General features: G+C 50.1%; 2 protein-coding genes across 3 annotated transcripts; one reads left to right on the forward strand and one right to left on the reverse strand.

Annotated features, from left to right (window-relative positions):
• Positions 1-55,758: 55,758 nt before the first annotated feature.
• EMX2 (empty spiracles homeobox 2) lies at positions 55,759-62,356 on the reverse strand. Of its 2 annotated transcripts, XM_026494225.4 has the most exons (3): positions 61,608-62,345; positions 59,482-59,666; positions 55,759-57,260 (listed from the first exon to the last, which is right to left on the reverse strand). In XM_026494225.4, the coding sequence occupies exons 1-3, from the start codon at positions 62,011-62,013 to the stop codon at positions 57,093-57,095; spliced, it is 759 nt and encodes a 252-aa protein (XP_026350010.1). In that variant the 5' UTR covers positions 62,014-62,345; the 3' UTR covers positions 55,759-57,092. The 2 variants fall into 2 exon arrangements, with proteins under 2 accessions (XP_026350010.1, XP_026350011.1); XM_026494226.4 differs by lacking the exon at positions 59,482-59,666 and having other exon boundaries at positions 57,157-57,260; positions 61,608-62,356.
• Positions 62,012-121,264, forward strand: LOC125282748 (serine/arginine repetitive matrix protein 2-like). The gene is made up of 4 exons (XM_057308594.1): positions 62,012-62,123; positions 62,554-63,180; positions 112,971-113,080; positions 121,161-121,264. The coding sequence occupies exons 1-3, from the start codon at positions 62,012-62,014 to the stop codon at positions 112,985-112,987; spliced, it is 756 nt and encodes a 251-aa protein (XP_057164577.1). The 3' UTR covers positions 112,988-113,080; positions 121,161-121,264.
• Positions 121,265-121,896: the final 632 nt, after the last annotated feature.

Genomic DNA, 121,896 nt, shown 5'->3' on the forward strand with positions numbered 1-121,896 from the left:
CCAATCATTCAACAAATATTTGCCGCGTGTCCGCTACGTGCAAGGCACAGTACAAACAGGCCTGAAGGAATTTCTGGCCCATTCTTAGGCCAGTTTTGAGTGAGACTTTAATAACAGCTCATCCCTGTCTCCTGTATGGGTCTTTATGATGTTTAAACCCCTTATCATATTTGAACATCTCAGTAGCACAATAAGGGCTGGACATGCTCATTCCTGCTTTACAGACCAAGAATACAATGTTCAGAGAAGCAAAGTGATTGGCCCAAGGTCACACAGTAAAAAAAAAAAAAAAAAAAAAAAAGGCAGAGTTGATAGAATTCATGTTTCATGGTCACCGAAAAGGAACTGGGGGTCAGTGAACCCATCACCCTGTGAGAGGGAAGCAAATGGACTTCAAGGGTATCTGGACTACATGGGTTCAAGTCCTCTTTGTTCTTGAAAGTTGTCTTTGTAAAAACAAACAATCTCTGGGATTCCGTGTGTGTGTGTGTGTGTGTGTGTGTGTGTGTGTGTGTGTGTGTGTGTGTGTGTCTGAGAGAGAGAGAGAGAGAGAGAGAGAGAAAGAGAGACTGGAAGGAACTCCCTGCCCTGCCCTGGATGAGAAGCCATCACAAGAAGTAAACAGATGCTCCTGCTGAATTTCATCTTAATTCTCGAATTGCCAGCAGACCGAGAATGTCTGGGCTGGAGAAGGCTGGAAAGTACTGACCCCTTGTTTCAGGAAAGGGGAAACTGCGCCCAGAGAAGGTGCCTAGGGCCCCCACTGGTCGGGTCAGAGAGGGCTCCTAAACCCAGGTGTCCAGGTCACCGCCCCTTGCCCTTCACCAGCCAGGATGCCGCGGATGGGGTTGCGGGGAGAAGAATCCGTTCAGAGTAAAACGTCCACATTGCTTCAGAGCTATTTTCCCTCTTCTTTTCTGGTCTCTTCTCACGTCTCTTCTTCTCTTCCAGGATGGAAGGCAAGAAGGAAGCACCTGGCCCCAGAACAGCCCCTCCTCCCAAGAGGGGCAGTATTTGAGGACGTCTGAACTGCACTGTAGGAAGAGGAGGGTCCTAGGCTAGAGTGTCTCGGACTTCCTCCCGCAGCCCGAGCAGAGGCCCTTAACCGGAAGGAAACACTCCTGTGAAGCAGGGAAATGGGATCGGGAACGAGGCTGGGAGCCAGTTAATGTCGAGCCGTGGGATTTCGGGATCGGCAACTCTGATGTGCAAATAGGAACTTTCTCCACCCTAAGCTGGTGTGAAGTTCCCAGTCTCTAGAAGCTCCGATGAAGCAAAAAATACAAAGCATGGGGGCGGCTGGGTGGCACAGCGGTTAAGCGTCTGCCTTCGGCTCAGGGCGTGATCCCGGTGTTCTGGGATGGAGCCCCACATCAGGCTCCTCCGCTATGAGCCTGCTTCTTCCTCTCCCACTCCCCCTGCTTGTGTTCCCTCTCTCGCTGACTGTCTCTATCTCTGTCAAATAAATAAATAAAATCTTTAAAAAAAAAAAAAAAAAAACAAAGCATGTGTCCACAGCATCTGTATCCTACACCCACAGCAGACCCTGCTCATCGGTGGCAGTTTTCTAATTCACCAATTCTGAGCAGTCAACACCAGTCCCATGGAGCTGATGTGTGACGAGGAGCCTCGAACGAGGCTGTGAAGCTCTAGCTCTTGGGTACGCCCGGCATACCTTTGGTACGTTAATATCACCAACTCCGCTTGATTTTGATAGGGCGATCCTATCTACTTCCTCTCAGATGGCTGGCCAATCAGAGTACTCCATGTTCAATCCCTAGCACCTGATTGGGCAGGGCATGTGACCCAAATCTGCCAATCAGAGTTTGTTCCAGAGATCATGCCAGCCGAGGGAGAAGGAGGGCACCGTCTTTGTCTGGGACTGCTGGCCACCAGCAAGGTGTAACCCCGAGGCTTACGTTGAGAATTAAGAACGAAAACAGCACTGGGGGAAGCAGGGAGAGACAGAGGAGAGAAAGATCCTGGTAACGTTTAAACCCTGGAGGAACCCGGGTCTACCCCATGAACTTTCCATTTCTTTTGTGCAATGAGAGTCAGTACATTCCATGGTCTTCGTGGGGGGATCGCATAACTCACCTTTGCCTCCAGGCTGCGGGCACAGAGGCCGGTGGGGACCCGACTGACGGGCTGCCCTGCTCATCCCGCTGCGCTCTGTGGGCGCACCTGCATCCTCGCACTCTCTGGCTCCCTTCACAGACGAGGTCCTCATGTGGAAGAGCTCAGAGAGCTCGTGCTGTCTGGCTTCACCAACCACGTAAACAGCAAGCTCCAGGCACCCGCAGAGCTTGGGTCTTCACATGCGATGTACCAATAAGTAGGTAGGAAAAGACAGGTCAGGAGGTAACAAAAATAGCTCTGAAGAACAGAATTTCACTATTGGACAAGAAAAGTAAATAGGCAGGTAGTTTGGTGGCACCATAGCGTCCTGCACCGGATGTAGTTGGCCCCGAGTTCACAGCTCCGCTCTGGGGATTGGAGAGTGCTGAGCTCCCCACGGCTACTTGCCTTTCCGAGATGGACAGCTAACCGATCTCAGGACATTGCCCCATTGCAGGCATTGCCAGGTCCTGGTCAGAGCATTTTGCAATACAATCAAGTTTGAATGTGGCAGAAAGAATTAACAGAAAGGACAGTCATGAGCTGGAAGCATTTATAGATTTCTTCCAGAAGAGATGCACACAAACCCATGCTTCTGAAAGAGTGTTGCTTTAAATCTAGGTCTTCCTGACTCCAGAAAGGATGAGATCCGCATTCAGAAGGGCGTTCAAGTAGACACAGTTGGATGAGTCTGCCTGTAAGACCTTGAGTTAGCTGGTATTCTTTGGATCAGAGACATAAACACAAGTCAAAAAAAGAGGGAATGAGGTATTTGTAGGCTCATATAACTGATAGTTTGAGTGGCCTTCAGGCATGGCTGAATCCAGATACTCAAACAATATTATGAGAAATCTGTCTCCTTCCATCTCTACACTCCTTTTTCCTCTCTGATGGTATTATTTCAGACAGGCTTCCCCACATGACTGCTAATAATTCCAGGCTTAAATGCTAATAGTAGAAATGTGCCTCATTCCCAATATTATCAAGAAAGATCTCTGGATTCAGCCTCATCAGATGGGCTCAAGTCACCTGCCCCATCCCTGAACCATTCACCAAGGCCAATGGGGAGTGGAATGCTCTGATTGGCCAGACCTGATTCATGTGCTCACCCTGGATCAGGGAGTGATGTCAGTCCACTCAGACCTAATGGTTTGAGAATTGAAAGGGACAGTTTTCTCTCAAGAGAAAAAAAGGGGGGGTGGTATTTCCCAATGAAGGTTGAAATGAGTACTGCACTAGTAAGAATATTACAGAACAATAAAGCATCATTTACCATTGCCTCCCGCCATAGATTCTATGACTTGCTGGGCAAGGCTTCTTGTCCACCTGTTCCTTTTTGCTGTAAGCCTGTGACGGCACACTCACTGACCCCTCTGCTTTCCCAAGACAGAGTCCTGCAGTCACAGGAGCACAGGCAAGTGACAAGGCCTGCATAGGTGCGCTTGCTTCCGTCTCCATTTCTGTAATCTAGGGACATATACAAATTCTAATGATTATGTTGAGAAGGCAGGCTTCCTCCCCAAAACAAAATCCCCTAGACTTCTGATGTCACGGGGATAGCTCAGTTCTCTGCCAGGAACTCCCCACCAGGCTCTGAGCAGATTTCAATGCTCTGCCTTATTTCCATTCTTGGCAATAGGAAGAAACCCTAACACCCACCCATCCGCCCCTTTTCCCATGAGCACATTCTAAGAACTCGTAGGTCACAGCCCTGGGCCACCCCACTCTTTCATCAGACAGTGAACGTCTTGGCCTCCTGGGACCCCAGATGCCCCCAAACCTGTCCTCACTCTGAGATCCCTCCATCCCAGAGGCCCCGAAAGCTAGTTCCCTCCATTTTCACTGCAGGCTAGTCCCTTCCATTGTCAGCTGAACATTTGTTATCAACTCACCCCTCCTTAATGCCAGGAAGGATTAGCCAACGTGATAAGAGCACAGAGGATGCTGGAGGGCATTGCATTCAGCGCTACATGCTAATTGGGTGGGGTGTTACTAAGTCCCTTTACATCACTGCTTTTGGCAAAGCCATTGTCTTAAACACTTCGAAGTGATGGACCAGTGAACTTGCTGGTACCTATTACAGACAAAAGCACACAACTCCTCCCTCCCCGATTCCAGAAGAATACTTATCTTCAATACTGCTGGCCAGGAAAAGGGGAGAGAAATTCACAGGTAGGCAAGGCAGTCCCAACACCATTGTGGATGTGGTGAGCTCAGAAAGGGCGCTTGGCCTGGGAGAGTCCCAAGGAGCGTGAGCGCCTGAAGTTCAAGTGACCTTCGGGGGATCCTCATGGGAATTCAGGGCTGGTTGATGGGACAGGACAGAGTGACCTGTGGGGTGTCCTGAGAGCAGAGACTAATCACCCAGAGGGTATGGTCTGTACTGTCCTCCTCCATGCCTCCTAAGGGTCCTGTGAGCACCTGGGTGTTCCTCGCCCCTGGCCCTCCAACCCCTGCGGAGGCCAGTGAGGCTGGCTGCTGGCTGCTCCCTTCTGCTCTGCAGGAATGACCGCTGAGGGGCAGCGTGCTGGCAGGAGAAGGGGGAAGCCTACATTACTGGGGGGGGGGGCAGGGAGAAGAGGAGGAGTGTACACCTGGAATCACCCCCCTCCCAAGTATTTTAAGGCAGAGGTAAACTGAGGTGCCTAATAAAAAGCCAGCCTTGGGTCAAGCATGGCCTTTGAGCACTTCTGTGAGTCGTTCTTGCCCCACCCCCATCCCCCAGAAAGCATGCCTTCCCATGTCCCACGAACCCCCCCAGCTCCAGACACCCACGTCCTGTGCCCCCCTGGGTCACCCCTTCGGCCACACTATCTGCCTCTCCCCGCTCCAGATCCTCCACTTCCCTTTTCTCCATTGAGCTGAAGCCTTGGCTCATCTTTCAGAGCCTGGTGGAAGCCCAGACCCTCTGGGAAGCTGTCCCATCCGCTCCTTCCCTGTCCCACGGCTGCCCCTCCACCCACCCAAGTCCCTGGCGTGATGATTTCCAAGGTGTCAGGAAAATTCTCCTCAGCAAAGAAAATCTCTTACTCTCTTACCTATGCCTAAAAAGACATGCACAAGCTTGGTTTGTGAGCATGAAAAAATGGAAAACCACTTACATGCCCATTGATTGGAGGACATGTAAAATGGGGACTGTCCATACAGTGGAATCCTTTACAGCAGTTAAAAAGAACAAACCAGGTGTATATGGGTGGCAATTTTGATATGAAACACACTCAAGGCAATGTTATGTATGTAAATTGGGATTTGTACACAAGCATGGATTGAGGGCCTAAGAGAATACCCACCAACTTAGAACTGCGGTTACCCTGGAAAGGGTGCAAAAGAGGCGGGCCTAGACCTAGCGGGTCAGCAGATTTTAGCTCAATTTTTTCATGTCCTAGTTCTTTCAGGTCACGTGTATGTATTGTGTGGATGATAATTTTTTAAATGTTCTCTGGAGACTTCTATCCCTCACTTCAACCAGAGAGGCTCTGCCTTTAACTTTTATCTGTTTTACTCGGTTATTTAGAGTTTTATTGGGGGGGGGGTGAGGGTGAAGGGTACACTGATTTTTGTCAAAGACTCCCCTCTGACTTTCTTCAGCATGACTCCTTATGGGACCCATGCCCCCCTGTGGCTGGTGGGCATCATGAGGACTCCCCCACCAGCCTGGAAGCCCATGAGGTCAGAGGCCATGCTTTGTGTCCCCCTCCTGATACCTCATGGTGTACCATCTCCTCCCGTCATTGGGAAGGGAGAGGGACCCAGTGTCAGGGAAACCCTGTGGGGGTGGGGGTGGGGGCCTCTCACCCACAGCCACCTTGCTTGCCCCAGCTAGAGGGAGGTTTAGGGAAACAGTCTGGTCCCGGCCTAGGGAGCCCAAGAGCCATGGAGTCCACCCCATTGACAAGAATAGCAATTCGGGGGGCGCCTGGGTGGCTCAGTCGTTAAGCGTCTGCCATCGGCTCAGGGCGTGACCCCGGCGTTCTGGGATCGAGCCCCACATCAGGCTCCTCCACTGGGAGCCTGCTTCTTCCTCTCCCACTCCCCCTGCTTGTCTCACTCTCACTGGCTGTCTCTCTCACTGGCTGTCTCTGTGTCAAATAAATAAGTAAAATCTTAAAAAAAAAAAAAAAAAAGAATAGCAATTCGGGAAAAAGCCAAGCTCAGACAGTAGAGGTCCACGAGCCAAGAGCCCCAGGGAGAGTGGGTCCGCCACAAGTCCGGAGCTAGTAGTGAGCAGCTCTGCTCTGTGTACACTGAGTCTGTTGGCTTGGGAGGGAGGGGTGAAAGGAGGAGGAAGTGGGTGGGGGCTCCATTGCTTCCAGCATGGGCCCATAGGACCCAGCACAGAGCCCTGAACACAAGAGACACTCAGTAACCGTTGGGTCAAGTTCAGTTGACCTACCATCTGGCCACACTACCACTGGGATGAGCCTCACCCAGAGAACCCGGCAGTCTTTGCTCCTGTTCTATAATTATAACAACAGCAAAGTAGTGCCCAAGTCCCCCTGGATGGAGATTTCTGGCATTTTAGCCCCACTCCACCCCGTCATACTCACCCTTTTCCCAACATCAGCCTTTTATTGGGATTCATGTCAGAGGCCGCCATGTTGCTGAAGTGGCCGCACAAGTCTGTGTAGACATGGTCATCGTGTCAGCCTCCTCCCTTCCCCCACCTGCTCCACGTTCACCCCACGGAGGTTTCAAGTCCTGCCACCAGCTGTGTTTTGTGAACACACGCCTCAGAGACTTCCAGGTCTCTTGGGGGAGACCACTGTTCAACCACCTCAGAATATAGATCATTAAAATTGTGTACATGATGACGGGTCACCAGGGAGCCAAAAGATGCTACTATAATTTGTATTTGCTCACCGAAATGGCTGGCACGGGATATAGAAGGTGTAAAGAAGGTTAGCGCAACTCAGAATGTAATTGTTTTTGTTTTTTTTTTTTAACTCAGGAAAAGTATTTTCTTTGCAACGTAGGGTTTGTTAGGATGAAAAGTTTTCTCCCCACCTACTGGGACCATCAAGGAAGGAGGAAGGCAATTAGATGTCTGTGTCAGCAAGTGTTCTGGAAGCAGATGTGTCAAGAGCCCCGCCTTTTTTGTTGGTCCCATTCGTTTGTTTCCATGGCACATTTTAGAGTCTTAGCCCATTTGCTCACTGGCCCTTTGAGTGAGAAGCTTATCAGTCGTGCCCTGATTTTTGTTTGACCCCATGGGTATGTTAAAACACTTACTTGCATCTCCGTCCTGTGTGCACCAGACTTTTCCAGATCCAACCGAATCAAGTCCCTCACATCGTACTCATCACCAATGTAGGTCCCAGAGAGGACAAGTGATTTTTCCAAGATCACACAGCAATGCTGGAGCTCTCCTCTCCCCTCTTTTGGTCCAGCACTTGCTGTCATACCACCTTGAAATATCTGAAGCTTGTTTCAAAACTTCCCATGCCTTTCTTCCACATTTCCTGTACGTAGAAATTTGATGATGTGCACAAAGCGACACTCCCTAAACGATTTCCCTGCCACCATTTCCTCAAGTGTCCCAGAGCTGCTCAGTTTCAAGTATGGGCTAAAGATAATCCCAAATAATTTTTAATTAAAGATCATCATTTAAAATGTATAATTTTGTAAGTCTAACGGCGATTAACTACATTAGGGATTTGGGTGACACATGTCACAATTAAGTGTTTTCAGTGTTGAGCCAATTAAGGGTTAACGGGCTGCAAATACCTACTTTGCACATTTTTGCTTAATGAATTCGGAGTGGGAAACTATTCTCATTAGGTTAATTTGTCAACACAATCAAGTTATATCACCAGGATTTTTCTGGGAGCTCACAAATTTCAGTGCCTTTTTATCACGGTGCACGCTTCTGCATTTGATTACGCACTGTTGGAATAAAACGTTTGGCCATGAAAAGAAGGGAAGCTGATAGAAGATTTTGGGGTATTGGTCTTAATTCTCACCTTCTAGACATAGGCATGTTTATGTCGTTTTATTGAGCTCTCTGGGGCTTTCTGTCTGTATTTTCCTAGTAGGTTGTCATGCCGGAGAGTAAAACACGCATCTGTGTACTGGTGGAGGGAAGGCTTCAGCCCCTAAGACGGGCGTGACGGCCGTTGGGAAAATAGTCTTCTCCCTGAACTCGCGGAGCTACAGAGGGCCGCGGGTATTTCCCTCGGCAACTTGAAAAAACACCCAGCCTCCCTCCAAAGGGCTTCTTCTTCCTTCTCGTAAAGTTGCCTGTCATCTTGGCAGAAGAGAAAACACTCTTTCTGAGGCTGTCTACACGCTAATTAGTGTATCTAGCGGAGGAACAAACAGCCCACCCTACTGCCAAGCCTCCCGTAGGACACAAAATATCATTCTCCGTCCAGGTTTAGGGGTACCTGACCTTGGTTGTGTCCAAAGCAAGTGTTGCTCCCAGTAACAAAGAAAAGGGAAACAACCTATGTGTCCAATCATGAGGGACTGAATGGTAAAGCCATGCAATGAATAGAACATAAAGGGTCCTTTAAAAATGATGCCATGACTCAGGATTGTACGTATCGACACGGAAACCTGTCACAGTGTGATGTTAATTGACAGAAGCATGTCACAAAGTGTAACTGTGTAAGTGATGATGGCATTTATTTTCAAATGTGTATATGTGTTTACAAACTCTAAGAAAAGTCTGGAAAAACATACTCAAATCTAAGGGTAGGGGTTCTCTCTCAGGAGCAGGCTTATAGGTAGCTTTTACTTTCTTCCCTATTTTTTTTTTCTCTGTATGGTCTAATTTTCTTCTGATAAGTATATATGGCTTTGGTGATGAGAACAAAACTATTTTTATCCGGGAGGGGAGTGAGCCAGGGAGGGAATCCCAGTGGCCTGGGAGTCACAGTAAAAGGAAGAACCCACAAACCCTAAGCTAGGATGCTAAGCATGAAAAAGAACAGCCCTGATTTTTTTCATCTCCATAGTTATTTTGACTGATGTCCTACTTACACAAAACACCACTTTTGGGCGGGAGGGATGCGATCTGGGTTTGCATTTGGTTTTAATTTAATGAGGTAGCCTCCCCCAAATGTAGTCCGCACACAGCGAATGGGGAAAACGACATGAAGTTCAAAAGCTCTTTATTTGACCGTTTTTCACTCCATTCATTCCACCAAGCGCGGAGTGAACACTTGCCACGGGCGAAGCTCCCTGCTTGGCACTGGGGTCATGAAGACGAATCAGGCAGCCTCTGCCCCCCAAGTAGGCCACAGTCTCATCCAGGGGTCTCATGAGCTTAAGGGGAGTTTCCATAAAGTTGTGGGAGGGCCGTCTCTGAGGGAGATGAGCGTGGCTAGCCAGGGAGCCCAGAGGCCGGGACAGACTAGCTCAGCCGGAAAGGTACTAGAAGGCTTCCTGGAAGAGGAGTCCTCAAATGAGACCTGAAAAGCCAAGCAAAGTGTAGGGAAAAGGTGGTATATTGTCCTCTCTTAAGGGTGCATCCTCCGTGCAGAGGGGCTGCGACGCGGAGTTGAGTCCACTCGCGCTAAGGCCTGCCCAGGAAATTGCTCTCCTGCACGAATCCCTGCCCTCAGCTGCTTTACCTATGTGTCTCTCTCCCTCATAAAAGCAAAGGGCAGGAAAAAACCTTGAGTTTTCGGACTTTTCAGCCCAGATCCTGGGTAAACAGAAGGACGATGTATGTGTCCGGTGGCTATATGGGGCCTCGCCCGTCTTCCCAGGGTCCCATGGCACCTAGAAGCTGATCCTTGGAGATTTCGTTCCCAGTTTAGAAAAGCCGCAGCTGGTAGGCAACTCTCTATCCAGACCAGGCAACCCCCGAGTTATCAGCATCTGCCCCAGAAACACACCTCTGCCTGCCCTTCCCCAGGGGCAGTGGGGGGCCGGGGCGGTGACTCCGTGCAAAGAATAAGAGTTCCTAGGAACCATAATCACAATAATAACACCTGCTGGGATATTTTTTGAGCATGTTCATGTACCGTAAGTGTTACTCATCTCATTTCATTCAATGCTCACATAAACCTAAGAGGTGGGTCATCATCACGCCCATTGTACAGAAGAGGACAGTAAAGGCTAAAAAGGTTGGCTTCATACATGAAGATGGCAAGATGGAACTCGAATCCTTCTAAGACCAAAGCCACAGAAATGCCACCCAGGCCACACACCCTGCCCACCTCTGCAGGCAGCCTAGGTTCCCCCGAGAAGTCTGGCCCTCGGGCTGAGAAGTGCCAAACTGAAGTCCATCCTGTGGCCTGAAATCAAGGCCACACCTGGTTATTGGGCTCCGGAACTTCCATGACCCACCTTCTGGAACGGAATGGAACAGAATGGCACGGCATGGCAGGGCATGGGAATAAGTTAGATCAGTGCAATGCAAGCAGCAAGGTAAGTATGCTTTTCGGACACTTTATTTCCCTTGCCCACCTGTGTGTGCATGGCCACAGGCGATGGTTGGCAGGTGGCCTTCACGCCCCAGCCCCGCCTTCTGACACAAGAGGCACCCCTGGGAAGAAAGGGCACCCTTCTCCAGTGTGCACAAGGCTGCCCTCCTGTGTGCCAGGCTGGGTGCCGACCGGGCTGCGTCTACCCCGAGGGCACCTCTCCTTCACACTCCCAAAGGTGCCACATGGGCTACTGGTGTCTGTGGGTGCACGAGCTGCTTCCTGTCCATTTTACACCCTTCCTGCTTTGCTCTGGGCCCCGGCAGCCTGACCCCTTCCAATGTACCTCCGTGGCTTTTTTTGCTTATTGGGTTGGGCCCGTGGGTAGCCCTGTCTGAGATCATAAGGCTGGAGGGGCGAGAGGTTGGGTGTTTCCTCCCTCTCTCTCCTGGCTCCGGCACAAACCCTGCCGCGCACAACGCCTCCAATAAAGGCTACAATTCCCAGGACCACAGCTTCTGCCAGGATCCTCCTTCCCGGCTCCGGCTGAGCTCTGGGAACGCTATTCCTCCTCCTGCCCCTTCAGTCCTGGGGGTGGGAAAGGCTCCCACTGTTGCTAGTGTCCGCGTGCCTCAACGGCCAATGTCTGTTTTCAGAACCCAGCCCACACCCCTGCAAGCAGCCCCTTCCTAATGCCTCTTTAGCTGAACCATTTGGAAGAATTCTTTTCCCTGTTGGGCCCCTGACTACTGCTGACACAGCGTGTGTGTGTATGTGTGTGCGTGCACGTGCACATGTGTGTGCGTGTACTGGGTCACAACGTAAAATATATTTCTCACCGTGGGTTACGAAAATTGAAGAACCACTGGCCTAGGGGAATTCTAATGCCAAACAGCTTGGGGAATGCAGGCCGGCCAGCCCTGAGAAGGCTTCCGAGGGGAGGCCAGGCAGAAAGGACTTGGTGAGAAGAAGCCCGGGGCTGGGAGTCAGGACTGGTGGGTCTCTCTCTGCCTCAGTTGCCTTGGCTAAGTCTTCAGCACTGAACTCCGTGATCTGTGGCTCCAGCCAGCGCTAACAGCCCAGGATTCTGTTCTGGAAACTGATGAATTTGTACATTCCAAGACCCGCATCTAGGGACGTCAGACATATTTTTAATCTAAGGACTTACCAAAGCGGCACCTCCAGCTTGCTTGCAGGAATCCACGGTCCCTCCCCAGGGGTTCCCTCTGTGGACCCAGTTCTTTCATACCACGGCGGGCCCTCGGCTTTTGTGCCGAAACCACACGACATCGTGTGTGTCCCCTCAAATTCCCCAATTATGAGTCATTGTCTCCCCCTGAATATTTTTATACCTAACTCATGATCAAACTGCCTTGCCAAAATTGTGAGCAAAGCTCTCCACGGCCGCCCCTCACGGAGGCAAGCAGGCCTAGAGGCTATGGGTCAATCCTGCAGACTCTTGACGAGGCCCCGGGTCCAAGTCCCAGGACCACAGAGCAAAGGCACCTGGGGGAGAGGAGCCCCACCCCAGCCCACGGCCACTGAGGGTGGGTCCAGGGCCTGGCAGAGGCGGGCACGCTCTAGGATTTCCCCCAGGAGCCTTGGGATTTCCTGGCCACAATGACCAGTGTGGCTTCCTATCAATGACAGAGCACGCTGCCGCAGAACCAGCCCTTGGCTCCCCAGATTTGCAAGACGGAGCCTGTGGTTGTGACTGATAGATAGTTGTCTCACGAGGAGGAGGGGCCTGGGGTGGGCCGGGATCCCAGGACTCCGCGGAGGGCTCCCAGCCGGGACCCAGACTGACTGCAAGCATGCGGCGGAGTGAGAGACACACTTGGGCCTCTGGAGGACCTGAGGTGATACCCTGTTCTCTTGGTCGTCGTCCGTGAGCCCCACCTTTAGCCGTGCTTAACCACCTTTAGCCATCCTTAAACCCAGGATTATGGTGCCTCCTTCAGAGCTGCGGTGAGAATCCAGTAAAGCATTATGTACACGGTCCTCAGCACCTAACACTCACTAAGTATTTGTGTTTAAACATGGCAGTGCAAGAGAGAAACTATGATCAAATCTCGTCGCGGCCATTTACAAGCCCTGTGACTTGAGCAAGTTACTAAATCTCACTGAGCCTCCGTTTTCTCATCTGTAAAATGGGGGAAATAACAGTACCTACCGCCCAGGGTGGACTTGCAGGATACATTAATTAAACAAGATAAATGGTAAGAGAAACTGTGTCATCAAACAATGCTCCTACTTTTTTTTTCCTGGTATCTGTGATATCTGCCAGCTTTCTCCCCTCCAGAATTACCACTTTCCCGTCTGTGATTACTGAGTACCTTGTGGAGAGAGACTTTGAAACTACGTGCATACCCTGTGTCTCATCATAATTTTAACCAATACCTTTAGCAACCCTTCACGACCCTTGCCCGAAACAAGCATAACTACAGTAGGTGCCAAATATTAATTTTCGATTCCAGCATTCTTCCTACTTCTATTCTTTGAAAGCTACTATAATGAAAAGCTTCTCCCCGTTGGTTGTGTTTATTCGTTTATTTATGTATTTATTTTTATATCGTGAGCGTAAATTCATAGATTCCTACTTTATGCCCTCTGAGCTCATGAGTTGTTAAGACCAGCATGAGACTTTGCAGGGGCTGACCCAGATTACAGCGCAAGATCCGCAGGAATGCAAGGCACTCTCTTCCGCCTTCTGTTAATTACAAGGGTGCTATTTACAAGTATTTGCAATGCTTCAGACCCGTGCTAAGCGTTTGACTCATTCTCATTTCATTCTCACGAGCACCCGATGAGGCGAGTCCCATCATTTTAGATAAGGAATCTGATGCTTGGAAGACATTAATAGGCCGAAATCCACAGTAAGTGGAAGCAGTCAGGATGTGAACACAATCAGTCTCCTGAGTCCTGGCTCTTAACCGTTTTCATGTGGAAACTGCAAAATAAGCAGCCAAGAGACAGTTTTGTCTTGGCCCAGCTCCCCAGCCTGGACGGGAGCCCCAGATGCCTCCCTCTTTGTCCTCAACCTCAAGGACCTCCAAGGCTCTGCGTAAGACTGGCCCGGGGTGTAGGCATCTTTCAGTTCTCCACGGCCTCTGGGGGGGGGGGGTCCCTGGCTTCCTAGAATGTCAGGGTTCAGGGGCCTCTGAGATCCTCCCACAAGCCCCCTCCCCCGACACAAGGGGGAAATAAATGGGGAGAGGGAATATCACTCGTTTGGAGTCTCCCAGTGTGGCCAAGGGGTCCAGTGACAGTACCAAAGCTAATGCAAAGAACAGAGACAGCATGTCTGCAACGATGGAAGGCCACAACCTTGAACCAGGAACCACTGCTGGTTGCCTTCAGCCCCAGCTTTCCGGGTCTGGCCTAGCTCACCGCCCACGAAGTAACGCAATGCTTGTCCACGGCTTTGAGCTGCCCACGCTCCACTTCCTCCCAGCCCCGGGGTCAGGGCACAGTGTGCGCCTTGCTTCTAGCCACATCTGACCACAGGGTACCAGTTGGACCTAAATTAGGACCCAGTGGCTTTTCATTCTCTTTTTTTTTTTAAGATTTTATTTATTTATTCGACAGAGATAGAGACAGCCAGCGAGAGAGGGAACACAAGCAGGGGAGAGGAAGAAGCAGGCTCATAGTGGAGGAGCCTGATGTGGGGCTCGATCCCATGACACCGGGATCACGCCCTGAGCCGAAGGCAGACGCTTAACCGCTGTGCCACCCAGGCGCCCCAGCTTTTCATTCTCTTGTGCAAAATCTGCACAAGATGTTGTGCGTTTGTCCATTCCAGGTGTACAACCCAGTAGCACTCAGTACATTCACAGAGTTGTGCCACCATCACCATCCTCCATCTCCGGCACTTCTTGTCACCCTAGACTGGAACTCGGCACCCATTAAACACGAACTCCCTCCTCCCCCCAGCCCCTCACGACCTCTACTTTCTGTGCATTTGACTCTTCTATGTTATCTAATATAAGTGGAATTGTACAGTGTTTGTCTTTTTGTGTCTGGCTTATTTCACTTAGCATGATGTCTTCAAGGTCCATGCATAAGGGAGCATGTACCAGAACGTCATTCCCTTCTAAGGCTGAATAATATTCTCGTGGATGGACATACCACCTTTGGTTTATCCATTTATCCACGGATGGACATGCAGTCCTTTGGGGGTATACGCCCAGAAGTGGAGTTGCTGGACCATATGGTAATTCCATGTGTCATTTTCAAGGAGCCGCCATATTATTTTCCGAGGACCAAATGGCTTACACACCAGTGTCCACGCATACTCCCCCACCCCCACATCTACCCCCTGTTTTATTTCAGACTTCAGAGCCATTGAATGGATAATAGTAACAATAATGAGTTTCAGCTTCCATTTCTCAGGGGATTGAGAGCCACTGAAAACACCACGCTGCCCAGAGGATCCCAACCCCCCACATTTGGGAGGTTGGAACTCAGGAATATCTGGTGGCGACCTCCACTGTGAGCAGGGAAACATCCTTCACCTGAAGCAGGATGTGGACGGAAGGGGCAGTCCCCCTCGGCACACCCAGAAGGGACGATGGGGTGGGAAAGCACACAGAGAGCCAGATCTGCAAAAAAATGTTCTGCCCCTCTGTCTAATTATGATCCAGTGTCTCCACACCCCCTGGGGACCGGGGACTTGTTTGTTCGAGCTGACATATCTATTATTACTCTTTAGGTAGTTAGGAGAATCATTTGCCACGTTCATTAACAAGTATCACCTTATGGATTACTAAACAGCAGCTCTGCTTTAGCTAATGAGCCCCAATAGTGTAATACTTTACATATTTTATAGCGAGACAATTAAGCAATGTCTTGCTTTTATAGAAGACCTTAAAATAAATCATTGGGGATACAAAGGCGACATGAAGGTAATGGTACCCATTGTATGCTTGTGGTTAGAATCCGAGAAGCTGTGTTCTCCTCCACCCAACTGTCACTACGCACAGGCACATACTCAATCTACAGGAAAAGAACAGATTTGCAGAGCTTTCCTGCTCAATTTCCCAGCTTCATCACTACAGAGTACTCTAAGATAAGGGAAGAGAGGTGCCCAGATGTCTCCTTGGCAAGACCCCTCTACCCTGACCAGGACTCCCCTTTGGTCCACCCGCCACCACCAACCAATCAGAAGGATGTGAATGACTGACAATGCATTCATGAGTTCAGTTGCAGATTAAATACGGCCACCTCTGCCCTCAAAGACGAGCAAAGAATGAGAGAATTCCAGATTCGGTCCTACATCCAATAAGAAGAAGACTTTAGCATTCAGAGGTTTGACCATAAACCACCCCACCACCACCTAGACCTCGGGTCTACCGGTCCACATTTCTCCCCAAGCACAAGACACTTCTTAGGGCTGCAGAATGGACATGTATGGGTGAGCCACTGCTCTGAGCAAGGCCCACTGCTGCCTATAAGCCTATGGGCAGCAGGTGCACCCATGGATTCAAAACTCATGAAGGACAGGGCTTCCCTCCCTCCGCAAAGGCAAGTCCTTTTCTGGCCTTCAAAGCATGAGTCTCCAGCCACTCGTGATGTCTCATGGCTGCTTCCCCGAGCACGGACATCATCCCCAAGGCTGGTCCTAGTCCTATTTACTCTAATGGTTCTCTAGGGGCTACGGCCAGCCTTCCACTCTGGCAGGCTGCCTGCCAAGAGAGATGCTTACCATGGATGAGGCCAACGGGGAGAGCCTTCCCATGCCATGTTCATATATATATTCATATTTATATATTTGATCTGCCATCCAGGGGATACTATGTAGCTATACACAGACAAGCAAATAAGCAAGGTGTCTCTGAACAGGAATAGAAAGATCACTGAGATACATTCTGAAATGAAAAAAAATGACAGAAAATTACCTTTTGTGTAAAAGAGGGGGAAAAGAAGAATCTATACTCACATTTGCTTGCATCAATGTCTTAATCCCTGAACTCTATGTGAGACATCAAGAGAAGTGGTTACCTCTTTTTATAGGTACCTTCTACAGGGAGGGTTGAGCGACTAAGGAACATCTGTGAACAGGGCCCAAATCTGGAACCCTGACAACACCAAATTCTGCTGAGCTGTGGAGCACCCGGAGCTCCCCACACTGCGGGTGGGGATGCAGATGGCACAGCCACCTTGGAAGAAGTTTGGTGGCTTCTTACAAAACTAAACACACTCTTCCCATATGATTCAGCAATTGTGCTCCTTTGTACTTATCCGAATGAATTGAAAACTTATGTCCACACAAAGACCTGAACATGGATATGTACAGCAGCTTTATTCAGAATTGCCAAACACTGAAAGCAGCCAATAGGTTCTTCAGTGAATAAATAGATGAAATGTGGCACCTCCAGACGATGGAGTATTTTTCTTTGCTAAAAAGAAATGAGCTATTGAACCATGAAGAGCCATGGAGGAACTTAAATGCATATTACTAAGTAAAGGAAGCCAATCTGAAAAGGTTATATACTGTGCAATTCCAACTATATGACATTCTAGAAAAGACAAAACTATGGAAACAGTAAGGAAATCAGTGGTTGCCAGGGACTGGGGGGAGGGAGAGACAAATAGGCAGAGAACAGAGGATTTTTAGGGCAGTGAAACTACTCTGTATGATGGTATACTGGTGGATAGATGGCACTATACATTTGTCCAAACCCATAGGATGCCCGACACCAAAAGTGAGCCCTAATGTAAACTCCGGGCTCTGGGTGATGATGATGTGTCAGTATCGGTTCATCAATTGTCATAAATATGCCAGTCTGGCGGGGGGTGTTGATAATGGGAGAGGGTGTGCCCACGGGGGAGCAGGAGGTATATGGGAAATCTCTGTATCTTCCATTCAATTTTGCTGGGAACCTGAAACTGTTCTGAAAAGTAAAGTCTGTTTTAGACTCAAGGATCTCCACAACTTTACAGCCTGGGACCGTTGGGCCCTGTGATCATACTGCGTTCCCTGTGTCATAGCTCACAAATCACTTATGTTCAAAATACAAACCCCAAGCCTGGAAGCCAAACACTGTGTTCTGAGGGTTCTTCTTAATGAGAAAAATAACATCGATGATGCATTTCGAAGGAATTCTACCAAAAGTGTATTTTAAGAATTAGGGCTTGGACAAAACCAGTTATCTGGAAAGTTCTCTACGTGGGACAACAGAGTACTAGGTAATTTTACTACTAGGCTCCTGACAGGGAAGACAGCATTAACCCCCTGCTCACTAAGGGGGTGCACGTTCTCCAGTTAGGGTGCTTGTTTGAATGTGCTTAGCTTCTGTCATAGCCTGGAAGGCTCTGCTCTGATGCCGGCCACTTATTTTCACACCAAAAGGAGACTTCTTTGGCAGTGGGGAAGGCTCCAAGGGGGCAAGGCCCCGGAAAAGAAAGGTGAAGAACACCCTTGCATAGAAATGGGTGAAGCCAAGATCCCACCAGGCATGAAAAATGAAGCTGGTCCACACACGTCTTTGCAGGCCCATGTGCAGATGCTCATGAATAGTGTGGGCAGCCCCCAGGGGGCCTGCGGGGTGGAGGATGAGAAAGAACTGAGCACACCTTCTGGAAGGAACTAGGACTCCTAGCTATGGAAGTGAGCACTGACCAGTACAGTCTAGGCCAAAAGAAATCAGGCAGTGAGGAGAAAACAGGTGGTGGAGATAATATCAATAGCTATCGTTTCCTGAGGTCCTGCCATGTGCCAGGCCCTGCTCTGGGCACCAGAGATTCAGTGGTAAATGAGACAAGCAAGGCCCTGTTTCTGCCCAGCTTATCCTAAAGGTGAAAACAGAAAATGCACTTTATTTATTGAGTTTATCTATTATTGAGTTTAAAGAAATAAACTCAAGAATGATGTGTGCTATTAAGAGCATGAAATAGAATGACAAGAGAGGGGACTGGAGTGGCCTTCGGAGCAGGTGCATAGGGCAGGCCTCTCTGATGAGGCCACACCCAAAGGCATGACTCCCTACGAGGGAGCAGCCATGTTGAGATCTGAGAACAGATCATTCCAGAGTATAGCACAAGTGAGGAGACTAAGACAAGCACAGTCTTATGTGTATGAATAACAAAAAAAAAAAAAGGCAAAAAAGTGAGGGTGGAGTGAGGTCATGAGGGGAAGGCATGGTAGAAGATGAGGTCAGAGGTAACAGCCAGGGTGCCATCATGGAAAGTCTTGAAGGCCCTAGTAAGAAGCCTGGATGTTTCTCTAAGTGTGATAATCTTTAAACACTGGAAGGTTTTAACCAGGAGAAGGATCTCACTGATCCATCTCACTGTATCATGGCAGGAGCAGAACCAGAGCACCAGAAAAGAGGTTATTTTAGAAGTCAAGGAGCAATGATGATGAACCAGACTAGGCAGGAAGCAATAGGGATGGTAAGAATCAGATTTGAAATACATTCTTAGATAGATATTTTTAAGTACTTGCTAATGGATCGAATGTGGAGGATAAAGGGGAAAAAAGAGTCAAGAAAGACTCGGCATCACTTTTAGATGTCCCCTCTTTCTAGCTTTCTGCATTGCCCATAATGGGAGCTAATTACTGGTTGGATGCTTGGTTGTCTACTGGTAGGTTGGTTGGCTGGTTGGTTATTTGGATGGTTGACTGATTGGATAGTTGGTTGATGGATGGATGGGCACTTGCTTAATACTTACACAGATAGGTAGTTGACTGGTTGGGCAAGTAGTGGAATAGTTAGGTAGGTAGATGGGTGGATGGGTGGATGAGTAGATGAATGGCTGGTTTATGGTTGGATGGATGGGTAGTAAAGAGGTTGATTCAATCCCTAATAGGCTTAACGTATTTCCTGCTCACTGCACAACCTCTCCTTCCAGGGTCCTTTGCACTCACCCAACTCCCTTGAGCCTAATTCCCTGCCTTGACCAACACCCAGTGCTTGCCATTTTACCCCAGGGCTTGCTGTTTCCCCCATGGTTCTGCATCCTCAGGCTCTCCCCGAGCTACTGAGGGACCCATGCTGGGTTCTAGGTCCTGGAAGATTTTCAGTGCAATGGCCAGATATACACAGTGGGCCTGTCATAGACTCAAGCAGAGCCCAGCTTTGCCTTTTTGTGGTCTGGGGCAGGTCACTCTACCTCAGTTCCACTGTGGTAAATGGACATAAGAACACCTGGCTCACCTACTCACGGGATCATGAGAATCACATGAGAAACTATGTAGGCGGGTGTTGAACAGATGTCAGGGCTTATTCTCCTTAGCCTGCTATTACAGCTAAGGAGCAAGCATTTCCTGTCTGGAGTAGGCATCTGCCCTATTGTTGTCTTCACCTGCTGCTGTTCACAGTCGGCCTAACTTGGACCTGCAGCTCAGACCTCTGCACTCATAGTAATTCATGTTTCCTGGACTCGCTCTTCTTTGCCTCAGATCCCCTGATCTCCACTCATAAAACCCATCTTGATCGTACCTTAGACAAAGCTCCCACAATGCCATCTGCGTTCCGGTTCTGCATTTGAAAAGCAAATGTTATCTCCGACTCCAAGATCTCAAGCCCAGCTCATAGCACGTCTAAACATAGAAAGTGCTCAAAAAGTATATACGCATGAAAAAGCCTCACTGGTTTTTCTAAACCATCTTTTGCGTAGGTGTATCAGTTAGCTTTTGATGCATAACAAGCCGCCCCAAAATGTAGTGGTTTGAAACAAACATGTACGAGTTCTCATGATTCTGCAGGTTGCCTGGCAGTTCCCCTGGTCAGGGGGGCTCGGCTGGGGCCAGAGGGTCCAGGATAGCCTCACGCGCATGTCTGAGACTTCTAAGATGACTGGGCCCTCTCTCTACATGGCCTTTCATCTTTCAGAAGGCTAGCCTCGCTTTTTCGCAAAATGGCAGATAAGTTCCCAACAGCAAGAGGACGCAAGCCCAAGGCACGTGCACTTTTTAAGACTCTGCTTATATCACATCTGCTAATGTTCACTGGCCAAGGCGAGTCACACAGCTAAGCCCAGAGTCATTCTGGGAAGGAACCACACAAAAGCATTGTCACAGGAGGCATTAGATGTAGTGGGGGCCGTCACTCCAACAACCTACCACATTCTAAAAACTGAGCCCACATTCTAAAAACTCCTCTAAGAAGCAGAGTATTGAAGACCACCAGGGAAGATAGACCACGAAGCAGCTAACTGAGAGCTGTCGGGCCTACTGGGGATTCTGAGAAAGGATTCTGGAACTTCTTATTAATGTGACACTTCCCACACATGCAGTGGCTTTCGGCCTCAGTATTAGTCAGCAGCTGGCACAGAGTACTGCATAACAAACAGCCTCAAAATATGAGTGACTTATAAAAAGTACCCATTTTTCTATTTTGCAGGTCTGTGGCTTATCTGGAGTTACGCCCTTCCACGTGTGACTTTCTGGGGTTTAGACTGAAAGGGCGGTGTCAACCCAGGACACACGCAGTGCACAGCGAGAGCACCAATGCACAATCACACTTCAATCCTTTCTCACATCACGTCTGTGAACATCCCATTGGCTAATGCAAGTCCACACCTAAGCCCAGAGTCAAAGGGCAGGGAGCCTCCCCCGTCCAAGTGAAGCCATGGCAAGGGTGCGGATGTAGACTACTCCTAGACAGAAGTGAAGAATTGTATTCCATTTTTTAATCTACCAAAGCCTCCTCATCTCATCCCGCCTCGCCTTTCCAGTGCCCCCACCCCAGCTGAGTTGTTTCGAAGCGGCAGGTAACAAGCAAGTCGGCCAGACTCGCCCTGCCAGGTGACCAGCCCTTTCCCTGAAGCTTCTCGATGCTCAGGTCCCCAGTAGATGACGTGGAGATACGGTGTTATCTTCCCGCAGAGGAGAAAACCCTGAGGCCACAGGCTAGCTACCTTGGTCAGAGCAAAAGTGCCCAATCTTCCCTATTGTGACACTTATCGTCATTTCTGGTATCCCAAATCTACCAGCATCTTACAGTCAAGGCTGGAAAGAGGGTAATTGGCTGAGCTCCATATCTGACAGAGACTCGTGTCCAGGACATATTTTTATCATTAAACTCCTTCTAACAGTTAAAACAGCAGAACACTTTTGAGGTGACTGGGCAAAACTTCCTCAGGAAACATGCTGATTTCAACCACCTGGGCAGAGCAGATGCCCTGATCTTCTTTTTATCTTGCTGAACACCTTTATTGATTTATTACCTTCTCCTAACATGTGTAAAGGGAGATCCTATTCATTTGCTCACAGAGCTGCCCCAGGCCCGAGGAACTGAGGTCGAGGGGAGGTTAGAAAACACGATTTTTAGGGTGCACCTGCTAATGGCCAGGAACAGTGCCGGGAGATGCCGGCAAGCAAGCAAGGACAAGGCATGGCCCTTGTCAGCACAGAGCACACACACGTGTGAGAGAACCACAAAGAGGAGATAGTACTCGATACAAATGACAAGTCCTACAGTTTTAAGGAAGAAGAAGTTCCTCTGGGTTGGTTGAGCAGAGATGGTGCAACCTGAGTTCGTCAATGTTTGGTATATAAGGGAACTAAGACTGGGGCGCCTGGGTGGCTCAGTCGTTAAATGTCTGACTTCGGATCAGGGTGTGATCCCAGAGTCCTGGGATCGAGCCCCACGTCAGGCTCCTCTGCTGGGAGCCTGCTTCTTCCTCTCCCACTCCCCCTGCTTGTGTTCCCTCTCTCGCTGGCTGTCTCTATCTCTGTCGAATAAATAAATAAATAAATCTTTAAAAAAATAAATTAAAAATCAATTAAAAAAATAATAAGGGAACGAAGACTGAGAAAGATGAAATGGTTTGCACAATGAGGATGGCCAAACCAGAATTAGAGCTCAGTCCTCCTGAATTTCAGTTCCAGGCATGTCCATGCTGCCATAATGCCTTCCCTCACTGCCAACTTTCCAGGGATGTCTTTCTTAACCTTGTCTGAGGTTACATAGATGGAGATGGATTAGCTCGAACTCCATGATGATTTTCAAAACATGGTGTTTGGACCGGGCTTTAACACTTTTCAGTCATTTAGTCCATGGCAAGTCATTCTGTTGGAGCCTGATTTTTTTCAGCTGTAGAAAGGATGTAAAAATCAGAGAATACCAGAAGTACAACAGTCTTGGAGGTCATCTACTCCAACCACCCACAAGATACTTGAGTCCCTTCCCAGCGGAGGAGATGGGACACGCGGTAGAATACTTCTGATGACAGAGAACTCACCACTGTCTGGGGAAGTGTTTATCATGTTTGGACAGTTCTGTTGGGAAGCCCTTACCTAAGGTGAGCTGAAACTTATCTTCCTGCTTAATCTCCTCGTAGACCTTTGATCTCCCCTCTTTGAAACAAGCAGAGCCCATTGGCTTTCTCTTCCACAGGATAGGTCTTTCTTCATCTGAGGAACTGATCCGTGGAACCCCTGAGCCTTTTCATCTGCCTCTCAGACATCCCTAGCTCCTGCCATCCCTTCTCAACATGACCTGGTTTCAAGTCCCTTCAGCAACTAGGTCTCTCATCTCCGAACAGGCTTCCACTTATTTTCATAGTTCCAAAAGCCAAGGGTAGAAACCATCGGTAAGTTTGTACCAGCCCAGAGCAGGGAAATCCTCCCCCCTCTCAGCAAAGGCATTTCTATCCTCACAGTTAGAAATTGGAGCAGCATTTCCTCCCAGACTTTGGGCTTATACTGGACTTTCTTTCAGCCAGTTGGGTCTGTTTCGCACATGTCAATAAGGCACACTCCCTTGGTCTCTCATTAGGTGGTTGCACGCAGATTAATCCAAACACCGAATCTTACACTTACCTTTGTTATACTTCGACTTCCTTGATTCCACTCTCTGCTCCAAATGTCAAAATCCATTTGTGTCTTTTAGAGTTTATTTTTTCTCTTTGTTGACTTTACTTGCACTGCACTGGTTTTGCTTTAAAATTTTAAAGCATGTTGGACCTAAAAGAGCTGATCCAACCTTCTCATTTCCTTATGTATTTATTTCTGCTTTCCTTGTAAGATTTTTTTTAATTACAGAAAGTAGTGTAAAAGTTATGAATGGATATTTCACAGAAAAGAACTGATGGTTCTTTATAAAAAGTGGGCACCCTGAGGCATAACAAGGGAAATGAAGATTACTCACCAAATATGGAAAGATCGAGAAATTGTCAAAAGTAGGAAAAAGGCATGCTTTTACATTGTTGGTGAGCAAATAAATAGAAAATTCCATGAGAATGTGGAATTTAAGAAACAAAACAGAGGAGCATAGGGGAAGGGAGGAAAAAATAAAACAAGACGAAATCAGAGAGGGAGACAAGCCATAAGAGACTCTCGATCATAGGAAATAAACTGACGGTTGCTGGAGGGGAGGCGGGTGGGGGGCTGGGATAACTGGAAGATGGACATTAAGGAGGCACATAATATAATGAGCACTGGGTGTTACATAAGACTGGTGAACCACTGAGCCCTACCTCTGAAACTAATGATACTCTATTTGTTAATTAATTGAATTTAAATTAAAAAATGAAAAAATTCTATGAGAGTACTGTGAAAATGTTTACTAGACTACAAATACAAATAAATATATGTGTGTATGTGTGTGTGTGTGTGTGTATAATGGACATCCCAGTTGACTCCTCATTGACACTTTTAGGAATTTATTCTCTAGATATACTCAGATGCGTATGAAACTAATTAGGCATGATGACTCGCACTACAACATTGCTTATAAAAGGAATATTGGAAACTACGTAAATGTCTATCAATAGGAAACTGGTTAAACAAATTATGATACAACACAGAATGGAATATTATACAGTTGTTTTCATAAAGAGGAAATTTCCACCTATGGCTTTGATGGAAACACCAGCCTTTTCCCTTCATAACCAGTTAGAAAATTGGATTGGAACAATTGTTTTCTGACATTGAAAAACAGGCAGGCAGTATAGGACTGTGGTCCCAGAGAGAAGGGAAAGGAAAATGATAAGTGCTTTCACAAAATCGACTTCCTGCCTAGAGGAGGCGGGGAGGGGGGACACTTTCCATACTGTGGCACAGAGATGGGGAGCCCAAGCAGACTGTAATGGACTTGCTGAGTCGAGACAACAATCGGCATTCAGAGAGGTTAAGATAACTGGAATTTGTGGAGCAGAATTCTAAAGAAGAGAGAACATGCAGAGAAAGTTTCCGGAAATCTTCATGGAGACTTCCTGAGTCTTTGAATTCTAAATTGTTTATGCACAGAACAAGACTCCACAAAACCAGGCAAAGAACAACCGTCAGGGTAAGAAAAACTAAGGGATTTGGGGATGTGCAAGTGCCATCTAACCAGACTGGAGAAAATACCTTCAGCATCGAAAGCATCTTAGAGATCCCCAAAAGCCATGCCTTAGGAATAGAGCTAAGGAAGTCCTAAACTAAAGACTATTCCAGACACATTCTAACAAATTTTAAAACAAGTCTTGAAATGAGCTATTTCTCCAAGTAAATTAACTGTCTGGAAAATAAAACACAACACTTTTAAAGAGAACAAAATGCACATACTCAACTACATAATAATCGCATGTCCAGCATCCAACCAAATATTACGAGACAAACGAAGAAGCAAAGAAAGAAAAAAAGAAAGAAGTCACCAATACTAGAAGAAAAAAATGAGCCAATAGAAATAGGCCAACGAGTGGTCTAGAGGATAGAATTAGCAGAAAACAATTTAAAAACAATCATATCAAATGGTTTCAAGGACTTAAAGAAAACATGAACAGAATTAGAAGAAAAATAGAAAATAGAAAAATAACCAAATAAAATAATTAAACTGAAAAAATATTTAATAAAAAATTCACTGCATAAACTTAACAGCAGAAAACTATAATAACCAAGACAGTGTGGTATTGGAGTAAGAATAGATACATGAAGTCCTGAAAAAGATCTACAAATAATGATCGATTGATTTTTTTCACAAAGATACCAAGCTAATTCTATGGGGAGAAGAAGAGTCTTCTCAGCAAATGGTGCTGGAATAAGTGGATATCCATATAGAAAAAAAAAAAAAGAATCTTGACTCTGAGTTCACACTATACACAAAAGAATAATCTAAAAATGGATCACAGCCCTGGACATAAAAACTAAAATAATAAAATTTTCTAGGAGAAAAGAGAAAAAACTTTTGTGACCTTGAGGTAGGCTAAGATTTCTTAGATGGGACAGGAAAAGAACACTAATCATAAAAAGCAAGATAAAGTAGATTTCATCAAAACTAAATCTTCTGCTCTTCAAAAGACATTATTAATAAAAAGAATAGGCAGGCAACAGACTAAAAGAAAAGATTCATAAATATGTATATATGAATATATATATATATATATGTGTATATATATATATATATATATATATATATATATATATATATATCTCACAAAGAATATGCATCCAGAATATATAAAGAACTTGTACTACTCAATAATACAGCCCAATGGGAAAAAATGGGCAAAAGATTTGAACAGGCAGCTCACAGAAGATGTACAGATGGGCAATAAGCACGTGAAAAGATGCTCACACCATCATTTACCAGGGAAATGCAAATTAAAAGTATAATGAGATTCCACTGTACAACCACTAGAACTGCTATTTAAGAAGAAAAAAAAAGAAACAATGCAAAATAAGATTTGTTCAAGGTATTCTTCTCGTGTAGAAGTTCCCACTTTGGGGACCAGAACCTCAATTAGACTTTCAGGAGGGGTCTGCCCAGCTTAGGTAACTTCACCAAAATAGTACCTGGAGATGCCATGACCTTGAGACTACGAGACCAACAAAAGAATTTCCTGAAAAGGAGAAAAATTTGCTGAAGCAATCCGTAAGTGAAAATTCTAGACATTTTATGACTCAGTTGCTTGAATACAATCGTATCCACAAACTCTGAATGATTTGCAGGGGATTCTGATGTTGCGATCCTCCCCACACTTGACCCTGAAATAGCTAAGTGAGGGGTGCCCTTGTGGTAGTGAGAAGTAAAGCTTTGAGTGGTACAAACCTGGCCTCCAGCTCCAACTCCATCACTGAGTGGCTGAGACCTTGGGCAAGTTATTTACTGTCTGAGCCTCAGTTTTCTCATCCATAAAATGGGGAAAAGACCACCTACCTCCCAGGGTTGTCATGAAAGCTTCAGTGAAATCAAGTACCACGTGGCACATGATGTTATCAATAACTGGCTGGTGTTACTGTTATTGTTAAACCTATCAGACTTTCTCATGGCCTTGAGATGCTCCTTTCATCTCGCCGCGTGCCATGTCCCCCACCGTTCTGTGGTCCTATTTGCTCTCAGATCTGTTCTACATCCATTCCCTGCTCTGTATCACAACAGGAATGACCCAACAAGCTGCATTTCCCAGACTCCTGCGCCAGCCGATGGGGGGAGGCACCGGTGAGGGATTGGGGGGCGGGGACAAGGAAGAAGCCAGAGTATTTCTCCTTTCACGTCTGCCTGGGATGTCTTCTCTAGTAGCAGCTCCACCATCGCTCTAGCTTTCGCTGAACAGGACAGCCTGATTCCAGATCGCGCTGGGCTCCAGGAACACGGTCTCTTCCTTTTGTTTCTCCAGATTCGGATAGGAGTGGCTTCCAGCCCTGACTAATGTGAGTTACTTCGCTGAACCCTGTTTGTTACAAATTCCCTGCATTACATTCCCTCTGTTACAAATACCTGACGTGGTTTCCATTTTCCTGGTCAGCCCCTGACCGCACAGGTGGTTGGTCACCTGGTATGTGGTACCCTTGGGATTTGCAGAACATTCATCGTTATTGCCTGTGTGCTCATGCAGAGTCCAGTGTTAAGTGCCAGTTCTCTATCAATCGCTTTGCTGGGGAAGCTTTGCATTTCTCCGATCCTTTCAGTAAAATACCTGCTGCTAATTACTCATTACCCCAGGGGATGGCTTCTCTCTGTTTTCAAGCTTTTATGGCCAGATGACTGGCTCTGTGTATTTGTTTCTGGTGTTCGCCTCTGGTATAGGAATGAGAGGACTATTTGATCTCTTTCCCTTAGTTGAGAAGAGTGACTTCCTGATTGAGATCTCAGCTAATAGTGGATTATTTTTTCCCTGCCATCGGGCGGAAACCAGGTCCCTTCCAATGTAACACCTCCACGCCTCTTTGCCCTGCCCAGGCCACCCCCCTCTGACCACACCGGCAGCTCAGGCCTGTCGCTGTTGAACGGTTTCACACACAACATGCAGGGTGAATTTGCACGGTGCTGGGCCCTATGGGGGACACACAGGTTTGTCAGGCAAAGGCGCCCCCCTTCCAGAATCAGCTACAGAATTTTCAGGGCCCAGTGCTAAACGAAAATGCAGGGTACCTTTTTCAAAGAATATCAAGATAACGACAGCAGAGTGTTAAAGCAAGCACATGGGTCACGTGGCCGTGTCCCCAGCTCCTCCCCCACCTCCCCCAGCATAGCACCATGGAATTGCAGCCTGATTTAGGGAGACCTAAACCACACCAGATGAGATGAGATAAATGGCCACGTGTGGGCTGTGCACAGTCCCAGAAGGTGACAGCTCCAGAGATGAAGGACTTCTCTCCACCAAGTGGGCAGCATGCAGGGAGGGCAGCAAGGGAAGAAGGGAGATGTACTGACCCTGAAATTCAGCCAGGGCAAGCGGACCTATTTTACCAAACAATCAAGCTGCGAGTCTGATCTCCACACGATGCCCGTATGGCCCACCACCCTCCCCAAGCACTTCTTTGGTGCCCAAAGCTTTCATAGCTCAGTTACCTTCTTCATGTACTTGAGACATGCGACCTGTGCTGTCCAGAAGAAGCCACCCAAGACCTGATCAAACTAAGAGGAAGGGGGAATCCTTTAACCTGGGCCAACAGCATATCAATTAATCACAACCTATCTATGTAGGAAAAAAGAGAGTGATCACGGGAATTGACAGACCTCCAGACTGCATACAGTGGAAAAGATGGACCCTGGGGACAAACCCAGCTCAGGGCTGGCACGTCGTACGGGATCCACAGACATGGTCTGGATGAGGGAGGAATTATACCTCAGCCACCTGCTATGTGATTTTGGGATCAAAGATTTCTGTCCTTAATCTTCAGTTCTATCATCTAAAAATTGGGACAGTATCTATTTGAGGATTAAAGCTAATGTAGATAAAAATGCCTAGCCTAGAGCATGCGCACTAATGGATTCTCAAAAAAATGGTAGTTTGTATTTTTGGACGCAGGTGTTACATATATGTTACACAGGTGTTACATATGTACGTATATTGATATAAATCTGTTACATATGTATATTTCTTTTTTTTTTTTTTTAAAGATTTTATTTATTTATTTGATAGAGATAGAGACAGCCAGTGAGAGAGGGAACACAAGCAGGGGGAGTGGGAGAGGAAGAAACAGGCTCACAGCAGAAGAGCCTGATGTGGGGCTCGATCCCATAACGCCGGGATCACGCCCTGAGCCGAAGGCAGACGCTTAACCACTGTGCCACCCAGGCGCCCCACATATGTATATTTCTGCAAATATTTTCCTATGTCTCTGTAAATATGGTCTCAGAGCCATTATACTAAACAACTTTCTCCAACTTCCCCCCACCAAGTCCAACTGCCCCTTCAAACCAGCTCTGCAGGGTGTTCCTCCCCTGCCCCCAGGGATAAAAATCTCAGGCAGGTGCCATCCGTCTCTGGTCACTCTTTGAAAACAGTCTTGCAGTCACTTTTGGTCCCAAGAACAATCCCATTTCAGTAATTAAACTGTCAGGCCCAGAGTCATAATCACTCACTGCCTACCCCCACCCAGTGTAGCTCTCCCACCAACCCCAGCTCAGGCCAGCTCTAGCCAGGGAGGACTGCCGTGGGCAAGGAGCACAGGGTAGCCTCTCCATCTCCCGGCCTTGTGCTTCTTTTCCCCCAACGCTCGCCCACTCAGGAGCCCACCGGGTTTGGAGGAGAGGAGGGGGAAGACGACTTCCTTGTTCGGGTGTAATCACGTGCTTTTGGGTGTTCAAGGCTCACTCATCCTCTTGAGGGGGTGGGGAGAACGGTGCTTTCTCTGGGTTTGTGTGAGACTCTCCTGCTGGGAACTTCTCTTTCTCCTACTACCTAGGACATCCCAGCCTTTCAAAGGTCTCCCCCACTCCGACGTTCACAGCTGGGGTCCCATGGCCCCACCGGCCAACAGCAGGTCCCCTTGTCTCATGGGAAGGCTCATGCACTGAGGTTCCCGATTCTGGGGGACATATGCCAAGGTTTCTGAGTGGTCCCTCTTGAGCCTGTCTCCCTTGGCTTGGAGCGAGGAGGAAATACTACGTGGCAAACAGCCATGGAGAGAGGACGGGGACAGAAATGTTCTAAAATGGGGGAATATACAGCATTCCAACTACTCCATTCAAAGAAACGCTCTGTCCTGGCCTCTCTAGTTCAATCCTTTTCTGGCGAGTAATAATTAGTGTCCTATCACATGCAGATGAATTCCTAGATATGGAAATTAGAGAGTCTTCATAAAGGTCTCCTGTGCCTTATAATTTGAAAACCTCAAAGTATGAGAAAAATAATCTGGGAAGATCATTTAAAAGAAAATTGAAAAGAATACGTAGTGTGGGTCATTTATTCCACAGTTTTTGAACACGTGCTATACTGGGCTAGACTCTGGCCCTCCAGGAGCCCCCACCTGATCGAGGAGACACCCACTAATAGCCAGTGGGGAGTCGCAAGGCATAAAACTCAAAAGGGGAGATCAGGCCAAGTATGTGAGCCTTATGAGGCTCCAGGAGAAAAGGTTTGCATTTTTCCCCTAATTTTTCTCCATCAGGCGTCCCTGAGAGTCTACGCAGGCAGTTAAGGGAAGGGGGCATCTACGAGCTTTTTTCAGCAATTCTAGTTTAGCAGGAAACACACATTTACCCAAGTAAATCTGCATAGGTTAGTAAGTTTCTTTCCTTGGAGCTGAAATTTTATTAGTACTTCTTATCTCTGCTAATCAACAGGTCTGTTTGGCAGCCAGGTGGCTTTGATTACTTGTAAATGGAGACATGCCTTAATTCATAAGCCACAGAGTTTAGTCTACACATGGCCCATAGGAGAAAATTATTAAAAGAGTACCATGGGAGAGGTTTTAAACAGGGAAGTGAGCGGGTCAGACCTGGGTTTTAGAATCATCTTTGCAGGTGCAGTGGGGAAAATGGATTGAAGGGGTCAAGAACGGAAGTGAGAATGCTTGACTGCTAGTCACCTGGGAGAGGCTGGTGAGGGACCCAGGCAGATCCTTGTGTGCCATCCGTCCACTCGTCCGTCCGTCCATCCATCCATCCATTCAGCAAGTTCACTGAGCAGCTACAATGTGCCAGGCACTGCCCCGTGTGCTGGGGACTCAGCAGGGACAAGCCATGGAGACAGAGCCTGCCCTAACCAAGCATGCCATCCGTAAGGAAGTAGCTGTTACACCGTCGCACAGATGGGTGTGTGCTTAAGGACTGGGATGGGGACCGCGAAGGCCAAGTCCAGGGTGCTCCTGGGACAGGGTCCTGATGTAGATCACATTATTACGTTTTTAAGGTCTGCGGGGATAAATGGCGTGCTGGAAGAATGCATTAGCCGTAACCAGAAAGTCTGCCACTCTTTACCACAGAGTGAGAAGGGGCTGGGTCAGTCTCCCGCACCCCTGTATAGTCCCATACTTAATGAAGTTTCCAGCAACGGGATAAGTGTCATTTAGTGAGCACATGAAGGAATAGACACTTACAACCCAGGTCAGTATATTATCTTTTTAACACTTACATAATACTAATTTACCATGTGCCACACACTGCTCTAAGAGCTTTACGAATATGGGGCGCCTGGGTGGCTCAGTCAGTTAAGTGTCTGCCTTCGGCTCAGGTCATGATCCTGGGGTCCTGGGATCGAGCCCCACATTGGGCTCCCTGTTCAGTGGGGAGTCTGCTTCTCCCTCTTCTCCTCACCCCACTTGTGCTCTCTCTCTCACTCTGTCTCTCATATAAAAAAAAAAATAAAAAGTTAAAAATTTTTTTTTTAATTTAAGAGCTTTACGAATATAATTCCGTTAATCCTCATAACACCCCTTAGGTAGTAAATACTATGACCAAGCCCATACTACAGATGAAGACACTGAGGTTTCAACAGCTTCAGCCTGGCTCCAGGGTCTGTTGACGCACACCCTGTGGCTCTCAACCTTTTGTCCCCATACCCGCAGCAAACCCCTGGGGCTTTGTTGGAAATGCAAATTCTCAGGCCCCGCCAGGAAGGTCAGCGCTCTGTTCTCCACAAGCCCTCCGGTTGATCCCCATACCTGCCCGCAGCGGGAGAAGCACAGGGCCACACCTACAGAACGTATGCAATCACCAGAATTACCTGGATCTTGTTAAAACGACAGCTTCCTAACACCACCCCGCCAACCAACTGAATCAGATGGGGAGAGGCCCTGGGAATCTGTATGGTTTAACAAATTCCCCCACCAGGCTAGTTTGGGAAACATGCATCCAGGGTGTAACATTTTACCACCGCCCTGGGAGAAAACAAAGGTAGGGCTTGCCACAGAGCGTGGGTGTGGCCGCTGGATGGCAGGTTTATCTTTCCCGAACGTCTGGTCAAACACGGCAGCTGTTCCTCCTGGAGCTGGCAAGCCGAGTCACAGGTATAAATCTCCCGGCCGGACCCTGGTGCGGGCTGCGCTCCGCTTCCCGAACAGGAGAGCAGACCGTGTCTCCCGCAGGAATGTGAGATGCTCGCAGACCAGGCTCACAAGCCCATCGCTCGGGGCAAAAGTGCCTTTATTGCTGTCTCTTGGAGAAGCACAGATCATCCTTGCCAGGGATTTCCTGTAATAAATACCTTTGTCATCTTGACCAAAGAAGCTGTTTACCTGAAATGCCCAGGGCTGAAATGTCACCTCTGCCTCCCTCAGTGCGGTCACCTGGGCTCCTGCAGTGTTGGGGTTTGGGGGAGACCAGGAGGGAAATGAATCACCTCTCGACCATGTCATTTCTCACCCCACCATCCCAGATTAATCCCCGTTTTCGCCTACTACTGAAAATCAAGAAGGGAATGATGAAAAAAAAAAAAAGGGTACAAGTCGGCACAACTTTTAAGGTGAACATTTCTACATTAAAAGGATAAATCCAGCCATGTGGCTTTTTTTCTTTTTTAAAGATTTATTTATTTATTTATTTATTTATTTATTTATTTGACAGAGAGAGAGATAGCCTGTGAGAGAGGGAACACAGGCAGGGGGAGTGGGAGAGGAAGAAGCAGGCTCCCAGCGGAGGAGCCTGACGTGGGGCTCGATCCCAGGACCCCGGGATCACGCCCCGAGCCGAAGGCAGACGCTTAACGACTGAGCCACCCAGGCGCCCCCAGCCATGTGGCTTTTAACCCAACTTTTAATTTATGATGCATTCTGGAACGTGCGTGATGCAGCATCAGCCCAACACAGATGGAAATGTGCTGGGCTGGGCGGCAGAGGCCTGGGGTTTGGGTGCTGCTCTGCCCCCAGTTACCAGGCAGTGTGGCCTTGAGCAAGTCTTTTGAAGCTCCCCAAACCTTGCATTATTTAATTGCCAGGCGATGGTCATCACGCCCTCACGGCCCACCTCAGGGGCATGTTGGGGGGCTCTAGGAGAAAACGGCAGTGAAAATCTCTTTGCAGACTTTAAAGTGCCGTCCACATAGGAGGGGTTATCGTGGTGTGAGAGCAGGGATGGGCCCTGCACAGATCCCAGACCTGGAAGTGTCAGACACAGAGGAAGGGCGGCGGGCAGGGAAACTTCCCAGGGCGAGGGCGGGAGACGTCCACTCTGTGGGAACAGCGGATTTCACAATGAAATCCATGTCCTCGGCTTATCAGTATGACACCCACTGGGCCGCAGCCAAAGAGACCCAGGAATCACTTCTCTTCCCAGAATGAGCTGGACCCTTAGAGTCCAGCTCGGCGGGAGGCATCTATAAGGGGTCTCCTGCAGTGTCTGCTGTAGCCAGCTCACGCCGCTTTCCAAGAGCCACCTGGGTACCTCTTCCCAGCTCCGCCACCAGTGACGTCACTCTAGTAGCATGAATTGGCCACGGTGGAAATGTTTACACCCCAGAATTGGCAAACACTGCAAGTCAGGGTGTTTTGGTTTTTTGTGGGGTTTTTTGGTTTTTTTCCCCCAGAGAGCAATTGTTAAACACTTGCCAGTGCACCACTGGGTAGCAGCAGAGACGGGATAGAGCTGTTGGAATCTGGAGGCCACTGCTGACGTTGAAGAGTAGACAGGAAAGTTCTTCCTCCACTCAGGAGTAGGGGAACCATTAACCCATTAAACTCCTGATTAACATATAGGGAGACAGAGGAAAGAGCATTTATTTCATAAACCACTTACACAATGAGAGACTGCCTTCTCTCTGTAAGACACTAAAGGAAACCCCACTCCCCTAACACACATTTTCCAATATCAGACCCAGTGCCACCACCTCCAGGCAGTCTTCCAATAGTCCTTACCGTACTCTAGAGGAAATTCCGGCATCCTCTCAGCTCCTACATAGGCAGTAGAAGGGGGTTTATCGGGGATGCGTTAGAGACAGAATGCTTGAGTTAAAAATTCCGCTGTGGGGACGCCTGGGTGGCTCAGTCAGCTAAGTGTCTGCCTTCCGCTCAGGTCATGACCCCAGAGTCCTGGGATCGAGTTCCCCATCGGGCTCCTTGCTCAGCAGGGAGCCTGCTTCTTCTTCTGCCTGCCCCTCCCCCTGCTTGTATGCACGTGCTGTCTCTCTGACAAATCAATAAAATCTTTTAAAAAAAAAATTCCAATTTGAAGGGCACCGAGCTGGCTCAGTCAAAGGAGCATGTGACCATTGATCTCAAGCTTGTGAGCTCGAGCCCCACATTGGGTGTAGACATTACTTAAATAAATACATAGTAAAAACAAAAAAATTCTGATTTGACCATTGACGAGCTGTTCATGGGACAGTCAGTGAGCCCATCTGTGACATGAGGCTAAGACTTAAGAATTGCTACGAGAGGGTAATGAAATGCTTGGAAAGTACTGAGCATCGTTCTGGCACACAGTGAGCTCACTAATCGTGATGACAGCAGCTCCTCTGAACTGTCATTTCACAGACAAAAGCCGCATCTCTGCAACTGGACAGAAGTTTCATGAGGACAGGGACCTTGCTTTCTCCATGTGTCAGGCCTCCACAGTGTTTATAAAGGCCCAACTGTAGGAAGGCCTCTGGAAATCACGTGGGCTTCAGTGGAATGGCAAGCAGGCACGTTTCCTTCCTACAACGCCTCTCTCCAAAATTGGATGAACCGCCCATAAGAAAACACCAGGTGGGAACAGGTCAATGGTCAGTCAACAGGTGTCTGTAGGACTCTGTGCCACGCGGCCCAGATCCCTCACAGCTGAGTTCTCCAGCACTTGCCCTCATCTGGGAGAAGCTGCCTCATCCAAGATGACACCCGTCCCGGAGGCAGCCAGTGCCCAGTGACTGGCCTATAGAGATGTATAAAGACCCCACTCTCAGCCTTGATTCAGGACACCTCTGAAGGGCCAGCCCAGCCCCAGAGATCCCCATGGGATCCACTGGAGACTCCGCTACAATTATACCGGGTCCTCGTCTCCCTCTGCCCAATCCTGCCTTCCTCGCTCCTTTGCAGGTTAGGTTCCTGAACCACTCCCCAACGGGGGTCCTGCGTGCTTCACCTCTGCTTCAGACCCAAGGCAATGCCCAGCATGTCTGCACCCCTGTCCAAGCCAGGACCGTTCCCCAGCTGCCCACTTCCATCGTTTGGAAAAATGGACGAGATTTCAGTCCTCTAAGCTCACTGTCCATTCTCCAACAGGTTCTAGCACATTCTCAGATGACCTCTTCCCCACCTCTGTGCTGGCCATGTCTTCACTAAGAGCGCCCCTTGAAGCTTGGACATTAGCAAAGGAACCAGCCCCCTCCTTCTTCCCTGGCCCCATTTCTTTCCCCAGTCTTGATCCTCGGTCTTGTTCAGACCTGTGTGGGGTCAGGTTCAGAAGCAGACCTTGAGATGAGACTTCATTTACAAGGGATTTAGTAAGGAAATGCTCCCAGGAGAGAGTGGAGGGGAGCAGTGGGTGAAGCAGGACGGGGAAGAGAGAGAAGCAAAGCAAGGGTGCCACTCCAGGAGAAGTCCCAGTGCCAGCTCCGTCCCACGGGAGCTCTGCAGATTGAAGCACACTTTGGAGTTTGTCCTCTCTCCAGGCGAGGGAGCTGGGCCTCCATACTCGGGCTCTAGTCGAATACTGGCTGTGGACCACCCAGGGGATGTTAACTCTCAGGCATTTTCAGCCCTATGCTTGGACAAAGGGCTGTAGGGCCTAGGAGCAGGCGGGTGGTCAGACACAGAGCGGAAAGGGAGCCCCATGGGTCTGGGCAGAGCGTTTCCGCAGCATCCCCTGCAGCTTCACCACTGATCTCCAACTCCTCTAACTCGAGGATGGAAAACAAAGACTTCAGGGGATCCTGTGCTATCAGAAAGCTCAGCCCTACCTGCTCTCTGCTGTGTGATCTTGAGCCAGCCTCAGTACCTCTCTGAGCGTCTGTCCGTAAAATCAAGATAAAGCAAACAAACAATCGCTACCTCTCAGCGTTGTTGTGTGGCTTAAATAGAATTATGTGGGGCAGAGTGTGTTGCAAACTGCGGGGGCTAGATTCCTGTCCTGCAAAATGCAGCCTGCTGTCACCAACATAATCAAACCCCGATCCAAAACTCAGCTTGGGATTTCCTCCCTTCTCCCCAGCACACTCCCCCTGCTGACTTCATTTGCTCTCTCTCCTTCAAGGCTTCTATGTTTGCCCTGCAGGCTGTTAAAACTCCTAATTCAAAATAACCCGATAAAATGCTCTGGGGGGATTGCTGGTTCCAAATAGATATATAAGGAGTAGGTTGGCCTGAAACACAAAACTCAGAGCTCCAACTAGGACAGAGGCAGAAGAACGGCCCCAGATCGCTGAGCTCTCTGCAGCCAGCTCATTAAATCCTGATCATGGGGACACCCGGCCTGCGGGGGGGGGGGGGGGGGGGGGGGCGGCGAGGGCTGCCTGTCCAGGGCTGCCTGAGAGCAAACTCCACACGTGTGACCTGGAAGCCAGCCCAGATAGGACCCCTGGCCTGGGGGTCTCGGTGTCCCCCTCCACAGTGCCCATGCTGCAGCTGGGGACCCCCTCCCTTTTTCCTGGAGCCCTCTGAAAGCTGACGCAGATCCTTGGGGTGGTAACCCAATGCACTCTCAACTTAAAGGGCTGCTTACGCCTCACAGAGGAAGATGCAAGAGATCCCCAAGGGCAGGCAAAGAGGTCGGAGAAACTGCTGACTTGACCCATTTTATCCCTATTGCTGTCAGCCTGCTGACACGGAAACACTCCAGCAGCACAAGGACCAGCCTGGGAGCCCAGATGTTTAGCCTGAGGCCCTCCCTGACTTTGCCGAGGACTACCTGGGTGGGTCACTGCCCATCTCAGGGCCTCAGTGTTCTCACCTGCACGATGAGGGTAGTAGGCCATCAGCAGGGTAGTGGGGAGCACGAGGGAAGGAGGAGCTTGTCCCCAGCAGCAGCTCCCAGTCCAGAGTCACCTGCCAAAGGTTTTATGCACATTCCCCCCCAGTGAGCCCTGTGGAATCAGAGTCTCCCCTCTGCAGATGAAGAAACAGGCCAGCTGGCTCCAAATCTCATGCTCTTTCTGCCTTAAAGGAAAGCGCCGGGGTAGGTGGGCGGGTGGCTCAGGTCTGGAGAAATCAACAGGCAAGCATTCCATCCTTGCCTCGTTCAGTGAGGCCCTCTGGAGCCCAGCCACGCTGCCTGATGACAATTATGACACACTCCACGGCCCACAGGGAGCGCTTTCCCTCCTGCTGCAGCTCTGGCTGCCTGCGGTCTGGTCTGCGGTGGCCTCTACCGCTTAGCTCTGTTAGCTCCGGGACGCAGGACAGAGCCTGGGCAGAGCCGCACCAGGGGGTCCCCAACCCAGCTGCTGTTGGATTTTGCTGGGAAACTCACCAAGGCAGAGAAAAGACTTTACTGTGAACTAACAGGCCACACGGAGAATCAGCAGGTCTCGGCCCAAGGACAATAAGGGCAAGAATAGAACAGGCAGCTGGTGCCAGGCACAGGGCTAGGCCCTTGTGGTAAACCAGCTCAATCCCCTGTGCCCGTCCTAGGAGGGCGCTCGCTGTTCAAGTTCACGCAGCCAGTGAGCATCCGTCCGAGGCTCGGAGGCCCGAAGCCTCATCTTTCTGCCTCCAGATCCTATGATCTCATCTGCAATCGCTCTGTCCCTGACATGCTGACGACTTTGAGCAAAACCCTCCACTCCCTAGGCCTCAGTTTCCCCATGTGTAAATTGTTGGAGCAGGATTTGCTGAGATCTCTTTCAACTCTGACCATCAGGGGTCTTGATCTGGGAGATACAAGGTGGAGGGTGGTCTGTGGCTGTCCGCCAGGACCCAGAAAGCACCAGAGAAGGGGACACGGAGCCCGGCTGGGCCAAGCCTCTGCTGAATGGAAGGGGAAGCCTCGGAATGGAGGTCAGTCTGGCCAGACGGCTTCTCCCTGGACGCCAAATTTCTCAATGACGCCAAAGTTAAAGGGCCTTTGTGACATCCATGTGGCAAGCTGCTTGCTGTAAGGGATGCCTGCACTAATGAGCTCAGAATGTCAGATTCCATCAGTCAGGCAGCGTGGACAGGAAGCGATGAAACATCCTGTTCAGGGAGGAGGTATGGCTCTCTTGCCTTTTTCTGGTTTTTAGTAACATTTGTCACTGTTACACATGAAAATAAAAACCAGATGGAATCCTGAGATGAAGAGAGGGTCTTCCCCATCCCTGGGCAGTAGGACAAAGCCCGAGGTGGGCATGTAGGGTCACTGTGGCAAACACCTGGGCCTTACCTGCCTCCCCTCTGCTGGGCCTCGGGAGGTTGTAGAGCAGGTGATGAGCTGAAGTTTCCCCAGCTCTTCCAGACTCCATCTGGGCCATGAATGCTCCTGTCCCCTTTTGCCCTCCTGGGAGTCTAGTTCAGCCCCTGGGCATACAGCTAGGACCACTCACCAGAAGCACACTCCTGTGAGGCCTACTTGCAAGCACAGGGCACTGAACTGGACACACTGGACCGACACCTGGCCAGGACGTCAGTCTGAACCTCACCTCCTCCAGGAAGCCCTCCCTGACTACCACCACCTTCTCCTTCAAAGTTGTTCTGTATGTTAAGACCAAGCCACATGACTTCCCACTTAGCACCTATTTGCCTTGCTTACTAAATATGTCATGTGTGGCTTGCAGAGATCCTCACTCGGACTGTTGGCAGCTCCTAGAGGACAAGAAGCACTTGATACTTGCCTTGAGGACCCCCTTGGTCCTTAGCGCAGTGCCTGGTTTCTTAAAGCTGCTACACAGATGTATGTGGCAAGAACGCAGTTACAGCATCGCTTCAATGCGCTGTAACCACGTAGGTGACGTTTGGTGAGTTCATCTCCCCACTACCTACTATGCGCGACGCACTGGGCCAAGTATTTTAACTGCATTAACTCGATCCCACAACAACCCTATCAGGTGCTATTCCTCCCACTTAACAGATGAGGAAAGAGAGCCATGACTTGCCCGAAGAAGGAAATAAAGCGGGAATTTGCACCCAAATCTGCAGGTCCTTCATCACTTCCTGTGTGTGTGATTAGAGGCACGTCGAGCCTCTGAGGTGCCTTGTTGAGAACAGCCCCCTCTCTGTTCTGACCCAGGAGGGTCCAAGGGAGGACAGAGTGGAGGGTTGGCCAGTGCTCCCTTCGCAAGCCTCAGTTTGCCCCACAGCTCATTCTGTTTCCCGCACACAGTGGTACCGACTGACTGAAGCTCCCGCCCGTCGTAGGCAGACTGCAACCCTGCAAGACAGGAGAGGCCAGTGGCCTCTTCCTTGTTCCCCAGCAAACATCCCAGAGGCCTCGGCAGGCTCTCCCTGCACCTCAATTCACTCATCTGCAAAGTGGGAGGGTCCCCGTGCACTCAGAGGATTGATGAACAAAGAATGAGCAAGAGGGCTGACGCTTGCACCTCTGGAGGCCGAGATGGGATCTAAGCTGGGTCATTCCCACTGCCCCTTCTTTCTCTATGTTAGTTCCACCCTGGAAGAGCAGCAGTGCCCAGGGCAGCCACCGCCAAAACAGCAGGCCGGCAGAGCGGTGGGCAGCGCGCTGGGCATAGGTCAGTGATGGAGGAAGGGGCACCAGCTCTCGGAAGACCGTGCTGCCTGGCCCCCATTCCCCAGCAAAGCCCCAGGCACTGCCCTGGCCTTTTTCCTGTATTTTCTCCCCTTTCCCCCAAGCCCCCAGTCAGAGAACATTCCAGATGAACCGCTTGTCTCCAAGCCAGGAAGCTCTCCAAAGGCTTCAGTCCAATTCATCTCAGCCTTGGGGCCTCCAGGTAGGGTTGCCAGACATCCTGTACATCAGAACATCTCCTACCGGCCGAACGTGTCCTGCACCCTCCGTGGGCCGGCAGGGTGTCCTCCACACCCAGTATCCAGCTTTAATCCATCGATTACAAACATTCAGCCCTTTTAGAGCTCTGTTCCTAGTTTTCCCGGGCATCCTCTATTTTACTTATTCTTATTTGCTAAATCTGGCAGTGTTCCTCCGGGGAGCCAGGCTTTCTGAGACCACTAACCACACCCCGAGTGAGGGCAAGGGGGGTGTTTCTACCCAGACCGTGTGAGCAGCTCTGTGTGTATGTATGCAAGTGTGTTATGTGTGTGCCTGTGTGTGCCCCAAGCCCACGGGGAGCGTGCTCTGTGTGTGGGCAGGTATGAGCCTGTTCAGCACAGGGGAGGAGCCCTCTCCACCCATCTCTGCACAAAGCATGGGTGGCAGCGGAAGATGCCCCAGGGTTTTCCAATGCCCTTTCGCACTGGAATTGTTCCTTGTTGCTGAGGATCGCTCCCGCGGGGTCCACCTCTGAGGGCTGGTCAGAGGCTCCCCCCGAGGTACTCTCCACATGCTGTTCAAGGAACATCACAGACCTATCAGGCCGAGGAGATCCTTTGGTCCAACTCCTTGACTGCCCACTTGAGAAAACGGAAGCCCAGAGAGGGGGAGGAACATGTCCAAAGCTACACAGCCCTCAGAGAAAGAACTGGAACTAGAATCAGGGCTCCGTGGTGCAAGGGCAGGGCTCCTCCCCCTGCATAAACGGACTCTCGGGCAGCAGGACACAGTCACAAGAAAGCTGAGCTCTTGAGTAATCAGTGGCAGCCACTCAGTCCCCAAACCACAGAAATAATTGTACCCGTGGTAGCATTTACGGAGCTCGTGCCTCTTCCTGCAGGCTGGACTCATTGCATTTACACGGCAACTCCATGGCGTAAGTTTATTATTGCCCGCATTTACGGATGAGCAAACTGAGGCTGAGAAACTTGGCCCCGATCTCACAGCCGCTAGGTGAGCGGTGGGCACTTGGGTCCAAGGTCAGAAGCTGGCATCCTCACACTTCCTCAACTGCGCTCCACGGCCCCTTCCTCACATGCCTCAGTGGCTGGGTGAGGGAGGGCCCATGAAAACGGGTCATCATCACATCCCCAGGGTCCAAACCCTCTCTCTCCAAGTCAAAGGCAGCTGTATCTCCTGGCCCCTGCTCCTCTCGCCCCAAGTCATTTACTGCAGCTAAGATTTTTAAACCCACCTCACTAAGAGACTTTCCAAGACTCCCGTCCTAGACGGGAGGTGGGAAATGATCGTGTTCCTAGCTTGTAAGCCCTGCCTTGCTACTCGCCCCTTGAGACAAGACACTCTCTCCTTTTTCCTTCTGAATGGCTCTTCCCTATGCACCGCCCACCCACCCCCATCTTCCCACCGTGCTCAGCTCAGGCGAGCCACTTAATCCAGCAGCCATTCGTCCCAGCGCCCCTGACACCACACAGGTGTCCTGTGTCCGTACCTGCTTTCAGGAAAGTAAGTAGTTTTTTGGTGGGCAGCCAGTTCAGGGGACTGGATACAGACAGAGAGCGGAACACAGCCCCCTCCCCAGGGGACTGCCCCGGGCATGTTATCAGGCGCTCTTGAAACCCAATGCCTGGCCTTGTGGGGCAACAGCTGTGCCCCAAGACAAGGCTGGTTTTCCTCTCCAGGAAGAAGCGTCCCCTGTGGGGAGGGGGAAAGGGGCTCTGCTTCCTCCTGCCAGGTGGGATCTCACCTCCGAGGAGCCTCTGGCTGGATCCGCTCGCTCTCTTCTCCCCCTCCCCACTCCATTATCCCCCCCACTGCTCCTCATCTCCCCCCTGATATTTCTGGGTCATTCGGGGTTAACCTTCTCCTACCTTCCTCTTTACCCTCCCCAGCATCCTGCTCCCCAAGCCTGTCCTGACTGCTGCTGCCCCGTGAGGTCCCCCTCCCCTCCAGGCCAAGCCTGTCGCTCCTCTGTACAGGATGCAGCAGATGGGCTAGGTCAAGGTCAGACAGCACCTCAGCTAAAATCCCCGCTCTGTCCTGTCTGGCTGTGTGACCTTGGGCAAGATTCTGCACCACTCTGTGTGTGTATGCATGTGTGTGTGTGTATGTGTCCTCATCTGTAAAATGGGGATAAGATAGTCCCCACATCTGAGGTTATTATCGAGAGGATTAAATGAGATAAGGGACATAAGGTTCAGGACCCAGCACACAGCACATTTAATAAGCGTCACTGCTAACACAGAAACCATAATAATATCTTACAGCACATCCGTGTTCTAACGGCCCCGTGGTCTCAACTCTTAATTGATGGCTTCCCCAGTATTGACTTCTACGGCATTATTTTTACATTATAATCTGTTTGTACTTCATATGTATCATGAATTAAGCTTAATTATATTCCCTGCCAGTCACCTCAAATATTTTTTGTCATGCAACACATAGACCCACGGACACCAGCAGAAGTAACAGGGAAGGAGAGAGGGAAAAGAGAGAAGCAGCAGAAGGAGGAATAGTCGGGGGAAACACTGAGCAGGTCTGGCTAGAGCCAGGCACTCAGGGCAGAGCCTGAGACGGGCGAGGCCCAGCCCTGCTCCCACTTGCATCTTAGGGCCCATTGTAGAGACTGGATTTACCCGCTTAGAGAGAGGTAAGCATTTGGGGCAGCAAGGTGGAGAAAGGGCGGCAGGCTTTGTACAGGGAGAGGCCCCAGAGGGCTGGCTGGGAATCCAGGTAGACTTCCTGGAGCTGGAGGACCTGGAGCCTGCCCTAAAAGCACAAGGAAGGTGTAATGGGACAGTAAGGGGACAGAGGGAGGCATTTGGGGCCCTTGCAAGCAAAGATTGAAATGAGGAACGTAAAGGAATCCCCTGCAGGAAAACTCCCTATCCTTCCCCCATTTCCCACACATACACACACATATACACATACACACTCATACACACACCCATACACACACGACTCTTCAGGGGCCTCTCCCTCCCCTCAGCACCCACGGTGTCATCCACACACACACCTGACAAAGCTCCCGGGCCCTTGTCCCGGCGGCAGCCCCATGGACCTTCTCAGGCCAGGCCTGGTACCTGCTACCACCTCGGCATGCTTCTCAGAGGCTGCTGGGAGGGCTCGAAACACAAAAGAGGGTGGAAGAAAGTGAGGGGTGCATTGGGGTGGCCACGGGGAGACCCTGCTCAGCGAGTCACCAGGACATCCTGCCTGGAGGGCCCAGAGACTCCAGACAAACACCACAAGGGCTCCATCCTCTCGCGTCCCTCCCCCACTTGTGCCTCCTGTCTGGGGCACACGGAGGGACTGCAGATCCGTCTCCAGAGGGTCAGCCCACAAAGTCCCCCAGCTTTGCTCGACCGGAGGCCCACAGGGCCCCCCGAGCAACCCGCAAGCCAGCCCGGCCCCACCACAGCCCAGATACCCATTTCTCCTCCACCTTCTCGACACAGGTAACCACGGGGCTCTTGAAGAAACTCGAGAGGTTGGCTCCCTTGAAATGGAGAAGGAGGTCAGGAGACACATTTCCTAACTTCCAAAAAGAACTGTTTGGGATAATGAATCCACACATCACCAAGACCAAGGGATTGTTTCTATCAGAAGACATATAATTAAGAAAACAATAGCAGGCTTGTTGTCTATTTTGTTCCTAAAGAATGCTAATTATGGTTAGCACCCTGACACATCCAAGGGTTCTCCCCAATATTTAGAAATCAAACAGAACTTGGCCGCGAGGCATCGCTCTGCCTCGGCTTCGAACAGGGAGGGCTGGGGAAGCAAAACAGGCGTCCGACAGGTCTTCCAGTCGGATTTCAGCCCGGTTGCTCCACCAGTGAGGAAGGGCCCTGCCCTTGCTCCACTGCGCTCGCTGTTACTTAATCACGCCTTCGAGCAGCACCTCATTTGGTTAGGGTGCAACTGAGCTGCCGGGGGTGGGACGGCTTGCCAGGACACCGCTTAGCTATGCAGCCGCAGCCAGAGGAAGTTCGAAGCCCGGCTAGGCTGTGCTCCGAGAGGCTGGGGCCCCATGGCCATTGATTCCAGGGCCCCGGACCCCGACAGGCCAGAAGAGAGGAAAGCAGCCGGGGCCCAGCTACTCCCTGGAGGCAAGCTGAGTGCCAGAGAGCTCAGAAAGGTCCATCTGGGGGTGTTCAGAGAGCAAAACCCCCTGGGCTGACCCTCCCAGCGGAGCCCTCCCCAGCGGCCCCTCCAAGGAGGTGGCTCCAGACAGTGACAGTAGCCCTGCCCAGGTGTGGCTCAGCTCTGCTGGTAGCCCCTGCTGGAGTCTGACTCCCGGGGTGCTCCCTGCTAGGGCACAGCAGGAAAAGTAGTTCCTACCGGTGCCAATAGGAGCCCGAGCAGGCACCAAGGCCCCCGATAAGGGAGAAAACCCCTTCCTAAGACCCCTCAAGCCCTGCTAATGTCTGCAGTGTGGCCAGACTGGCAACACTGAGATCTTTGGTCCCTACAAAGGAAGGGGGAGGTACCCATGTTTCCTCCCAAGGTGCACACACAGGGATCCCCTTGGAAGGAAGTTCTCCAAATGGGAGGAGGGCATCAGCGTGTGCAGATGGGTCTGCCTGTGTCCCAGGTGGGCTGCCCCTCCTACTCAGAACTCCGGGGAGCCCATCCCCAAGACGGCATAGGTGTAGGCCCATAGCTACTCCCAAATCAGTGTGTGACCTCATGGAGAGTAGAATTATTAAGGAATCACAGTGTTGTGGTTAAGCTTTTACAAGACTCCTGTTGGAGATACATCCTAAAATTGTTACTAGAGCAAAGGTATGAGGTTTGGAATTTGCTTCAAAATAGCAGTGGGCTGGGGAGTGCCTGGGAAAGGCAGCTAGAGCAAGAGTGACCTTGAGTTTATCGTGTGTACCAGTCCACTCAGGAGGCTGTAACAAGCACTACCAACAGGGTTCCTTAAACAACAACGACAGAAATGTATTGTCTCACACTTCTGGAGGCTAGAAGTCCAAGATCAAGATGTCCCCAGGGTTGGTTCCTTCTGAGGCCTCTGTCCTGACTTGTAGACGGCCGTCTTCTCTCTGTGCCTTCATATCGTCTTCCCTCTGGGTGTGTCTGGATCACACACACAGATTTCCTCTTTTTATAAGAACACCAGTCATGACGGATTTTATAAGAACACCAGCCCACTCTCATGACCTCATTCTAACTTGATCACCTCTGTAAAGACCCTACCTCCAAACCAGGTCACATTCTGAGGTACTGGGGCACAGGACATCAACGTATGAACTTGGAGGGGGCAGAATTCAACTCATAATTTTTGAAGATGGAGTGTGTATACCTTATACTATTTATTCTGCGGGTCTATCAATCTGCATTTTTTTTTCATGATAATGTGAGTAAGGGGCAATACTCCATGCAATTGTCATGTCACCAGATGAACTCCAGGGAGATAAGACTTATGCTCCAGGCCTCAGAGAAAATCCTAAAACTCAGATCTGTTTTGGAAGAGACAAGGTGACTTTGATAGTAGCGAGCTTCCCAACTCTGGAAACAGCCAAGCCCAGGTTGCGTGACCACCCGGGGGCCTTCTGTAGGATTCCTTATCTGGGGCGGAGCTGGGCTTCTGACTCTTGGTTGCCAAAAAAGCCAACACTGTCTTGGACCACAGTGACGAAGTATAGCAGCCAAAACATGGATGAGAGGGTCCTGTTCTATGTGGGACCGAAGGGAACCACTTGGATGTGGGTGCTCCATTCCAGGAACCCTGATGCAAAGCCGACGTTAAGCATCTCAGAGCTACAGCCTTACCTCTGGAGTGGGGCAGCCAGGTGCTCAGGGAGGGAAAAAGCATGCCGTGGCATTCAAAAAAGACTGTGGGAATCGCTTCTACCAGTTTCTTTTGTATCCTCCTGGAAAGATTATAAGCAACTTCAAACAAATAAACATACCCTTTATGTAATTCTTTTTAAACTAATGGTATTCTTTGCTCACTCCTGTTGTTTTTATCAGTGGACATTTACATATCTTGGAGATCTTTTGTTTTTAGAACATTCTTTTTAGCTGCTGCATAAATCCTATTCTGGGGTAAATTGTTTTACCAATCCCCTACTTATGGATATTTAGATTGCTTCAAATATTTCCCTATAGCGAACAATACTAATTAATCTCATACATATATAACTTGACATATGAATGATAAGCCTGTGGAGTATATCCATATCAATAAAAGGAAGAAAGGGAAGGGGCAGGGAGGAAAAGAGGGAGGGACGATGGGAGGGAGGCAGGGAGGGAAGAAATGCCTAGAGAATGGGGCTGGGCTCCAGGGAATGGCTCTCCACCCTTTCTGGAGACAGATACGGAAACATGGGTGAAAAACACAATAGACAGCAGAAAGGGCACAGGGTTGGGGTGGACTATCTTTGTTTCCATCTCTTTGGGTGACCCCAGCACCACCCTGGCTTAGCCTCTTCCACTGGTAGGAGAGCATGAGTCCAGGACCTGGGAAGGAAAGACACAAGGGCCTCTCCCACCCAGCAGCCCTCCACCTCCCCATCAGTCTGTACTAGAAAGAGAGGCCAGAGAAAGCAATGGGCAGGAGGTCAGTAACAAGAGCCTGACCTATGGCAGAGGGAACGCATAGGCTTGCAGAATGCTTCCAAAGTGCTGGCACATAGTAGGTATTTGAAGCAAAAGCAATCGCTATTCACTCCCTGCTCACGCTTGGCCTACGATTTAGCCCAGGGGCCAGGGAAGGGGTCAGAGCTCCTGAGATGAGCAACGGGGCGATGCAAATTCCCAGAGGCTCCTGGCCTCACCTGTTCCCTTCCCTGGGGCCCAGAATCTAGTAACTTCTCTGGACTGTTCTTCCTGGGGTTTACACTAAACTTACTCGGAAGACACCTGCTCAGATAGCTGAGGGACAGGAAGCAAATGAGGACCTCGGCCATCGGTCTACACACACAGATCTCGCCAGTGCACGCTGTCTAGCCACGCCTACCCTCCTGAGGCTGGACGGTGGGTCTCGCCTGTAGTCTATGCTAAAGAAAATCTCCTTCTCAGCTGGGAAAACTCAAGGTGGGGTTTGGGGGGAGCAGGTTGTGTGGGTGGCAGGGGGGTGGGCAGAGAAGAAGGGCCTTGAAAGTGCTCTGGTTCTCCCTAAATTCCAGCACTGACCACACCGCACACACAGCCAGGAGGTCCCTGGAGCTGAGTTAGTCCCCGCTGCGCTGCCCCAGGTGACAGGTACAGAAAGCGATGTCTCGGTCAAATGGCCCCCTTTCCGCAGCAGCAGCCTTCCACTTGAACTGCTCTGTGCCATTAGTCACCACTTCTGCTCTCATGAAGACATAAGCGCAGTTGTTTAGAGCGAGGGACAAGAAGTGGTGCGGGGTGAGCCCTTTGCAAGGCCGACCAAAGGGGGCCCAGTGAGGCAGGAGAGCCAGGGCAGCAAAGCCAGCTGCCCCCCACCCCTTACACGGCTCCCACCCACACACTAAGTCGTGCCCTCCTGCCACGGTCACCCTATGCTCATCTACACACATACACACACACTTGCAGGCTCTCACCCACAAATACTCATGCACATTCACATGCACGCATGCTTTGCAATTAATAACTCAGCACCCCCCCAACCCGGCAAACATACTTGCAGTTACCAGTCCTCTAAATGACATGCAGTAACTCCATAGTGGCTGAGACACAGGACTGTGGCATCCAGAACCCCAGGCAGGGTAAAGGGCATGGGGGGGGCGCAAGGGACAGTCCCCTGCTAAGTGCACACCAGTGGCAGAAGGACGGTTCCGAACAAAGCTCAATAATAAATTCACCGTCAATAATACCAGAGTCAGGAACGCCTGGGTGGCTCAGTCGTTAAGCGTCTGCCTTCGGCTCAGGGCGTGATCCCAGCGTTATGGGATCGAGCCCCACATCAGGCTCCTCCACTGGGAGCCTGCTTCTTCCTCTCCCACTCCCCCTGCTTGTGTTCCCTCTCTCACTGGCTGTCTCTCTCTCTGTCAAATAAATAAATAAAATCTTTAAGTAATAATAATAATAATAATAATAATATCAGAGCCAACACACAGCAACCCCACCCGAACTCAAGTGTATGGAATATAGAGCACACGCTGCCTAAAAGGCGAGGCGGGGGGCAATGCTCCCTGAAGCCCAGCTCACATCTCACTGCACGGCACAGGAGGGATGCCTTTTCCTCAGCTTTGTAGACACAGTATGGGCTGCAGCGGCCCCTGTCCCCCAAGGCCTCGTGCCCACTTACACATCCATGTGTGTGCCCCACGTGCTGTGCGAGCACATTCGGGCACAGCCACTCATGCACGCTGGGTACACGACCAAACTTGGGCACAAAACTCTCTTCCTTGTTATGTTCACTCCAAGGGACCCAAGCACCGAGCCTTCAGCTTGTGCTTGTCCTGGGCTGATGATGATGATGTCCTTGACCCCCAATCCCAGGCCTGGCACCCCATAGGCAGGCCCCCAGGACCCCTGGCTCGAAAACAGGATCCCCCATAAGTGATTCTACCTGTCCCCTGTTACCTGGCACTAGGGTGAGGCCGCTGTCCACACAGTCCTAGCTGAAGGGAGACGCTGGGCCTGGTGGGGCCCTCTAGGTGGCCAAAAACATGGGCTGCCCATTTTTTGAGTCTGCCTGCAGTGGGTGCGTGTAGGTATCCAAGGGTAAAGGGAGGCACTGTCTCCAGGAAGCCTTGACTCCCACTGCCCAGGACCTTGCAGCCTCTTGGAGCCAAACAGAGGGGAGGCTATGTCCAGGTCCATCATTTCTTTTTTTTTTTTCTTTTTTTTTTTTAAAGATTTTATTTATTTATTTGACAGAGATAGAGACAGCCAGCGAGAGAGGGAACACAGGCAGGGGGATGGGAGAGGAAGAAGCAGGCTCATAGCGGAGAAGCCTGATGTGGGGCTCGATCCCATAATGCCGGGATCACGCCCAGAGCCGAAGGCAGACGCTTAACCGCTATGCCACACAGGCGCCCCCAGGTCCATCATTTCTAAATAAGCGAGACCCTCTGTCCAGGCTGCAGGGTCTGACCACTCCCCCCCCCTCCGACCCCCAGGCCCTAGGTGCGCCCTGGAAGCCCAGGGGAAGGGGGCAGGAAGCAAGGCCTTGAGATGCCTGGCTTTAATGACCTCACTGGGTGGTGACTCCTGACTTCTTACTTTCCACGGGCCTCCCTGCAAGACAGAGGCTCTGCGACCTAAAGAGAACCCCCACCTCTGTGCAAGCACGGTACCCCGAAGAGAGGCGGGGGAGGGGGGAGGGGAGAGGATGGAGGATGATGCCCCAGCCAACACCGCCCTTCTACCTCCACCATTCAACCGGGACAGCACGCGGTGCTGCCGAGAACCGCCCGCAGACTGCTGGGGGGGCGGGTAGTCCCGGCCGCCTGCCTGCCCCCCAGCTCCAGCCTAGCTCCTCCGCTTTAGGGGGGAGGGGGAGGGGCATCCACACTCTCTGGGGAGCAAAGCGGAGCCCCGCGAAGTGACCCCGTTTCTGAATGAAATTGAGCTGCCATTTTCATCTTCTTCCCAAATGTCAGCAGCGTTAGATCAGATTAGGAGCTAATCTCTTGCCAAAATTCATTTCCGAACAAGAGAGGTGGCCGCGGGCGGGCGGGTGGAGGTTTGTTGTTTGTTTCAGTATCCCTCCCCCCCACACACACATCCCGCGCAACCCACAGAGACACACACACTCTTTCTCCGCCGCTGCTGGGGCGGCAGTGGGGGTGGAGGCCCAAGACCCCGCAGTGAGGGCCCGAGGGGGCCTGGGGGAGGTCCGACAGCGGTGCCCCCCGGGAGCAGTAGGGCGCCTGCGTGGGGTTGGGAGGGCTGCCGCCCCGGCCGCTAGCTCCGAAGTAGCGCCCGAGCCGACTCGATTCTTCTCCGAAAGCTCGGACGGCTCCGAGGCCCCAGGATGCGCCCTGGGCGTCCTTCCCCGGCGGAGAGGAATGGGACCCGGGACCAGAGCGGGCAAGGCGCGAGGGACACGTACTGAGAGGGCCGTAAGCCTGCACCGCATCCTCCCTGCGAGACCGAGGTCCCTCCCCAAACCCCGCCTCCCCCCTCCCCCAAACCCCCATCCTCCCACCCTTCGGGCCAGGGTGGTAAAAGGGAAAGGAAAGGCAATTGCACCTAAAGAGAGACGAGGAAAGGGGGGAAATACATGCCCAAACGAACTGGTCAGTACCTTGCAGGCCTCATTTGACAAGTGACCAGAACACAGCCGCTGGCCTGAATGCATAATTACCCCCAAGTGAAAATTCCCCATCTAATTTGATATTTGGTTCTTTGCAGAAGCTATAGCCTTCGTAAATAATATACAAAGTAAGAAACCTAATCCCGCCTGCTAGAATGTTTAATTCATCATTATGCGAGCTAATTGGAAGGTGATTATATGGTAATTGCTCATTAGTGGTGTATATTTATCGCTGTACCTTATGTCAAGGCCATGGGAATTGTGTAGAGTCTGTTCTCTCATTTCAAGGATCAGTTTCAGAAGCAGGAGCGAAGCAGGCAAGATCAAGTTCTTCCTGACGTCAGGTCCGGCGGAGGGCTATGGAGACCCGCGCTATATATAGGTCCCGAAGCCGGCTGGGGGTTAGGGGTGGCCAGGGACCGGGCTGAGGCGGGGAGCCGGGAGGTACAGGGCAGCCTGACCATTGCCAGGAAACCCCGTCTTCCCAGGGAAAGAGAGGAAAGACGTGGGGCTGGGGGCCCTGGACCCTTTTCCAAGTGCTACCCCATCCCCACTCCAGGCTCCTCCAGGGCCCTTCAGGTGCGTCTGGACTTCTGGGCTTATGCTGGAAGGAGCCCCTACCCCAACGCTTTCTCTCGGACTCCTCCGGCTGTGTGCGGAGGGGCAGTAGGTGTGGGGTAGAGAGGGGGATGTCAAGGCTTGATGTGGACGCTGGGTAGGAGATGGGGAGCAAGAAGGTAAGGTGTGATTCGGAGAGAGCTAGAATTTGGAGCGCTGGAGACTTCCTCCTCCACCTGATCCCAGAAGAATGGGGCAACTCCTACCTCCCTGCCCTGCCAAAATTTTCTCTCGATTTCCCACCCAGAGAAGCGGGGCACTGGCCCGACAGGACTGTGCTGTTGGTGCCTAGGGAGGGGGACCCAGAGTCGTTCTGGGGTGGGCGGCAAGACTAGAACGAAAGAACTCTAGAATCCTGAGGAAAGGCGGGACGTGAGCCCAGCCCAGCCCCAAGGCCAGTGCCTGAGCTGGGAACTTGGAAGAGGCAGGAAGGCCGGTCCGAAATCCCGAGGGTGCGGAGGAAAGACGTGGGCTGGGTCTGCGGCGGAGGTGCGGGCAAGGACCGGGCGATGGGCCTCCTGCAGCTTGGAGGACCCGGCCCGGACGCTAGAAAACCAGTCTCCCGCCGAGCATCCTTGCACGTGGGCGCGATCTTTGGCGCGCTCTGGCGCCCCCTCGCAGGAGTGCGACGCGCCATGCCCTACCCGGACCCCTGGCCCCGGGGCGCCAAGCACCCCTGCTTGCAGCCCCCGGGGCCCTCCCAAGCCCCCTTCCCGCTCCCGCTGGGCAATAGGCACTAATGAACAAAAGGCCAATTAGACGCTGGGGCGCGGCTGATGAATGGACCTTTCGCTTTCAAGCGTGGCTCCGCCTCGGGTTTCCTGGCGTACAGGGTCGCGCCGGGAGAAGCCGCCTCCCCGAGCGGGGTCACGGCTGGGGTCAGCGGGTTCTCAAAACTCCCACTTCCCCCTCGCTGCGGGTTTGGTTGGGGGAGGTATATACGGTGGCCGAGCCCTGGGCCTACACCAGCGACCCCGCAGCTCGGCCTCGCGGCACCCCGACCTCACAGGCCCCTTTCCTTTCCCGCCGCGCGCGTCGCTGCCCAGAGGCGGCACCCAAGTAAATCTAAGGCTGATTGCGGGGATAATAAAGGCCAGCCGGGAAAATGCGCAGTTACCAAAAAACGACTGTTGTTTACCAAACTCCGGAGCGCGTGGTGCGCATAGGAACAATACGTGAACCCAGGCCTCTCGCTGGACACACACACGCCTAGATCCCGAGACGTACAAAAGCTGCCCGGTGCGGGGCAGGGACGCCAGCGCCCGGGGACCTCCACCCAAACACAGAGAAATGTGCCCGCGGGTCACACACACGCTGAGGGCCTTCCCACTGCCTGCGATCCACAACTAGAGCCGGACTCCCAGGTGCACGCTCTGCGACCAGACTCAGGCCCGCACGCTCCGTCCGCAGAGTGCATTTCTCCACCTCCGGAGACACGACAGCCACGCCGCTGCCCGCTCTCGCCCTACCTCGATAGGAGCTAGATGCCCAAGGAAGCGGGACGCCTTGACGCACTCACACAACCCACACGGGGAGCACGGACCTCTTCGGCTTCAAACACGCCATTAGCACGGTCAGCACCTACGGATCCTGACTTAAGTCCTGGCTCGGACACACAATGACATCTGCACACGAACACAACTGTTTCACGGACCGAATTCAGGCACTCCACCTACACGAACACACGAGCCTAGCCTCTCAGTCTAGCTACTTCCACCCGCTTATTCAGACTTGAAACTGCCCCCAGGCGGTCAGCCCAGCCCCGCTGCCCCCACCGCGGAGCGGGCCCGGGGCCGAGTCGCCAGAGTCCCTCCCCAGTCGGCCTGCGCGTCCGGAGACTTTGTTTCCTGCGACTCTGAGGCGGGAACGGGGAGGAGCCGAGGTTTCCAGGGCCGCGCGCAGGCCCGAGCCCCCTTTCTGCCAGGCCCACTTGGCGTGGCTGTCTGCCTGCCACAATCCGCCCCTAGCACAAAAGTGGCCCGGCGGGTTCCGGGCCGCCGCCAACGCTCCCGCTCCGGCTCGGCTCGGCTGCCAGGAGCAGAGTCGGAGGGAGCTGGGGGCACCGGACACCCAGAAGGAAAGGCAGAATGGGGGAACCGTCCGGAGGTCCCAAGGCTTCTGCCTCCCCAGGAGTTTCTGGGGCCTCGAAAAAGCCCGACCCCGACCCCCTCCGGCCCCGCGCCTGCATACCGGACCCTTGGGTGCGGAGGAATAGGACCCCAAGCGAGAAACGCACACGAAGCCCACGTGTACCTGGCACGAGAACCTAGCTGGGGCACACGGGCATCGTACACTCCGCTTGACTTTCCCAGGGTAACGCAACTGAGAACCCACTCAGAGTCCCCTTGACACAGGGGACTACACAGAAAAGGCCCACAAGCAATCAACAAGGGAGCAGGATGCGGATCAAACGTAACCTTCATCCCCATTCGGGGTAACAGGCGGGACACAAGGCAACTCGCGTGCAGTTCCGCCATGTGCAGGGAAGAACGCCCGACCTGCGCCTCGATGCCCGTAAAGCCCTTACAGGGGCATCTAGGCCTGGCACCCGTATACCACGCAAGAGTACACAGACCTGGGGCACACAGCTCCCACCGTACCCCTGCCCAAAGGGCTCCAGTCCCGCATGCGCTCACTGGGAAGGGGACGCAGCCGCAAGGCACACGCGCCCCGCACCGTGCCCCGCGCCCTGCGCCCCGCGCCCCGCGCCCAGATAGTCATCGTGGGATGGCATCTCGCAAATATTTATATTCCTCAACGCCACGGCAGCCCGCGTCCACATTAGACGCTCTAATCCTGCCACTTTAAATAGATGAATTAATAAAGCAAACGAGCGGCTAATAAGCTGACTGTCCTGCCTTTTTGAGGCGGGGGAAGGACTCGAAAGTGCGCCAAATTTGTTTGCAGTGGATCAAGGCGAGCCGCCTCTGCTTCACTTTCTTTATCTTAATTCCGACTTGAAAAGATATAATTATCTAGTTTGAACAGAGCTGCTATCAAATCCTTCTTTGGGCCGGGAAGGGGGGCGTTGGAGTGGATTGCGGCTCTCTGAGCCGCTCCGTGCAGCCGGAGATAGCGCGTAATGAAGATGTGGAGGCCTGAGATACAAAGGGCATTAACCTCATTAGCATGAAACCTTTTCTTCTTACCATTGTGGGACCCTTTCAGCCGCCTAATCCCCCCTATTTTCAAAGCTTGGTTTGTAATAAAGCTTTTAGGTTTTTTTTTTCCAAAGCTAATAGTATTCTCTGATGATTTTATTGCTGTTACACTACATAGGACGTTTACCAAAAAAAAAAAAAAAAAAAAAATCTTGGTCACCCTATCCCTTTTCTTGTACTTAAAAAAAAAAGTATATACTTTCTGCAGAAATAAGCCTTTTATTAAGATGAGAATTTTTTTTTTTTTCTGGAAAGGCCAGTGGGAATTTTGACATGTCTGTGCTCCGTGTTTGAGGCATTCTGGATCTGGGGAAATGAGTGGAGGGAGAAGGTGACTTGTTTAAGAAAAGGGGAAGAGGTACTGTTGCAGTGACTGTAAAGCACTCGGGACAGCCATCCGACAGGGAGGTCTTGCTGTCAAAGCAGCTCGAAAGCCAACTTCAGTTTCCGGATACCCAGGGTAGCACCTGTCCCTTTGAGAAGCTAGCCTGGAATTCTCCAGGCAGCTCGCCTCACCCCAGCATCCTCCTGCAGCCAAGTGTCCCCCACAATACACACACCTTCCCAGAGCAGTCTGCGTGCGTGAAAATATGCCGTGGACAGCCAAGGTTCTCCAGAGGAACCAAGAAGGAGAAAAAAAGGAGAGACAGGCGGAGATAAAGAAAAAAAAAGAGGGAGAGAAACCAAGAATGAATTCTACTTTAGAAGAGAGGAGGGGAGGAAAAAAATAAAGAAAAATTTCCATAGTGCCCTATAGTCCCCACACGTGCACGGAATGTCTAATCTTAACTTTTCAAGGCAGGGTGTTAACAAAGCTTGTATTTTTGCCCTGCATTGTAACTTGGCCTTATCACAGTGTAAAGGGTGGGGAGATTGTCCTAAATTATGTCCAGGCGGCCCCCCTGGATCCGTGGATTAAGAGATTAAAGGAGACCACTGGGCAAGGCCTCCTCTTTCCCCTTCATATTCCTGGTATGATAATTGCTTAAACTGATTTGCACTTTCACAAAAGCTCGCAGGACGCTTTGTAGCTCGAACAGAACAGACGAGGTTTCTCTATCAATGGAAATAAAACTGATTAATGCAGCCTATCAGGATAAGAAGCAAATGAAGCATGCAAAAACAACCTCGTACCCCCAGAAGGGGGAAGGAGGAAGGAAAAAAAAAGCTAAGTTTCCTCCAAGACTGGTTACAACTTTTTCTTTAATGTTAAAATTAAGAGTTGAAGGTTTCTCGGAATGCTTGCCTTCTAAGGCTGCTGAGGGCCTTGGGCTTGCCTCCTCACCTTCAGCAGATTGGGGCCCGACAGAGAGGAAGGAAGGAAGGAGGGAAGGAGGGAAGGAAGGAAAGAAGGAAGGAAAGAAGGGAGGGAGGAAGTAAGGGAAGAGAAGGAAAGGAAGAGAAGGAAGGGGGTGGGGGAGGAGCTTGTACTTTGGGGTTTGAAGTCAGAAGCACAGTTTAAAAGTCCCAGGATTCTGATTCTGCTAAGCGTTTCCTGCAATCCTAGGGGAATATTCTTCGATGTGTAACTATACGTCTGGATTGAAACAACAACAACAACAACGACTAGAAGTTAAAAAGAAGTAAACATTTTTTAACCTGAAGTTCAAACCAAAGTCCCTCAGGGAGCCTTGCAATGGGCAAAAATCTGGTTGGAAAACTTTCCTCCCAACCCTTTTCTGAAGGACTTAAGTTTTCCTAATCCTCTCCCTTTTCCACCCTCATCTCTCTTTAAAATGCCCAAGAATCCATCAGTCTGGCCCTTTTGTGGGTGAGGAGCCTGGGTTTCTTGAGCCTCATTGGAGAAGGACCACACTCAAATTATAGATACTTAAAAAAAAAAAAAAACTCACTTCAATTTCTCAAAACAACTACTCTGAGGGCATATTGATAAATCTTTATTGACAAAATATTGACATTGACATACTTCTTGGAAGTATATAGTGTGTTAGAATTCTAACAAATTAACACAAAACACAAAAATATTTACATTCTGGTATAGAAGACATTAAGGAAGCATTTGTCACTCTCTTTAGTAAGTCTATGATCTTGGAATAGAAACTCAGTGCTTGAAAACTTGCCGCCATGTCCTTGGCCACACTTAACATCATCCCCGCTAACTACAGTCCTTCAGTTTTTGAAATAGATAGATTTAAAGTTTGGGAATGGCCTTACAGCGAATGGTTGAATTCGGCCAATCTCTCCAACCACCAAAAGGAGTTTACTTCGTGGTTTTAAGCCTTCGGGATGTTAGGAAAGGGAATGTTCAAGAAATAGAATTAATTTAGGGTTTTTCTTTCCCAGCACAAGTCCTGACTCCTCTTGTGGGCACCCTCCCCCGCCACCCCCAGCCCCCCATCCTGCTCCCCATTTCTCTGTAAGAGGACCACTATCGCCGAGCCTACTTCATTTACCTTTCACAATCACTTTGACGTCAGAAGGTATCAAAAAGTGTTTACAGACTGCACATTTCTCGAAAAAAAAATCAAAATAAAAAGCACACAGAACCTGTCTTTAAAAGGAAAAGAAAATTACAATTCATTTTCTGTCTTTAGACACCATTCGCCCAACAACTGCTACATGCAATTCAAGTTTTTGAACAGGTGTGGGATGGGGCTGGATATGGAATTTCGATTGCTAGTATTACTAATTATTTTTAAAGATTGGGGGGAAACTCTGCGAAGTGCAAAAGAAAAAGTCCTGTGCCTGGTTGGGGTTTTCTTTTATCATCATTATTATTATCATTATAATTTTTTTTAAATCAGGACTGCGATAAACGGAATACCTGCCAATCATCTTGTCTCGCTGGGTTGGCGTTTGACTGACAGCTTCCCTTGTTCAGAGCGCCTTCGGCTGTGCCCCATTTGGATCTCTCTCTCTCACTCTCTCTTTCTCTCTCTCTCACTCTCTCTTTCTCTCTCTCTCGCTCTCTCACTCAGCTGCCTCTTTAGACAAGGGTTGCATGTTGATCAAGAAGCCTGCGTCCTCGGCCATCTCCGCGCAGCCTGGGATCAGGACCCTGCGCCCTCGCTGCCCAAAGTCCGCGACGCGCCGCCGCTCTCTCTGACTCCCTCTTCCTCTTCTCGGTGAATGTGTGTGTGCGGTTTGTTTTTGTTTTGTAGGTTTTTTTTTTTTCTTTTCTTCTACCCCTCCTCTCCCTGTCTCTGTTTTGCTCCGTGGTGTCCGTTTCTGTGGGGTTCGGTTTGTGTTTTTAATCATCTGAGGTCACGTCTATTTCCTCGGGACTCGCCTGTTTGGTGGCGATCCTCCACCGGTTAATATGGTGCGTCCCTTTTTTCTTTTGTTGCGAATCTGAGCCTTCTTCCTCCAGCTTCTGTCTTTTGAACTTCGTCCTTCGGTTCTGAAACCATACTTTTACCTGCAGACGAGATGCAGAGGGGGCGCATTAGTACCTCTCCAGCGCCCTCCTGCCACTTCCTCCTCCGTGTGGCGCCTTCGAGAGCCCAGTCCCCCAGCTGCGCATCCGAAGGGCGGACCTCCCCAAGGTCTCCCTTCTGGGAGCCGAGCTCCTAGTGCTGTCAGCTAGGAAGCCTCGCTCCCTGCCCTTCTGGGCCCCGGCGGGGCGCTTCCCCCAGGCTAGATGGTCCAGAGGGCACAGTGCCCCTGCACGCGCCTGGCCCTGAAGGGGACACCCACCTCCTGCTGAGAGCAAAAGCCTTGCAAACCCTGGGAAACCCCTACAACAATAATAAGTAAGGTAAAATAAAAAGACAAGTCCCTGACTCCCTCTACCTAGCTAGTGCAGGGAAGACCTTATTCCCGGCCGGCTCTGGCAGCTTTCTTGTGCAAGGCCCAATGTGCTTTCTATTTTGTCTGTTTCCGCAGCATTGCCTAAATATAGCGCTTCCTCTGCAAAGCCTCGGCCCTGGGTAGGCAGTCAGGATTTGCCTGAGCTTCCTCTTCCTTGCCCAGGACTCTTGCAGGTGAGCACGAGTTGGGGGGTGGGGGAGTACTGGAGGAAGCCTGGGGGATGGTGGGATGCAGAGGCCTGGGGACCAGCCCCGCTGTACCTTTCCAGCTAGGAAAAGAAGCTCAAAAGTGAAAGCTTCTGAAAGACCTTGGGATAAGGAGGAAGTGGGAGAGAAACTAAGAAAGAGGAGAGGAGAAGAGATGGAACTCCCTCCCTTCCCTCCTCCGGACCAGCCCCAGGACCCACCAGGCCCCAGCTCGCACCCTGGTCACATCACCTCCCATCAGAGCGGGGCTGGCGGCCGCATCTCCCCAGAGCAGCTGCTAGAGGTCCGGCGAGCAACGATGTAGGGCTGGACTGCAATCCCCATCACCTCCCTGGGGGAGCTGGGCAGTGGGTCCCCTTCAGCCACCATGCAAGAAGCCAACATTGTCCCAGCTTCTCAGCAGTGCGGTACAGTGAGGGAAATGCTGGTGACGGCATCTCCCCTGCCCCCAGGCCTGTCCCTTCCCGAAAGCAGCAGCCCAGGCCCCTGAAGCCCGCCCCACTCCCTCCTTTTAGAAGGCCGGCCCAGGTCCCGGCTTGCTCTCCCCAATGCCCCAGTCCCCCAAAGTGCCCCATGAAAAAGCCGAGCTGGAACAAGGCTGAGTTTAATTTGCTTTGAGTTTGCTAATTGAGGGGGAGGACGGTTCATTTCTCCCCGGCGCTCGCCCAAGGCGCGCGTCGGTGCGCTCGGGGCTTGACACGCACACAAAGACTCCAGGCAGCATGGGCAGCGAGGCGGACAAAGACCACCGCGGCCTCGGCTATCCAGGAGAAATCAGCCGGGCCGCGCCTTGTGCCAGGCCCCGCACCAACCCGCGAGGCCCTCCTCGGTTTTGTCCAGGGGGACGTTTTAAAAACAAAAGCCTCGACCTCTTTGCGCCTCCCAGAAAAAGTGTTACAACTTAATCTGCCCCAAAATGTTACTGTTTGCCGGGAACTTTGACCTCGCCTTGCGGCTTCACGTACAGTAGTGCCTACTGTAGCCCTAAGCGCCCTCCCCGACCCCAGCAGGCCGGAGCCAGGCCCCCCTCCGAGCCCTGCTGCGCCACAAGGGTCTGTCCCCCGAGGCAGCCCTTCTCTGCAGCCTTCCACCTCCATTTCGCTGATTTAGGGACGCACCTAGGATGTCTGGCCTCTGCCTTCTGATTCTCTGATCCCCCCAAGGGGAGTAACTGGAGCCATAGGTGTGAACCTTGGGTCTGCAGTAGCACAGAACTCATTTAACCCACTCCCAGACATCTCCAGACTCGAGTTTCATGCATCCCCACCCCTGCCCCTCACCTTCTGCGCTCTCCTTCTCCAGGCGCCCACCTGAGTCCCAGACTCTAACTGAAAGTCTCACCAAAAGTGCACAGGTGTCTTAACCAGAAACTGTAAGTCATGCCCAGCCAGACCGGAGGGAGCTACTCAGCCGGTCTCCCCAGAGCCTGGGGTGGGTCGGCTCTTACAGCCCCTTGCTGGAGCCCAAGGAAGCCAGGCAGCTCAAAACTTATATGTTCTGAACCCAAGTGTGGAACCACCTCCAGCGCTCTTTGCCAAAGGCCGTCTCGGAGCTCCGCACTTGTGTGCCAACTGCAGGGGGCCAGAAAGTGGGGTGGGGTCCTCGGGTGCACGCCTCGCTCACCTGAGTTTCCGTGAGGCTGAGGCTGTGCGCCAGCTGCTTCCTCTCGGCGCCCACCACGTAGTGGTTCTTCTCGAAGGCGTGTTCCAGCCTCAGAAGCTGGGACGGGGAAAAGGCGGTTCGGATCCGCTTCGGCTTTCGGGCCAGCGCGTTGTGCAAAAGGAAGCTCTCCGGGCTTGTGTCGTTCCCTGCCAGGGGCATAGCAGAAGTCCCGTTAGAAGGGACCGTCCTGGCCGGCCGGGCGGCACGCTTCTCCCGAGCCGGGCTGGCGGGGCACAACGCTCATGGCCTTTGCGCAGCCGGTGCGGATCGGCCCGTGGGGACCCAGGACCCTCCAGAGGTGCGCGAAGGGGACGCCGGCCCAGCTGCCCGCCCGGAATACCGAGCCTGTACCCGTGCAGCACCCACCCAGCAGCTGCCCGGGCAGGAAAAGTCCCCAGGCTCCTGACCTCGGCGGGCTTCGCAGCCGCCGCGGCGCCACGGGCCTCACCGTCTCCGCGCCCGGGCGCCCGGGGCAGAGGAGGGGCAGCAGAGCCAGGCCCCGGGATTGGCGCCCAAGACCCAGGGAAACTTTGTCTTTTTTCTAACCTTGGGGAACTTTAACCCCCGGGGTGGAGAGGCGGCGGGCCGCTATCCAGAGTTTTTTCGGGAACTCAGTTTTGAATGATTTAAGTCTCTTCCCCTCCGGGAAAGTGCAGAGGCCGGGCATGTGGCTGTGGCCCGGCAGGTACCGAAATATCGCAGGAGGGTGCTCCGGGTTGCCACAGCCACTGCCTCCCGAGGACCCGGCTTCCGCACTGCCCCGCTCCAGAGAACTAGAAGACGCGAGCGAAGGGATCGAAACCCAGGGGCTGCCGAGTTGCGGGCGTCCTATGGGACTGTCCGAGGTCCCAGAAGATCCCGGCTACTTCGGGCCTGGTGGGGGCACCAAGAGCGTAGCTGGCAGAGAATGAGGAAAGGAGCCATAAACTGTGAGCAAAGCCAGAGTAGTTTCAGGTTCACTCAGGAGGGTGGGAAATCGATTCACTTAAAAACCCTAACAAAGAAAAACAAACTGACAGTTTAGGCGAGAATGGGGGCAAATCCGGTCCCGGAATTAGGATGAAAGGTTGTTTTTGTTTTGTTTTGTTTGTAATTGGGGGTGGTGGTGGCATCTACCGGACTCTAGGCTCTGGCAGGAACGCGAAGGGTTAACGAATGGACAAGCCGCCGAGTATTGATCGGCTGTCGCGGGAGGTAGGTCTTTTCCCCCAACTCCCACCACTAAACTAATTACTCGTCCGCTTTTCTGGAGTTTTAACTTTCCTCCTACCCCCACCCAGAGAAAAAAAAATCAAACAAATTAAAAAATAGCAAGAAGGGAAAACACTCAAATAGACCTTTTCGTCCAGCCTATCTCCTGATACGGTTCATTTCTTTTAAAACAAAAACAAAAACAAAAACCAGACCGAACCCGCCTCCCGCCGCGGGCGCTCTACCCCTGATTCTGAGCAGGTCTTGGCGAGAGTGCCGAGCCTCGGAGGTTACTACCCGCGAGGGTTCCAGGCTCCTCCCCAGGCCTGGAAAAAAAAAAAAAAGGAAAAACAAACCCCCAGGCTTCGCTCTGGGGGCGCGAGGGTCTCCTCGCCGCCCGAAGAGGGTCGGAAACTGAGAAGTCGCGGGGCTAGGCTTGAAGGCGCGAGGAGTGGGTGGCGAACAGGGTCTCTCCCGCAGTCGAAGGCGAACCTGGCGGCCGGGCCGTGGCCGTGCCCCTCGGAGCTAGGGCAACAAGGGCACCGCGGAGGAGACGGAGAGCCTGGGTACCCCGCGGGCTCCGGGACTCCTTGGCGGCGGGCGCTCTGAGAAGGCTGTCCCAGCCTGTCTCCACCCGAGAGCACTCGGGGACAACTTCTTCGTTTGCGCTCCTCTCTAAGGGGTCCAGCGGCCCCAGGCCAGCCCCCAAAGCGGCCGCAGCTTCGAAGACTGGGGACCAACACCATGCCCGGTCCCTCGCTGCCCAGTTTCCGAACCGGGCGCGCGGGCCCACGAGCTGGAGGCACCTCCTCCCAGGCCTTGCCAAGCGCCCACCCGGCGCAGGCCGAAGACCGGACAGGACGCGGCGCGCCGCAGCCCCGCGACGTGGCACGTACCTTGGAAGCGGTGGCCCAGATATCGGTAGCGGTGGATGAGCCAGGGGTAGAAGGTAGACGGGTCCCGCTGCTGCGAGGCGAAGAGGGGGTGTGGCGAGTGCGAGGAGGGCAGGGGGTGGGCGGCCAGGGCGTGCGGCGGCGGCACTGGGTGCACGGGCACCGCGGGGTTGGGCGGGTGCGAGACCGCCTCGGCGAACACCAAGTCCGGGTTGGAGTAGACGCCCCTGCCGGCGGCGGCGGCGGCGGCCGAGTGGAAGCCGTTGAGGAACGGGTTTATGGGGCTGGAGTTGGCGTAGCTGAGCGCCGCGGGACGGATGGGGTCCTCAGAGCGCGAGGCGGGCAGGGGACTGTCCTTGGCCACCAGCGACTCGATGGTGAAGCAGCGCTTGGGCGCCGGCTGGAACATGCTGCGCCAAGGAGCGGGCGCCCGAGGCTCCCGGCTCCCGGCGACCGCGGCACGCTGCCTCCGCCGCCCGCTGCCCGCGGCGAGGACGGACGAGAATTGGGGACTTGTTTGTTTGGGGTGGGGGTGGGGGGAGGAAAGGAAGAAAGAAAGGAAAGGAAAAGGAAAGGAGGGGGGAGGGGGGAGGGAGAGGCAACGCCGAGGATCCCGAGAATCTTGCACCAAACGCGCCCAACCTGGAGAGAGGGGGAAAAATCCTTCCAGAAGAATTTGCAGGCGTGGATTGGGGTAATTTTTTTTCTTTTTTTTTCTTTTTTCTTTCTTTCTTTCTTTTTTTTTTTTTTTTTTTTTTGGCGAGATGGCGTGGGGGGATCGGAGTTAGAGGCAGGGAGGAGGGGGGGAAGTTTCTCGGGGGAGGCAAAAAAAAGTTTTCTCTCCTCTGCAAAAGGCGGGCAGGGCGCCCTAAGTCCAAGGACAATCCATGGAAGTGTTCGCTTCTTCACAAGTTGTGCAAACGATTTGTTAGTTCATGAGCCTAATTAGTGCGGGGATCACATAAACAGCTTCCTCCGAAGCCTGGTAAATGGCTTGATGATTGGTCGCTATTACTCGCCCTGAGGTGGAAGGGGGGAGACTCTTTAAAGTGCGTCAGAGAGAGGCGAGCGCCTGGGAACCCGGAGGCCTGGATCCCGGCCGAGTGTGGAACGGAGTCGGCGCCGCTGCCTCGGCCGAGCCTCCTGCGCCCGCCAGGCCCCCGGCCTCGCCGCGCCTTCTCCCCGCGCTCCAAGCTCACTCGCTCCCGCGGCGCCGGCTGTGGCTTCTCCTCCTCCTCTTTCGCCTCCTCCTCTTCCTTCGGCCTCCTCTCCTCCTTCTCCTCCTCCTCCTCCTCCTCTTCCTCCTTCTCCTCCTCCTCTTCTTCCTCCTCCTCTTTCCCCACCTCCTCCCCTTCTGCCACCGCCTCCTCCTTCACCACCACCACTCCCTCCGGGGCAACCGGGTCCCTGCAGAGTCCCCGGCCCGCGCCGCCTCTGCTGCGGCCCCCTGGATCCCGAACTGGTGGGACAGACGGACAGACGGACACGCAGATCCCTCGCGCCCAGCTCTCGGTAGCTGCTGACCCCCGTGGCCCCGCGTCCGGGAAGCTGGGCTCGCCCCCGGAGCACCGCGAGGGTAAGCAGGCAGGGATGGATTCCGGGCGAGGGCTAACGGAGCTGTTCGGTTACATCAGTCCCCACCTCCAGCGGAACTCCAGGCGGTTTCCCAGGTGAGGATGGAGCCTGGGCTGGGAGGGGGGGGTCCTCCAACCACGCGTAGCGTCGAGGTTCCGGGGTCGCTGCGTTTGCGATTCTTGACCCGGTTTGTTCGTTTGCAAGTTGAGATAGAGCCAACGATCCTGCCCAGGCGACGGGCTTCCCACCAGCCCCACAGGCTCCCAGATTTTTCTCTCTTGGGAGGGTGCTCACCTCCTTCCCCCAAACCGTTCCTAAGGGTAATATCTGGGACCAGGGGGTCCAAGGTCAGGGAAAGGCGACGTGGTATTACTGTTATTGTTACGCTGTCGTTATGACTTGCGTTAGTTGTGTCATTATTATTGCTGCTGTTGTTGTTTTTTTATTTTTATTATTTCTATTATTTTCCGCCATCTGTCGTCCCAGGGGCGGGTTGCTGTGCAGGGCTTGCAACAAGGCACTGCAGATCGCGTCTCCGGTCCCAGGCCGTGTCCGCATTTTCGAGCTCGCCTTCGGTTTTGGGATGATTTTAGGGCCGAGTTCCCTCGTCCCCATTGGCTCACGCAGCGGCATAATTATGATCACATCCCCCAGGCTGCTGGCGCTGCTCTCTGTTTATTGGTGGTTAAAGATCTATTATCTATTCATCAGCCGCTTCTTTTTTCCTTTTTTTTTTTTCCTTCTTGCCAATTGCATTCTTCTAAAGTGAAGTACCAGCAGGTATTTTGCACGTTTACAATTAATGAGAAAAAAAAATCTGGCATCCTTTAAATCTATTACTTAGAGGTCCATGCCATTTCTCTTAAGGAGGAAGAAATGCCTGTGTTTGGTGACTAGGTTGCCGTGAGACCCGAGAAAAGTCGATTGGGAGGGGGGAGAAGAGCAAAGTCCTGAGAGCCAGATTGCTTCCACCACCAGCTTCATCAGTGGAGGGTCTGGGTCTTTGGACACACTCCCCTGCTTGCCCAACTACCCACCTCCCTGCCCTGGGGGTCTCCCCTGAACCTCTCTGGTTTCATCTGATGTATTTTTATATTCAAGTCAATTTCTCGACTTCTTTATTCCGGGCATAATTTGTTTTGGGGTGGGGAGGGGAAACCCTTTAGGAAAACCCTCCAGGCAAGAGAGGAGGTTAGAGGTGTGTTTTCTGGGGTTGTCTGGGTACCTGACCTTAGCTAAGAGAGATCATCTGTGCCGCACCCCCGCCCAACTTTCCCAGAGCATGCACGCATATACACATTCACACATAAGACAGGTGTGGGCTTTGGCTTTGCCCTCATGCCCAGAGAAGCCTGACCCTGTCTCAAGCTTCAGACCTCTGACGCCAGCTCTGGGCTGGGGTGGTGCCTGGGTTTTCACCCTTCCCAGGTTCTTGTGGTCTTGCTTTGCAGCTTTCTGCCTCCCTCCCCCATCCTTTTCCCCGAGGCCCAAGGATACAGGGTGTTCAGTCCAGCCTCTTGAGGTGGGGTGCATTTGGAGACGCACCTCCCTGTGGCCTGAACCACCGACCTCCAGATATAACTGTCTCCAGTTCAGAAATCCCTCCCTCTGTTAAGCTGTAGGGACACAAGCCCCACTGTGCCCAGGCCGGCAGGGAACCTGAAGCCATCCGGAAAGGGGGTTGGCTGTTGCCAGCAAGCCTGGGGTGGAGGTAGAGGTCAGACCTCCATTTCCAAAGCCAGAAAGAAACACCCGATTTAGGTGGGCTTAGCTCATGGTTCCTGGAACCAGAGGGAGAGGTCCTCCTTCTCCTTGGAAGCCTCTCCAGGAAGGATGGAGGGGCAAAATTAGGGGTACTAGAAGCCCTGCCATGGCTGCAGGGTGGGGAATGACCATTTATTTCCCAGTATTAGTGATCTTGGCTGGGGGCGTGAGAGTAGATGACCTTGAGGGCAAAGGGGATCCAGTTAGCGTCTGGGAGGTGGAGTGAGGCCCGCCATGGTGTCTAAAGCGTAAGGGTGTTTGACCTTTTTTAAAAGTCAGAGGCTGGGCGCTAAAGTGTTGTTGGTACTCCCTTAAACCCTTTCGTACCTTTGGCTAGGAGTGTCTAGGGTGCCCAAGGAAGTGAGCGACAGTCTGGAGCCCGGATCCCCTCCTCTTCCTGCCAGAGGCAGGAACGTTTGGCCAGGGCAAAGGGCCCAGCTTGTTCAGAGCCTTGTCTCCCTTCCTGCAATATTGTCTGTAGGCCACCCGCCTCTTGCAAAGTGTCCGGAGGTTTGCCCCCAGGTCTCTGGTGGCCGGCAGGTGGGCAAGGGTGAGGGAGCAGCAGGGTCCATTTCCTCTGCCCCAATCACTGGCAGCCCCAAGTCTTGCTCAGGCCCACGCAAGGGAGAAACGGGTTTGGGCCACGCAGAAGCCCTGGAAGCCAGATAATCTATGCTAATTCATGCAGCCCGGGACCTGAGGAACTCGGGAAGGTTCGGACTGCCGCCCCCACGAGGGACGTGTGGGAGAATTAACTAGGACAGTAACTCATTAACCAGCCTGGTGGGTGAGCCTCACCAGGGCCCTGGGCAGTCTGGTCTGGACTCGGACCCTGGGCCAACTCTACCCCTGCTCCTCGCACCTCCAGGCTGCCCCTCACTTCATTCGTGGCTTAGGCCTTTGCAGAATCCGGCCCCTCTTTGTTCCCTAGCTGCCCTAGAAGGATGGGTGTTTGGTTAAGTACTGGAGCGTGCAGGGAGCCCCGAGGGGATGTCTGAGGCTCCATCTTAGGGCAAAGGGCTCTCTTTCCTTCGCAACCCAAACCACCTCAAGTTGGGCTCTGTAGACTCAGGAATCTACGCTAAACAGGCAGCTGGACTAGCAGACCCAAGATGAAGGTTTGAATCTGGGATCTGTCCTTTACTGGCTGAGCCATCTTGGGCAAACACCACAACCTCTCCCCACCTCTGTCTTGTCATCTGTAAAACTCTGGCCAATGCTGCCCGCGAGGCAGTGGAGGGTAGAAGTCAGGCCTGTTTTGAGGAGTGATAGAATCCTTCTGCTTCTTGATTATGGTGGTGATTACACCTCTATGAGCTTGTTTTTCAAACTCATAGAACTATATACTAGGAAAGGTGAATTTCACTGTATGTTACAGGATAATGAACCTGCCCCACCCAAAAACAACAGTCAGGTCTGGGTGACCTTGAGCAAATTGCCTGACCTCTCAGTGCCTTTCTCTTCTGTGAACTGGAGATAAATAATAGTATCTTGCCCCTTGGGGTTGTTTAAGGAGAGAAGCCAAACAAAGTGCTTAGACCCTGATTAGCACATAATGAGCTGTAATAAAAGTTAGCTCCTGTCCCTGACGTTGCTGTTATTATTACCTGCCCACCTCCAGGGCTCGTTGCTGGGCTTCAAGACTGAACAACATAGTTGTGCAAAAATAAGCTATGGCTGGTCTCACACTCCTGCCACTAGCTTCTCCATGCTCCTCCCCCAAAAAACCTGAGACTTCCCTTGGCAGGTGCTGGGGTGAGAGAAGCCTGGATTCCTGGCTAGTGGGAGGCATCAAAGGGCAGAAGTTTGGGGGCGGGGATCTCTCATAACTATCTGCTTTGAGTTTTCTGCCTGGGATACGTTCATTGCCTCCTGTAATTCGGGATGAATGCCAGGTACTACCTGGGGTCCCGACCTTGGCGACCACTTTCTTGATCCTCAGTTTTCTTATCCGTGAAAAGGAAATATCAGTATCTTAACAGTTGTTGAGAGGAGTAGATGAGCTATGTTTGGCATAGTCCCCGTTCATCAAATATTGTTAGGCCATGGCCTGGTGTGGTGCAGCCGCCTGGTGCACCCCGCCACATCCAGGACCCTTCCGGTGAGCCGGTTCAGGTTCCGTGAGCCCACACTGTGAGCCCTCAGCAGTGGACGTCAGCAAAGGGTGAGCCCTTTCCCGGGGCCGAAAGAGGGAAAGGTGTTCGGGATGGGGAAGGCTCAGAGCTCGGTTAAGAATTCCTCCAACCCACTATGATTCCCGGTCACCCGGCCTCTCCGAACGCGCAAGGAGAGGGTGGGAAAACGAAAAGAATTCATACCTTTAAAACATGTTTCTTTAAAAAATTGTTATTAGAGCAAAATCCCTTCCTGGCGCTCTCCCCGAGGCTGCTCCCTGGGCCAGGATCCGCGAGCGCGCAGCGGCGCCTAGTGGCGAGGGCCGGAGCGGGCGGCAGAGCCGCGGAGCCCCTGAGCCCCGTGCGCTTGGGGTGTGCTGGGGTGGCGCCCCACTGCCAAGCTCTTGCGGTGACCGCAATCCGGGCAAGGAGAGGAAATCTATGGAGGCTCACTGACTACAGAGTAGAGAGGACGACTTGGAAATGCGTCCCTCCTCCCTCCATCAGCTCCAGCTCTTGGAATCCCAGCTCCAGTCGGGCTTCTTTCCGAAGAGCTCAAGGAAGGGGGAAGGGGTTCCGTTCTAAAAATGACGAGGCGGCCGTGATCACCTGTGCCAGGGCGATGGCCAACTACCGCGCAAATGCACCCACAAATCCATGCCTGAGGTCCCAGATCCCGCTGCCCAGCCATGGTGATTCAAAGAACGGCCCCCTGTTGCCCAGCGCTGGCCCCACGTGGGGTGGAGTCAGAGGAGCTGGGGTCACAGGGCGAGGCTCTCCCAGCTTCGCGCCCCCTCGTGGGCGGCCAATGATAGCTCGAAACAGGGGTCCTAGTGGTTATTGCTGAGGTGGCGATTGGTCACCAGACGGATTGGGCGGCCACGCTGGGCCGGCCCGGTGACCGGCCCCTTCCTCTTGGAGCCGGCGGATCCCATCTGCCTCCGGGCAGGCTAGCCTCTCCGGTGAGGTGAGGCCGTGGAATCCTCGCGGGTTTTGCTGGAAATCCAGGCGGCATCCTCCAGGTAACTGTCCACCTGGAGGCCAAGCCCTCCCAGGGGTGTCTGGACCCTGGTCTGGGCCTTTGCTGGCCCAGGCGACTGCAGGAAACTGGTGCCGTCCTTCTCTGGATGTCAGCAGGAGCTTGTGAACTCCGCGGGCTCCCAAGATCTATCTAATCTTAGACCTGACATTTCAGAGCCAGGAACTCAGCACTGAGATCCTTTGAAGCTACACGCAGGACCTGACCCTAAAGTTTTACCTCCTTCGCCCCGTTGAAACGCATCAGTCCCTCAACACACAGGCTGTCTGGATTCACCGCTGAAAGCAAAGACACCGAATCAAAGCACGTACGCTTTCTTTCTCCCGCAGCTGCCTTCAAGTGAGTCTAAGGCCAAGCAAAGATGAATGAGGGACAGACTGATGGACAGAGACAGGCAAGCAGGAATTAGGACCCCCTGGCCTTGCTCAGGCAACTGCTCCGCAAGGGTGGAGATAGTTCTGTCTCTCCTGCACTCGCTCTTCCCAGTGTAGGCAGTGTTGTCACACTCCCCACCACCCACCCCTAACACTGTAGCTCCACTGGGCCATGAGGGCAGTGACTGTTGCCAGGTGCTCCTGGGAGCCAGACTAGATGTCTAGCAGGCCATAGGACCAGCACGGAAGGTGGGGGACACACCTTCTGACTCCTCTACTGCCTTCTTTGGCATCTTTTCGTTTGAGACTCTGCTGTTGTCACCTGTGACCCACCTTGTAAATTGGGGTTCAGTCCTTTTAGGAGCTCCTCGGGATTGTCAGCACTAACAAACCATCAAACCTGGGGATGGCTTCTGAAACACGAGTGACCCACCAACCCCTCATTCAGGAACTGAATTGTTTCTTCTTTCAGTACCTTTCCTTTTTTTTTTTTTTTTTTTTTTTTTGACTCTGGGGGCCTGGCAAGGGCTTAGAGAGGGATCCTGGCCATTTGAAGAAAAGAAAGAAACTGGAGACTTTCTCCTGGAGGCTGCAGGTCTCCCTGAAACCTGGAGAGGATGCCTGGAAGGTTTAGAAGAAATTGTAGCATTCAAAAACCCGTTTGCTCACACCCCTGATCCCAGTGAACTTCAGAATCTGATGTGGAAGGAGTCATAATACCCATTTTCCAGATAAGAAAACTGAGGCTCAAAGAGGTGACACAAAGCACTCTCACCTCCTGGCCGTGCATGCTGTTGGCATTCCACGAGGGGCCCTGGGACCGCCCTGCCCCCCTCCAATATTGCCAGACACCTACAATCAAGCCAATGAGAAAAGAAAGCGGCGAGCCCCCGCAGGCGGACGGGGGCGCCCAAGCCATCGCCAGCAGCGAGGTTCGTCCAGGCGGCCCCACGTAGTGCGACTCCGGGGCTTGCCTGGAAGCCTCTTGCCCACCGTTGTCCTTCAGGCCACCTTTTCCGTCCTCAGGCCTCGCTCCACGCCCTTTTTCTCCCCTTCCCTGTCCCCTCCTGCGGATTCAGGGTTTAGGGCAAGAGGGCCATCAGCGGCCTCACTGCGGCCAGGGAGCTGAAGAGCTGGCAGGGCAACGCTAGGTGGCCCGGGCGCTCGGAGGCCGAGACTCGGTGTGCCCCGCACCCTGGCGTCGCTCTCGTGGGCGCCTTAGAGCGACCCTGACCCTGCGGAGCAGCGCCTGCGCCTGCGGACGGAAAAAGCGGAGCGCGGTCGAGGCTCCCCTCCCAGGCAGCAGGGTGGTCCGAAGGCCCCTGGTCCAGCCGCCTGTGCCTCAGTAGCTCCGCCAGCCTGCGCGGACCCATCTGGGACACAGGAGAGCGCACAGGGACAGGGAGTTTCGGAAGAGGCACACGTAGAGGGTCTTCCCGCTCCACCACCCCCTCCCCCCCACCCCCGTCCAGACGAGACCTCCTCCCGAAGCCCGGGCCCTGGCGGCCTTTAATTACAAGCAGTGGCCAGGCTGCCCCCAGGGCTAGCGGGGGGGGGGGGGGGCGGGGAGGAGAGGGCTCCTCCAGTGGGGGCCCCCCCGCAGCTGCACCCCTGCCCACCACACTCACATTCCGGGGCTCGTAGCGTTCGGGGGTTGGACGCGCCAGGCCCCGCTCCCCTAGTTTGAGTCCCCTCCGCGTGTGGGCGCGGGGACACAACGTGCGTCCAGCTTCCGCGCGGCCCCGTGGCCAGTCCCCGGCGGCTGGCGGAGAGGCCGAGTGGGGCCCGAGGGGACCTACGGGTCGGGCCTCCGAGATCTCCGCGCTGGGTCCGCCTGTCTCCCCCACCACGGCGGGGACCCGGAGAGGCCCGATCGCAGCCGCCCTCCGCTTAGCCGGCCGCCCGCGGCTCGCCGGGAGCAGCGCAACAAAGGGTGGCATCGCGGCGGCGCGGGCAGGGACCTCATTGGTTCAATATTAGCTTTTCATTCCAGTCTATTGTGCCCATCTGAGATAATATTGACTCTGAGGTGAGAGCCCACAGACGACAAAGCTTGTCTAACACTCGGCGGCGGGGCGCTCGAAGGGAAGAGAACCAGAAATGGAAAGTTAAAGGCACTGCAAACAGAAGCGGCTATCGCGGCGGCGCGCCCCAGGGCGGCGGACGGCCCGGCTGCGGGGCGCTCTCCGCGGCGTGCGCCCGGCCTCCGAGCGGCGAGCGGGGCTTTGGCAGAGGGGCTCTGGGTGCCCAGCCCGCGCCGAGGAGGGGCACTGAGCGTCCCCGTCGAAAACAGCCCTAGCTTAGCATGCACTCCCATCTTCCAGACGATTGATTTTGAGGTCCCGCTCGTAGGTAACTGGAGAAAACCGGATTCCCCTACACAACTGTTTTAGCTTGCCAGGAAGCCAACGTCGGCCTCGGGGATATTTTCCCCTTTTAAAAGATGAAACTCTTCAGGGTAACTTCTCTGTCAGAGCGTTTCTCCTATTTCTCCAGCATGAGAAGAATAAACACTCGCAGCAATTATCATTAAGCTGCATTACTTGGAAGTGCGCGGTTAATATCAAATTTCTAACTGCATTTTGCTTTGCTTTGAATCGTCTCCTTGCAGCCCATCCGCGGGTTTCTTAACTGCCTTCTAACCGCAGCTTTAAAGGGCCTCTGAAACGTCAAGTCTTGCATATAAAGATTCGTTTCAATTTCCAAATTGCCTCTAAATGCCCACGTTGGAAAATGGCACTTTAAGTTGTCTTATATGTCTGAGACAGAACACTTAGGTTTACGCTTGGGGGGGACCAAACGCCAAATGCTCAGGGCTTGCACTGAACTTGGGGAAGGATGCCCTAGGGTCTCATTTAAGAAATTTGTGTCTGCCCCACCCCCTCATTGGAGACTGACCTCCGTAAGAGATAATCTGTTAACTCCATTACTCCAATGAGGAGCTAGTCATTTGGAATATTTATGTTCACCTCAAGACACGTGGGCCGGTGGGGAGCTGGGATGGGGTGAGGACTGGGGTGGTGCCACCAGCACCTGGGGACCATTGTGCTCCTGCCTCCTTCTCAGGCTCCCTGGGGCTCCGTGGTACCCGGCCCCTTGGCCCCTTGGGTATTTCAGAGGAGGATGTGCTGTTTAATATATGGGACCTATAATGTATTATATTATGTATGGTCCGTTTGTATTATGTATTATTTATATTATTTGTTACATACAATATATAATTAGGTATTATCTACTATATATTATTTAACATAAAACATGTATTATATGGTTTCGTCATATATGCTGTTTGACATATATTTAACCTCTAGTTCCTATATTACATTATTATATTACTTATTAATGTATAATATGTTTAATTAATTATACATTACATATTGTATGCTGCATACAGTTCTGGATGTGTATGTACATATACATACATTTATTATACGTGTGTTGTGTGTGCAAAAGTATTTGGGGGAGGCTTTAATCTCCCCGAAAGTGTATATTTGATTGTTTAAAGCAACGTTATAAAGTCCTGATCGAAACCACGTTGACACCAGCTCTGTCTTTATGACAAATACCCTGGTGTCCAGTATTGGCCCCAGGGAAAGGCGGGGCGGGGGTGACTCTGACGGGAGGGATAGCAGGCCCCCTCTGGAAAGTGCTTTTCCAAATGCCCGCTCCCCGGGAACGGAGGAGCCCAGGTTCTGGACCTGGCGGCCGCCTCCTTTCCATCTGCGTCTGTGTTGGTTGTTTTGGTTTCGAGAGAGGCTGTTTATAGGCTCCGACGGTCCCTAAACTGATGTCATGAATTAAAAATGAATTTGGGGAGTGCAGCATCTGCTCAGTTGAGGCGTCTGGGCGGGCAGCGGAGGCCTTTCGGAGGTTCTGGGCTCCAGACGCGGGAGCGGCGGGCTCGGGCCTCGCGGTCCGGGGCGGCCGCTCAGCCGCGCTCTGCGCCGCAGCCGCTCCTGGCCTCTGCTGCCTGCGGCCCCCCGGTCCCCCGGCTCCCCGGCCCCGCGCTAGGGGAAGCTGCCCTGGGCTTGGGGCGCTTGCGGATCGCGTGCTGCCCACTGCAATCCGCTTCTGCTATGGGCTGAGGGCTAAAATGAGCAGGTAGCCGCTGGCGCCCGCAGGAAGGCCGAGGTTGGTGTGGCCCAAGGAAAAGCAAATCGGGATCTCGCAGGTCGCACGTGTTAGCCCCTTTAAAAGGCAAGAACCGCACAGGAGATCCAGTTCATAGAGTGGGGAGGGGGGAGGAAAAAGGAGAAGAAAAGACAGTCGATGGAAGTCAGGTAGGGCCGAAGACAGCTTCGAAAATGAGAAAGGCCGTAACTTTACAGCCCGGGGAAACAGGAGGAGGCTCCTTCCACCTCTGATGCCTGGCAGTCGGGAAGAGGGGCTGGGGGCGGGGGCAGGAAGACCTAGCGAAGGTGGCGGAGGTTCAGAGACTGCTCGGGTGCGGTGGGCTATTTCTTAAAAAGAACTCCCCCCTCTGTCCATTGGCTACCTGGTCTTGTGGAACAAATCAGTGAAAGTTGCAAGAAAAAAACCCACAGAAAACAAAAAACAACACCTCACCAAGAGGTTTGGGTTTCCCACTTCCAGCAAAACCCTGAGCTCTGCGAGACCGAGCCCACCTCTGATCTGGGTCCAATCGACAGCCTTGGGGAAAGGTTTTCGGGGACATCAGAGGGGTGGAGGACTGCAGGTTGGGGCCTCCCTGCTCTGTTCCTGAGGTGACACCTAGGATGAGCAGGCCTAGGGGAAGTGGGAGAGAGTCTTCGTGTTGCTAAAAATAAAAACAACCGACCTTCCCCCTCCCCAGCGGTTGCAGTCTCCAGGCCTGGCTGCATGGCGAGGCGAGGCGTCGGAACACGCACAGGATGCCAAGCCTTCCAGATGAAGAATGGATGACAGTGCCAACCATGTGGACGTGGAGCTCCCCCAGATGGGCTTTGGCACATCTGGCACATCTGTAGTATTTTCTCCATCCAGGTGATCCGTCTTGCCTCTGCCCAGCGTGGTGGAAAATTGATTCTCACTGTGGAAGCATGAGAGTTCCATATTTCTGCCCCTTGCTCTGAGCCCCGCTGATTCTGATTTAAGGGGCAGCTGCTCAGGTGTGCTGGGACCAAGATAGGGTTTATTTCATTGCTCATTTGCTGCCGGCGTCTTGCATGAGAGACGGTCCATTTCTATCCCCGACGGCACCTGTGTCGGTAGGTGGTGCTAAGCATCTACGACAAGGTTCTAGCTTGTCCGGTCCTCTCAGAAGTCCGTTGAACTACTCGGTCTAGTCCCACCTTCCAGATGTGAAAAGTGAGACTCTGAAATAAAGGGATGCACCCCAAGGCCACACACACACACAGCTAGTAAATCAAGGAATCTGGATTCCACCCCAGGTCTGTGTGACCCCAACAACTTGTCCTCTTCTCCCATCTCCTATATCCTATCAGAATGCTCCCCTTTTCCCCAGAGAGGAAGTCAGGGCCCGCAGTTCGAGGAAAGAGATAACACTTTGCTCTGAGTCCCCCCAAAGGTCAATGACCACGGAATACAGAGCCTACGTCCCACATTCTCTCCAGAGCCTTTATTCCAGTTCTGGAAGAGACAAGAGAGAGCCAGCACGTGGGTAGAATGTACGACTTACAGAGAGCCGACTCACACTTGCTTTGGCCACCTTCCCACGCACCCAGTGGGGTGGGCACTGCTGTTATTACCCCATTAGAGAGGCAGAGATGGGCTCAGTGAGGTTGAACAACTTGTTCACTGCCCAGCCAGTTCATGCAGAGCCCTGGCATCAGCCCGGGCCAGCCCGTTCCAAGCCTCCCAGCTCCACACACCACATATGGGACCATTTAACCAACAGAGTCAGGCCTTGCATTCTGTTGTGAAATTGCTAGGTTGTTTTCTCTTTAAGTGTTCCTGCAAATATTATTTGGGGATTCAGAACTTCCTCTTCGTTTATGCCCCTCCTATACTCGGTCCTTCTCCACCAAGTACCCATCTGTGTCACAGGGCCATCAGGGAAACAAAACAAGGAGTTATCCCTTATCTCTGTTCAATGATACTCAGAGACCACAGTGCATAGATTTCACCTACAATTGCGTATTTTGCTCTATAATCATTTGCTTTGTGCCCATCACTAAAACTCAAACGAGTCATCGAGAATTTAAAATGGTGTGTGTGAGTATTTTTCATGATTTTAATGGAATTTTTAACCCTTGCTTTAGACAATGTTTTCTATTTGCTAAGATCCAAGGGGAAGAGTTTGAGGTAAGAGGAATCCTTTGGTCAAATGGTCCCATATCCAAAAGCATAACCAAGAATCCAGACAGGAAGTGGCTGGAGAGGTCTCTAAGCAGGAGGGGATGTACCAAGTACTCTACCATCAGGAAGAGCCTTGCCAGGGAATGGCACGAGCCTTCAGACCACCAGGGCTCCATCTCTGTGCCCATCTGAACCTCACTTCTTCACTTCTCCACAAAAGCCATGTCTTTCCATTCCATGGAAAAGCTTTATGTTGTCTGATTATTATAAAATTATATGTGTATTTTCATACTAGACCAGAATATGTGAAGAAGTAACAGTCTCGAATTTCCCCTAGCCAGAGGCCACCACTGTGAGACATTTGCGGATGTTAACTTTTGACACCTTGGAGAAGAAAAGAAATTCGATATGTCTACGCATTTTCATTATTGTTGTTCCAGTAAATAAAGAAAGGAAAGAAACATGCTATGTAGTTCTGTTTCTCTGAAATTCATAACTGGATAGAGAAGTCAGACCAGTGGTTGCCTCGGACAGAGCGTTGGCCACGAAGGAGCACAAGGGAACTCTTTGGGGTGCCAGAAATGTCCTCTATCTTGACTAGGGTGATGGTAACCCGTATGTATACAATTGCCAAAACTCATTGAACTTAAGACTTGTGGGTTTGACTATAAACTTTTATACCTCAATAAAGAAAAAGAAAGATAAGGAAGAATCTTGGGCAAATATGACAGCCAAAGACCAAGCTGAGGAGGGGGGATGAAGAAAATTTAAAAAAGCATAAAATGCTCAGCTAAGACAAACCACACACTGACCCGGAGCTTTACAGAGAGGGGATACCAGGCTTGGCCCCATATACCAGCCTCCCCCAGTGATCCCCTTGTGCAGGCCCTCAGTTAAATCCAAGAGGACTGGATCCTTAAAAGGGTAATGCAATCTTAAGATCCTGCTGGGACCCACCATCTACCAGACTCTGTCTTCTTGGATGCTGTTACTGGGCCATGTTAGTCAGGCGCTGCATTTTCTGAGAGGGGCGGGGTGTCCCTTGGAGCCCGACAAGAATCTGTGCTGAGTCAGGAAGGAAGCTGGAAGGCCTGAAGTTTCAAATAGGTTAGGTTCCAAAAGTTTCTTTCTTCATCACTGTCTGAGACTCAGAATGTTGTCCCTCACAGCGACAATGTTAAAAATGGTCAAGGTTTCAAGTTTCTCTTCCCCCCAAAACTTATTAAATGTCTACTCATAAGATAAAGAATCATAGGCTTGGTAGAAACGTAAGTGTGTTGAATTATACTAGTTGTGTGCCATGAAAAGCAAAAACCCTCCCCCACCCCAGCAAAAAAAAAAAAAAAAAGTACCTGTTATCTGCCAGGCACTGTGTTAGCTTTTGATATTCAAAAATGAAAAAATCTCATGATCTCTTCCCTCAAGCAGCTCACCGTCTAGTAGAGGAAGATGACATCGTAAATACGTAAGTGCAATTGAGTTTCGTAGGTCTGGTGATAGAGGTTGTCATAATTAAAGAAAACAGAAAAATAGAAGTGAATGCCTGTTAGCAGGGGAGAACACATTTTGAAGCAGGGAGAGCTGTTGGGACAAGGAATTCGGTGAAGCTTTGTGGAGAGACTCTAAGGTCCTGGGGCACTTTGTAGGGCAGTGGTCCTAGATCTGATTCTACTTCACAATGTAGGTCTTCCCTTTTCTTTTTTCTTTTAAGATTTTATTGATTTATTTGAGACAGAGAGAGCATGAGCAGGGAGAGGGGTAGGGAGAGAGGGAGAAGCAGACTCCCCGCTGAGCAGGAAGCCCAACATGGGGCTCGATCCAGGACTCCGGGATCATGACCTGAGCTGAAGGCAGCCTCTTAACTGACGGAGCCACCAGGCGCCCCTATGTCTTCCCTTTTCACGGCAGAGCATGACAGGTGGACTTCTCAGTCGTGTTTGGGGTCGGTTGGTTTTGACTTTCAAATTATTTGAAGGGAGTAGAAGTGAGCAATACCTACAATTCCAAAGGGAAAAGGAACGAAAATTTGGAAGGTATGTCAATCTTGGAGAAGGCTTGTCAGAGTGGTGAGAGAGGAAAAAGCATAACCCCCAACACTGGAGAAGAAAGAAGGGCCATTCTGCATACCAGCCATCAGTTGGTGAAGTTGGGCTAGGATAGCTTGGTTGCCTTCTGGAAAGCAGAGTGGGTTAGTAGATGTCGCCCTCAGAGGTATAGCACCACTTAAAAATCACATACTTGCAGTATTTGGGGATCATGTAGTCATTCAACCAACGTAGTGCATTTACCATTTATAAGGACATTTGCAACTGACCAGCAATTAACAGGGTTAAAAGATCTAGTGGATCATGATCCTTGCCCTGAAGGATTATTTGGGGGAACTAGATAACCATTATTTAATGTGCCCAGACATAAAATCTCCCATGTTTTTTCCTCCTTATGCTGTTCTATCAGCAAGTCGAGGGTAATAACAATGCAGGATCTACTGACCTCACACAATTATTCTGAGGACAGAATGTTATTAGGAAGTAAACATGCCTTTGTAAAGTTCTGGCATTAGACAAGCATTAATCGTTAAAATGGTTTTCAGCTGTGTCCTCCCCTTGCTGGTCAATTTTTCATTCAACAAATTCACTGTGTAGAATATTGAAAAAATTGGAAACCATCCATGGGGGACTGGTAAAAAATCATGTTGCTTCTGTACTAGAGAAAATTGTGTCATTATTAAAAAGATGGGAGTAGCTATCTATATGTCGTATCACAGGAAGATCTCCAAGACCTGTTAAAGACGGATGAAGCAAGTTCCAGAACAATATATAATATGATCCCATTAATATTTAAAACAAACACTTACCTGCTTGTATTATTCACACGCTAATATACAGTGACGTGTATATACTTAAATGAGATCTTAAAGAAAAATTCTGGAAAGGTTCGCAAGTGACAACAGTGCTCCTTCAAGTACACATTCACAGGAGCAAAGGGGGGCTGGTGGGGAAATGGTGTGGACCAGGCACATTTACTGACTCCAGTGTATACAAGTATACAATTTAGACCTCTTGATTGTTCCATTTCTGGCCATAACAGTGCATTGGTGTATGGCTTGTGTAATTAAACAAGGTGTATGCATGTGGGTACAACTGAGTTATAGCAATATGATTATGGATGACAATTGTTGCTCTTTTAATCTCCTTTAATGTTGTTTTAATATGTCTATATAGAGAGATATACACATAGATGAGATGAAGCCAAAACATAAAAGGTGGAATTAAAACATGGTGCACATGGTGCCCTGGCCCAGAAATCTTGCCTCTCCCCACCCCACCTGCAGTTTATAGTGAAACCTTTTTTAAGAGCATCATGGGATGTTGGATAAAAGTCCTTGATCTCCTAGTTCTGAGGCACATGTAATTATTTCACAGGTAAGTAGCCTCAAGGATCTTTTCGATAGATATGACTTCATTATGAGAGCATCACGCCTCTCCCAGCAGTGACTGAGCTTTGGCTGGAGCCAATGTGGGGGTTCTGGTATGTGCTGGGTGACTCCCAGTCAGGTTCCCCTGGCTCCCAACCCAAGCCAAGTGAGCTGGCCTTGGCTGTGGCTGATCTCTGAAAACCAGCTCATTCATCCTGTCCAGATCTCTTCCATCGCCCCCTTCCCTCCCCCCCAGGACCGTGGGCAAATCTTCTGGGTCTCTAATGGAGGCAGCTGGCCTGCGTGATCTATAATGTCATGGATACTCCCAAACGTCTCATTTCTACTGTGGCAAATTGTTACAAGAGACCACATTCCCTCACATGCACGTGCCATGTGCCGAGGACGCACAGAAGCAGAAAAGCAAGGTCTCTGGTTTTTAGGGGCTGCTCTTGGTGGAGTCAAATGCTTGGGGAACTTGAAGCCAATGAAACTGCTAGAAAGGTGGACTCCGAATAGCCGTTTGGAAACCCTCCTGCACTTCTCTCCAGCTGCTGGCTCTAAATCTCTTTCATAAAGCTGGCCTCTGCTTCTTCAACCCCTTTGTTCTGAAAGGAAGCCGATAGTGCCCCTAGCCGTGAGGCATTGCTTCAGGTCCCAGAGACTGGCCCACGCCTGCCTTACAGTAGGGGAAGAAGAGTCTCAGCATGGGGACGGGGATAGCCTGAGGTCAGGGTGAGACGCAAAAAACTAGAGTGCGGACCCAGGACCTTACAGCCAGTCTACTGGCTCAGCAAATCTTTACTGAGCACTTGCTGTGTGCCAGGCACTGTGCTAGATTGCTGCAGCATGAGTATGCATCAGTGGCTTGGGGCTTCCAGACCAGGCTCTAGGGGTTAGAAGCCTTTCCTGAGCAGGCCAATATCCTCTGTTGGAGAACATTCAGATCTGTACCCTGCTCCGGGGGCCCCCCAAACAGTCAGTTCACCCTGTCTTAGCCGTCAAGGAGAAAACGCTGCCAGAGGAGGCCCAGGCCTGCTAGACACTGGGTCGGAAGTCATCCTAGACTGTGCAGAAAACTCCATAGTGCCCTTGATTGATGCCAATCTCCAGCAAGGGGAACTTGCTTCCAGGTGCAGAGGGTGGGTGGGTGTTTTCCCAGAAGTGTGGCAGGAGCCAAGAATGAACCAGACCTCTCATTCCTTCTCCCCACCTCCCAGGTGAGCGGCCTGGCCAGTGGCTCAACCCCTTGAGTCTCAGTTGTTTCTTCTGTGAAACGGGAATAATAACAGTCCTGCTGATTCTTCTTCTTTCAGGAAATGATTCTGGAGATCAAATGAGGTCATGGATGGAAAAGTAAATTACAAAGCACTTTACAATACAAGCTGATGCTGTCATACACTTTGAGGGCATTCCCTGCCCCCCCACCCCCCCACCCCACCAAGAAGGCCATCTGCCACCAGCTGTGTGAGGTTTCCCTGCGAAGTGAGTGCCGGAACATTCATGTGGGTGGCAGAAGGAATCCCTAGCCGGATCACCGCTCGTTGGCTCAAGGGGTCCTTCTAGAACCCACAGATGCCCTCCCAGGATTTCCCTTAGGAGGCAAGTGGACAAGCCGGCCCTGGCCCTGGCTGAGCCGTCCCATTACTACTGTGGGTTCAGGCCCCACCCTGAAACCCATTAAACCAATGCCATGAATGCCCGACAGGTGGCAACAAGTGGCATTTTCAGGGTGCTTCATGGATTCCATGCTCTTCCTCAGCAGGAAGAAGGAATCTGGGGGCAGCAGGAGACCCAGCGCCTCTGGTCTTCACGTAGCTGTCAACTTTGGGCAAGTCGCCTCAGACAGGGATTGTTTTTTTTTATTACAAAAGTGACACATGATCATAAAAAATGCAAATGTGACAGAAAAGAGTCCCTGAAGATGCCTCCCCCAACTCCATTACCACTGACAGTCCGCAACTGAAATTCTTCTCAGTACACAAATAGTTATGTATGCTTGTTGAACAGAAACTGGCATCACAAAGATACCTTGTCTCTTGAACTTTTTTTTTTCTATCATGGTATAAGCCCTTCTGCCTCCCTCCTTTAACTACCTGCAGAATGTTCCAGCATCTATTGGGCCATTTTGTGATATTTCCATAGGATACATTCCCTGGCATGAAATAATTGGTTCAAAAATATTTCTCCACATCCTCAATACATTGAGTGTTCTCTTCCTTTTTAAGACTTTGATAGTGATGAGGGAAAATATTACTTTCTTCTTATTTTAAACTGCTCGTTGGCGAGGTTAAGCATCTTTTTTTGTACGTTTGGTGGCTATTTGTATTTCTTCTTCTGTAAAAAAACTTGCTTACATCTTCCAATTTTTCTATTGGCACGATGGTCTTTTTCTTATCTGAAGGCAGCACTTTACATAGTAAAGCTCTTAATCGCTTGTCATCTATGTTACGTTAGGTCCCTGGTGTGTCATGTGTTTATAGTGTGTATCTCCCATACCAATGATTTGAATATTCATGCAGGTGAAATTTTAGCTTTTTTCCTTTATGGACCTTGAGGCTTATCTGTTCTCAAGAAAGGCTTTTCACATTTTCAAGATTATGGAATCATTTTTATCTAGTTTCTTTTGCAACTTTTGTCATTTTTAAAAATGTGTTCATCTTTAATACATCTGGAATTTTTTTCTGTGAGTGTGGCATGAGGTCAAAAGCCACTTTTTCCCCCTCTTAAATGGATAACTGATTATTCCAGTACCATCGATGCATCAATGTAGCCTTTCTCTAGAAAGAAACACAAATTACAATCTTTATCACATAATATACATTTTATTCCATTAGCCTATTTTATTCTATTCTACATTCTATTTTGTTTATTTGATATTTCTATAACATTAGCATACCGCTTAATTATTCTGAGTTCTGGAATATCTTTTCAAATCCAATGGGGCAAGCCCCATCTCATTTTTCTTCTTTTACAGAAATTGTCTATCCTCGTTTATCTGTCCACCTAGATAATATTCAGAGTCAACTTGCCAGTTCTTTTCATCAGAAATTGTATTGAAGTTGCAAAGATGTATAGACTAACTTGGGAGAAGAAGTGAGATCTTACACAATATTTAGACATCTCAAGTAGAAAGACAATAATTTATTTTATTTAGATTTTCTTCAGTGTATTCAAACTTGCTTCTAAACAGGTCTCACGTATTTCTTACATGAATTGTTGTATTTTCAGTTTTATGGTGGTTTATGCTTTATTTCGTTCTGTTGTTGCTGTAGCGAAAGGAATAATTTTTCTATTTTCAACTTGCTATTTCTATTATATGAGAAAACTATTTAGTTTGTGTCTGGGAATCCTTGCAAACTCTCTTATTGTTTCTATTAAGTAATCTGTTGAGTCTCTTGGATTTTCCACTTAATAACTGCTTTACTTATTACCAAAGGAAAACATGTCTATTGTAGAACATGAAAACACACAAAAGGAAAGGGACAAACAGTACCTGTAATATCGACTCTTTAGAAAAAGTTATTCTTAACGCTTTGATGAGTGTCCCACCCCCCAAAAAGATATATTATGTACATATATTGTATATATATATTATATACATTTATGTATATATACACACACATAAAATAGTATCATAATATAAATGACATTGTATATAGATCTACAGAGTTATACAACACACCGTTCTAAGAATTAAGTGGATATATGTACACAGAGTTGTTCAAATAGCTTCATACTACGCATAACATTTTTAAACCCGCTTTTCCTATTTAATAAAGTATCACAAACCTTTTTCCACAATGTTATTATTCTGCATTATCATTTCAACAGCTGCATTAAATGTATGAATTTATTTAAGCAACCCCCAGCTGCAGACATTTAGAGACTCAATTTTTTAATATTAGAAATCTAAAGTGAACACCTCATTACGTAAAGCTCTGTGAGTATTCATGATTATTTCTTGAGAAGAACCTTCTCGGAGTGGAATTCTGGGTATGGAGGCACACAGAAATCTCAGGCTTTGGGGACAAGGTGACAAATCGCCCTCCAGAAAACTTGTATCAATTTATCCTTCTACCTCCACTTTTCAATACATATCTCTTCTTCAGTGAACCTCATACCATAGGCATTTCTTAAGTCTTAATCTCACTGGCAATGTCACTTTAATGGTAACAGAGTGTTTTGTCTGCCACCAACCCTCTGTCAGAGCCCCCGCAGTTCCGTTTCTGGGATAAACCCAAGAGTTCCCAATTTCCAGACCAAGCAGGTTCGTTTGATAAGGGGGAACCACAGCTTCGGGCTCCAGTTTCCACAGGAGAAATAAAATGGTTAACTCAGCCTCGATTTCATTCGCTCTCTGCGGCCGGATGGTGGCCAGGGGGCTCCATGAAATGTTAATCATTCTAAGAGATCACTAGCTACTTAGCAGAAGATCCATTTGTGCATTCAATAAAAATGCCCCTTCCCTGTCATTTTTTATCAGTGAAAAAGGTGTCCTATTTCTCCCCATCAGGTGTTCACTTGGCAAGAAACTCCTAATCCAGAAACCCTTGCAGCAAGGGGATAAGTTTTTCTAAGCAGCGAATGACTACAAACACATCTGCATTGACAAGTCACAACTTATATCCTTCTATGGTGTTTCTGCTCTTTTGAAAATGTTAATAAAAACTTAATGTGGAAAAAAAACAACTTTTTCCAAATATGTGTACCCATGAGCCCGAGGCAACTCATACTTTCTTATAAAATAAAGTAGGTCACTCACATCAATCATGTTGTCTTAGCACATTTTTTCCAAATTAGGAATTCTCAATCCATCATAGCACATTATGGCATCTCTTTTCCAAACATTTCTTTTTAATATGCTCTTTAACATGATAAGCAAATGTAATAGAATACATTGGTGTCACTTCTCAGTGATGGAGTGTTTCCTCCTGTTGCAATTCACGATGAGTTCAGGGGAACGTTTTTACTAGCTCCCCCTCTAACAGCGATCACTTGTTGAAAATAGGACAGTGACCCCAAAACTGCCAAGGCCACACTTGGGGGTGAGTCATGGGACTCCTGCCTCACCTCTCCACGTGGCGCATACGTAGAAGTCTCAAAAGAGGCGTGTGTCCCAAAGCAAAATAATAAACCCAGATTCCGTGGGCGAAAGGAGTGTTTACCTTCAGCCTCTCGATAGGAGGGTGCACACGCACACAGACCGTCCTGTATAGGTCAAAAGCTTGTACTGGGCTACATTTTAAAACCACATTGCTCGCAGCACATTGCCAAATCTCCCGGATCACGCAGAAAGGGAGGATCCTTGGCTTTGTGCGTGGGTGAGATTCTCCAAAACCAGTTACCATCTTTTTGTAAGTGAACTTGGACCCTGCGGGAGGTGCATGCTTTGTTTACGACCCACTTGAGATAAATGTATTTGCATGTTCCTGTATTTGACAACACGTACCTGGCAAAAACAGGGTATTTATTTCCACTCGGATCTCTGGTTCTCGGACTCATGTGTTCAGCGTTAGCACTTGTGTTTCTTTAGGGATTTTTTATTTGGACAGAGTTTTGGAATAAAATATTTGGGAAAGTTGGGGATGGGAGAGGTTTGTAGAGCGCCCAGGAATTCAGCTGTTTCAGGCTTTTGGCCACCCAACAGGAAAACATCTGAATGGAAAGGGGAAAGTTCAGTCTGTTTTCTGGACCTTTTGTCTGGGCACGTAGGGTCTTGTGGACGCTGGTTTAGAGTCCCCAATCTATAAGCCACGTACGTCGCTTCTCCCTCATGTCTTGGGGAAGGGGAAGTTAAGTTTTGGATTCTGCTCAGCGTAGCTCCCTGACACTGCCCCATTCTTGCACAGAACTAATGACATGACGCTGTGTGTGCCCAGGAAACGTCATGAACTCATCGGTGGCAAAAAATGAGGCATAGTTCCTGCCCTTATGGGGCATGAAGTCAGGCTTGACATCAAGCCGAACATGATGAGGAAAAGGAAAACAAAACAAAACAAAAAAAAAACGCCCAGGTTGTTCAGAAGAGGGAGAGATCCCTGCCAGGTGGGGGTAGACATAATAAAAGTCTGACAAGCAGATAATCTTTGAACCAGACCCTGACCGGTGAGTACGCTTTGGATCGGCAAGGTGGGGGAGGAGCAGTCTAGGTCAAAGGCTCCTTGGGAATCAAGGGACTGGCATAGGGAAAGCACAGAGGGAATGGGACATGACAGATAATTCAGGACCAATGGGACACAGACTGCATAAAGAGAGGCAGGAGAAGAACTTGAAGGAGGAGTAAAAAAGCAAGCGTGCGAGGAGTCTTGAATGCCAGGCTAGGGTGCCAAGGCTCCAGGGAGTGCTCCCTCTGCCGTGCCTCAAAATTATTCTCGTCACATCAGTGCATTTACCAGGAATAGTGAGATTATTAGGGTGACAATACTGATGTTGGCACATTTGAACCCCCTCAATCTTCCGTCTCTTTTTCACGTCTCCTGCTATATGTAAGCAATAGCTATAGCAAATTGGAGTTTTCCATTGCTGAGACTGGGAGCACCGTCCTGGAAATTCCCGCTGGCCTCAAAACCATTGCTCACAGAGGTCTAGGATTCTCCCAAGTTTCGGTGTTTTCCACGAGCTGATTAAAATGTATTAAAATGGCAGCTGCCCCTTTCCTTCTGGCCCATGGACCCAGAGGGGCCTCTGCAACGGAAGGCTTCAGGTGCTTTGGTAAACTTATTACTTTGTTCCACAAACATTGAATGAGCAACTATCGTGTGCCCCAACATTGCTCTATTTGCTGGGCACAAAGTGTGTCAACGAAACCGACAGGGTCCCTATCTTTATGGCGCTTACTTTCTGGTGGGAAAGACAAAAAGTGAACAGTAATTTCAGAGTGAGGAGGAAACAAAGGAAATCGGCCTGAGCCACTGGAGGCTGGAGGAATGCACCCCACATCAGCGGAGGTGGTCAGAGCCGGCCTGAAGGATGAAGGCTGAAAAGGAGCCACCGAGCTGGGGAGCCCGGGAGAAACACGCAGGCAGACGACACAGCAAGTGCAAGTATGTGTTGCTGGAAGAAGCCAGTAAGCCAGGGGAGAGGCAGCAGGTGGGGCTGGAGGGCGGCAGGAGCCGATCCGGGTTTGAGGTGCCATGGGAAATTCCTGCAGGGTTTTAAGCAGGGGAGTGACCCGGCTGTGAATGTTGGGGACCCGCCGTAGAAGCCCCCACGAGCGACCATCTGCTCCGGCCCCGCCGTCGCTGACTTGCCCTGCAAAGTCAAAACAAGCCCTCGAAGTGCATCAGCTTTTATTTTTACAGCAATCTTTGTACCCAAACCACCGTAGCATTTTTAATAACAAACTGGCAGGGAGTCAGACATCTGTACTTGAAAAAAAACAGCGCAAGCCAAGTATTTCTAAATGTTTTATATTTACTTGTAACATTAGAATAACCATGAGGTTGCTTTTTGCATAATCGGAACCATTCTCATTAGGGTTCGACAGATCTTGTCCTTCATGGGCTTGGGCAGTGGTTTTCATTAGGGCACTGACATTGATCTGATGGGAGTGAATCTTTCCTTGAACGTTTGTGGAAAAAAGGGAAGAAGTTGAGAGAAGCCAGGACAAGCTAGGAAAATAAGAACTCTGGAAAGATAACCATCGGCTGGGAATTGGGGTGCCATGGAAAAAGCCCAGGCTGGGCAACCTTGGGCAAGTCACTTAACCTCTCTGAGCTTCCCTCTAGTCATCAGCAAAATGGGGATCATAACAGAACCTGTTTCCTGGAGTTGCCGTGGGGTCTAGATGAAATAACATATGTAAAGGGGCCTGGTACCACGTTGCGTTCTGGTAACCTTCCTCCAAAGTCAGTATTTAACATTGCAAGACGCAGATGCTATCCCCATTGATCTGTATCTTTTTTCCTAAAGTAGGGTTGTAAGATTCATCAAATAAAAAGGGAGCATACCCAGTTGAATTTGAACTTCAGGTAAACAACAATTATTTAGGAAAAGCATGGCCCACGCAATATTTGGGACATGCTTACAGTAAATAAATATTTGTTGTTTACCTGAAATTAAAATTTAACTAAGCATTCTGTGGGTTTTTTTTGGAAACCCTGTTCTAAAGATTCAATGGTCCTAAGAACCTTAAGAAAAAGTGTTTTTGAGACCTGATCCACTTAAGGATCAGAGGCAGTTTAATATCCTTGCCAAGACCGTGTCTTTCTTGCTCGCTGAATCCCCAGGGCCTAGAACAGAACGTGCCACCCAGGGGATGCCCAGTAAAGATTACTGAGTGAGCAGCCACAAGACTGTGAGCCCTTGTTGTAAGTCAGGTTTAGTCAGTATGTCTATTTTCAACATGCCTTATGGATCACGCATTTCTTTTACCTGAAGGAGGTGAGAAGGCAGAACTACCCAGCCCTCACTTCCCACCGACCGACTGCCAGAGTGAGTAGACCTGGAATCAAAGAGGAGGGCAGGCTCCGCGCTCCCGTCTTCCCTCTCAGCCACCTGCAGCCAATATGGAACCAGATCTGTGCCGTGCACCTCTCAGCCCCTGCCCTGAACCCCCTTCCAGGGCTCCCCACAAAACAACGTGGGCTGCAAGAATATTACTCACCAACTCACTTCATCATTTCTTTTATTCACAAAGAAGATAAAACTTCAGGTTCAGCGTCCATTCTTCTCTCCCTCTTCCTTCTGGTGACCAGGAGACGTCTGGGCTGGGAACTGGGGAATGGTGGGCTTTCTGGCTGCGGGGGCAGGGGTGGGGGGCAGGTAGTCAGGTGTGGCCCCACCTGGGCTTCCCAGGCCCGGGAATGTCTGCATTGCCCAGGAAGTCATGAGCACAGAGGATTTCCCCAGGAATCTGGGCTGGGCTTGTAAAGATATGATCCCAACATCAAGAAAAGAAACCAGCCAGTAAATTCCTAGTTAGTTCATTTTCTAAGACTTCTGAATGTGTTTTGAATTTTCTCTAAATTAAGATAATCATAAAAGGTTAAGATATTGAAACAGAGCTCCACCTGATCCCAGGGCTTGATTCGTATGCTTAATTAGTTCCCGAACATATGGTTCAGAGCTTCTTATAAAAACAGGGTAATGACTCGAGGTATATTTGGGTATTAGATTGAACGATGTTAAAGGGACATTCAGACCCATCTCAAAGGCCTTAACCTGCCCTTGATCTGTGCTGGAAGCTTTTGCTGACATCTGTTTCAAAGAGATATTAAAAAAAAAAAAAAACTTTCCAGTGGCCTCATGATAAAACAAAAATCCACACGGAGATAGATATCAGGCATTAAAATACTTAGGATTCAGCATCGCCTGAGGAATGTGTGGCCCCAGAGTCTAACAGTGGGGGGTGTGTGTGTGTGTGTGAGGAGGGGCTCATGCAAAGAGGAGACAGGGCCTCTGAGAATTACTGACAGTGCAGTGCCTGGGCTCAGTATGGAGACGGAGCAGCTGGGTCACAAATGTCCCCAGGGCCCTTTGTTCTTTCTTGTGTTTCGCTCCCTACTAATAAATCAGGTCACCAGGAGCCACTTGCCCAGCTCCCATGCAACCCTGCTGTTCCCTACTCCCTCTCAGAAGGGCGCTTTTGGAGACACCCCACCCCGCGGACGTTGGAGTGCAGTATGGCACGGACTCCTCCCCACCCCCTGGTCTAGTTGTATGACCAATTCCACCCTTAACCCGCATGGTCAATAGAGGGGAGAGCTCTCTATGTATTTGCTCTGCTTAAGACGGCTTTCAGACCAGTCCTGGCTGGCCCCAACTGCCAATCGGAGTCCATTCTAGTTTTGGAAATTTGGGCCGCAGGTAGAAAATGGCTGTTGGGGTTAGACAGAGTGATCTGGGGCCATACCGGGAGCAGCAAGGGGGACGGGGCCCAGCTCTGACTTCAGGGCTCCATCGCCTTGCCCAAATTCGTTCATTTGACCATACAGTCACCTGTCCTCTCAACAAGCACACATCAAGCCATATTGTGTTGGGGGGCGAGATGCTGTGGGAAAACCAGAGCTGATTTCAGTGCAGCCCTGCCTTGTTCCAAGTGCTCATGGTCCCAGGAGCTAAGGCAGACACGGGAAGACGGGGATGACTTGAGACCATCCCCGGTGCTGCAGAGAGGAGTAAGCAACAGCATACAGAAAACCTGAGAGGAAGAGACCATCTCAGGCAGGGTGGCAAGGATAGCTTCACAGGGGATGTGGCATTTGTCCTGGGTTTCAAAGATGTTCCTGTTTGGACAATGCAAACTGGAAGTGACGAGGCACTCCGGGTGGAGGGGTGGAGGCAAGGGCGAGAACAAAGACCCAGAGAAAGGAAACCACCCTGTGGCCCCCAAACAGTGGGTTCGCTTTCCCGCTTATCTGACCCTCAAACGTCCTTGTGAAGTCGAGGAGGCAGGCATAATTCTTTCTTTTTTTTTTTTTTTTTTAAAGATTTTATTTATTTATTTGACAGAGAGAGGGACAATCAGCGAGAGAGGGAACACAAGCAGGGGGAGTGGGAGAGGAAGAAGCAGGCTCCCAGTGGAGCAGGGAGCCCGACGCGGGGCTCAACCTCAGGACCCCGGGATCACGCCCTGAGCCGAAGGCAGACGCTTAATGACTGAGCCACCCAGGTGCCCCAGACATAATTATTTCTATTTTATAGATAAGAAAATCAAGATCCAGAGAGGTATTATACGCATCCCAAGGTTTCACAACTCAGATGCATGAGAGATCGGATTCAGACCCAGGCTTATGCTGCCCAGATCCACCTTTGGCTGAAAAGTTCAGGACGGGTCAGATGGCCCAGGGTCTGAAAAGCTGCAGAGAGCTGAGTCTGCAGGTGTGGGGAGCCGTCAAGGACTTGGAGCGGGGCTAGACCATCCTCTGAGCCGCTGGGAGCAGGAGCCCGGGCGGAGAGAGGCTGGGTGCAGGAAGGTGAAGGGAGAATCGGGGCCAGTCCCCCGGAGGTCATTGCATCCAACCCAGACCAGGAGCCAGAGGACAAGGGACAACAAGGATTCGAGAAAGGGGAGTTAACACTTTTCTCCTGCAGAAGGCAGGGTGAGAGGCCCCAAGGACCAGTGTAGCTGTGCGTCCAGAGAGCGGGCTCCACTTCCTCCTGAAGTCAGCTGCGACTGAGACACCCGTGACAGCTCGCGTAGAATGTCTACCATGGGCCACCCGCTGTCACATACATTCCTTCATTCCATCCCCGTAACAATCGCACAGTGGTTTATCATCTCATCTCCATTTTACAGATGAGTAAACTGAGGTGCACAGTGGTTAAGGAACGTGGCCATAGTCACCCAGGGAGGAAATGGCTTAGACTGATGTGTGACCAGGTCTCCCCCCTCCCCCCCCCCAGCCTGAACCCCTGACTACTAGCCACGACCTCCCCCACTGGGTCTTACATACCACCCAGAAGGTCATGAAGGGCGTGGCTCTCATTGCCATTGAAGTCCATCTACCTAGCTGTCCTTGGCCTGCAAAACCCTCCCCCAAATCCGGCCCAGGGTTATGTTTCCCTCTCGTTACCTCCCCCTGGGTCCTGAGGGATCCTGCTGCCACAACCCAGCAGGCAGGAGGCCAGATCCAGGCTGTGATACAGACAGAGAGAGTCCCTGTGAGCTGGAGACCCAGCCCGGGGCGTCACAGCAGGAGACCTCAAAGCCGGGCCAAGCTCCCTGGGACTGAGATCAAAGCCAGCGGGGGTGGCAGAGCAACGAGGAACAGAAATGAGCAGGGGTGGGACTGGTCCCGTATCATTCCTGTGGCTGCATCGCTGGGCTGGGGCTTCTTTGAGGGCCTGGGACACTCCCTACCCGGGGTGCAAGGCAAAGGCCTCCTCTCCTCCCTGGGGTCCCACGTCAGAGACTGGGGGACCAATGGCCTGGGGGGTGAGAAGTTGTGAAAAGGTGAGAGTTCAGTCTCCCGGCCTGGCTATGTTCCACGTGGTGTCTGTCGGTGGCGGCTTGGGAGGCTGTGGCCGCATTCAGGCTCTCGGGTGTAGCTGCTTTCATTGTCCTGCGTGGGTGTGGACCCCTCGTGGCTCAGTCTGCTACGATTTTCGTGGCTGCGGGAACAGTACCATGCACATTGTGGACCTTCCAGAAACCCTGGAGAGCTGCCTGCTGGAGAGACACAGCCTTTGTGTGGCCCTAGGTCCATAAAAGCACTCAGAAGGGACCTTTACTGACAGCCGGGGTTGTCCACAGCTGGGGAAGAGCACAGTCCAGGGAGCCCATACGCCAGGCTCTACCCCGGCTTTGCCAGTAGCTTCCAGAACAAACCACGTCAACTCAGTCTCCCTATCTGTGACACTAAAGAAAGGCCAGCTGGTTGTAAAGTTTCCACAAAGCTCTGACCTGCCAAGCTGGGCTATCTCTCAATGCATGCTCACTTTTTACCTTGCCCTTGAAAGACGGTCAAATGCAGGGCTTCCTCATCTTCACCTGCTGGCCACCTCTTGGTCAGTTCTTAGTCCTGGGTCACCTCCTCTGAGAGGCCCTCCTTGACCACTCAGCCTACAGCGTCCCCTTCCCACCCCCAGGCAGTCTCTACTATCACCCTCTTTGGTGTCTCCATCTGACCTTTTCCTGTCTGGATGTTTTTCCACTTGTTTATGAACTGTCTCCCCGAATAGGATCTAAGTTCCAGGACAGCGGGAAGCCTGTCTGAGCTTTGCCTCTGCCGCTCCCTGTTCAGTCTGCAGAGCCCAGGAGAGAACCCGGCAGAGTAGGTGCTGAATGGCTGCTTGCTGAATGAATACGTGAACCGTGAGCAATTTTCTGTGTCATTAGATGTTCTTCAAGACCATGTTTGAAATGGATACAAAATATTTCAAAGCGTAGGTGTATTAAAATATATTAAACCATTCCCCTATTGTGAGACGTTTAAATTGTTTCTTATTAATAACTACCACTTAGTAAGCGCTTAAGAAAGTCCCTTTCGCTTCCCTACTTAATGTCCATCTCCTGCGGTAAGCACGTGAGCTGCATGGAAGCTGGGACCGTCTCTTCTCGTGAGTCACTGTCCCCAGCCCCAAGGGCATGGCCTGCCACGCTGTGCTGTTCAAAGGTATTTTTTATTGAATTAAGTAAGGGCTTTCCTCCCACCAAGAACACTTCCAATTATTTTGCTCCTCCCTACAGTTCTACATTTTGAAAATTGCCTGTTTACCAAACTAATGCACTTTATGATGTACTGATTGCTTTCCTATCTTAAAAAGTCCGTTCTAGGGGCGCCTGGGTGGCTCAGTCGTTAAGCGTCTGCCTTCGGCTCAGGGCGTGATCCCGGCGTTCCGGGATCGAGCCCCACATCAGGCTCCTCCGCTGGGAGCCTGCTTCTTCCTCTCCCACTCTCCCTACTTGTGTTCCCTCTCTCGCTGGCTCTTTCTCTGTCAAATAAATAAATAAAATCTTAAAAAAAAAAAAAAAGTCCGTTCTAGCTGCCATCCCGCCATTTGGGCAGCTTCTGGCCACCGCGGGAGAATCAGCGTCCCTACGTCCCGCTGATGTCATTCCAGATCACTGCAAAGGAATGGGAAGGGTCCGTCAGCCCAAGTGACCTTGTTGGGAGGAACTACATTGTTCCACGAGGCTCTTAGAAATTGCAAACATGCTCAGGATTCCACGGAACAATCTCAGCCAACCCTGGAGCCCTGTGGTCACCGGACTGTACATCCTCACTCCCACCAGGGGTGCTGGTGCCTGAGGGACTGGCAAGCTTTCATCTCTATCCCTTCTTACCGCGGCCGGCCCCTGTGGGGACCCACAGACCAAGCGCGGCGCTGAGGCCGAGCAGGCAGGGAAAACAGGACAGTTTCTGGGGAGTTGTCTGGCCCCCGCAACCATAGAGGGCAGACGCCGGGTGCACACAGAGGCCTCCCTGGGATTGTACGAAGCAAGTCCAGATGGCACGGGATGCCAAGACATCCTGGCATTGCCCCTTTGGGTGCCCCTCTCAGGGCAGCCTGTAAAGGCAGTATGTTAACACTGCTACATTATGTTAACCTCAACGTGCTTTCATAGCACTCATAACACTTCTTCAAGATACCATTTGTCTCTTCAAAGGCTTGTGTCTCTGAGCCCTGTTCAGGAGGAAGACGGAGCAGGCAGTGTGGAGGCCAAGAAAGAGAAGGTGACAAATCTGAAGCGAACCAGCAAGATGGGGGTGGAGAGGCCAGGACTGGAGCCTATTCACACCAGGCCTCCTCCAGCAGATGCAGATGGGGGCTGTGTACCCTGGAGGGGCTGTCAGACGTTAGGATCAGGGTCCCCGCGCCCAGTAGTTGGGCAGATTGTGCCTCCATCAGGCAGCCTCCCCAAAAGAGAACCAGTCCCGTCTTGGATGATGTAGATTTGTATACTTATTCCATTTCTCTGGCTTGCAATAAAGTGTCTGTTCTAATAAAACCAGTATAATATAACACTTTTCCAGCAGACGGAAGCAACATGTTTTGGGGAAGAGGTCCGTTTTCCAAATACACTCGGAGGTCCCGTATGACAATCCTGATGGAAGCCACTTCCATTTGGGAAGACTATGCTTTTCTGGGCAAATAGGAGGAAAGAGTGGTGATCTCTCCAGGCCCAGAAATACAGCTGCCCTCATGGCAGAGGGCTCTGGGAAAGGCAGCACGGAGGGTAAAGCAATCTACAAATAAGTAAGGCAAAAGACAAGCTAAGAGGAAAATGCGCCAAGAGCATGATCTGTTGACTAACAGGTGAAGAAAGGGGCATTGAATGTATGGAGGTGGGTTGTGGACATTTGTCATTGTTTGTCCCGCACAGGATCCCAACCCCATTCCTCCTGACCCTGGGCTGGCCTTTCAGGGCACAGTGACCTTATCCCCTTTGCAAGTTATCATGGGGAGAGGCAGCCCCCCCCCCCGACTATGGAAAGCCGAGGAGACAGTTCCCCCTTCTCTACACTCCTGGGGCCACGGGGCCAGGCATGGGAACGTGCTTGGCATTTGGATATCGGGCTAGCTGACAGAGTCCATAGATGTCACCCAGATGCGATGCTCACCTTCATGTCATGAAAGGCACACAAATCAACGAAGATAATGTTTGCATTCATGAAAATAACACAAACTGCAGCCACTGGTAATAGCGACTGTGGTGAGTTGCAGGGAAACACACACTCTCGGGCACTGACAATGCCATGTCAATTGCACGGCCCCCTTGGAGAAGAATTTGACTGCATTTCTTAAAAACCACCTACGCTCCCACTCCTACTCACTTCCAGTGATCCGCCCTGGAGAAGAGGTCACAAGTGCACAAAGACATAAATACAGAAACATTCATTATAACAGTGAAAATTTACCAACGAGCCCAACATCTAGAAACAGGGCCAGGAGATATTAACAGGAGAAGCTGGCCCACCTATGGGGTAGCCGGGCAGGGGTGAAAGACACAGATGGTGCTATGTGCACGGACAGAAAAATACATCAGAAATACATCTGTAAGTGACGCTGGAAAACACATCCCTTTTCTATTTCACCTCCCATGAGCAAAAACACAGAAGAAGTTTTTTTTGTTTGTTTGTTTAAGATTTTATTTATTTATTTGACAGACAGAGAGAGAGCACAAGCAGGGGGAGCAGTAGGCAGAGGGAGAGGGAAAAGCAGGCTCCCCGCCGAGCAAGGAGTCTGATACAGGGCTGGATCCCAGGACCCTGGGGTCATGACCTGAGCCAAAGGCAGACGCTTCACCAACCGAGCCACCCAGGCGCCCCTTACTCCAACTATATCCATGTTCTAAACACAGGGAGAGAGGACTGAATAGACATTTTACAAACCGTTGACAGTAGTTAAGCCTAGGAAGAAAAGTGCAATTTTGCTGTATTTATTTAAACATTCACAAATGAGCCTCTCCTCCCTCTATCCGTATGTTTCTGGAGAGCCAAGTGGTTAAGCCCATTGACTCTGGGGTTGAGCTGCCTTGAGTTCAAATCCTAATCTTGCTGTTTTCTTAACTGCCGGACTTTGGGCACATGATCTGAGCGGTAATTTTCTTAACTGAGGAAATCCACATAATGTGCTTAGTACAATGCTTGGCCCAGGGAGTGACTCTCTAAATGTTACTTATTATTTTGATTTCTCTGCTCTCTCTTAGCCTCCATCTCTCAGAGCCATAGAAAATGCCAGTAAATATTTGCTGAATGAATAGGTTTTCTGATTTTAAGATGGTCTTTCTGAGGTCTACAAATTTGAAAGAGAATAGGCTAGGGACCAGACCTTACTATTTTCACATTTCCTCCAATTCAGTGTTTTTCAAACTGTAGGTCGTAATCACCTAGTGGGTCAATGTAGTGGATAGCAACCAGCATTTAAAAAATATAGAATACAAAATATCGAAGCGTGAGTTAGAACAAGCATTGTTTCATGAAATTCATTTTGTGTCTGTGTGTACGAGGTTGCGATGTAAAATGTATTCCTCACTCTAGAGCACAGTCAAAACCACATGGGGAAACCCTATGTCAAATGTAGCCTTCCTGAGTAGTCTGTGTGTGCTGTACCCAGCCCATTGCTACCCAATTCCACGCTCAATGTCATGGGCCAGGGAGAGGCAGAGTCTCCTGTAGCAGCCTCATGAGTCTGCATGGTGGACCAAGGAGACCGGCGCCCACATGACAGCCTTCTTCTTCCCTCCCTACTGGGGGTCTTCCCCTCATCAAGATGGCGCTGGCACTCGGGGAAGCAGGAACCTCATGTTCTGTATTAGATTCCCAGGGCTGCTGTAACAACGAACCACAAACTGGATGGCTTAACACAAGAGAAATTAATTCTCTCACTTTTTAAGAAACTAGAAGTCCAAGATTGAGGTGTCATCAGGATCGGTTCCTTCTGAGGCTCTGAGGGAGAGTCTGGGCTATGCTTCCCTCCTCGCCCCTGGTGGCTGCTGGAACTCCCAGGCATCCCTTGCCTTGTGGAGGATGTCTGCCTCCACCTCACATGGCATTCGTCCCTCTATGTCTTTAGATGTCTCTGTTTCCAAATTTCCTTCTTCTTATAAGGACATTGGATTAGGGCCACCCTAGTCCAGTATATCCTTGTCTTAATTTGATTATATCTCCAAAGACCCTATTTTCTTTTTTTCTTCCTTCCTTTCTTTCTTTCTTTCTTTCTTTCTTTCTTTCTTTCTTTCTTTCTCTCTCTTTCTTCCTTTCTTCCTTCCTTCCTTCCTTCCTTCCTTCCTTCCTTCCTTCCTTCCTTCCTTTCTTTCTTTCTTTCTTTCTTTTTCTTTCTTTCTTTCTTTCTTTCTTTCTTTCTTTCTTTCTTTCTTTCTTTCTTTCTTTCTTTTTTCAGAGAGAGAGAGCGTGAGGGGCAGGGGAAGAGTAAAAGGGAGAGGGAGAATCTCCAGCAGGCTCCATGCCCAGCGCAGAGCCTGACATGGGGCTCAATCTCAAGACCCTGTGATCATGACTCAAGCCAAAATCAAGAGTCCAATACTCAACCAACTGAGCCACCCAGGGGCCCCTCCAAAGACCCTATTTTCAAGTAAGTTTGCATTCACAGGTTCTGGCGGATGTGAGTGTTTTTTGTTTGTTTTTCTTTTTTGGAGGGGGAAACAATAGCCGACCCAGTGTCTCCAGTTCCAGAGAGTGAGGAAGGAGCCATGTCGATGCTTCAGTCAGGGAGGAATTCAGATGGAGGTAAGGGTGAGGTTTTTCTCTGGCCTCTGTGCTGTGAGCGTTAGCTCGGGATCCTAGAGCTCAAGACCCTTGGACTAAAAGGGACAAGCTCCAGTCTGTTGAACCTGTGTCCACACTCTTGGAACAGCCAGAGTGGCTTACTCAGCGGGCAATAAGACCTGGGCCATTATTATGGATGCTGAAGTTTTGGGCTTGAAAGACAGAAATTGAACCCACTATCTTCTATATCAGTTTATAATGGAAAAAACTGAAGTTCAATTATTTTCCTTAAATCCAACAGTTGGGATTGGCCGAGTCAGTCCCAGAGTCCAGCACTGGACTCTGCTCAGTGCTCTTTGTGCATGGCCTTTGTCTTAAACACCTAATCTAACAGCAGTTGTGGCACCTATGAGTGGCTTGCAGGAATGGGGGAGACTCCAGTTCCTCTATATACTTCAGCCTCCCCTCAAAGGCACTTCAAATTTAACAATAAATAATGTTATTATTTGATATAGACATACCCTCAACCTTAGGAAAGTGTGAATACGAGCATCTTTAGAAAACTGCAAATATCTTGATAAAACTGATGCAGTAGGCTTGATATGCAAACGTTATAGCTTCGGAACATGACCCCTAGTCACCCCCTCCCTTTCCAACCAGCTTGTCCCCCTCCCCACCCCTTCCAGCATGGAATTCTAGACTCTAATGGAATAGTGGCAATGCCCACCGCGGCCTCCTCAGCGCCTAGGACATGCCAGGCTCCATGCTAAGCGCAAAACATGAATTACTTCATTTTTCCTTCCAACAGCCCTTTGAGGGGGGAGCTTCTATCTCTTCTAGTGGATGGGGAAGCTGAGATCAAGTCTGGCCCCCAGACATGTTTTGGGTTTCTTTAACCTGAATGTCTCGAGGAGCAAGGACACCCCTGCTGTCAGAGGGGCCATCATTTTCTGTTATAACCACACTCACTCAAACACATCAGAAAGGTTGTTTTTGCTCGGCAGTGTTATTGAGATATAAGTCACACACCATACAATTGCTCATTTAAGGTGTAAATTCAGTGGTTTTCAGTGTATTCGCAGCTATGGGCGACCATCACCATGGTCCGTTTTAGAACATTTTCAGCATCTCTTAAAAAAACCCTGAACCCTTTTAATTATCATGTCACTACGTTTCATCCCCCCGACCAGCCTGAAGCAGTCATGAATCTACTTCCGATCTCTATAGATTTCCCTCTTCTGGACATTTCGTATCATGTGTGGCCTTTGCGTCCGACTTCTTTCCCTCAGCATCATGTTTTCCAGGTCCATCCGCACGGTCGCATGGATCAATGCTACATTTCTTTTTAGGAGTGACTACTATTCCATCGTATGGATGGATATACCACATTTTGTCTATCCATTCTTCAGTGTGGGAGATAAAGTTTTCTTGATACTATGCTGTCAATTCCTGTTATAAGGGCTTCAGCTTGTTTAATCCTCACCACAACCCTATGAGGTAAATGCTTTTATTACCTTTGTTTTATGAAGAAAGAAACTAAAGTGCAGAGAGATGACCCAGTTTGCCCAAGGTCGCACAGGTAATGACTCCCTGCTGGGCCACTGAGTTTGTTTGTAATTCCCAGTCGCACCTGATCCCTCTTTTTATTAGGGTCCTCAGAGGCAACTCATACACACCTCAGCCCTCTCATTTATGCCTTTGTGGAATCCAAAATAGTGCACCAAGTGTCTCCCCTCCTCACTGTCTGCCTCCCCACTCTTCACTCCCACCTGTACTCTGACCCCCACCGAAACTTGGCTCGTTCTCCAGCCTGTTAACTCCCTCAGTCAGGAACATTCTGGAAAACTACTTTGCAACACAGACAAACACCTTTATTCAACAAATGACGTTTGGTCAACAAACCCCTTTAAGGGGTGTCATTTGAGCCCTGTAAAATCCTCATTATTCGGGACCTCACTAATTCAATATTTGTGATCTTTTCAAGAGGCTCTGCTGGGCTAGAGTATGATTCAGTTAGCAAACTTTTCTTCACTATGAATCACAAATTCATAGTGTAAACAAGATGGTAGGAGGCATATTTAAACAAAGTGTTTTCAAACCTTTTCAAAAATTGCAGAAACACCCAAGAGCCACCCAGTAGGTGAGATGCGAGTCACATACGACTGTTACCCATTCTTTAAGCAGGTCCCCTAAAGATCCAACAGGCAACCTTGCTAAATGGGATGCTGGCCGGACTGTCAGCATTCAACACCCCGTGACCGCCTCCTTTTAAAATATGTGAGGTATCAGACTCACCCTGATTCTCCGAACCAGTCCTGGTGCTCAGCCTCGCTTCTTTGATGGAAAATCAGACTCAGCGGAACAAGGTAGTGGGTCCTCAAATTCCCTCTTGGGCCACACTGGGCTGAGAAACATGTAAGATGTGTCTGGGAAAGGACCAGCAGGAAAGGGGTTTTAGAGAGAACGTCCAAACTTGGAGATGCCTCCTTCCCTTCACAGATTTGTTATTCTTCCCACAGAGCAATTCCAGTTAGCTGAAAAGTCTGAGGAAGGTGTCACCATCACCTGGGATGAGCACTCTGTGCCTTCAGCCTTTTGAGTGCTGGTTGCCTTTGATGTCGGCATTTCCTGTGGCCCAGCAAGCAGAGAGAAGCGGGAAAGGCCAGGAGTGGGGGCTGTCCGCTGACCCTAGTGTTTCCAGAGTGATACCTTCTACTTCTTTCTCCAGACTGTAAAATACTGTGTGTTCAGGCTGCCCCAGCCTATCCCGGTTAAGGAGTTAACTATTTTATTTATTTTTACTTTTTTAAAGATTTTATTTATTTGACAGAGAGAGAGAGAGAGCAGAAGTGGGGGGAGTGGCAGGCAGAGGGAGAGGGAGACGCAGATTTCCTGCTGAGCAGGGAGCCGGAGGCTGGTGGCACCATTTCCAGGCCACTCCTGACATTGCTATCCTAAGTCTTCTTTGGCTCTGCACTTGTATGATTTTTATGATTCCTCTTGACCGTGCTATTTGCTTTGCCTTCTCCAAGGACCTATCTCAAGGGCCGTTCCCATCCCCTGACATTGACAGTGGTCTTCAGACAACTACTTGGGGGGTTAGGCCATGCAAGGTAGGGACAACCAAGGCCAGAAGAGGCCAGCTCTCTGAGACTAGAAGTAAGCTCCCCGAAGAGTCTTTCTCAGTCAACACTGAACTGGAACCCACAGGGCATGGAGCACAACCAAAGTGGATGACCTCTTCCAAGATTATGCATTATGCAACAAATGTAGAATTTTAGCCTCTATCTGCACGGTTTAGGCATGGGAGGACGAAGAAAGCCAAATACGACCTGAAAAAAACGAACATCATTTTGAACAAGGACTGTTAGGAAGGGGGGCTCTCCCTGTCTGCAAAGCAGAGGGGTCCTTGCAACCGGGCAACGAGGTCATGCGTGCCAAGCCCTCAGTGCGGAACCTGGTACCAGTAATCGATAGCCGATAAAAGCGATCCAGGGTTCATGGGATTGTTCTCTAAGATCTTTGGTGGCGTTGGGCCGGAGGACATGAAATCTATTCTGAAACCAGCCCTCCCATCGGCAGGGCGGGAGCCTGCTATCTCACCACCGGGGCCCCGCGTTGGCCAGTTCCAATAACACGATTAGTCATTTTTCATTCCTGAGATGTCTACCCATGGGTGGGTGCATGTGTGCATGTGTGAGTGCGTATGTGCCTTTCAGAGCAGGGAAAAATCCATATTCTCTCTCTTCTGACCGAATTAATCAAATAAATCTTCTGTAAGAAGCTGCTAAATGAATCACAGATGGCTCTGCCCTTTACAGGTTGCAGAAAGCACCCGTTACAGTTCTTTCAATTTATCAGAGGAAAAAAGATGCCCTCGTGTGCCCCTTCCCACTTACAATAATAATCAGAACCAGTCTATTTTCCGAGGGTCCGAGACTCATTTTCCAAAAATGTGTATCAATAGGTGTAACAGCGGGAAGATTATTTTGCCAAGTTCCAGCCTCCAGCACAGCAAAGGTGCCCTGGCTGGGGAGAGCGTTTATAAAACCACATTTAATAAAAGAGAGTGTTATATTAAGTATGTTTGCTAGTGTATTTAAGCATATGGTTTCCATATCAGGCATAAAGATGGCAAACACATGCTTTACCTTCTTTCTAACCTTTCCTGGAGACGTCCTTTCCAGGGGGTGGTGGGATGGGAGGATTTGGGGTGGATGTGAGTGTGTGTTTTGTTTTGCTTTTTACAACGCAGGCTCACATGGAAAAGCACCAAGGAATGTTCAGAAAACATGTGAAGACTCTGCCTTTTCTATTTATGTAATTAGTCCAAGAAACTTGCTTTGCGTACTTTCTTCAACTGCCCCGACGTTCTCCCAGCGCTCCCTTGCCTCCTCCAAGGCACTGGGGGCTGGCTGACTTGAAAGTGTGAATCAATTTCAGCTGCAAAGAACTTGAGCTCCTGGATTTTAAACGTGAACCTCTTGGTACAGTGAGAGCTCCAGGGATGGTTGCCCGGCTTTGTGTCCACACATCCCTGTTCACCAGCGAGCCGTCCGATGCCAGGATTCGTCTGCCCAGAGATCCCCTTTTGGTACTTGGGTTGGGTATTGAGGATTATCTCTTTTCCTTTACATCAGAGGCAATAGGCTGTGGCCCAGAGGCCTGGGGTCCCCGGAAAGGCAGCTGGGAAAGGCCTCCATGGCCCACCACCCTAAAACGATCTAAACAATCCCCTGATTCAGAGACAATCCCAGAAGCCAACATGCCAAACTAGGAAGGGGATTGGGTGGGGGCATCTGCAGCGGGGCCGCCCTGCCCACCCCCACCGGCCCGAACAGATTTGCCTGAGCGAGTTATAAATCTACTAGTACCATTTCTTTTTCGTCACTTGCCTAATCCTGTGCCCTTCGTTTCATGTGCTGTAATTATTAACATCTGCTTTCTGAGCCTGGGCCGCGTGGAGTTTGCAAAGGCAGTTTTCAGTCTAGAACAATGGTGACAGCTGTTTCATTTAGCCTAGGGCCAGCACTTCCTGTTCAGTCTACATCTGCCCTCCTGTGTCCAATTTCTGTTGCGGGGTTTTGTGTTTTGTTTTCTGGGTTTGTTTTTTTTTTCCCTTCATCTGACCTTGCTATACGTTTAAGAAGCATTTCGAACTTAGCACGCCAGCTAGTATTTCTAGCACATATGCTTATTAGATTGGCCACAGCCAGAGAAAGATAGGAGAAAGTCAGAATGTGTCCAGCAGTTCACACAGTGGAGGGCAAAGGCAGAGAGGAGGGCTGACCAGGGACCCAGGGAACCAGACTCTAAGGAATTCCTGGGCCTTAAGGTTGTGGAAGAGGCTGACCTCTCTGGAACTTAGGCACAGGGAAAATGGGCTTAGCTCATCTGTCCCCTGGCCTGGTGTGATCTCCACAGCTTATTAGGTAAGGGGTTACCCAAATTTCCTCCCGAGGGAACCGTGTTTCTGGGTGGCCACTGACACTCAGAGGCCCTTCTCCTTTGGGAACCAAGCAAACTCATCGGATAAGGCACGAGTCAGAGGCCCCAGATTCACTTTTTCCCACTGAGTCACCCGCAGTGCAATAAAAGTCCTTTCTAATTTGCACAGGGAGGTCCGTGGGGTGGGGAAAGGATGTGCTGTGGATAAGGGAATGAAGGAATTCAGCTTGGGATGATCTGCCTGGGCCCTTTGAGCAGAGATGGCTGTGTGTGACTAAAGGGAGTGGAGAACGTGCCCTGCTCCTGCCCTTCCATCCACCCCACCTCTCCTATTTCCCTCTGATGCAAGTTTGGGGTCCCCAGCTCGGCTGCCACGCACATGTCAAGTTATTATCTAAGACCCCACCACAAGCACGGGGTTAGAGATCGCAAGCTTGGCGAAAGCTGCCCTCAGGCTTTGCTGGATGCTGATGGCCCAATCGGGCACAAACCAGTCTCTGCGTGGATGAGAACTGTGGAGGGATGAGTACGTGCCCTGCGTGTGCCAGGGGACCGGCGTGACCCCTCCGATCAGGACTTCCCGAGTCAGCCTGTGCTCCCTCCCACCTCAGGGCATCAGGACTGGCAAAGCCCCTGGAGATCTGCCGCCCACACCCTTGGCTTTAGTTTTCTCAACAGAGGAAGAAATTGAACATCAGGGAGAAGCAGCAGCTCCCACAGTGGCAGTTTGGCCACACCTGTCTGGCGACAGAGAAGCAAAGGAAGGTAAATCTACGTTGTTTCCGGGAGCTTGCGGCATTTTCAGCATTTCTGTATGAAATGTCTCTTTCAATCCCAGACCCTCTCTGCCCTTCCAAGTGGCTCACATGAAAATAACTGGAGACCAAGTCCCAGATGGGAACGGCGAGCGAGTTAGAGAGAGACCCCAGCTGCGGCACCCCCACTCCGGCACCCGTGCTCCTGGCTGCCAGGGGAGAGCTGACCCCAGAAATTCTGGAAGTTTGTGCTGACTTGACACCTGGGGGCATGGTGGTTCCTGGCACGCAGTCGAGGGCCCAATGTCTTTGCAGGGGTAAGCGTGTGAAAGAGATGCAGCTGAGAGAGGGTCCACCCCCCACCAGCCCCACCAGGTGTTCGGGGTGCAGAGGGGAAGAGGCTCAAGCCCCAGGACACCCACCACTCCCAACCCTTGATCTGAGCCTAGAGTGGCTGAGAGGCCTGACCCAGGCAGGCACAGGGGTCACAAGGGACTTTTCCTAAGCTCTGGCATCCAAAATAGTGGATGGCCCAGATGGGGCTGAGCCTGGGCCCCTGGGCCCTGCAAGAGAGCCTCTTTCCTGCACCCATTCTTTCTGCCTGCCAGCCCAGCCCCTTCCCTGCCCCCCTCCTTTCTCACTCACTCCTTTTCTTCTTAAAGTTAATTGCAACTTTTTTCTCAGCGCTCTGATCTGGATAAGCCACATCTCATTAGAAAAAGATTTAGCTGGAGCCAAAGCAGGCTGGAGAAGGAATCCCTAATCAACAGAGAAAAGATTTGGGTGTAATTGCTCTCTCCCGCCATTCTCTGCCCCCCCTCGATCTTTCTCTGCTCATTAATCTGAAAAGAAAGTCGCAGCCCAACATCTTGGTGTTCAAGTACCTGGTGCTGCAGCAAACGAATCCAAGTGCTTCGGGGTTTTCCTTTGTGGAGGCGTCTGCACAGAGGGCTTGGGTTGTTGGGGTATGTGAGGAAAGCATTTTGGTTGTGGGGAGCAGGGTATGAAGCACCTTGGTCAGGAGAGTAAAACTCTTGGAGGGTGTGTGTGTGTGTGTGTGTGTGTGTGTAAAGTGCTCTGGTTGTTGGGGAAGGTGTGAGTGGGTGTGTGACCCCTTTGGTTGTTGGGGTATTTATGTGTGAAGCTCTTCGGTTATTGGTGTGTGTATATGCTTTGATATTGGGTGGCCATGTGAAGTCCTTTTGATTATTGAGGGGTGTGTATGTGTGTGTATGCACACGCACTTGTCAAGTGCTTTGGTTGTTGGTATGTGTGTGTGAAGTCCTCTAGTTGAGAGGGGAGTGAGAACTCTTGGCGTGTGTACGTGTGTGCTCGTGAAGCACATTGGCTGTTGGGTACATGTGTTTGTGGGTGTGAAATGCTTTGGGGGGTTGGGATGTGGTCGGCTGGCCTGGAGGGAAACCCTTCCATTGTCTGCTCAGGGGTGTGCAGCGTTTGGGTCGTTGAGGGTCGGAGTGTAGTAGCCGTTCGGTATGTGTAGGTGTATGTGCCCTGCTTCTGTGCTGCCTCATTCAATCCGCAGGAGACCGCAGGGGGGAGTTCCTATCCCGTGCATAGATGAGACAGTGCTGCTGACAGCTCGCTAACTGCCGAAGTCACGCTGTAAGAGGCAGAGTCAGAATGTGAACCTGGGCAGTTGGAAGGCAGAGCCTGGCGCTCAACCACCACCTTCCAGAAGAAAGTAAGGAACTGTCTGGGAGTGGGAGGTAAAGGGAGAGTGGGAGAGTACCTCCAGGCCCTCTGGGAACCCAGGGCCCCAGTGTCTAATCTCTCCCACCTACTTTTCCCACTGGGGCCCAGCGCAGGCCCCATGGCCCTCCTCCTGAACCCCAGGGACCGCTGCTCTTGGAAGAACCCAAGCGGATGGTGGCGGCATTTTCCCATCCCAGCCCCCTGTGGGTGAGCCCTGGCTGTTTCTCTGAGCACAGCCCCCGCACACTTGCACCCCTGACCCCAAAGAATGATCAAACGTAGCTCCTGGTCCCAGAGGTGGAGTTCCCTTGTAAAGACAGCATCTCTGTTCAGGTCATGGAGTCAAGCCAGGTGCAGTGAGGCAATGTTCTACATTGGGAAGCAAGGACGGCATCCAGGTGCCATGGCGACAAGAGCCTGGGGCCCCAAGTCCCCCAGGGAAGGGAGGGCACTGTTCCTCCAGCTGCCCTGTCACCTCGCCCTCCTCTCCACTCTTGGTCCTGATTGGACTTCAGGACATTGTGAATTGTTGTGAGTACTCCCACCACACCAAGGACAAAATGGACACAAATATTTGCAGAGCATGCAAGAGCTCTGCGTGTGACCCTGGAGGAAATGAATCTGGGGAGGGAGAGTTTTCAAAGGCACCCAGTGACCAGCTCAGAGCAGGGAAGAACTGGGCATTTATCACCTCCACTGCTCCACGCCTGTCGGGGTCTCAGCAGATTATCTTCTGGCTACATGAAGAGAGTCTACCCCAGATCAGGTAAACACACAGACTTAAAACATAGAGCCATGTGCTCAGAATGCTTATCAAAGCCTAGAACAGTGCTGTCCAATACAGTAGCTACTTGCCACACGCGGCCATTGAGCGCTTGAAATGTGGCTAGTCTACACCGAGATAAGCTCTATGTATAAAATCCACACCAGATTTTGAAGACTTGGAGTGAAAATCAAACGTCCAAGTATCTCATTGATTAGGTATTTAAACGATAATATTTTGAATATGTTGGGTTAAACGAAACACATTATAAAAATTAAAAATGGTGTGCGCATTTCAAGTACTTGGGTTCACCTGATTCCTTTACCTTTTTAAAAAGTGGCTACTAAGAACATTTCAGATTATGGATGTGACTTGCATTTGTGGCCGCTATTGTATTTGTGTTAGCACCAGCCTATCATGTAACCCTGTCATGAATATTGTTATTCCCATTTTACTGATGAACAAACCCACTCAGTGGTTGAGTGACTGGGCCAAGAACACCAGCTAATGAGTCACCAAAGCCAGAATTCACATCGGGAGAGGCCAGGGATCCTGGCGGGAGAGTCTCCTATATGATGAGATTCCTAAAATGAGATGTACTGTTGTTTTGAATGAAATGTCTCTGAGGTTCGTCAGGATCCGGGGTGTGCCTCAGCACAGTCCTCCCTCTCCATGGTTGAGAGGGAGCTTGAGCGCAGCTTGCCGGTCCTGCGGCAAGAGTCCCCTCTCTTGTGCCATCTGTGAGATGGGGACGCGAACAGTGTGATGTCAGAGAGCTGCTGTGAGGGCCAACGAGATCACGCAGGCGGTGCGCTCCACGCATGCGCAGCAGGCAGCCGGGAAAAGGCAGCTCCCTTCGTCGCCGTCACCGTGGCCGTCCAGGCTGACCGGCTGGCTTGGAGAGTTCTAGGTCAGTAGACTCAGATTCACAAGCAGTATCTGCCTTGGAGCCTCCCCCTAACCTGACTCAAATGCTGAATTTTATCGAAGGCAGGTTCCCCAGGACGTGGCTTCTGAAGGCTTAGTTACAGCTGCAATTCAGTTCCCTGATTACAGCCGTAACAGAAGCACCCAGAAAAAGGGCGGCTTGCGGGGACCCAGGGGACCGTATTGCAGAGAAAGACTCAAGGTTCTTGGAATAGAGCATCTTCTGGTATGTTCTGAGGAAGACGGGGAAACCTCCGCCGCCCCCCCCCCCCCCAGGTGATGTGTTAATTTGTAGTGTTACTTCTTTCTCTCAGTTGTAGTGGTCACATGTCACTTTTCCATGCTGTGGAGTAGTGACGTAGATCCGGGGCCACGAACCTTCTTCACCCCCTTCCCACCGCCCCGCCGTGGGAGGACTCTGACCTTGGTTCTTCTCAGACAGCTGTTTTCATTTTTTGACCCCTGAATTGTGTGGGTAAACAACCTCCTTTATTAGATAAAAGCTTTATCAGCTCAGCGGCTTACCTTCTCCGTACAACTTGTTTCTCACAAATACAAGTCTGCATTAAGAGTACGCTGAACCCCGTTTTGTCTCCTGGGTCATTATCTTGGATTTAATTGGGCGGAACCTTGAGTTCAGACTGCAGGCTCCCAGCTGTCTCTGGCGTTCATCGGCTGCCATCTGCTGGGCAGTGCTGGTATGACATGGTCTCCATGGCTGGCAGGCCATTTCAGCAGGGGTGAAGAGGTTCATCCTTTCAATTGAAAAATATTTATTGAGGGGAAACTGTGCCAGGCATAGTTCTAGACGCTTGGATTCATCGGTGAACAAAACTGACGAGTATCTCTGTTCTTCTGAAGCTTATGTTCTTGTCGTGGATGATAATAAAGAATTCTGTAAGGTAGAAAGTGATCAGTGCGTGGAAAAAAATTACAAAGTAGAGTATGTAAGGGGTATGGGAAGTGCTGGGTGGGGCAGGGGAGTTGCCATTTCAAATAGTTTTCCCTGTCAGCCTCATTGAGGTGACTTTTGAATAAAGGATCGAAGGCAAGAAAGGCCTTTGCCATGGAAGATGAGCTTACCCGGCAGAATGGCTGGGAGTACAAAGGCCCTGGGGTAGGACTGTGCTCTGTGCATTCAGGGAGTAGCCAGGAGGCCAGAATAGCTGAAAAGAGTGAGCCCAGAAAGAGGAGTCAGAGAGGTGATCAGAACGAGGGAGAAGGGCCAGATAGTGCAGGGTCTTGTGGGCCATTGGCTGTCCTGATCGGCTTGGGCTGCCATAAGAATATATCATGGTGGCTTACACAGCAGACATTTACTTCTTACAGTTCTAGAGGCTGAAGAGTCCAAGATCAAGGTGACAGCCAATTCAGTTTCTGGTGAGCGTCCTCTTCTGGGCTGTGATGGGCGACTTGATAACTATGCTCTTGTGGCCTTTCCTCAGTTCCTTGCTGTCTTCTTCGTATAAGGCCACCGATCCCACCAGGAGAGCCCCATCCTCGTGACCCAGTTTAACCCTAATGACCTCCCAAAGGCTCCACATGCCATCACAGTGGGGAATGGGGGCTTCCACGTGTGAACTGGGGGTGGGGAAACAATCAACCCGTAATATTGGCTTTGTTGCCATGGCTGGTGGGTTGGGGGGTGTGTGGAGAACCCACGTCTGCAGCACCACAATGCCAAGACATATGGAAAATGCTCTCAAAAACCCAAGCCACTCTGCCGATTCTCTTCATTCATTCAGTACATGAGATGGGGAAAATAAAATCAAACCAAGTGTGTTGAGGTGATGTGTGTGCGTGTGTAGCCTGTGAGTATGTGCATGGGAGTGAGTGTGTGAGGGTGTGTTTGTTGTTGTGTGCGTGTGTGTGTGTGCAATATGGGGCAGCTACTCACTGAGTGATTAAATGCTTCATTCTTTCATTTTGGTGTCCCCTCCAAAAAAATCAATTTGTACCAAAAGCATGCTTTCTTGTTTTTAAATTTTTAAAAGATTTTATGTATGTATGTATGTATGTATGTACAGAGAGCAAGTGAGAACTGTGGAGGGGCAGAGGGAGAGGGAGAGAGAGAGACTTTCCAGCAGACTCTGAGCTGAGCAGGGAGCCCATCCCATTGGGGCTCAATCCCACGACCCCGAGATCATGACCCAAGTAAGAGTTGGACACTCAACCTGTTGAGCCACCCAGGCACCCCAAGCATGCTTTCTAGGTACGTGTTTGCTGAGACAAATGAGACTTTCATCAGGGTACCTTACTTTCCTTCCCCACCAGCTCTGCCCCAGACTCTAGAACCTGGAAGGCTGATGTCCTCTTGGCATATTTACATACAGCAGGCTGACTTCCTCTTCCCTCAGTCCTGCAAACGTACCTGGATATCTTTCTTTCTGCAACATTTGCTGCTCACCCCCTTCTTGGGAGTGGAGCCCACCCTTCCCCTAGCTTCCTATGGAGGGTGCAGAGTTGGGTAAGACCTACCACAGCCTTGCCCAAAGGAGATGACCATTTCTTGGAACCCCAAAGTCATGACTGAGCTCAACTGCCCAGTGTAGAGAGGTCAGAAGTGGTTGAGCTTTGGGGGCCGGTTGGGTGGCTTTAAATTGTACATTTGTCACTTGCCAACTCGGGGGTTGGAGGTGAATTCTTTAATGTCTGCCGGCTGCTGCTCCAGTGGGAAGGACAATACCCATCTCATGGAGCAGTTGAGGAGACCAAAGGGATCTGTCATTCATGTCCCTGATATTTACTGAGTACCTGCTATGTGCCAGGTGCTGGTCTAGGTGCTGGGGGCACAATAATGAACTCGCATGGAGTATATATTCTAGCAGGATGTAATGTTAACTAGCATAAGATGTCAAACTTTCAAAAGCAGGTGTTCACATTTCTAAGAGCACATATTCAGTGCACTCCCAGTTGTTAATTGTGTGTGTGTGTGTGTGTGTGTGTGTGTGTGTGTGTATGGATGATACCAAAGGATAGATACTGGAGATACTGTATAACACCATTTACATTTACTTAAAAATACACGTCGTGCTGTATAAATATTTTTAACATATAACTGAGTAGAAATATTATTAAAACATTTACCAGAAATATAAACATTAACAACTTCAGGATAACGTTCCCTGGTGAGGGAGGGAGAGAGAGAGGATGAGAGAGACGGGAGAATGGGATTTGGAACCACATGTTTAGCTACATCTGTAATATTTTATTTCTCTGTAAGAAAAAACATGAAGCAAATATGGCAAGATAATAACTTCCATTGAATATTTTTAGATTTATTGTTTCATCTACTAAATGCAATTATGAATAAAGCCGCTATAAACATCTGTGTGCAAGTTTTTGTGTGGGTGTAAGTTTTCAGTTCCTTTGGGAACTGAATATACCAAGAAGCTCCCTTGCTGGATCCTGTGGGAAGGCTACGTTTAGTTTTGGGAGAAACACACTCTCCGTCTTCCAAAGAGCCTGCGCCATTTTGCATTCCCACCAGCGGTGAATGGGAGTTCCTGTCTCTCCACACCCTTGTCAGCATTTGGTGGTGTCAGTGTTTTGGATTTGGGTCATTCCAATAGGTAGGTAGTGGTATCTTGTTTTGATTAGCTTTTATGTGGTGATATATCATGTGGAGGATAGTTTCATAAGCTTTTTTTTTTTTTTTTTGCCGTCTATGTATCTTCTTGGGGAAGGTCCATTCAGGTCTTTTGCCGTGCGGTTGTTTGTTTTCTTGTTGAGGGTCAGAGTTCTTTGTATACTTTGGGTAATGGTCCCTTATCAAATGTGTCTTATGCAAATATTTTCTCCCCGTCAGTAGTTTGTCTTCTCATTCTCATGACATTGGCATTTGCAGAGCGGAAGTTTTTAATTTTAATGAAGTCTAGGTTACCAATTACTTCCTTCATGAGTGGTGTCTTTAGTGTTGTATCTAAAATGTCATTTCCATACCAAGATCACCTAGGTTTTCTTCTATGTTAATTTGCTCTTCTCTTTCTAGTTTCCTAATGTGGAGGCTTAAATGATTGATTTTAGCTATTTCTTCTTTTCTAATATATGTATTTAATACTATAAATTCTCTTCTAAGCACTGTGTTTTCACGGCAGCCTGCAGATATGGGTAAGTTGCATTTTTGTTTTCATTTAGTTCAAAATATTTTAAAATTTCTCTGGAGATTTCTCACTTGACCCATGTGTTATTTACAAGTGTATTGTTTAATCTACCAGTGTTTGGGGATTTTCCAGCAATCTGTCTGTTATTGATTTCTTTTTTTTTTTTTTTAAAGATTTATTTATTTATTTATTTGACAGAGATAGAGACAGCCAGTGAGAGAGGGAACACAAGCAGGGGGAGTGGGAGAGGAAGAAGCAGGCTCATAACGGAGGAGCCTGATGTGGGGCTCGATCTCCTAACGCCCGGATCACGCCCTGAGCCGAAGGCAGACGCTTAATGACTGCGCCACCCAGGCGCCCCTGTTATTGATTTCTAACTTAATTCCATTGTGGTCTGAAAGCAGACATTGTATGATTTCTTTTCTTTTAAATTTGTTAAATTGTATTTTATGAATATGGTCTATCTTGGTGAATGTTCTATGTGAGCTTAAGAAGAAAGTATTCAACTGTTGCTGGAAGAATTGCTTGTATTAAAGCCCTTAGCGTATTACTCATAGTTTTTTAAAAAAATTCCTGGTCTGATAATTCAAACATTCTTCTATATCTGACTCTAGTTCTGATGCTTGTTCAGTCTCTTCAAACTATGTTTTTGCCTTTTAGTATGCCTTAAATTAAAAAAAAAAATGTGAAGATGGTGGACCAGGTAAGAGGAACTGCTATAAATAGGCCTTTAGGGATATAGTGATAAACTGGGGCAGCGGTGGGGTGTGTGGGGAACCATTCGTTTGTCCTACGATTAGATCTCAGAATTTTTTTTTTAAGATTTATTTATTGGAGAGAGACAGAGAGAGAGGAGAGCAAGCACGGGGTGGGGGAGGGGCAGAAGGAGAGAGAGAGAGACTCTTAAGCAGACTCTGCTGAGCATGGAGTCCGACTCCGGGCTCGATCTCACTACCCTGAGATCACAACCTGAGCCGAAACCAAGAGTTGTAAGCTTAACCAACTGTGCCACTCAGGTGCCCCTAGATCTGTCTTTTGGTGAGTCTGTGCCCCTGGACTGTGAACCTCATGGGTACATCTGTCCCCACCCTGCCCTCAACTTAGGTGGGAAAGGCTGGATGGGGCTGGAGTTGGTATTTCCCTTCCTTCACATGAAAGACTAAAGCAGGCTGGAGCTGAGTATGTCTCCTCACCCGGGTCGATTAGGCTCTGATACAACCCTAATAGGTTAGTCTCAAGGAAATAGCTTCTCTCGAAGGCAAGCAGTGTTTAGAGGAGAATTATCTTTAGAATGTTCCTTTTTCCGTCCGCCTGCTGGAAGCACAAGGGGATTTTCTCAGATGTTCAGGGTGAGAACCTGGTGGAGTTCCTGGAGATAAAACTTACAAAAAAGTGGGGGCCCCCATGACTGGGCCCCTGGAGTTTTTAGTCACTGACTTGGGAGCCCTGAGCCTCCAACTCTTTGTCAATTACAGCTCAGGGGTTCCTCTCCGCTCCCCTCACTGATGTCCCCAGAGGCTCTGTCCTTGAGTTTGTGCTCTGGCAAATTGTGATTCTCTGTATCCTCCTGTCTGTTTCTCCAGTGTGGGGGGCAGAAATTTGCCCCGTGACCTCACTTCTCGGGTGGATCTGAGAAGAGTTGTGGATTTTTCGGTTTGTTCAGCTTTTTATTTGTTGGGAGGATTTGGCCTCTTCTAAACTCCTTAGTTACCAGATTGGAAACCAAAAGTCTCCTTGTCTTCTTGTCTTGCCTGGTTTAGGTGCCCCAGGAGGGCACCAGCTTCACAAAACGAGTTGGGAAGTGTCCCCTCCTCTTCTACTTTCTGGAAATGATGACGTAAAATTGATGTTACTTCTTTAAATGTTGGAAGAATTCTCCAGTGAAATCATCTGAGAGTGAAGATTTCTTTTTCAGAAGCTTTTTAAATTACAAAGTCGATTTCTTTAATGGTTGTATGGCTATTCAGACTATTTCTTTCTTGGTTGAGTTTTCATAGTTTGTGATGTTTGAAGAATTGCTGCATTTCTTTTACGTGGTCACATTTATGATTATCTGTGTCATCTTTTTATCTTTGTCAGTCTTGCTGGAAGTTTATTAATTTTATTGATTTTTTAAAGAACCAACTTTTCGTTTGATCTTTCTCTATTGTTTTTCTGTTTACAATCTCAATGATTTCGGCTCCTACCTGTATTTCCTTTCTTCTGCTTACTTTGGTCTTAGGTTTGGTCTTCATTCTCTAGTTTCTTGAAGTGAGAACTTAGATTGTTAATTTGAGATAATTTCTCTTTTCTACTATACGAATTTCGACTGTAAAACTTTCCCTTGGTTCTGCTTTAGCTGCACCCCACATATTTTGATGTTATATTTTAATTTTCACTTAAGTTCTATGATTTTTAAATTTCCTTTGACATTTCTCTTTGACCCATGAGTTATTTAGAAGCATACTGCTCAATTTACAAGTATTTGACGATTTTCTTATTGGCTTTTCACTCACTGAGTTTTAACAACTGTCTCTGATACTATTTTATCTTCATGAGAACTGGACTCTATTTATTCTACTGTTATATCACTAATACTGAGAACAGGATGGTAGTATGTGCTCAAAAAATAATGATGAATGAACGACGGAAATATTTAACTTAAAAATCAATAAAGAAAACGCTAATTTGAAAAGGCATATGCACCCCTATGTCCATCACAGCATTATTTACAATAGCCAAGGTATGGAAGCAACCTAAAAGTCCATTGATCCATGAATAAAGATGTTTTGTATATATGTATACACACACACACACACACACACACACACACACACACACACGATGGAATATTACTCAGCCATAAAAAGAATGAAACCTTGCCATTTGTCAAAACATGGAGGGACCTAGTGGGTATTATGCTAAGTGAAATAAATCAGACAGAGAAAGACAAATATTACATGGTTTCATATATATGTAGAATCTAAAAAACAAAAAATAAAAAGCAAATAGAAACAGTCTCATAGATACAGAGAACACACTGATGGGTGCCAGAGGGGCAGGGGTTGAAAGGATGGACGAAATGGCTGAAGGGGATTAAGAGGTACAGACTTCCAGTTATAAATAAGACCAGGGGATATAATGTGCAGTCTAGGGAATGGTGTCAATAATATTGTAACAATTTTGTATGGTGACAGATGGTAACTAGACTTATTATGGTGACTGTTCCGTAATGTATATAAATACAAAACACTACCTGAAACTATTATGATGTTGTATGTCAATTATTCTTCAATTTTAAAAAAATCAATAAAGAGAAAACTAAAAGCTAAAGAGAGAAAGAAAGAAGTCAGAACATTGATGGTGATTCTCGCAGGGAAATCTGGTTTTCTTTATTTTCTTTCAATGTCTCATGTTTTTCAAATTCTCTGCAGGGAGCATGTACTACTTTTATAATCAGGTAAAACAATAATCGAAGTGAGAGCTGCTCTTTCTGATCATTTTCATTTCCTCCCTGGCAGGCTATAGCAGAATTTGAATTGCTGAAAAAGCCGAAGACAAGAGGCAGGGCTAAAAAGATCCTCAGGAAGGTCCCAGAGCTGACCGGAGCCAGACTCCCTCAGGCACACAGGTAAGGACCCTACCAACCATCGCTCTTGCTGGCTTCTGAGACTCCTGCTACAATCCCTGTCTCCTGTGTATGTCGTGTGATAAGGGTCAATTTCATCCTTCTCACTGCTCAGAGGGCCCTAGAGAGCTCGTGAATTAATGTTCATTCTAGGAGATCTGGTTTGCCATTGGAAATAAAACATCTGTCTGCCTAAGTCCAGCCGTAAAAACTCCTTTAACAATTTACTTTGAGGAAACAGTATTTGTGTTTGCTTTCAGGGCTCATAGCGTGCAAAAGATTACAAAAAAAAAAAAGAGACGAGGCAGAGAAGAGATGCTTTCTCCTCCTCATTGATTTCTTGTTCTTGTTTTTGTTTTGTTTTGTTTTGTTTTGTTTTGTTTAATGTAACCATCTTTTACACCTTTGGTCACAGCCTCCTCGTGTGTTTTCAAGGCAATCTCTTTGGAGAGATGAACAGATGAGACACTGATGGTAACCCTAGCTGGTCACGGTCACCACCCTCACAGTTCTTAGTGTGGACAGTTTCTGAAGATGATTGAATATGCTTTTCTACGTCTGAAAATAATGCTGAGAACTTGGTTTAAAATTATAATGAACATATTTGTTCATTCAACAGAGAGATTGCCCAGATCGGGAGATTTAAATTCATCCTTTCCTAGTTTTGAGGTGAAGTGACTAGCTGGAAGGTTCAGGGGTTTCCTGGGGGCCCCGGAGTGGACAAGTATGAAACCTACTACCTGGGGATGGCACAGAGCCCTCGGGGAACACACCACCCACAGTGGGAGGGGAGAGCGGCAGTGGCTACCTTCTCCTGGGAGGGGAGCCAAAGAAACCATCAAGATCAACAAGCATAGCCGTACGGATTTGTTGGAGTCTGAAAGAATAAATAGCCAAGGAAATGAGAATCTGGAAAACAATGTCATAACCTGACGGGGCAAAATGAAGAATCCACATCTCAGGAGCAGTTCATATCAAACAAAACAGGCTCTGCCAAAACCGGCCAGAAACAGAATACCGTAATATAAGCCAGCCTGCCCATTTTAAAATCATACAGTTCTACAATTCCCAGGCACCTGATTTGTTTATCCTTTTACTTTTTATTGACACCTACTATTCAATTAAGTTTTTAAAAAAACCATGAATTTTTCCTCCATGGCTCCCTGGTGGAGGCCATCCTTGCCTACGGTGGGGATTGTTCACCAACTATTTCTGGCTCTCCGCTTTCTGAAAATGTAAGGATTTTTGCTTTCCCGGCCTGCAAATGTTAGGCATGGCCATGAGACTTGCTCTGGCCAATGAAATTTGTGCAGAGTGACACTTTGGGCAGAAACGTCAGCCAGTACGTCATTCACTCCATCTTCTTCTGTCTTCTGTTGGGATTGTGGGTGTGTGTGTCAAGAGAGGGACCCGGGGCCGGCGGGGGTGGGGGGGAGGTGCAGGCGGAATGGGAGGTAAGACACTATCTCTATCCCCAGTTTACAAGCTGGTTTGGGAGATAAGATATCTAGACAACTATAATGATAACACAAGAGTGGATGGGTCAAGAGTAAAATGACAAGTTGTTTGTGTCACCATAGCCTCAGAAGGAAGGAGTCAGGTGGGGTCCAGGATGAAAGCCACGCATTTCCTCCTGCCGCCCCCCAGCCCCCTGTGCACTCTACCCTCCGTGCTCTGCTCTCTGCCCCACGGGACTGACCTGCCTACATTAAAAGGCTCCTTTCCCTCTGGCTTCTGACCAGGTTGGGTGAGTGCAGGGGAGGATAGGGTGAGGGTGGGGGAGAAGAGCTGGGAGAAGGAGGAGACTGATCTGGCTTCCTTCTCGTGGGGTCACTCTGGCTGGCTACACCCCTGGCTGACAGGCCCAGCTCCTCTCAAAAGGATCCTCTTGACTCTCTTTCCAGATTCCCGTAATGCTCTCTCCCCTTACCCATCCAGGCCCAGGGGTGGTAAAAGCCCCACAATCAGATATTAGCCCCATAGCCTGTACTATCCCATTTGGCGTCCCTATACCTTTTGTAAATAGTTCTCTTTTTATTTAAGGACTTGTTAAATTATCCTATTTTGAGCATGCCATCTGTTTCTTGATAGACCCTGACTAATAGATCTTGCTTTGGAGAGCCAGCAGGAAATGATCATGCTTGGTCTAATTATAGGGTCAGCTGGTAAAAGAGACAGAAGGCTTTAAAAAATGATTAACTCTTCATTAAGAAATGAATTATTAAATGGCTTTGCTTCTCCCACCCAAACTGGAAGATTCTGCTCTAAAGAATAAAAGGATTGGAGGCAAAGCACTGGCCTCTTTGCACCTCTGATGAGCACAAGGGGGCCATTGCAGAGCCTTTACCTTACAAAGCCCTTTGCAAGTGCCGGGGCCACAGGAACTAGCTAGGAATCATGTCATCTCCAAAGTGCTTCCCCAATCCCCCTTCTCTGGCAAACTGACACCAGAATTCCAACCACTATTTTCAGCTTGAATCTGAGGACAGAAACCTAATTTCTGGGTGCCCAAAGAAAATTCTAGACTTTTCTTTCAAGTTCCCACATATAGCATAGAGCTGCTTGGGATAGAGATACAGCTCTTTGCCACAACCCTACTGACTGGGAGTTCTTTATCTGTCTTGGGATTCCAGTGGCAAATTCACTAGGTCTATTTATTGGTTGGTTGGTTGATCGGTTGGTTGGCTGGTTGGTTCTCCCTGTGGGAAGCCAAAGGAGCCTTTGAAAAAGTTGGATTTGAGAGAGTTCTGGGCTCCTTCTCTGTTCCCCACCCCCAGAGACCCCGTTTCTTAGCTGCACCCCACTGGGAAAAGATCGAAAGAGGTTGGTCCCTGGAGCCGCAGCAGTTCTCAAAGCATGTGAAATGAGCAGACTCTTGCAGCTGCTGGGGCTGGGCCCGGAGGGGCAGGCTTGCTTAGGCATGCAGGGATGTAAAGTTAGAGGAAGTGTAGCCAGCAATTTGGAAAACTTAGGAGTTCTTGGGCCGTCACTGAGTTTTTTTGTTTGTCATTGACTTTGCGTATGTATTCTCTCCAGAGCAGGTAAGAGATGGGGAGAATGAAGGGAGGGCATTCCTGGGCGCCAGGTCTGCACATCTGAGCAGGTGAAGACAGAGCAGAGGAGGGTGCCGGCGGAATGGGAGGTAGGGATTGTCTGGAAGTCTGAGGATCCTATTTGCTCCTGAATGCCAGAGGGTGCCTGCCAGGGCCTGGAGCGGTCCCCACCAGGAGCACCAGAGAACAGCCGGGAGCCCACATTTACAACTCCCTTGAAATAAAAACATGTTCTTCGGGGAAACACATACTGATTCAGTCGGCAAATAGCGAGGATTCTCATTATAATCATAAAGGCAGGGCTGCTGAGGAGTGTCAGAGTTCCAGAAAAGAGGAGGGGAGATAAGAAGGCAGGCAGTGCAAGCCCTGGACAGCCTCGTCCTTGCTCAGACCCTGGGATGCACGTTTCGGAGGGGACGAGAGGAGGCAGTTCCTGGATGCTAGATTTTCTTCCAGAGGTGACCAGAGAGGTAGTAGGTTCTCCACGGAAGTGAATCTGGTGCGGCACTCTCACACTCTAATACACAAACACACACACACGCACGCACGCTCATGCACCATCACACAAGCTCACACGCACACTCACACACATACATACACACTCACTTCTGAAGACCACATTCTCTCTTAGATATGTTAATACTGTGAATCAAGTGAAACAAGGTCTTATCTGTTCTCTGCTCTGACCTATTTTGTTTGTTTCATAGTTTAATTCTCAGAAGACCACTTTATTTCTCTGAATCCAACTTCTGTGGGGGCCCCTCACTATGGCCCAGAATTCCTTTCTACTTCTGAAGCTCCCAGATGGTTCTGCATATCTCCTTCCCCTGACATCTGAAACAGATAGGAGTTTAAATGGCCCAGAGTGTTGACGGTTCCTTTTTTTTTCTTTTAACTGCACTCTGAAGGGGAGGTCATACAACTCTGCATCCAGTTTTCATTCATCTTGGGTGTAAGGGCTGCCGTTTGTTTTTTATGTGGGAGAATCTCTCCTCGCCAGATTCCGTTTAACTGATGCAGTGGCTAACCTCTGCTTTCTATTCCTGCATAAGGCTGCCCACTGCACGCTGGGCCCGTGTTGCTAGCAAGCCTTCCCCTGGCATTTCTTTAGGCTTTTCAATTTACCACCTAACCGCCAGTCCTAATAACATCAGATAAGAAGGTTTCTGCTGCGCTGTGCTTGTTTTCAAAAACTGAGAATGTTATCGAGCTGGAGTCAAGTCCAGCCTTAGACAGACTATAAACACCCCAGGAGGCCAGACATACCCAAGGCCACTGAGTTCCTCCAACACGATGTGCTGTAGGAGTTCCATAGAAGGGGCCTTGCATGAACCTGCATGGGTGTAGGGCTGTGGAGGCTGAGGGCTGTGGGGGCAGGACTCCCCCCCAGCTGGTCCTCAGCCCACCTACCCATCCCTGGAAGTCCAGGTGCAGCACCCTGCTGGGTCCAAGCAGCTAATTGGTTTTGTGTTCTTCTTGCACACGTCGAACTCTGCCAAGATACTCAGGCGTTTTAGAAAAATCCGGCCTTCTCTTGTTACCCCAATACCTCCCACCTCCTGTCTCACAAATACACAGATATGTTTTTTAATGTTTTGTTGGCAGTAAACTTAGCCCATCACCCAAACCTCCAAGAGGAGGCCAGAGGTCAAGTTCCCACCCAGCCGCCAGCTCCCAGGGAAACCCCACCCTATCCCATGTTAAGGACACATCCGGGGCAGCCACTCTGATAACAGTGTTCGGGGGCCAAGTGGAGGTACCTGCTTAGCCAGGGCTCGGCTTGGTCCTCACCGCTGGACAGGGCTCCCCTGGGGGGACTCCAGGGCCCAGCTGCTGTGACCCCTGAAGAGGAATCAGCGCAGGATCAGACCCCTGTTCAGGGAGCTGAGGCTTTGTACCTAGTGAGGAGAGAGATGCCTGGAGTCAGGTGGCTGAGGTCCACCGTGCAGTGGGAGCCACAGTCTGGAGGGCTGCTGGCTTGCAGCTCTGACGGACCCTCAGGGTTCCTAAACCCCTCTGTCTACGCATGAGGCTTGGTTCCTTGGGCTCAGCCTAGAGAGGTGGGAGAAGTGAGCACTCTCCAGGGGTAAGTAGCACTGTGGTAAGGGTTAGATTTCTAAAGACAAGCTTACCAGGGCCTGGGAGGTCATGCCTGGCCAGCAAGGGGAGACACTGCAGTGAGAGGCAGCTAGGATGCACTGGACCAACTTCGTGCAAACCTCTGTTTCTTCAGCTCGAAACTGGAGAGAATCTTCCTGGGGTTACCTTCGAGTGAATGGGCTAATTCAGGAGAAAGCACTCACTACCCGCAGAGCATGCGCATGTGTGCTTTAGCAGTGCCCACCTCCTGCTCTGCGCTTGGCGTCTGTGTGCCCAAGTTCTGGGTTCAGAGGGGCCTGTGCTCAATTCCCAGCCCCTCCAGTCACAAGCTTGGCCAAGTCTGTACTTCTTTGAGCCTGTTTCCTCAGCTGTAAAATGGGCACAATTCCAGTGCCTACCCCCACAGGACCGGCAGGCTCAAACGGTCATCTTTTTCCCCTTCCTGCCTCTATTTGCCGTGTCGCTGTGTGTCTGGTAAGCCATGCACGGTGGGGAAGTGAGGACCAGTATCCTTAGGAAGATGTAGTCCTAACTGGACACATGTCCACAGAGAGAGAGGCAGATAACACACCACAATGCAGCCATCCTTCTCTTCAACAAACACAGTAAAACTCCCCAGCTGGCTTCTGTCTCAGGAGCTGGGGATGCAAAAATGAGTAAGATACGGTGCCTGTCCTCAAAATGTCCAATAATGTCTGATAATATAATTCCCATCAGCAATTAACTGAGTGCTTCCGGGGGCTTTGCGTGCCTCATTTCATGAGTAATCCTCCTCCCACCCCACACAGGAAGTCCTGTTATCCTGAGGCTCTGAAAGATTCACGTGGCCAAGGTCTGAGTGACTGCCTCTCAGTCTCCAGAGTGCTCTAACCTGCCCACGCTGCCGTAGAAGTTTGGAAATGGCTTTTCAGAGCAGTGCAAGTTGTAGTGAAGGAAGAATAGTATCGGAGCTGCTTCTCGAAAGACTCAGAGAATCTCCAGCAGGCAAAGCCAAAGGGAAAGGAATTCTTGGAGCAGAAATAGCATATACAAAAAGCACCTGGGTGTGAAAGAGTACAGTTAGGGGGTGTGTGTGGTGCGTTTATTCTGGAATCGAAGAGGCTTTCAAGGTAGCAGTGCCTTCAGCTGTGAAGGGAGGCAAGGGGCAAGATTATAAGGAGCTTTGAATGGCAAACTAAAAAGTGGAACTTTGGGAAGCAATAGGGAGCCATTGAAGATTGTTAAGCAGGGGAGAGAGCATCAAAAAGATCACAGGCCAGTAGAAGTGAGTCACACTGTCAGCTTCCTGGGTGATCAGGGAGAAGAACACGCACTCAGTAGTTTCCTGGAGGTAGGGTACTCTGTTGGTAAGGATGATCCAACTAGGCCCAACACCCCAGTGAAGGCAGCATGTTGAGAGGGAAAAACTGAGCCGTGAACAGAGAACATGAAACCTGGAGCATGTGAGATTCAGCCCAGATCTTCCCTGCACCCACTTCAACACAGAGAACTAAAAGAGAAACAGCTAAGCAAGTGTATGATTTATTGAGCTGAGTTTCTATCTCTCTCAGGCTCTCTAGCTCTGACTTTCCCACTATATTTAGATGTTCCAGAATCCTCCTCTGCCCAGGCATTCTCTACATACCCACCCTCACAAGAATGAGCACGTTTCCTGCCCCGCATCCATTGCCAACCCCACTCAGCTGCCTATCCCACTCCAAGGCTCAGGTCCCAACAGGAGTCTGAGGGACTCCAGGTGTCACCGCCCCCTCTTCTCCCTAGGTCTTGATTCCACAAAGAACCACCCAGAGCCTGGTGTTATTCTACTGAAGAAAGGAAAAGCCTAAATTCTTTCTTTGGCTGGGTTTTTCACCATGACTGGTTTTCATTAGCTTCTCAAGTGGAAAATAAATTCTACCCAGTGGAAAGTTGCCACTTATGTGCAGGGAGTCATTGTTCACTGAATATGTTTTATGCCGAATGACCCAAGCCCCCAGTCTGCTGGGGCTCGGGCCAGGGCCTAGAGGGAGTGTGCTTTGGAAACGTTCGTGGCAGGCCCTGTTGGAGGAGCCAGTGGCGGGTCACCTCTTGTTAAACCTTCGGGGTTGAGGAAGTCTGAGAAACTGGACCATCTGCTGTGTGCTGCCCGCCCAGTCTGCAGAGCTTGGACCCCCTCTTCAGCCTCTTGCTTTCAGCCCAAGTCATAGCTGGCCTGGCGGAGAAGCTTCTCAAAGCCTCCTCTGCCTCCTAGCTTCTCCCCACCCCTGAGCTAAAAACAGGGGCAAAAGAGAAAACTAAACCAGGAAAGGAACTCAGCCGATACAACTCCAAACCATGCAGTTTGTGGGGCCCAAGGGGGCCCTCCTGGACACAGTTACCCATGTAAGGGGCCAACGCCGAAGGGCTGAGACAAAGAGGGGTCTGGGCTCCCAGGCCAGCCCTAGGGCATTGAGTGGTAGCTTCAGACACAGGTAAGAAGAATACAGGCAGGAAGTGGAGACTCAAGAAAGGAAGTGGGGAGACCAGAAATGGTCAGAGAGCGGGGTACAGAGAGACCGGAAGTGGGGAGACTTGGCTTGCGGAAGTGGCTGTGGCCAGCAGGGGCCAATGTTGTTCAACATTCCTTTGCCAGCTGGCTGCCCCATGCAAGGGGATGGAGAGGATTGAAGTCTCTACCAGGAAAAATCCAAGCCTGGAGATAATTTAAGCTTTCCTGGGACTCTGCCAGCCATCTCCAGGGTTTTGTCAAATTTTCCACCTACTCCCTTTGCGTGTGGAAGTGCAACCTCCATCTTAGAAATCCCATCCTCAACACGGGCTTTTTACAACTTTCTTGGTTATTCAGGAGGGTTTGTGGATGAAGATGGGTGGGATAAGGGGTTTAGAGGAACTGGCTAGAGCTATAGCCCTCTCCCCTGCCTCCCATTCACCCTCCACATACTGTTGTGCAGGAGACCCTTCTTGGGATGGAGGCAGAGAATCAGGAATTGGAATGTCCTGCCTTGACCCCCAGAAAAAACACGCCAGACATCCAGAGAGGACACATCCTCCACTGCTTGGGATGGCGGTAAGTCAGGAGTTCCTCCCTGCTTTATTTGGTAAATATAGAACCAAATTACACAATATATAAAGTACTGTAGGTAAAGATATATTTAAATTCTCTCCTTCCAATACCTCTCTTCTGAGGATTACTATTTAGATGTGTATCATTGATTTTTTTTTAATGCCTTTATTGATCTACTGGCTTTTTTCTCCCCAGACAAAACCAGGACACATATTCCTAAACTTGCTTTTTAAAAAAATTTAGCACTACATCAGGGTATTGTTCCCGCTCATGAGATAGGGCCCTGCCTCGTTCTTTCTTAACAGCTGCACTGCATCCCACTGTGGGGAATGTACCATTGTCTTAATCCATTCAGGCTGCTATCACAAAAATAGCATAGACTGGGTGGCTTATAAACAATAGGAATTTATTTCTCACAGTTCTGGAGGCTGGGAAGTCCAAGATCAAGGCGCTGGCAGGTTCAGTGTCTGGTGAACCCCTGCTTCCATGTTCAGAGATGCCTGTCTTCTCACTGTCACCTCACATGGTAGAAGGGGCAATGCAGCTCTGTGTGGTCTCATTAGTTTTAGTACTAATACAGAGGGGGGCATATTAGTGCTAATTACATCATGGTGTCATTGGTG

This window comes from Ursus arctos, unplaced genomic scaffold (genome assembly GCF_023065955.2).
Source record: "Ursus arctos isolate Adak ecotype North America unplaced genomic scaffold, UrsArc2.0 scaffold_7, whole genome shotgun sequence".
Lineage (NCBI taxonomy): Eukaryota > Metazoa > Chordata > Mammalia > Carnivora > Ursidae > Ursus > Ursus arctos.

What these genes read in the sequence shown, in the direction of transcription:
- EMX2 (XM_026494225.4), bottom strand. Translation starts at nt 62,013, where the DNA reads ATGTTCCAGCCGGCGCCCAAGCGCTGCTTCACCATCGAGTCGCTGGTG. An exon ending in TCTGGGCCACCGCTTCCAAG is followed by an intron (nt 59,667 to 61,607) that starts GTACGTGCCACG and finishes TGCCCCTGGCAG; the next exon opens with GGAACGACACAAGCCCGGAG. An exon ending in TCAGCCTCACGGAAACTCAG is followed by an intron (nt 57,261 to 59,481) that starts GTGAGCGAGGCG and finishes TCTCGTCTGCAG; the next exon opens with GTAAAAGTATGGTTTCAGAA.
- LOC125282748 (XM_057308594.1), top strand. Translation starts at nt 62,012, where the DNA reads ATGCTGCGCCAAGGAGCGGGCGCCCGAGGCTCCCGGCTCCCGGCGACC. An exon ending in CGAGAATTGGGGACTTGTTT is followed by an intron (nt 62,124 to 62,553) that starts GTTTGGGGTGGG and finishes GAGCCTAATTAG; the next exon opens with TGCGGGGATCACATAAACAG.